This window comes from Microtus oregoni, unplaced genomic scaffold (assembly GCF_018167655.1).
Source record: "Microtus oregoni isolate MIOR12 unplaced genomic scaffold, Mior012 000000F_ref0000247, whole genome shotgun sequence".
NCBI classification, from domain to species: domain Eukaryota; kingdom Metazoa; phylum Chordata; class Mammalia; order Rodentia; family Cricetidae; genus Microtus; species Microtus oregoni.
Genome location: NW_024543059.1, coordinates 70,044,617 through 70,188,795, shown reverse-complemented (window position 1 = coordinate 70,188,795; position 144,179 = coordinate 70,044,617). Strand labels below are relative to the sequence as shown.

Sequence of the window (144,179 nt, the reverse complement as noted above, 5' to 3'; positions counted from 1 at the left end):
CTACTTAGGAAAACAAAATATACTATTTTCAACACAGATTATGAGTGTTTTTCTTCCAACTGGATATCTGGAATTTTGGAGAACCCCAGAGATACTCCTCTGTTCAGTAGGTGTGTTTGATGGTGTTTAATGACTGTCTGCTGACAATCTTCTAAACTTGGGAAGAACACTCCTCCCTCACTAATCAGATCTTTCTGCTCCTTTTCCCAACAGTTCATGATGTGACATTTTCTAATGAGAACTGCTTTGTAAGAAGTGAATTGTCTTAGTGCTAAAACATATTTTCTAAGAGAGGACAGCCAAGAAAAGATAGCCTTGCAATGCCGTGAACATAGAAGCTCTTAAACAAACAGCATCTTGTACAGGTGAGATGCTTCAGCTGTAATCAAAATCACCTCTGACATTTCCAAAGGTCACAGTCAGTCTGTTCATAATAGCAACTCTTCCAATGTACTGGAAATAAAACTTGTGGAAGCCATGTTTAAGCTACAGGGCACAGAGTCATCTTACCTCAGGACTCCTCAGGGAAAAACATTTTTTTAATATTTTTTTTAAATATCAGAGATATTTAGACACATACTGGGAAAGTTCATTATCAGTGCTCTGAGAATATTCCTAAAGTTCAGCTCTGAATATGTTTAGGACTATTTAATAAGACCTTGGAGCTATTGATTATCCTTTGATCCTAGCATGTCTGTTACTCCGTTCTGACTACATCCTCCCGGCTACGGCATCTCACTGTGCCCTTAACCACATAGCACAGACCTACATCCTAGACTGACAAAGAATCTTGGCCTTTGACCGTATTGTTGGCCTGAAAATTGCCAAGTGATCCAACTCAGAGCAAACAGAATCAGAACCATACACATGGGCATCACTTCTTTTACAGTAATATATCGTGAAGCTGGGATGGTGCTCTCAGCTGAGGATCCTTTGGCTTCTTCGTCAGCTCACTCACAATGTGGGGAAAAAAAAAACCCTTATAGGAAGCAAACAAGACAGGAAAGAAACACATGATGGGGAGAGAGAAACTGGAGAAATAGAACAAGAAAAATTACCATTCTGAATCCATAGTCTTTCCACTTGGAAATAATTACACACATGCTTCAATAAAATCACACTAAAACTAGCTTTAACTATAGTTTTCAAATAGAACAATATGTTTTATTGCATTTATCTTGTGTGTGTGTGTGTGAGAGAGAGAGAGAGAGAGAGAGAGAGAGAGAGAGAGAGAGAGAGAGAGAGACTTAAAGGTCTTTTCATACAGGTCTTCCACTTGTTTTGTTAGAGTTACTCCAAGATATGTTATTTATGGCTATCACATAAGACTGTTTTAAAGACTTAATCACTACTGACATATGATGTTTTTGGTGGCATACATAAATCTATATAGTTCTAAACAATGTGGTTTAACTAGGAAGTTGTAATATAATACTGCAATAAGCACTTACTTTTCTCACCACCAGGATCTAGCCAAGAATCTCTTGCCTTTTTAGACAAATTATTGTATAACAAATATAAAACAGTATAGCAGAGGAACATGGATGATTTCGCTTTCATGTTTTCCACAGTGTTGTAGCTACTTCCCTATTGTTGTGACAAAACACCATTATCCAGGCAACTTGTAAAATTTAATTTGGCTTACAGTTTTAGGGGGTTAGAGCCCATGGTGATAGAGAGGTATACTGGGAATGGAACAAAGTCTTTTGAAACCTCAAAAGTCTCCACCAGTAACATGCCTCTGCCAAACAGAGTCACACCTCCTAATCCTTCCCAATCATTTCCACCAACTGTTTAGGTCCAAGTACTCAAACATGAGCCTATAGAGGCCATTCTCATACAAACCACCACACTCAGTGTGTCAATTTATAGTAATGATGTTTTATTTGGAGCTGTTATTGTTGTTGTTGCTGTTATTTTGGTTGTTGTTATTGCTTGGGTCAGGGTCTCATGTCAGCTTCAAACTTTAAATAAGACCTTAAAGTTCTGACCTTCCTCTATTTCTCCAGTAATGGGGATGTACTAACGGGGATGTACTCTCGTTCCTAGTTTATGTGGCTCTGAGAGGCAGACTCAGGGCCTCATTTGTGCTAGACAAGCACATTGACAATTGAGCAACATCCTTAATGTTTTTAAACACCTTAATTTTTGGCTTTTAAAATAAACTATCAGTTACCTCTGCTGTAGATATCACGGTCTAAAATGTTGTACAAAGTTATTTCAAATTAGGAAAACAGTGTAGAGTAGTAAATGCCAACTACCTCCTCTCTCAAAAAGGAAGTATATTCACACAGAAACGTCAGAATCTGGCCTTTTTTTTATTTTTTTTTTTCAGAATAAAGATCTTGGCAGAAACAAGATATGAGATAAATTCATCCTAGATTAGAATGGTTCCAACTTTAAAGATGAATGCCCTTATGACAGAAACACACGAAAAAATAAGGTCACCTGAAGCCATAGACAGATACCGAGTGACGCAGCTGTATGTAAGTCAAGGATCGCTGATCACCACCAGCACCTGAGAAGCAGGAGGGCAAGGAAGAGGCAAGAGAAGTCCTGCCTGGAGACTTCAGAAGGAGCTTAGCCTTGCTCCCATCTTGGCACAGATTTGCAGCCTCTTAAGCAGAGGTTCTGAACCTGTGGGTCATGATCCTTTTGGGAATTGAATGACCTTTTCACAGAGATAGCCTAACATCGGAAACACAGATGTTTACATTATGATTCAAAGAAGTAGCAAAATTAAAATCATAAGCAGCAATAAAAATAATGTTATGGCGGGGGTCACCACAACATAAGGGACTGTCTTAAAGGGTCGCAGCACTAGGAAGGTTGAGATCTATTGTTCTCAAGCAATAGGAGAACCCATTCTTGTCACTTTACGCTATCAAGTATACAATGATTTGCTTTGACAACCTTGGAAAAGTGCTACATATAAAAATGGGCACTTCTTGTAACTTCTTTTGACTATAAAGATTAGGTTTTAATACTATTCTCATAAAACCTAACATCACTCAAATTTCTGGGTGTAGACGCTTCTAAGAGTTTTGACTTATTTTTCCCTCAAAGATTATTGTTTACTAAGTCCTTTCCCTGTGAGAGTATGATTTTATGCTGCTAGGCTATATTTTTTTCAAATGTTAATTCTTTCTCTAGCTTTATTTTGAACAAAATGTTCTCTAAATGTCAAGGTACACTTTCTCTCAGAAAATGCTTATTATATCTTATAGTTAATAATTCATACACAGTTTCTTTTCTGCTTTACATCTGGTTTCTCTGTGAGTTGTGGATTTTCCAATTCTCTCCCTATGGCTTCTTTACTGATATCAAAGAAGACTAGAGAAAGTGTTGCAAGAACGTTACAGTCTTGCCAATGTATTTCTATCTTGTTTGTATTTAAAATATCTGGTTTTGAAATAAATTAATAATCTGAATAACATGACTTTGGTTGTTATATTTCCTCCAGTGCTTACAAATGTGTTTTTACATAATAATTACCTAATAAATGTTTATTAAGATGGATAACCAAAAGACTTTCTACTATTACTAGAGAGGGAGACGCAGCTTCAAGTTCAGTAGTTCGGGAGTTCCTTCCCACACTACCCTGTCTGTTATGGACTGTACTGACAGCAATATCATGAGCAGAGCTAGACAATATTTAAGATTCTAAAAATCAACAAGGTAAACCATGATGAGAAGAAGAGTCACCCAGCACCTAGTTTCTTCCAAATGTATAATATTCCCATGACAATAGCTGAGGATAGAGTTCCCTAACCTAAAGTCTATACCAGGATTTAAGTGACAGAGTCTAAGAGAAATTGTGTATACAAATTTTTGCATACTTTGGGGGAAGTACTGCCAGAATTCCATCAGATCTGAATCTCAAAAAGATTTTTGATCTACAAACAGGCTCAGAACTTCCAATTATTGAATTTTGAAATGGATATATGTAATGTATATATTGAGGATGTTTTTAATTGCTGTAATAAAAGCAAGTATTATAACACTTGATGAGATACTCAGCATTCTATTGATACCCTAAATTTTCCTTGTTAACTTATTTACTTAATTATGAAGTAAATAATTTAAATAGGAATAATCTGATATCCTGTTGTGAAGCTGACATCAGGATCAGAATTGCCTGTTTCAGCTATTTCCAGTTTCATAATGATAAATCTAGGCTTCATTTAAATATAGATAGAAGTTTGATTCAGCCATCGTAGCTAAAGTTACTTTACAGCCTATAGAAGGTTGGCTCTTAGAGTCAGAAATTACATCTATTTTCAGCCAAAATGAGACCATTTCTGACACCTCTTCATATACCAGCACAACTAGCCCACAACCTGACAAGTTGGGGTAATGATCCACAAGACAAATTTGGAAGTGTTTCTTCCTTTCTGTATCTTATGGAACAGTTTGAGGGATATTAGTGTTCTCTTTTGCAGGTCTAATAGAATTGTAGTTTATCCATTTGGACCCGGGCATCTTGTTTTATTTTACTAGTTTTGTGTCGTTGGAGGATTTTTAATTATTACTTGTTCCTTGTTGATTATTCCTATTTAAATTATTTACTTCATCTTAATTTAATTGTACATAAGGTAAGTCATGTGTATCTATAGATTCATCCATTTACTTTAGATTTTTTGAGTTTAGTGGAGTATAGATATTTAAAGTATGTCTTTATGATTTATGTCAGAGTCTTCTCCATTTCTATTATAATGTTTTCCTTTTCATCTTTGTTTGTATTATTTTTTTCATCCTCTCTCTTTCTTTTAGTTAATTTGAGTCAGAACATGAAGAAATTAAGCAGGTACTCACCTGAAAGTTTCATCTATAGCAACTAGCTTTCGTTGTACTGAAGGTGCTAATGTATCATACCAAAGAAGAAAAAGGTAATCACCAATCTCACCTAGCTGCGAACCCTGGAAACTACAGCAATAACTGGACTAATAAGATATATCTACCAGTAAATCATGGCATGAGTGTTATGAAGCCACTAGTCACTTTCTAAATTGGATCTAAGGTCAGTCCATGAGAAAGAACCCTCATCTCGCAGGTTTTAAGAGACCACCAACCTGTGGCTAGATAGGTAACGGGATCTAAGAGAGAACCCAATGCTAGGACTCCGTTAAATAGACACAGCATTAGCATGACTCCTAATGGCTTATCTATAGTGACAGCATCTCTCAACACTCACCAAAGAAGCTTCTCATTGTAGAAGATAGCAAATGCAGAGATCATCAACTGTTCAAATGTACAGATGAGTAACAGACCGTGGCCACGCTTCTCCCAGAGCTGAAGGATCTTCTCAGAAGAGATTGTGTGAAGATTGTAAGAGACAGAAGTAGGCACATCAGCAGTAGCACAGATGAACTCACAGTGATTGAGGCAGTGTTCACAAGAGCTGGGAAGAATCAAGCACGTAAAATCCCAGCATAGAGCAGGAAGCACAGGCACAAACTCCCACATCTATCTGAGAAGCTATTGTCAGCTGATAGCTGCTAAGAGAAGAAAAGTCAGGTTTTCCTTTCAATAATGTGACACCTGGTAGCCAGTCACATGCCAGAGCAGACTCCACTCCCAACACTAGAAAGGCAACACAAACTGGATTCAATAGGGGAAAAAAAAGAAGAAGAAAATTCAAAGTTGAGTAAGGAGGGAAGTTGTGGGAGGAGTTGGGGCTTGAATATGATCCAAATACATTGCATAAAATTCTCAGAAAATTAATTTAAGAGTGGCTTTAAGTCTAACTTCTTCCACATTCTTTTGTCTTCATGCCCGTTTGTCAGGGTTTGGGCAAGGACATTGTTCTTCCAATATTAACATAGCATTTCATCACTGTCCTCCCCTCATCGACTTCTCTTAGAACCTCTTCTCCCTCCCAAGGGTCCTCTTCCTGTTCCGTAAGTGTCCTCCTATTTTCATGTCTGTATTGTTTTGTTTTTAGATTTTACAAATGAGAAAAAAAAAACATGGTTTTTTTGTTTGTTTCTTTGTTTGTTTCCATGGTGATCTCCAGTTCTGTCAGTTTCCTGTAAGCAAACTGGTTTCATTACTCTTCCTGGTTGAATGTCATTCTATCATGCATGCATACTTTTTCTTTACACAGGTATCTATTAAGGGGTATTTAGAATGATACATGATTTGTTATGTGACTAATAGTACAGTAAAGGTGACTGTGCAGGTATCCCTGTTGTATGCTGACGTTGACACTTTGAGATCATATATACGCAAGAGGCACACTTCTGGGTCAAATAGTAGTCCATTTCTTTAGTTTCTGAGGAACCTCCACTCCCATATAAATAGTGCTTGACTAATTTCCATTCTAACCACCAGTGCTTTAGGATTCTTTGCTGCTGCCTTCTTGCCAACTTTAGTTAGTTTTTGCTTTCTTAATGGTACCCATTTGACCTCGTGTAAAATGAAATCACAATGTAGTTTTAACTTTCCATTTCCCTGGTGTCTAAAGATGTTGAACCTTAATCATGTATTTATTAGTTTTGTCCATCCTTTTTTTGGAAAAATGTCCATAAAATTGCTCATGTAGTGATTGTATTTTTCATCCTTTTTTTTAAATTTTAGCTCTTTATATATTCTAGATTTTAATGCCCTATTGGCTGAACATTTAATGCTTCCTCATTGTCTCTAACAGGAGCGAGATAGAGAAAGCTATCAAGAGACAAAAATGAGGAAAGGTCCCAGGAATGGATGACATCACAGTGGAAGAGCTGGAGACAGCTACAATAAACTCAAGGACCCATGCAATTCTCAGACCCTTCAGAGAGATACAGGAACACAAAGTGATTCCCACGAAATGGAAACACTCAGTCATAATTCCCATACATAAGAAGGACAAGCTGGACTGCTCAAATTACAGGGGCATTACTTTGTGTCGTAGCAGCAAGATCTTCTCCTCCATTTTCCTGCAAATGATCACGGGCAGAACAGAGGAAATCCTAGCAGAGACCCAGTGCAAATTTAGAGCTAACAGGAGCGCAATTGATAAGATCTTCACATTGAGGCAACTGACAGAAAAATAAGAAAAACTTGGAAAAAAACTTATATGTCTGTTACATCGACTTCAGGATAGCATTCGATAGCATTTGGAGGAAAGGACTTTGGGAAGCAATGAGGGTCTACAGGTACCTAGAGAAAATCATAAGATTACTAAATAATACCTATAAAGATACCTTTGCATCAGTCAAAGTCTGTGGAGAACTAAGTGATGAGTTTAAGACAGTTGTAGAAGTGTTGCCGGGATGCCCTTTCACCACTGCTCTTTAATCTATTTTGGAATTATTAATAGCAACAACCCTGGAGGATGAGGAGACTGGCGTGAATAACTTGCATTTTGCTGACAATACAGCACTACTTGCTGAAAGTCCCAATGAGTTCCAGGCCATGGTAAATAAATTGGTGGAGATAAGTGAAAACCTTGGTATGAAAGTAAACATCAGGAAGACGGAGAAACAACACATGGGAAGGGCACACAAGGATTTTAACATTGTAATAAAGAATCAGAACCTCGAATAAATAGCTTTGTCTCTCTGAGAGAAAACTTCAGTTCAAAGGAGGGAACTATTTCAGACATAAAGAGGTGAATAGGGATAGCCAGGGTTGCATTTCAGGCACTAGGAGGGGTTTGGTCAGTAAGAGATAACAACAACAACAAAATTATAAGCATATAAGACACTGTCTTGAGTTGCCTTCTTTACAACTCCAAAACCTGGACAATGAAACACTCCTCTGAACAGCGGCTGAATGTGTTTGAGATGGCATGTCTCAGGAGGATTCTAGGAATCACATGAAGAGACAGGCTGTACAACAATGAAATTAAGAAATATCTTCATATACAGAAGGAAGTAAACTACAGGATACGGCAATGGCGCTTGAGATAGTTCAGCCATGTTATGAGAATGAATGACGGCAGATACCCAAAGATAACACTGCTTGGAGAAGTGCATGGGATAAGATGAAGAGGAAGGCCCCAAAACACTGGATAGACAGCATAAGGGAAGACTGTGGAAGCTTGGGTATGACAATAACACAAGCATCTGGGATTGCCCAGGATAAGAACAGCTAGAGAACCGCCATCAACGGGCTGCCCATGCATGCTTGAGCATTGCCGGGGCATAAATGATGAAATGATGATGACTGGGTGAATAACTAGAAAATATTTCCTCCCATTCTGTAGGCTTCCTCCTCACTATGGTAACTGCTGTCTTTGTAGTGTATAAGCTTTTAATTTGATATGACGCCATTTGTCAATCTAGGCTGTTATTTCTGGAGCTATTAAAGTCCTACTCAGAGGGTCATCGTCTGTATCTGAATATATTTGAAATACTTTCCTGCATATTCTTCTAACAGTTTCAAAGTCTCAAATCTTATATCAAAGCACTTAGCACATTTTAATGAATTTTGTGCAGAGTAAGAAGCATCCATATTTAGTATTCTACATGTAGATTAGCACCCATAATCTATTTATCAACCAAGATTATATATTATGTAGTGTAACCCTAGCCTCATACAGTTTTCTTCTCATCTGTGAGATTCTTTTGACCTCTTGTAGGTATATGAACACTTATGATTTAGTGAGTATTAGATCCAAAACTCCATAAGCATCTCACAGTTTATGAGGCAAGCACAGTTTTCTCAGAAAAAAAATGCAGCAAGAAATTGAAAGCATATTCAAACTATACATTCAAAGTCTCTTGAATCTCCTATCCTCCTACATAAAATGTAACAAATGTGCCAGATGACTTCCTGCTTCAGCTACACCACCTACAAAGAATCTCCCACACACAATGATCAATACCAATCACCACATTTGTTAAGTACTTGCCAGACTGTGAACCAACTCTTGGCATCATCAAATGAGGTTTGTATTTTGATGTCAAAACAATTTTTTTGAAGGAGAAGAAAAGAAATTAAAGACATCTTTCTCAAAATCCTAAAACAAAAGAATTTGCCTGCACCTGTGGCTTTTCATTTAAATGCTAATTTGTCCGCTGTGATTTTCATACTTGGTTTCCTCCCTTAACCACTTCATACAAGACGGTATTTGTTTTGTGTGAGAACTTTTAAGATACAAGCTGTAAGCTCTTACCTTACCCCCTACTGTGGTAAGCACACAGTGAACATTAAATACGGTTTTTTGAAATTAGCGCATCATGGAATGGAGAGTGAGATTTCTTTTTTGGAAACACAGACACAACGGATTGAAGAATGCACCCAGCAAATAGTAAACACCTGATCCACATGGCACAAAGTCACAGTAATAGAAGGTATTAATCCTGTTCAGGCTTTCTAATTTCTTCCTAATTCAGTGAACCCCAAGATCAGAGACCAGCATCACTTACTTGTACCAAGAAACCATAGAAACAGATTTGTTTTCTTCAAATATCTGAGCAGTCAAAAGTATCATTCTAACCAATTCAGTTTTCAACGATTGACTCACATGGTGAACTTCATTCTTCTCTTTCTGGAGAACATCCCTTTTTTTTCCAATAAAAATGTGATATGGTTAGCGATATTTCATTTGAATATTAATAAATAAAGCTTGCTTGAAGATCAGAGAGTTAAACACCCACACTGGCAGTAGTGGTGCATACCTTTAACCCCAGCACTAGAGAAGAATATAAACCAGTAGGAAACAAATCTCATGCACAGTCTAGTTCTGAGGATCCGAGGAGGCAGGATCACCATTTCGGTCTGAGGTAGAGGTAAGAGCCAGTGACTGGCTGTTTTGCTTTTCTGACCTTCAGGTTGAACCCCAATATCTTTCTCTGGGTTTTTATTATTCATGCTATAGATATGATGCTACCCCTAAGAATATTGGTATAGGAAAGAAATAAAAAGATATTGAGAACTGGGGCTGGAGAGGTAACTCAACAGTTCAGAGCACTTTCTGTGTTTGCAGAGGATTCAGATCCAGTTCCCAGCACTGTCAAGGTAGCTCACAACCTTCTGTGTGTAACTCCAGATCCAGGGAATCTAATAATCCCTTCTGGCCTTCATGGTCACTCTACACATGGGAAACATTTACATACATTCAGGCAAAGTAATCATACACATAATTAATATAAAAATAAAAATAAGTCTTTTAGACATACATATATACATATACGACAAATATAATCAAGGAAGCTATTAACTTGAGAGTGAAGGAAAATAAGAGGGTTTTAGGGAAGGGTAGCTGGGAGGTACTGGAGGGAAGAAAGGAAGGGGTAGGTAACACATTTATATTCCAATTAAAGACATCAAAATAGTTTTTAAATTTTCAGAAAACTCAAAAACTCACAAGGAGTAATCAATTTCTTTTTAGATACTTTAGCATTTCTGTAGTTAATAATAATGCATATTAAAAATTTTCCAAAATTCTATCACAAAAGTTCTCATCACAAAACAAATAAGTATTATTAGGTATTTGACAAGTTAACTAGGTGTATTTAATCATTACACTTTAGATGCATATATACCACTTGGTATCCCATAGTTACAATTATAACATGTTACTTCACAATAAAATAAAAATTTCCAGTGCTGATAGAGCCACATTTGGGAGAGAAATATATCGATTACATTAAGCCTTTTACTGGCATTGTATATAAAAATGGTGGCATTAAGTTGCCTGCATGTGTCTTCTGTACTCTAAGTCTGTCGTTTTACACGTACCATAGGTTGAAGATGGCAGGACCACAAGAAATAGGACAGTAGTCCCTGCATTTTCCACAGGGTAAGTCATTCAGCAAACGCCTGGCCAGCCCAAAATGCAAGTAAAAAATGACATACACCATGCCTGATTTCTTTTCTATAATCAACAAATTCTTTCTAACAGTGATTTGAACTTTGAAATGAGATGTTACCTTAATGAATCCTAAAGTGTATATCTTTATTTGAAGAGCTGAATGACCACTGATAAGCAGATACATGGTGGAGGCTGAATACCATAAACCTTGCCCTGAAAACAGTAATGACAATTGGAAAGAATGTACTCATTTTATTGAATATCTACCATTAATCGGTAGTTATGGATGATTATTGTGGGTGTTTCATGGAAACTGAGATAGTGGCCAATAAAATGAGTTAAAGTTCTTGTACAATCACTATTCACGACTCCCTCCGGTTGGCAAAGCCGCCATGCAGTATGATAGTCGTTCATACCCTCTGTCCATAATGAAAAGCATCTACTGTCACGGTCATCTTTTTCTGATCTATATCTGTACGAAATATGACAAAGGGAAGACTAATAGGACATTCTCTACACGTGGACCATTGTGTAAGATATTGCTGTAGACTGAACACCTGAAAAGTACAGTCTGTACTAGACAGGCACCTCTAATTTAAATTTCCACACTGAGCTTGTTTTCCATTATCCCCCACCAGACCCCAACAATTTCATTCTTCACATTCCTCAGGCTCAAGTCATTCTTGACTCCATTCCCTCTCTGATAGCCTGCCTCAATATGGAAGCTCTCATTGCAGAATATATGCACGAACTTCTCACATTTTAGCACCTTCGCTGTCCCCAGACTCCAGCAGATGTCACCACCATTTGACTCAGATGATGTTCTGGCCTCTCACCAGCTTCATGGAGTCTATTTTCTCATGCATTCATGTTTATCCAGAAAGAATACTTTTGTATGAGTTCCTTTCATGTCTGTTAATCTCACTTAAAGCAAAAGTCAGATCTACCCTGAATTACCTTCTCTTCAATCTTCTTACCCTTTTATTCTATCCTTGCCCTTTTTACTCCATTTTATCAGCACTAGCCTGGACTCTGTGGCCTCATTTTTTTTTTAATCAATACCACACGTATGCTTGCCACATCAGGTGGCCTCGCAGCTCATCCCATTATCTCAAGTCTTTTCTCAAATTCAGTTCCATTTTCATTTGCATCGATGGTCTTCTATGTTCTGTCTTATTCAGTGTATAGTCACAGCTATATCAGAGACAGTATTCAGAACACAGTTTCTAAATGAATGAATGCTACTGGTTAGGAGGAAAGAGACAGCTTTTTGTCAATAGTTCAGAAATATAATTTCCAAAAAGGAAATTGCAAACTAGTTCAAGCTGAGCCAAGATACCTGGGGAACTCAGTATGTCTCCCATGGAGAATGTTTAGAAAGGGCTAAGGAAATAATTTGTGAGATTAAAAATATCTTACCCCCCAAAATCACAATTTTTTACCATCAGAGTTTCCATGGAAGTGGTTACGTCATGACAGTCTGCCTACTCACGCACTAGAGGAGAGCCAGAGATGAAAACCCTGAACTCTCTGATAATTGAACCTTTCTGGGTCATCTGACTCCTACAGAGCAGAAGGACAAGCACGCAGAGATGAGAGGGAATGAGAAAGAAAAACTATCTAGAGCAAAACATAAAATAATGAACTCAATTTATAATACTCAAGCAAAAAGAAATCTATCTTTCCAGATGACCGTATATATGAGGCATTGACGAGGCACAGAGCAGGAAGTAAGCAATGCTGTGTTTCTCCTTTCTAAGATGCACGTTTGTTCAGAAAAAGATTGCATGGTCTTAAGACACTAAAAGCATAGTCTTACATCATCTTTCTTTCCCCTGTATGTTAAATCATAGACTATCATAGCACTAACGGTTTCTTGGAGCAAATGAAGTATGTTTATAGCAAATACGAAAGGATCAGTCAAGCCAGTGTGTGCACAAGCAAAGGAGCATTGCAGTAATTGGGGTTACATCAGATCTTTACTATGTCCCCAACTAGACTGTTCTAGATTGAAGTAGAAGCCCTTTGCTCAGGTTAAAACTTTTCAGTTTCATGTGTTGAAGAAGCTGCCTTCTTCATCCTAGAATGGAAGTCAAATTCCTCAAAGACTCTGTGTCTCTAGAGCCTGAGACCACAATCAAGATCCTGGCACTGGGTCTTTTGACAATATTCCAGTTCTGTTAACGATGAGCACCTAAGCCTTCATATTGACTCCATCTCGTTTCCTTCTTATCTTTTAAATTAATTCCTTAGAGAGATGATTTAAGCGTTCTTTACCAAAGCCTTTCAAAGACTACAGAAAAACATCGAGGGTACTTAGGAGACACCATGGGGATAGCTTAGTGTGACTCACCCATCTCATGCCCTTGAGAATTTTTAGCTTGAACAATATTCACATGCAAAATATATGAGAAATGGAGAGAGCATGCTGGGAAACAAGAGTATCTTTCAAACCTATAATCTTTCATATTTATCTTCTGTAATTCGGACATTCTAAGCCATACACTTTAGCTTTCATTTTTGTATTGATTAGTAAGGTGACCTGCTAAAGCAGGTTTTGCTTTTAATAAGATCCTGAGATAATATTGCACACAAACTAGTATCTACTTTCAGAAAACATCAACATTATGCTTTGAAAAAGATTGGTGCTTTGGAAAAAACTCATTTTATTATTATATTTAACAATGTTTTGGGGGCTTCATTGTATGAATCTCTTGCAGGGTAATCAGCTGCAAAGGAAACAACTCTGCCAGCTCATGTTTCTGGGCAAGCTGCAGTATGATCCACAGGAAACTGCCCTCTCTCTGTCTAATATGAATCTACTATATTTTGGCAGAGCACTTTGGCAGCACAGCAATTATGAGATAATTCAAGAAGCTGGATATAGCACTTAAGTTCTGGATATCAGGAGTGGGCACAGCTGTCTCCACTGCTATGAAGTGTTCCCATGGCAAAAACAGGATCCTACCAAGTTTCCAGAGGGTGAGTATACTGTGCTGATTTGTTCTTGGGAACAAAGATGACAGCTTTATCTCAACAAATATTCTTAATGGCAATGAAGCATGTCATTGCAAATGAACCTTAGAATTAGAATTACTTTACATTGTCTGGTGTTGTTCAACAGGCACCCAGTTAAGAAGCATTTTAACCTCACATTATGTGACAAAATCACACCAGAACAGATCAATGAGGAAAATGCTCATGAGTAAACAAAATTCTCCAAAGTAAATAGTGTATTACTTGGCTGATCATAGCACCATATCAACTCACTCTGTTTAAAAATGAATGAGAGCCGGGCAGTGGTGGCGCACGCCTTTAATCCCAGCACTCGGGAGGCAGAGGCAGGCGTATCTCTGGGAGTTCGAGGCCAGCCTGGTCTACAAGAGCTAGTTCCAGGACGCGCACCAAAGCTACAGAGAAACCCTGTCTCGAAAAACAAAAAAAAAAAAAAATGAATGAGAACACATACATGGATTTAATCTACATGGGAAGTAGAAAAAGACAAGATCTCCTTGTTGACAGAGATTTCTGTCCTGCCTGGTCCCACAGCCCTTCAGTCCCAAAGAAACACGCAGAGATCTACATTAATTGTAAACTGGTTGGCTTATTAGCTCAAGCTTCTTATTAAATCTTATAACTTTCATTAACTCATAATTCTTGTCTGTGTCAGCCACATGGCTTGGTACCTTTATCAGTGAGGCATTCTCATTTTGCTTCCTCTGCATCTGGGTGAAGACTACAGACTAATCTTTTCTCTTCCCAGAATTCTGCTGTTCTTGTTGCCCTGCCTATACTTCCTGCCTGGCTACTAGCCAATCAGCATTTTACTAAAGCAATACAACTGACAGATCTTTACAGGGTACAAGACCATTGTCCCACAGCATATCCTGAGTAAGTTAGGAGCATGGAACCATAAGAGATGGTTGAAGGGAAGGGGAGAAGAGGGGAGGGGAGCAGAGAAAAATGTATGGCTCAATAAAATCAATAATAAAAAAGGACATATGCACAAAAAAAACAATACATAGTGGGGAAGTGACTAGATGAAAGAAATGTGGGCTTTCAGATGGAAACAAACTAATAAAGGCTATTTTTGTAACAACAAAAAACGAATTTTTCTAAGATATCCTTAAAAATATTTAACAATAAAAATGAAAATCTCTTTTTTAGCTCCTTTTCACAACTCTGTCCCTGTGAAAGGATTAATACCTTGGTGGTTTTCTTTTTAGTCAAACATTGTACCCTTTCATTTGATAAACTATTTTTCCCTATTCCATTCCTTCTAAAATTGTAATAGAAAAGCAATTTCTTACTAGTCAATCAAGAAAATTGGGTTTGAATCAAAAAAGTCCTAAGTTCCCACTAAGAAGTTTGGGCTTTCTATTGCAACCTTTCAAGACAGAATCCACTGCAAGAGTTGCTAATGCTGTTCTCAGAAACAATTGATTAAAGTGAAAATCCCTGTGTCAAGAGTCTGCTAGAACCTATGAGTTGTTAGCCAGAGAGCCCCCTAGTGGTTGTCACAATAACAGGTATTGCCATTTCTCTTGGTTATCAACCAGAACTACATACTAAAGCCCTATTGCTGAAGACACCAGCTTCTAAGACACAGAAATCAAGCTGGTCAGAAACTTCCTCCCTCATGGCTATGGTTCACAGTTCAGGAAGGAACTATGCAGGCTGCTGGGTGGATCAGTCACCATCAACAGTGTTTCCAATCTGTGGACACTGCATGCTACAATTCTGATGTGCCTAGAAAGGTGTAAGCACTGATGCAATAATAGCATGACTGCTGTTTGAGGAACCAGGGACTTTCTTACAGGATTTAAAGCCCACTCCACATTAATAAACATTTACTTGGTACTGTAAACAAAGCCTATGATTGCAAAGATCACAGGCCCTAAACAAGAATGTTCCAAGGATGCCAAATCGCATCTTAAATATTTTCATTTATGCCCATACACTACTGCTATTATTTAACTGGATCAGAGAAGTTTCTTTTTCAGAGAGTAACAGTTAATGCAGAGACTCACAACTGGTCAAAAGGCTGAGAACCGGTCATTATTGAATGCTCAACCCTAAATGAGACGTCTGTATCATTACCCTGACAAAATTGGAAAGATTGTAAGAGCAAGAGAATGCAGAGGGGCACTATGAAACACTGTCTTCTGATTATAACATGGAGATCCAAATGATGAACACACAGAAAATGTGCCTTCCTGTATAAAATTGAGAGAGAGAGAGAGAGAGAGAGAGAGAGAAAGGAGGAGGAGGAGGAGGAGGAGGAGGAGGAGGAGGAGGAGGAGGAGGAAGTTGGATCCATTGATAGGAGGAAAAGCAGAAAGAGGAGGAGAGGGATAGGAAGGGTAATGAGGTTTGACACTCAGCACATACAGCAACAATCAAGAAAAAGATACCCATGGACATGCAGCTAATTGCCAGCAACTCTTACCGAGTTGTTTTCCATCAAAAGCTTCACTGTCTGACTCACAAGCTATGGAATTTTTCCGTGAAGCATAAAGTATTTAGCATGACACCTCTACTAACAGAATCATAACTCACGTTATTGCCAAAACTTCCTATTTAGGAAAACAAGCCTGTCTTCTGCTTCCTAAATTCCCTCTCAAAGCCTTCAGCGTTCTAATCCTATTAAGTAGTAATAGAGCAGAATGCTCCTAGCGGCACCCACATGGAGCCTTTTGTTTTTCTATATCCTCTCCCGCCCACTCCCATTTTCAAACTCCTAAGTAGACTAGACTACAGACAAGTTAGAGTTCACAGCTGACGTCATGCAACAAGAGCTCTGTCTGGCTCGGCGTCACTCAGAAACCTTATGAATAAGCAAATGCATGTGCAAAGCGTATTTGGTGATTGTGTTCTTTAATATATGAATTCGACGTGGCTCATCATCGCTTAATTGTCTTCTTTAGAAAATAAAACTTACTGGGCAGTTGTGTAAAGAATAACATTTCATAATAAGATTTTCAGAGCACTACGAATCTGTCCTTGAAACTGATGAAGCCTGACAAGTGAACTAGGTGCCTGAGTAATTGTATATCCTGTTCAACACTTGCAGCTTTGTTTATCATCAGCTGGATTCCCATACAGCAAGAAAACGTTTTTGTAGATACATAGTATGTCAGCCAGGAAGCCTACATAAGCAGATATTTTCACAGAACTTCAGTCCCCAGAGCAACACGTAATTGTCTGTCTACAAATATGACCCTTTGAACAATCACACTGAAGCTTTCCAGCTATCACCTCACAGGTCTAATTAATGCCATCTTATTGCCATAAGCATTTTCTCAACAAGTTAGTTTCTAAAACCAAACCAGTTCGAAAGGAGTTTCTGTGCATCTGTGTCTTTGAGCTCCTGGGCACCTAGCAATTTTGGGTGCAGTCAACTGGGGGAAACACTAAAAAGTCATGTCTCTGTTTTCAAGCACAGATGACAATTCCAGTCTAAGGAAATGATGAACTCTGAATTCCTTTAAAAATCAAATCAAAAGTAACTGAAAGGAATAAGAATCCTGCAGAAATGATTTTAATGGTTGCTGCCCCAAAGGGATTTGAAGGACAATCGACCATCCCTCAGCTTCACTTTGTCGGAAAAAATACAGCTCATCTGTTCATTAAAAGAATTACCAGAACTTTTGAGACTATAATTAGTAACGGGTTACCCAGGAGAAGTTCATATGCATAGCTTGTATAAGTCTCTAATTCTTCATTTATACTCCAATGAGCATAAAATGAAATGTTGAATGAAGGTCTTTGAAAAGAAGTACTGGGTCTATAAATGTTAATTATTATTTTCTATAGCTACCATTTTATTCATAAATCACCATCCTTCAAATAAATGCCTCTTGAAATTTTTCATTTTCCAAAAGAAATGTTTAATCTGGCCACAGCCACAGAGTACATCAGATACCTTCTTGATCTTGCGTTAAGTTTTGCTAATCAAAGAATAGGGATAGGTTTAGGTACATTGATTCTGTGCTTTTGAAGGTAATTCACTTTTAAAAATAAGATAAAATATGTATAACCTAAATTCTTATCATTTATTTAATACAGGAAAGTTAAACATAGAAGGAAAGATGTTTGCTTCTCAAGACCAGCTCTGTCACTATTTTTATGCTGTTTCAACCACTCAAAAAATACCTTTTATTTTTATTATTATTTGAAATTTCTATATATGAATAAATGTATCTCAGCCACCTGATAATGAACTATGATTAGTGGTGGGAGGAGAAGAGAGGGTGGAAGGGGAAGAGGAGGGAAGAGGGTGGGATGAGGAGAACTTAAGCAAACAGGATAGTCGACATGGAGGAAGGACAAAGATGAGAGCAAAGAAAGGGATATCTTGATTGAGGGAGCCATTTTGGGGTTAGCAAGAAACCTGGCTCTAGAGAAATTCCCAGGAATCCACAAGGATGACCCCAGCTAATACCCTAAGCAATAGAGGAGAAGGTACCCAAACTGGCCTTGCCCTGTAGTCAGACAGATGGATATCTTCAATATTACCATAGAACCTTCATCCAAGAACTGATGGAAACAGGCAGAGACCTACATCGGAGCACTGGACTGAGCTCCCAAAGTCTAGTTGAAGAGTGGGAGGAAAGAGAATATGAGCAAAGAAGTCAAACCCATGATGGATACACCCACTGAAACAGTCTACCTGAGCTAATGGAAGCTTACCAACTCCATCCGGACTGGGAAGGAAAAAGCATAGGACCAAACTAGTCCCTCTGAATGTGGTTGACAATTGCATGTTTGGGGCAGACTGAGGGGCCACTGGCAGTGGCACCAGGATTTATCCCTACTGCATGTACTGGCTTTTTGGGAGCCTGTTCTATTTGGATTGATACTTCGCTCAGCCTAGATACAGTAAGAAGGGCCTTGGTCCTTCCCCAAAGCAATGTGCCTTACCCTCTCTGAAGAGTGGATAGGGGTTGAGGGAGATGTGGAGGGAATGGGAGTAGGGGAGGAAGTGAGAACTTGGATTGGTATGTATAATGGAAAAGGATAGATTGTTATATTTTTTAAAATAAATACATTAATTAAATGTAAAAAATAAAATAAGTAAATAGACCCCAAGGAAATAGAAACAGTATTAAAAGTCTCCCAACCAAAAAAAGTCCAAAGCCAGATGGTTTCAGTGAAGAATTCTACCAGACCTTCAAAGAAGAGCTAATACCAATACTCCTCAAATTATTCCACAAAGCAGAAACATAAGGAACATTGCCAAATTCATTTTATTTTATGAGTGCAAACACTTTTTAGAAACTCCACCAACCCCACAATACTAGGTACTGGACTCTGCTATTACACCACATCCTTCCTATGTCACCTGTGGTCACTGACTGGCCTTTATAGAAGTTGCCTTAAATGGTCTCTCCTATATGCGGGGTGTACATATGTTTTTCAGAGCTGTATCAAGGGCTTTGTGTGCGAGGAACTGGAAGGGCGCACGGTCTGCTGATAGACAGACACAGCCTCATGAATAGAAGGAACTTAGTAGAACAAATTGGACACATGTCTATGACAGCCCCACGTAGTCACTTCAGATGCAGGCATGAACAAACACAGAAACAGCCTATCTTATTGTTTGGTGGTATATTTTAAAGTACTCAGAACAATGTATCGCATATGGTAGCACATAAAAGGTTAATATTCCAACAAAATAGCAGACCCTCTGGGAAAAAATAGCAAATAAAATCAGATAGAACAATAGCACAAAGAAAGACTCTCAAATCTTACCCGAAAGCCGAGGTCCAAATTTTATTACAGTTCATACAACATTCTTATTTATGAACATCATCTGTGACATTCAAAAATAAAATCAGAGTCTATTTAGATGTGATACCAAGGATGTAAAACAAATTTTTCAGTGACCAGCAGAGACTCAACTGCTTAGGGATATGGAATAATGAAGCCATTAAGAGATTCATAAAACCATGGTCATCTTACACAGTATGAGAAAGTAGATAGCATGTCCATTAGAAGCCAACCTTCAATCACAGATCCTCAGGCAGCTGGACACTAAAAACAGAGGAATGACTGCTAGGCAAAAGTTACAAACCACAACTCATTTTTCTCCTCAGAGCAAGCATTCACCCGAAGAACAGTGACAAAGGAATTGTAAATGGATTCTGCATAGATGTGTAGTTTTTAGTAATAAAACAGCTGTCCTTACCAGAACGAGTATTTGTATAGGAGACTACTTAGAGTTATAGACTTCAATTCACAAATCCAGGATTAATACAGAGTCACTGGGTGGTATTACTTATGTGAGCAAGTAAGATTTTGTTTTTCTGCCAGAAATATTGAAGTGTTCACATTTGGATGAGTTCCTACAGTGGGCTGTATAATCAGGCCCGACCAAGAACAATTATATTCCTAGATTGCTTTTGTACCTCTAAGAGTGAACATAAAAATTTAATCTGTATGGAAGCAATTTCATAAAGAGGTATGGCTTTTCACACATAAATCCATTCAATATCTGGTGTCTAGATATCATAATATCTAGTGTCTAGCACCATTAAGAAAGAAGAAAATAATAAAACTTTTAAAAGAACCGCATCTGTCACAGTTTACACTAGAGTAATGTACTCTTATGATACTTTCCTGAAAGTATTATGTCTGAGTTGTGCTGTTAAGGCTCTTGAGAAACTTTCCTTCTTTCTTTCCATCTCCTTTGGAAATTATTGAGCTCTCAAGCCAGGCGCATAAGGTATCTTCCAAAAACTGCCTATAAAATAGCAAACTCTAGTGACATTCAGCAATGTTTTCTTTAATTCTTACCAAAACACTAGGTGAGAAAAAGAATAGAAATAAATTTACATAAAAGATGTCACCATCCACAGCCTTCACATACCATAACAAAATATCTTTTAAAGAACAAGAATACAAATAAATGCATTCTGGACTGTCAATTTTAGGATAACGATAATCTTGAACATTGTTTTGAGATCATTAGTAGCAGACACTTTTAGAAGAGTCATAGTACCCATTCCTCTTTTGTTATGGTTTCCATTCCAACTGGTACTAGATTTTACTTAGGCATGTTGCCAACCATCCCCAAAGAGCCTTTCTCAGCCTCCGTAACAGATGGGGATGACTGTGTCCTTAAGCATCAGTTATCAGAATAGAAGCAGCCTCAAGGAACCTTTTTCTAGTTTTAAGACCAACTTATTTTAATTATGTGTTTGGGGGCGGAATGTGCCCGTGAGTGCACGAGTCCATAGAGAGCTGCCGCAGGAGTTACAGGCAGTTGTGAGCTGCCTCAGGAGGATGATGAGGTCTCAACCTGAGTCTTCTGCAGATCCCCAGGCTTAACTACTGAGACATCTCTCCAATCTTCAATGAAGTTTAAACGACAGCAAGAGTATGCATTGCTTATATTACCAGTGTGCTCACTACCATTTTTCACCATGAGGCATGTTTTCTGAGGGAAAAGTGAATGCTTGAAAGAATTTGGTCCCCTGTACTACCTATTCTGAACATTGGCAGAAATGAATTACCTTTCACTTTGGTTTAAGAAGAGTCCTTGTGGATCTGTGTTACTCATAGGGGAACCTAATCCTTCTCGTATATTATAAGTTATACCTAATGGATCCTCGGTAGTCATTGCAATTCTGGTATAGCCCAAATAAAATCAGTCATAATGGATCAACTCTACTCTTGCCAGTCAGTTCTATCAACAACCTACGAACATATCACTTCCTTAGTCTTCTTCATTCAAATGTACCAAATGATACAACACTGAGTAAGAAAATCAGACAATGGAATTAACTTTCTCTCTGATGAAAGGAGGACTAATTTCTCCATTCAGTGTCTCTCTACTGCCTGCAATGTCCTTGTATGAAGGCATGAACTTAAAGAGTGCCAGTCATCTTTATAGCCACGAGGCCAGAAGCCTGAAGGAGTCCAGCCAATGGGAAGGAAATGGGCTATCGCTGAGCCCTCCTGTCAACTCTAGGCTCACTCGCTTCATATTTCTTGATAACATGAAATAATTAAGCATCTTCAGTGGCTACTTCCCTGGGATGGAGTCTTGAACTATAAAAAAAATGAAGAAAACAAGCTGAGCACTAGCTAGTATGGACTGATCTCTACTTCTTGATTACCGGCTCTCTCAAACTCTTGCTTCCCTGCTGTGGCACATTGTGCCTTCAACTACGAGTCAGAATTAACCTTCTCCTTTAAGTTCCTTTTGTTGGAGTGTTTTATCACAGATACAGGGAAAGAAACCAAGACACCATGTTACTGGACATAGTAGCAATTATCTATCATCCCAGCAGCAACATGAAACAGGAGACAGGAGGATCCCGGTGAGTGAATTCATGTGCCGTCAAAGTTGGTGCACACAATTACAAACAAGAAAATCTGTCTCAGACAAGATGGAAGTCAAGAACTAGCACATGAAGTTGTCTTCTGACCTCTACAAATAGACCATGATACACTCATTCACACACACACACACACACACACACACACACACACCATGAAATTAAAAATCAATTAAAACTGTTAAAATATTTTAGTGCTTTTTTTTCTTTGCAAAACAACTGTTAAGGTTAGAATATCAATATTTGGAATTGTTGAGCTCTGTTGATTTGATGTTACTTCTCTGTTCTCAGGGGTTAGCTGTTTGATATTACTTTCTAGCCTTTCTGAAAGAGTTTAGTTGATTTATGCTTTCCAGGTGTTTCTTACAAATGATTCCACTAATTAGCAGCTTTCCAATTAGCTAAGATGTTTACAAATATAGTATTCTGATCCCTCCCTCCCCTATTACAACAGCCTAAGTGCCAACTCCTTACTGCCAGACCTATACCTTTTCAAACCCCCTGCCATCTCCCTTCCCCATCCTGTCCCTCACGAACCATTGAGCACTTTCAAGACCAAACACAATGAACTCTCCTCCATCTCTACACAAGGTCCAAGTATGTTTTTGATGTAAAGAATGATGCTCTTCACAGTCAGCAACTTTGACCCTTATCTGCACCTCCCACTGTTTGTGTATGATATTCTTGGAGGCAATTGTGTTGTCTAAATCCCTCCTAAGCTCCAACCCTTCAAAAACTGCCATAAAGATCTGTATCTACCTTTCTTTTCTCACACTAAGTATGAAAACTTCACTGTTAAAATACCCATCTCATCATATTCTAACACTCTTTTAAAAGTCTGTCTTTCTCCTACAGCGAACAGCAGGAAATAAAACTATTGATTTCTCATTTTTTTTCTTTTTTCCCATAGGATTAGGGATTGAACCCAATACTTTGTACATGATAGGCATGTACTCTACCTCTGAACTACCTCCTCATCCTGTAACCGTTACTTTCAATATGTGTCTTAGTGAACTGATTTTGCTATATGTGACATGTATTCAATAAATGTCTACTTTCAAAAATATTCTTAAATATTGAAATTATATAGCTTAACTAGGTAGTCAAAAGCGAGTTTAACCAGTAGCTACTCTGATAGAAAATTGACTAAAAGTACTTTAAATCTCTGTGTCAGTCAATGGGCACCTAACATCAGTGTTCACTTCACTGTGGTGTTTTCTGTGTTGGGACAATGAGAATCCAAGTATCTGTGGGATCAAAAAAAAAATCTTTTTTTTCCCTTTGAGACAGGGTTTCTCTGTGTAGTTTTCAGAGCCTGTCCTGGAACTTGCTCTGTAGACCCGGCTGATCTCAAGCTCACAGAGATCCACCTGCTTCTGCCTCCCAAGTGCTGGGATTAAAGGCGTGCACCACCACCCAGCCCATAAAATTCTTTATACTAATGTAGCCCTTAGATAAGGTTGAGATCCTCATGTGCAATCCAATGGTGTTTGGACAATCCTCACTCTTCATGAGCTGAGCATCTGCGCCATCCAGAGAGGTGGCCGAGTCAACAAGTACACCCTGCTTATGCTCTAACTCTTAAGTGCCAAAGATTTTTGTTTTGCTGTGACAAAATGGAAACCAACTGCCTTATACTCCAGCCTTCTGCTGTTCTGCATGGCCCAGCCTGCCTTCATCTCTCTGGTTAAATCATATGTGTGTATAGAGCAAGACTCTCCCTGGGCCCTATTCTGACTGCTTTCCAGGTAGATTTTCTGGGATGGCTGGACACCAACTGGCATGGTTTCCTTTATCCTTGTGCTTTCCAATGTCTTGATGATCACCTAGCCACCTCCAGCTCTCCCTTTCTTTCTCAGTGCTGTTCCTCTTGGTTCTCCAATGCTTGTCCCAACTTTCTCATCCACTCATTCTCAAGTTTAGGGTACAGCATAAAACATAATTCAGCCAAACCCTTGTTTTGTTGCTTGTTTTAGTTTTTTAATGCAGGAAAATATGCCCCACTGGCAAAGTGGAGTGGAGTAATACAAGAGAATCTTTCTGTTTCTAGGCGTTGTGGTAAATTGTTTTTGATTTTGCCGACCTTCCTTCTATCCCCTATGTCTGTTCATATCAGGTTTTGAATCTTTGTGTCACAGTGAAAGGCATCTTGATGATTCTGACACATAAATAAAGCCCTATTACTTAATGTCCATATGAATATTAATCATAAGAGATGAGCATGGTAATTCTGTATCCTTTTCACCAATTTTAAAAGAAAATCTATGCCAACAAATAAAATCATAAATGTCACTGTTCTTACATTTGTTCAAGTTTCAAACTGTCCAAGAAGAACAAAAACCATTCCTAGCTATTATACCAGGTGGCATTGATGGGCCATATATTAGAAGGCAGGCACTAGTCTATGTGACTTGCACGTATGAATGAATACCTTTCATCTTCAGTTTTGACCCTAAGTTGAAGTCGTCACTACTGTTATCTCTAGCTTGTGTACCAGAAATAGAAAAGCACAGAGGTCACAAATTCATCCAATTAGAAAATGACAGAGATGGGAAATAAATCCAGGATAATCCATTTAGACCCTATAATCCTAGTCATCTTGGGAAACATACTTCCTAATCAGAAACCTTTCCACTTAGTGGTAGAGCAAATTAGATAAATATCATGAGCAAATAATGGCAATGATTATATTTGATATGTAGGTATGGTGTGGTTGACACCATGCCAAGAAGTTTACTTAAAATACCGCTTTGAATTCTTATAAGAACACAATGAGGAAGTTCTTCTCATCTCAGTTTTACATAAGAGAACACTAAGGATGTTTACACATAGACATTTGCAACTTCTATCTCACTTCTATATGTTTATAAAAGGTAATATAATTTTTCAGGAAAATAAATTTAACTCCCCTTCTTCTAAGATATATTAGCCAGTAACAGTAGATCCCAGACATCATACTTGGGCTATTTTTCTTGCAAACCAAATTTGGGGCTTATGAATGCACCCACTGCTTCACTCCCATAGGCCTGTCTTAAAACCTAATTTGATAAGCATCATACGTGTACTATCATGGGGAACAAAAATAGTTTAGCTTCTTTCTTAGCCATTGAGAGAGGAGAACAGAAGGCACAACTAAAATTAACAAGGGCTAAAATATTGTTGTCATCAGATAAAAGTTTTTTTTTCATCAGATAAAAGTTTATCAATGAAATCAGTAAAATCAAAAGCACTTACATTTTTCTATTGGCTTTGTGAGTTTAGGAACACAGGCTGCTTCCCTCTTATTTACCCTTGTTCAACAAGCATCTTGCCCTTATTTTCTTGGGTGACTTTTCCAGTTCCTTAGCTCAGCTGCAGTCATAGGCAAAGAGGGGAGGGGTCTGCATCTCCTCCTGTGTGAGCATCACTTGAAAGTGGCATGCATCACTTCTATCTATTTAGTAATTTGAATAAGAATTGTCTCCATAGACTCATATTTTGGATGCTTAGTTGTCGGGGAGTGGCACTATTTGAGAAGGATTAAGAGGTGTGGCCTTGTTGGAGGAAATGTGCCACTGGGGGTGGGTTTTGAGGTTTCAAATGATCATGTTAGTCCCAGTTCTTTCTTTTGGCCTACAGACTAGGCTGTAGCATTCAGACATGTGTGCTGCCATGATTAAAAAAAAAAAATAAACTAAACCTCTGAAACTCTAAGCAAGCCCCTAATCAATTACTTTCTTCATTAAGAGTTACCTTGGTCATGGTGTCTCTTCACAGGAATAGAACAGTGACTAAGACAACCCACTTACCATTGTCTAGGACCCATACAAAAGGCAACAAGAGATGTTATGGAATAAAGTAGTTAACTAGGCATCTTGCACTATTAAAGTGACAACCAACTAGTTAAAACTCTAGTCTTCTAATTAGTCCAAACCAAAGTAGAGATATCAATAGAGTCTGTATTGACCCTGACCAAGGAAAAAGTAAAGTGAACAGTAGTCATTAAGAGAGACCAATAAAAATGAAATTGCAGACATAAGAATAGAGTGAACAGAAACAGTGAAGAGTCTTACAAAACTAGATTGTGGTTTCTGAGTTCTCACATTTGAATTTTCAGCTGTAGTAGTCATTGAGGTCTACGCCTGACTCTTCATCCCAAGAGTTCTAGGTGCTAGCTATGAGAAGCATTTTTCCTGATTTCAATCAGTCAACAAAGCTTCACTTGGTTGATAAAGCGTCAGTTATAATCCCCTACTTCACTTCAATAAAGCGTCAGTTATAATCCCCTACTTCACTTCAATTTCACAGCCTTTACTTATAGCCCCAATCCTACGAAATCTTCTCAATAAAGAAAGTTTTCAGAGAAGGAGCTTCAGCCAGAAAGTACATTTTAAAAGTTACCATTTGTGGAATACTGTTGTTTCTAATTGAGGGCAATGAATTTATAGAGACACAAGACTTTATATTTTATATCTCACTCCTAACATTAAGAATTACTATAGGGGGCTAGAAATATATCTCTGTCAGTAAAATGATTGCTGTGTAAACAGGCAAACTTTAGTTTGGTGGCCAGAAACTATATTTTTTTAATAAATGGATATGATAGCATGTGATTGTAATCTCAGTATTAAGAAGGTAGACACGGAAGAATCCCTGGACCCATTTGTCAACTAAGTTAACTTTCTTGTTTGATCTCCAGGATAGTGAGTGACCCTAAATTTAAAAAAAAAAAAAATGTAGACAGCTGCTGAAATGTGAAACCCAAGGTTGTTTTTTGGACTCTATAGGCATAGGTGCCTGCACACACACACACACACACACACACACACACACACACACACATTTTAAAGCAAAGAAAATTTTCTATAAAGTAAATAGAAACTGCTCCCATGTGACCTGGTGAAAATGAGCCAAGATAGGAAAAAACAGACTCTATTTCAAAGAGAGAAAGGGAGAAAGAGCTTTAGAAGTTAACAAATGTAGTAGTTGGATGGATGGGAAGTGTAGGGAGGCAGAAGAAGAATCATGCAGTGAAAATAAGGAAGCCAAACCAACCACACATCGGGCTGCTTAGTTTCCCATGATTGACAGTCCCCTCGCAAAATTAATAAAACTAGAGGTGGAGAGGGGAGTATTATAAGAGACTAATAAAATTCAGGATTTATTAGGGAATACTTAGAAAAGTCAAATTCCAAGAAATTGTAAAATCTAAAAGAAATTATTAAATTTCTGTAATATACAAAAATGAAATCAAGAATATATAAGCAACTTAGATTTATAACAAGTAATGAGATTAAAGCAGTTTGGCATTTGTTTTTGTTTGATTTTGGTTTTTTAATGTCTCCCCACCAAAAAAAAAAAAAGAAAAGGCCAGGACTAGAAGGATACACTGTTTCATTTCATCATGTCTTTAAGAAAGGACTTACACAAATATTCCTCAATTTTTCCATAAAATAGCAAGGAAGGGGTATGGCAAACTCATTCTATGCACCTAGAATCACTCTAATACAAAAAATTAAAGTTAAATGTTGTAGACCATCTTCCCAGATAAGAATAGACTCAAAAGCTCTTGCTGAAATTCTTACAAGCCAAATTCAAGAAAACTTTAGGATGGTCATCCTTGATGAACTTATTCTCATTCCAGAGACACAGAGTTGGTACAATACACACAAATCAATTGAAATATTGTCTCAACAGACACAAGCACAAAATTGCATCACCTCAATAGATACAAAAAAGACATGTAACAATGTTCTATAAACTTTCATGATAAAAGCACTGAAGGAACTAGGAAAGAAGGGACACATCTCAACAAAATAAAGCTATGGAAACACATTTACACTCATCCTTATACTAAATAGAATAGAACTATAGAACTAAAATCATTTCTTGTGATACCTGGGACAATACAAAGGTTCCCCCTCTCTCTGCCTTCATTCCACAAACTGCTCAAACTCTTAGCTAAGGCAATAAGACAATAGAAATAAATAAGAGAGACACAAACAGAAATGAAGAAATCAACTAATCCTTATTTGAATAAGACAATTCAATACTTAGAAGAACCAAGGGTATATCAGGAAAACATTAGAACTGTTTATCACTTTCTGCAAATCAACACAAAAAAATCAACAGATTTTCTATATGTCAATAGCAAATAAGAAACCAAAAATATAAATCCATCCAGAATGGCCACACACATGCACACACACACACACACACAAATAAATAAATAAATACATTTAAAACGTTTTCATGATGCTGAAGAAAGAAATAGAAGAAAACACTAGAAGATGTTAAAAAAAACTTCCAGGCTCATAAATAGTCAGAATTTATGTTATTTTTTAGAAAAGTCTGAAAATTCAACACGGACCCCTCAAAATTATAATGCTTTCTTCTCATAACTAGGAAAAATCCTGAAATTCATATGAAAATACAAAAGACCATGAATAATTAAAGTAATCTTCAACAACAACCAAAAAAGAATAGAGAAAAAAACAATGCTGAAAACATCACAACACTTCATCCCAAATTATACTAGAGACCCATAGCAAGAAAAAAAATAGTACTGGTACAAGGGCAGCCATGCAGTCAATAGTATAGAAGAGGACCCAGAAATAAACCCACAGGGATGCAGTCATCTAATCTTTGACAAGATGTCCGAAACATACATTGGGGAGGGGCAACTCTTCAATATATGGGTACTGTGGAAACCGAATATCTACACATAGAAGATTGAAACCAGGTCAATATTTCCAACCCTGTACAACAAATTTAAAGCAGATGAAAGCCCTTAACATAGTATCTGAAATTCTGAAACTGCTGGAGGGAAACATAGGCAAATTATTTCAAGACTCAGACATAGGCAAGACAGTCCTTCCAATGGCATAGGAAACAACAGTCAGACTGATAAATGGGATTACATGGAATAGAAAAGTTCTGGCAGATTTGCCTTTAAACCTTCTTTATTTGGGATGCTAAGACAGGAGGGTCAGAGTTCAAGGTCATCCTCAGCTACACGGTGTATTTGAAGCCAACATGAAATGCATAAGAGCTTTAAAAAAAAAACCTGCAGAATAGAAAGGGATCTTTGCCATCAAATACATTTTTGCTGGTTGGGTTTTATTGTAAACTTGACACAACCTACAATTACCTGGCAAGAGAGCCCAAAAGAGAAATTATCTTTTAGGTCTGAGGGGGATTGTCTTAACTGGTAATCAATATAGGAAGACCCCGCCCACTGTGGGCAGTACCACTCTCTAGGATGGGGTCATAAACTCCACAGGACAGGAGAAATGAAGATAAAATCAGAGGGCCCCAGCAGGCAGGCAGCTTGAGTCCATTCATCTTTCTGTGCTCCTGACTGCTCCAATGATACGGCAGGCTGCTTGAGTTCCCACAGTGACCTCCCATCAGTACGAACTGTATCTGTATCAGCAATTGTAAGGCAAATAAAACCTTTCTTTCTCTAAGTTGCTTTCGGCTGGGGTATTTGTCACAACAACAGAAATTAAGCTAGAATAACATCAAATGTGTGATAAATATCTAAAATCTATCTTTAAAAAACTCCTAAAAATAAACACCAAAAAAAAAAAACAGCCAATCATTAAGTGAACTAAGGAATTAAACAGACGGTTCTCAAAGCGTGTGTGTGTGTGTGTGTGTGTGTGTGTGTGTGTGTGTGTGTGAATGGGCAAGAAGTATAGAAAAATGTGTTAGACATCATCAGCCACCATCAGCAAAATGCAAACTAAAACTACTTTGCAGTTCCATTTTTCCATGCTCAGATTGGCCCTCATCAAGAAAACAAATGACAACTAATGATGGCAAGGATATCCAGAAAGAACTCCTGTGCCCTGCCTCTCAGAAGATAAACTATGTCACCCACTTGGAAACCAATATGAAAGTTTTTTTAAAAAATCTAAAAACAGAACCCACTCCTAGACCTGAAGAACTCTGCCCCAAATACTATACCAATACCCACACATCTGTGTTTATTTCTGCACTATGAACAATAGCAAAGACATAGAACCAGCTTGGATGTCCATCAACAGATGAATGAGGTATTTTTTTAATGTAGCATATATACATGATGGAATTTTACTCAGCTGTATAAAAAAAATGAAACTCTGATGTTTATAGAAAATGAATATTTGATAGAACTGGTGGTCATTATGTTAAAATGGGCTCAAAAGGGACTAAATAATGAATGTTATTTAGCTTGTCTCCAGAGATCACTTATGTGTGTTAAAATGTTATCTTCTGCATTGAAATACATATGTGCATATATATAATTTTATTTTAAAAATATTAAAAGTAGAAATAAATATATCTAGGCCCTCTCCAAGGATCACAAAACCTTGAGCAGTTTTAAAGGAAAATTGTGCACTCCACTCATCCGAGCTATTCTAAATACAGGGCTGCTTCAATTTTCTCACTCAGTGCATGGAGAAGTAGACTCGGAACGGTGCTATACTACATTTTCTAGATTACAAATCTCATGAAAAAGCCAGCAAATATCAAAAATAATTGTTGCTGCTCTACCCTCCACAGCTCAGTTCCCCAGTGCTCTTTCTATAAGAGTTCACAAGGAAGTCAGGGCTTCAGTTTATATGAGTTAAGCATGGTCATAAACTAAATCAACCCAGTGGCGTAAAACAAAAACCACACATTCTCTCGATCACATCTACAGATGCGCAGGGGCCTGCTGACTGGCCTCTGTGGCTGGAGGCTTTGCTTGCTGTCTAAGTGCAGCGGGTCCCAGCTCCTTACTGGAGCTGTACTCAACTTTCCCCGTCTGCATTCCTCCCCATTTACTTTGTAAATTTTCAGAAAACAAACATGTAAGCATTAAGATCTACAAAGTAAGGCAGTCCTGGAAAAAAAGCATCCCTCCTTTGGGGAGTCAGAGGCCACATTTCTAAGGAAACCAGATTCACAAATTTTAAGTTATTGAAACAATTATTTTAATCATACATCAAACTAAAAATCAAGTAACGGTGAGATGGCTCAAAAGGCAAAAAACACTCAAAGATGGAAAACTGAGTTTGGTCCTCGGAAACCAAGAAAGATGAAGGAGAAAACTGACTTCCACACACGTGCTGTGGTAGGCATGTACTCACACATAGATCATGAACACACATAGCATACACACATATATTGTGAACACACATATCATGAAAACATACATATATCATGAACACATATGTCATGAACACACATATATCATGAGCATATACACATGTATCATGAAAGTACACATATCATGAATATGTATATATACCATGAATACATGCACATATCATGAACACATACATACATGTCATGAATTCACATATCGTTACTACATAGGCCATGAACACACATGTATAACCATGTATTATATGCATATCATGAGTACACACATATACCATGAACTACATATACATGTCATGAATACACACATATCATGAATACAAATACCATGAACACACATATCATGAATATACACACATATCATGAATACACACACATAAACCATGAACATAGGCATATCATAAACATAAACAGAATAATAAAATTTAAAAATTTTTAATCAAGATATCATAATTTTTAAGAACTTACAAACAAAAGTGTGTATCCATCACTCATTAGCCAAGAATGAAACTGTAGAAAAATAAAAACATTTAGAATTTTATTAATTTTTTTAAAGATTCCTAAATTTTTACAATGACTAGAATAAAATTAATAGCATCAAAAGTCTATGTTAAATTTCAGCACTCAGGAAGCTGAGGCAGGAGGACCATGATGAGTTTGAGGCACAAAAATGAAATATGTAGAGAAGTCTTCTCTAAAAAATTTTTCCTATATATTATAAAATAAGGCTTAAGTCATTTATCTAAATTTTCTTCATAAGAATTAAAAATAACAAATTATTCTATTAGGAGAAGTAAGAAATTAAAGACAAATAAAACTGATTTAAAAGAAAAAAGAAAAGGCATCAGAAGCAAATTTGGTTCCATGGGGAGAAAAAATCCAAAATATCTCTACATACCCCACAGATGTAATTTCATTTTGTTTTGCTTTGCTTTGCTTGTTTTCTTCAAGATAGAGTCTGACTATGTAACCCTGGCTGTACTGGAACTCACAGAGATCTGCCTGCCTCTATCGCCCAAGTGCTGGGATTAAAAGAATGTACCACTACACCTGGCTTACCAAGTGATTTTTAAAAAGAAAACATAACGTCATATTTATTACAATTTTAATTGCAATTTCATTTTGCATTTTAATTATATGTGTGTTAATCTTCAAATTGGGTGACCAAATTCAGCCAGTTTATAGTCTCTGAATTATTTTTAGTAATTTGTTCATGTATTTTAACTTAGTAAGACCCCATCTTGAGATAAACATCCACCCATTCCTTAGAGTTTATTTCTTCTTATATTTAACTTTTCAATACTTCTGGAATTTATTCTGGTCCAAAGAAAAGGCTTTGCTTCTTTTTCTTTTTGTTAATCCATTGTCCTTTTGATAGTTTTAAGCCTAAATTATCCAACAGCTGTGAGAGGAGCACCGTGATCAAGATTAATAGGTCTGAGTAAATTAAATTCAGGAAAGAGACCGTAAACCATGGCAAAGGATGCAGATTGGGGTTCTTCTGGAAAGAATGCGTCATCCAATAGGCTGACGACAGCCGGAGGCACCATATTCGGGAATACAGACAAGCCTCACTTTCTCCCTCAAGGTCACCCAAAACACACTTCATCATCAACTGGAAAATATATTAATAAAGTTCATTTCCAGGTTGACCGAGGCAAGTAAGTACAGGGTTTATAAACCATCAAAACATAATTTAGAATCTCAACTTTGTAAAAATGTTCTAATTCATTCAGGCTTTGAAAAACAGACTCAAACAGTTCCAAAGTTTTCAATGGCTTATCTCGTGACAATATAAACTGATTTTTTATTGGAATTCTTATCATGTACAACGTTGTCAGCAGCAAATGGCATATAAATCACAAATAAATAGAATTTTTCCATCTCCTGTAATGTGAAAGCCATGCTTGGCTAGCCAAATACATGTTTTCTTACATTCAGGAAAGGAATTCACCTCGGTCATTTAATCACACCTTTGAGAAGTGTTTTTATATGGAAGCAGTCCTAATGTAATTTATATAAATTTGTACGGAGCTCATGTTCTCTGCACTTCCTTGGTAATAAAAAAAAATGGGAAATTTGTCTCTTAGTATAACAGAACACATGGAAACACTTTTCTATCCAGATAAACAAGTTGTTTTAATCTGCACATCATGATAAAAATTATCCCGGTGTGGCATCGCCCAGCCCAGCCTATCTGGGCGCTGGGTCCGAGTACTCGGGGCTCCCGGGCGGGCAGCAGTTCCTTTGTTTCTGTGGCCTGCCTGCACCAAGCGGGGTAGGCGCTTTGTTTGCGAGCTGCCCAACCAGCACGGAGGCCTGATCTCTCGGCGCCAGGTGACCCAGCGTTGGGGTGAGTTTCTGGCCCACGGCACCAGCCTGGGACGGGGAGCTCGGGGGTTTCTTGGCCCCCTGTCCTTCTTGGGCTCTCTGCAGGGCCTCTACTCCCTGGGTGCTGCCTCTTTCTTCCTGGCCCAACCAGCTTCAGTCCAGAGCCCTCCCCACTTCAGCCCCACCCCCCTCTTTTGGCGTGTGGCATCGCCCAGCCCAGCCTGTCTGGGCACTGGGTCCGAATCCTCGGGGCACCCAAGCGGGCAGGAGATCCTTTGTTTCTATGGCCTGCCTGCACCAAGCGGGGTAGGCGCTTTGTTTGCGAGCTGCCCAACCAGCACGGAGGCCTGATCTCTCGGGGCCAGGAGAGCCAACATTGGGAAGAGCCAGCGTTTGGTAGGCAAGGAGACCTGATCCGGTAAAAGAAGATCCATAGGGAGCATTTGGAAGAAGAGATGGGCCGACGTCAAGGCAAGAATTCGCCCAACAAGCTGAAAAGCAGCATGAAGCCACCAGAAACATGCGACCTCACAACGGGAGGACAAGAACCCCTTAATCAAGAAGAAGGAGAAAAGATTGACTTCATGAAAGTGATTGACACCCTTAAACAGCATGTAAAAAACGCCCTTATAGAAATGGATGAGAAATATAACAGAAAGTTTGAAGAATTGAATAAATCAGTGAATGATACCCTAGAAAACCAAGGAAAAACAATCAAACAGATAATGGAAACAGTTCAAGACCTGAAAACTGAAATGGAGGCAAAGAAGAAAACACAAACAGAGGGCCGGCTGGACATGGAAAATCTAGGTAAACGAATAGAGACTACAGAAACAAGCATAACCAGCAGAATACAAGAGATAGAAGAAAGACTCTCGGATTCTGAAGATACCATAGAGAAAATAAACACACTGATCAAAGAAAACAGCAAGTCCAACAAACTCTCATCACAAAACATTCAGGAAATATGGGACACAATAAAAAGACCAAACCTAAGAATAATAGGAGTAGAAGAAGGAGAAGAAGGGCAGCTCAATGGTCCAGAAAATATATTTAACAAAATTATAGAGGAAAACTTTCCCAACCTAAAGAAAGATATACCTATGAAGGTGCAAGAAGCATACAGAACACCGAATAGGCTGGATCAAAAAAAAACATCCCCTCACCATATAATTATCAAAACACAAAGCATACAGAATAAGGAAAGAATATTAAGAGCTGCAAAGGAAAAAGGCCAAATTACTTATAAAGGTAAACCTATCAGACTTACACCTGACTTCTCCATGGAAACCATGAAAGCCAGAAGGTCCTGGATAGATGTACTGCAGAAACTGAGAGACCATGGGTGCAAGCCCAGATTACTATACCCAGCCAAGCTTTCATTCACTATAAATGGAGAAAATAAAATTTTCCAGGATAAAAACAAATTTAAACAATACGCAGCCACAAATCCAGCCTTACAGAAAGTAATTGAAGGAAAATCACTAACCAAGGAGTCCAGCAATGACCACAATAACTCAGACATCTAGAGACCCTTCACCAACACAAAACAAAGAAGGGAAACACAAACTCTACGACAAAAAAAAAATGACCGGAGTTGACAACCACTGGTCATTAATATCACTTAATGTCAATGGACTCAACTCACCTATAAAAAGGCACAGGCTAAGAGATTGGATAAGAAAACAGGATCCAACATTCTGCTGTTTACAAGAAACACACCTCAACCACAAAGACAGGCACCTACTCAGAGTAAAGGGCTGGGAAAAGGCCTATCAAGCAAATGGACCTAAGAAACAGGCAGGTGTGGCCATACTAATCTCTAACAAAGTTGACTTCAAACTTAAATCAATCAGAAGAGATGGAGAGGGGCATTTTATACTCATAACAGGAACAGTTCATCAGGATGAAGTCTCAATCCTGAACATCTATGCCCCTAATATAAAAGCACCCACGTACATAAAAGAAACATTGCTAAAATTCAAGGCAGCCATCAAACCGCACACACTAATAGTAGGAGACTTCAACACTCCTCTCTCACCAATGGACAGGTCAATCAGACAGAAACCTAACAGAGAAATAAGAGAATTAATGGAGGTAATGAATCAAATGGACTTAACAGACATCTATAGAACATTCCATCCAAATAGGAAAGAATATACCTTCTTCTCTGCAGCTCATGGAACCTTCTCGAAAATCGACCACATAGTCGGTAACAAAGCAAACATCCACAGTTACAAAAAAAATATTAGTAACCACCTGTGTCTTATCAGATCACCATGGATTAAAGTTAGAATTCAACAATAATGCTACCCCCAGAAAGCATACAAAGTCATGGAAACTGAACAGTCAACTATTGAACCATGCCTAGATTAAGGAAGAAATAAAGAAAGAAATTAAAGTCTTCCTGGAATTCAATGAAAATAAAGAAACAACATACTCAAACTTATGGGACACTATGAAAGCAGTCCTAAGAGGAAAGTTCATAGCACTAAGTGCCCACTTAAAGAAAACAGAGAAAGCTCACATTGGAGACTTAACAGCCCACCTGAAAGCTCTAGAAAAAAAGAAGCAGACTCACCTAGGGGGAGTAGAAGACTGGAAATAATCAAACTGAGAGCTGAAATCAACAAAATAGAAACACAGAAAACAATACAAAGAATCAATGAAACAAAAAGCTGGTTCCTGGAGAAAATCAACAAGATTGACAAACCACTATCCAAGCTAATCAAACGGCAGAGAGAGAATTTGCAAATTAATAAGATCAGAAATGAAAAGGGAGACATAACCACAGACACAGAGGAAATTCAGAGAATCATTAGATCTTACTACAAAAGCCTATATGCCACAAAATTGGAAAATGTAAAGGAAATGGATACTTTTTTAGATAAATATCATATACCAAAGTTAAATCAGGACCTGGTGAACAATCTAAATAGACCTGTTAGTCGCGAAGAATTAGAAGAGGTTATCAAAAACCTCCCTACCAAAAAAAGCCCAGGACCAGATGGTTTCAATGTGGAATTCTACCAGAACTTCCAAGAAGATCTAATACCTATACTCCTTAATGTATTCCACAATATAGAAACAGAAGGGTCATTACCAAACTCCTTTTATGAAGCCACAATTACTCTGATACCAAAACCACTCAAAGACTCAACCAGGAAAGAGAACTACAGGCCAATCTCACTCATGAATATCGACGCAAAAATCCTCAACAAAATACTGGCAAATCGAATCCAAGAACACATCCGAAAAATTATCCATTATGATCAAGTAGGCTTCATTCCTGAGATGCAGGGCTGGTTCAACATACGAAAATCTATCAATGTAATCCAGCATATAAATAAACTGAAAGAAAAAAACCATATGATCATTTCATTAGATGCTGAAAAAGCATTTGACAAAATTCAACATCCATTTATGTTAAAAGTCTTGGAGAGATTAGGGATACAAGGGTCATACCTAAATATAATAAAAGCTATATACAGCAAGCCGACAGCTAGCATCAAATTAAACAGAGAGAAACTCAAAGCCATCCCACTTAACTCAGGAACACGACAAGGCTGTCCACTTTCGCCATACCTCTTCAATATAGTGCTTGAAGTTCTAGCAATAGCAATAAGACAACATAAGGGAATCAAGGGGATTCGAATTGGAAAGGAAGAAGTTAAACTTTCGTTATTTGCAGATGATATGATAGTGTACATAAGCGACCCCCAAAATTCCACCAAAGAACTTTTACAGCTGATAAACAGCTTTAGTAATGTGGCAGGATACAAGATCAACTCCAAAAAATCAGTCGCCCTCTTATACACAAAGGATATGGAAGCAGAGAGGGAAATCAGAGAAGCTTCACCATTCACAATAGCCAAAAACAGCATAAAATATCTTGGGGTAAATCTAACCAAGGAAGTGAAAGATCTATTTGACAAGAACTTTAAGGCATTGAAGAAAGAAACTGAAGAGGATACCAAAAAATGGATGGACCTCCCTTGCTCTTGGATTGGGAGGATCAACATAGTAAAAATGGCAATTCTACCAAAGGCAATTTATAGATTCAATGCAATCCCCATCAAGATCCCATCAAAATTCTTCACAGATCTGGAGAGGACAATAATCAACTTTATATGGAAAAACAAAAAACCCAGGATAGCCAAAACAATCCTATACAATAAAGGATCTTCTGGAGGCATTACCATCCCTGACTTCAAACTCTATTACAGAGCTACAGTAATGAAAACAGTGTGGTACTGGCATAAAAACAGAGAAGTCGACCAATGGAATCGTATAGAAGACCCGGATTTTATCCCACAAACCTATGAACACCTCATTTTTGATAAAGGAGCTAAAAGTATACAATGGAAGAAAGAAAGCATCTTCAACAAATGGTGCTGGCACAACTGGATGTCATCCTGTAGAAGAATGAAAATAGACCCTTATCTATCACCGTGCACAAAACTCAAGTCCAAATGGATTAAGGACCTCAATATCAGCCCGAACACACTGAACCTGATAGAAGAGAAAGTGGGAAGTACCCTACAGGAGATGGGCACAGGAGATCGCTTCCTATGTATAGCCCCAGAAGCACAGACATTAAGGACAACACTGAATAAATGGGACCTACTTAAACTGAGAAGCTTCTGTAAAGCAAAGGACATAGTCACTAAGACACAAAGGCAACCTACTGACTGGGAGAAGATCTTCACCAACCCCACAACAGACAAAGGTCTGATCTCCAAAATATATAGAGAACTCAAGAAACTAGACTTTAAAATGCTAATTAACCCAATTAAAAAATGGGGCACTGAACTGAACAGAGAATTCTCAGCAGAGGAAGTTCAAATGGCCAAAAGACACTTAAAGTCGTGCTCAACTTCCTTAGCAATCAGGGAAATGCAAATCAAAACAACTTTGAGATATCATCTTACACCTGTCAGAATGGCTAAAGTCAAAAACACCAAGGATAACCTTTGCTGTGGAGGAATGGGTACCCTCATCCATTGCTGGTGGGAATGCAATCTTGTGCAACCACTGTGGAAGTCAGTGTTTCGGTTTCTCAGGAAATTCGGGATCAACTTACCCCTGGACCCAGCAATACCACTCCTGGGAATATACCCAAGAGATGCTCTATCATATGACAAAAGCATTTGTTCAACTATGTTCATAGCAGTATTATTTGTAATAGCCAGAACCTGGAAACAACCTAGATGCCCTTCAATGGAAGAATGGATGAAGAAAGTATGGAATATATACACGCTAGAGTACTACACTGCGATAAAAAACAATGACTTCTCGAATTTTGCATGCAAATGGATGGAAATAGAAAACACTATACTGAGTGAGGTGTCCCAGACCCAAAAAGGTGAACATGGGATGTACTCGCTCATAATTGGTTTCTAGCCATAAATAAGGGCCACGGAGTCTACAATAGGTGAACCTAAAGAAGCTAACTAAGAAGGTGAACCCAAGGAAAAACATATAGTTATCCTCTTGGCTAAGGGAAGTAGACCAAATTGCCGGGGAGAAAATTAGGATCTTGGGGGTGGGGTGGGATGGGGGGTAAGGGGAGATGGGGAGAGAAAAGGTAGAAGGGAAGGAGGGGGGACTTGGGGAATCAGGAGAATTGGGATAAAGGAAAGGTGGATAGGGGAGCACGGAACCACAATTCTTAGTTAAGGGAGCCACTTTAGGGTGGGCAAGAGATTTGACCCTAGAGGGGCTCCCAAGTGCCCAAGATGAGGTTCCCAGTTAGTTCCTTGGGCAGCTGAGGATTGGGAACCTGAAATGACCCTATCCTAGAGCAATACTGACGAATATATTGCATATCATCATAGAACCTTCATCTGGTGATGGATAGAGATAGAGACAGAGACCCACACATGAGCACTGGACTGAACTCCCAAGGTCCCAATGAAGAGCAGAAGGAGGGAGAACATGAGCAAAGAAGTCGGGACCACGAGGCGTGCACCCACCCACTGAGACAGTGGAGCTGATCTACTGGGAGCTCACCAAGGCCAGCTGGACTGTGACCGAAAAAGCATGGGATAAAACCGGACTCTCTGAACATGGCGAACAATGAGGGCTGATGAGACGCCAAGGACAATGGCACGGGGTTTTGATCCTACTTAATGTGCTGGCTTTGTGGAAGCCTAGCCAGTTTGGATGTTCACCTTCCTAGATATGGACGGAGGGGGGAGGACCTAGGACTTACCACAGGGCAGGGAACCCGGACTGCTCTGTGGTCTGGAGAGGGAGGGGGAGAGGAGTGGGGGGGAGGGGGAGAAGGGTGGGAGGAGGGGGAGGGAAATGGGAGGCTGGGAGGAGGCGGAAACTTGTTTTTTGTTTATGTTTTTTTTTCTTCTTTTCTTAATTAAAAAAAAAATTATCCCATATCAAATCCTGATTCCTGACATTTTACCTCTTCCCACTTCGTGGAACTGCTATTGGAACGTGGACTTTGGAGTAACCAAAATCTGCTTTCCTGGGCCATGGTTGAGAAAAAATGGCTTCAAAATAAAAGCTCTCTTATTCCCTTTAACTGAGAGTTTCAGTTTTTACATTGACAATAGCAAGTATTAGCATATGATTTTGGAAGGGCACAATTAATTTGATGATAGCAGTAAGGAGATTGCAGTGAGTCTAATATAAATGATTGCTTAGCTTCTACATGTCAGATATTTTCATCTACTGTAATAAATGAGTCATTGAATGGGAACTAAGAAACCCTGACTTAGAATCCCACTTACCCACTTTGCTAACCCCATATATTTAAACATTTTTACCTCTTTCTTGAAGCACTCAAAAATACATGTCTGTTTAATCTTGATAAAGATCTTGTGGGTTCATTGGAGCACCGGACAGAAATCTCAAGGTCCAAATGAGGAGCAGAAGAAGAGAGAGCACGAGCAAGGAACTCAGGACAGCGAGGGGTGCACCCACACACTGAGACAATGGGGATGTCCTATTGGGAACTCAGCAAGGCCAGCTGGCCTGGGTCTGAAAAAACCTGGGATAAAACCGGACTCTCTGAACACAGCGGACAATGACTACTGAGAACTCAAGAACAATAGTAATGGGTTTTTGATCCTACTGCACGTACTGGCTTTGTGGGATCCTAGGCAGTTTGGATGCTCACCTTACTAGACCTGGATGGAGGTGGGTGGTCCTTGGACTTCCCACAGGGCAGGGAACCCTGATTGCTCTTTGGGCTGATGAGGGAGGGGGACTTGATTGGGGGAGGGAAATGGGAGGCGGTGGCGGGGAAGAGACCGAAATCTTTAATAAATAAAAATAAAAAAAAAAAGATCTTGTGGGTTGCATAAATGTAATCTATCTCAGGATGGCAGCATGAGGGGAGGCTTCTTGTGGCTCTTCATCTAAATACATTAGTAATTGAGGCAAACATAAAAAATGCTGGCTGATCTTGCTTAAGATTCACGATAAGGGGGCAAGCAACAATGAATACAGTTGACAACACGCATACACACAAGCACACACAAAACCACACACAAGTTCTCATCTCAAAGAGAATAAAGGATGATTTATTTTGGAGCAAATATGAATGACCCAGACCCAGGAATCAAGAGCCAGGTTACCGCAGGTTCCAGGTTCCATAGTGGAAGGAGTTTCACCAAGTTTTACAGTATAAGAACAAAGTCACAAATCAAGGTCACTTGAGAATACCTTGGTGGATGCCACAAGGAAGTGGGCTCGCAGCCTGGCAGACAGGCCTCAGGTGTCATCTAGTACATTCTTAGCCCTTTGATCTGTGGAGAATAAAGTTTTGTTAGGTTAATATATTCTGAAGCTGTTTCTCAGGTTGTTGGGTATGACACAGAGCAGGCAAGGAAGGCCTCTTTTAGGGGGGCTAAACATAGCCTGAGACAAAATGTAAATAGACCCCCAGACTTGTATCATTTCAAACTCTCCACATTCCTAGAAGTTTTAATGAGTCTACCAGCCTTAGTGCACCTAGCTCCTTTCCAGGAATTTTCTTTGACCCATGAAATGGGTTGTATTTTAGCATATAGTATTCTTCAATACAGTAATACATTCAGTAACAGTCATGACCAGAGATGAGTATATTTTAGTGATAAGCAAAAAAAAAATACATTCACAAACAAAATCATAGCAACTTTTTATTTGAAATTTTGTTTCACTATTATAAATATTAAACATTGCTATTTGGTCCAAGTGGTCTTATAGGATGACAGAACTGAAATAACTTGCGTTGTTACTGTTACAATCATTGGTCTATCAGCCTTTATTTCTAATCTACTGTTTAAACACATGATTTTTATAAAGCTGTGAATTTGCCTAGAGGCAATTCAAATGATTCTGACACATTTTAAATTACTAATGGAACTAGTAAAGCTATTGGGACTCAAAGGTCAAGATTTCAAGTAGCAGTTCTCAAAGATAATTTCACATAAAGTGCTATATTTATTAAAAATTACATTTAGAAATACATTTTAATGTGTTTAACTGAACCCAAATGTGGACAGCTCTACTAAAGCTCAAGAGTAATTACAGCAATTGTTTCTAACTAAGAACTCTCAATATAAAAATTTTCTCGAAACAATATTTTATCATAGGCATTGTTTAGTATTTATTCATTATGCTCATAAAATCAAGCCAATATTTAATACGTAAGTATAATACATAGTCTACAGATTCACCATGTCTTGTTTTTTTTCCCACATCCACAGAAGATGAGTCTTATCCTGACCTGTTCCTGAGACAACCACTAAATTTGCACTACATCACTCTACTTCAAAACGAGGGTTTTAAAATTTCCCAGACTCTCGAAACTTCCACTGATCCCTCTTCTTCACTTTTAGCAGGTGGTGTAACATGATAATCCACTGAGAAATCTAAAGCAATCAAGAGATGTTTCTTTGCTCTTCTTGCTAGAATCCATGTCTCCAAGGTCTTTCTATGCTGTGTCCTCTTCTCACTTAGAGCCTTTGCTCTTCAAATTTTCCCTCTCTCTCCTGAACTCGGCCTTTTTCCTCTTATTCTAATACCATGAATTAAAAGGCACAGCAAAGGAAACAGTCAGGTAAAGAAAATGGTAAGAAAAAATCCTACGTCTGCATATGACAAAAGAATAGTATGTTGAATACATAAAGACTCCGAAACTAAATAATAGTTCTAACAATGCAATCAGTAATAGCCAAGGGATCCTCTCTCTCTCTCTCTCTCTCTCTCTCTCTCTCTCTCTCTGTGTGTGTGTGTGTGTGTGTGTGTGTGTGTGTTTCTAAGATTCCAAATAGCTCTCCCACTCTCCTCCAGTCTCACCACAGACTAGTAATCACAGTCATCATAGAGACAGACCTTCTCGTCCATCAGCCTCTGCAGGTGGCGACACTTATTCTTTCTGGGTTTCCTCAGCTACCCTCACGAGCCCCATTAGAAGAAGTTGCAGCTGCCAGGCTGAACTCTTCCGCCAGTGGTTTGAGTGTCCCCTCTGAGGATTTTTCTCACCTAAAATCCCATCCTGTCCCTTTTAGTCTCCACTTCCTGTGTGTTGGCATCTCATTCTTCATGTCCAGGATACCCTAATGTTTCTATTTTGCTCTATCTGCCTGCAAACACTTGTGAGACTAGTTGTCTCAAGCAAATCTCCTTTGCTGAAATACCATTTCCATTTAGCTCACCTTATCCTCACTACATCATTCCAAGCTTTAAATGCTCTCTATATTCTGTAATCCGCAAGTGTGCACACACAGATTCTTCTCCAGTCCAGACTCGCATACCCAACTGCCCACACTGATGCATGTCACAAAGTGAAATCTTAACAGACCCTAAAAGATAACTGCAATGGTTGGCCTTTGTTGCCAACTAGATTAGGCAATGCCTAGGAGCAGTAAAATGAGCATTTGCTTGTCTGTGGGCTTATTTTCAGAAAGGTTTGACATGGGAAATAGTAGTGGGAGACCACCCCGTCAGTGTGAGTAGCCCCATCCAATCAGTAGCAGCATCAAAAAAGTTAATTGAGTTGATGTCAGAAGGCAGGTGGAGGAAGCCAATGTATGGACCTGAGTATGTCCATACCTTCTGCCATCGTTCGCTGACATCAGATGCCAATATATTTCGCTTTTAACATAGACTCAACACCAGGAACTTCTAGACTTCAGGCACTGGGTTAGGAGTGTTGAGGTGCCCAGTTTCTTTAGCTCATAAGCTACCAGGTTCTCTGCCTGTCTTGCTGTACACAGCTATTGCTGGACAAGACAGTCTCATGATGTAAACCAGTCTGAAAATTTCCATTTATTCTTCTGTGTTTGATGTATGTGTGGATAGGTTCAGTTCCATAACGCAATAACAATTTTCCTTCTCAAACTTTTCTACCTCTATAAATGACACATTTACCCACAACCCCAAGACAAAAACAAAGTCACTTTTGATTTTTCCCTTTTAGTACACAGCATATTTCCGATCCACAATGAAGGCTTGTCAATCTACCATCCAAGCACATGCCAACCAGGGTTGGAGAACGGGCTCAGCAGTTGAGAGCATTTGTTGCTCTTACAGAGGAACTAGACTCAGTTCCCTGCCCACATGTGGTGGCTAACAACCATCTGTAAGTCCAGTCCCAGGGGCTCTGGCATCCTCTTATAATCCCTGCAAACACTGCACACAAGTGATGGACATACACACATGGAGGCAAAACACTCAGACACATAAAATTAAATTAATAGACAAATAAATAATGTTGAACATACCAACCAAAATTATCACCATCTACTATGATCTATTATTATGTTTTACTAAAATTTCCCAGTCACAACCTGGCTAGTCTTTTTTATTTCATTTTCGTTCTCATTGGTTTGTTCTGTATAAATACCGAGTGGTAATTATAAAAAAATAAGTCACAAGTCATTAGTTTCCCATAGTAATTGGAGCCAAACCGTGAATATTTCCTTATCCCTTGTGTCATCTCTTCCAGCTTCTGCAATATTTCCTGTATTCTCAATTATCTTACCCTTTGTGTCTCCATATTCCACTCCAACTGTCTATCTCCTCTCTCCACTTCATCTTCGTTGGCCTTCTGCTGTTTCTCAAGTGCACCAATGACAAATCTCCAAGCTATTGCCGTTATGAATCTCTGGGATATCTTTGGCCCTGCCTTCCCCTGAGAACTTCATTATGAGAACTCTATTCAGAGAGACACTGGCTGGTCACTGCAGTCTGACACAGTCACTGCTCTAGTCCTTGACTCTGCTTTGATTTATTTTTGTCCTAGCTTTTCTCCTTACCAGAATTCCTATAATGAATACATCTGTCTTTTTCATTCTGTTGGTACCTCTCACTATAAGTTGAAATCAAAGGCTGCGATTTCCTCACCCAGTTTCAATTAGTGATGAAAAGAAAAAGGATAAATGAATATATTAAAGTAGAAAAAATATTTTTAGACAAGAGAATAGGATCTCTGGCCTGGGTGGAGATAAAACATTCCAGTTAGGTCAGATTAAACACTTAGCCAAAAGTGTTTAAAGTCCTGGGAAGGCAGACTCACCCTAAGTTGCACTAAAGAGAAGCAGAATAATTAGTCACTTAATGAGATCCTGTGCTTTTCCCGCCCAGAATTTCCACCCAGCTACAGCAGCTTACCCTGCTACAGCCATGTAGCCTCAAAAGTCTGTCTGTTTTATTATTTACTCAGAAAAGCACGGCTTCTCCTTTTAGTTTTTCTACCACTGCTTTCAAGCCTGCTTTCCTTTAACAGTTTGGGTTTTCCTTCTTTGGGCTTGCTTATTCTTTCTCTAAAGCCGTCCTCCCCACTATGTGGCTGTTCGTTGGCCATGTGTGTGACCTCCACGGCAGCCTAGACAGTGTGGCTTTTTATAATTCTCTTCTCTCCTTCATTCTCCTTCTCCAGGAAGAAACTGAGACTTACATCTCACCGACCCTGCATTTTTTCTCTTAAACATTAATAAAATTACCCTTCAGAGTCTACTTGAGTCTATTCTTCCATTCTTTTATTAATGAGACTAAGAACCCCATGAGGGATGCCTTGTTTCCCCTGTATCTGGTAAGAGGGAAGAAAAAAAGGAACAGAGGAAGAAAAACGATGCTATAAAATGTCCATTTTAAAGTTTTACTGTGCTTTTAGGGTAGGAGGAAAATACCTAGAAATAGAATGGCTTGTTCATAAGTTAAGCAAAGTCTGACCTTAAAGAAGGATTGGTGAGTGGTTTACCAACATTATTGCATCATTTCCCTGACCCTCACTGAGAGGAGTAGCCTAACTCAGCTGTCTTTTATTTTTAAATAGCAGAAGAGGTTTGACAGCTTCCTCCAAGCTATTAGAATTGTCAACAATATCAGAAGACACAGTGAGAGTTGAGCTAGAGAGGAAGAAGGCTATGAGAAGCTAGTTTAGGAGGAGGGCTCATTGACATGCTACATGCCCACGGACACCCAACGGGAAGCAATGGGATTGTCTGACCCCACGGCTGAAGGAGGTGCCTGGCAGGAAGCCCAAGCTTCTACAGCTACTCTCCGAGGAACTCCTGCCAGAGCCTGAAACACCTGGAAGAAAGCCAGGGAATCAGGGCCGCGCAGAACCTGGGCTGCACGTGGTGAGCTACTCAGGTCTACAAATGGATAAGTTACTCATGAAAGAAAGCACTTGGATTGAAATCATCAGAGATCTCTAGGAGGGTGGAGGAATCCCAGTAACGAGAAACTCTTACGGTGCTCATGTGCCGAATGTATCTGTTTCTCTATATAGGTGGGATGAAATACGATGACTGGGCAACTTAGAGATGAAAGAGTTTATTTGGGCTTATACTACCAGAGTAATAAGACTTCATCATAGCCGGAAGTCACAGCAACAAAGGGCAGGCACGGCAGAGGGAAGGGGAAGGATAGAGTGCGCATCCTCAATTGAGAACAGGAAGCTGAGAGGGCAAACTGGATATGACGAAAAGTCTGAATATCAAAGCAGCCTCCCCCTTTACATACTTCCTCTAGCAAGACCGCACCTCCTGAATATCTCCAAACACCAACACTAACTGAAGATCAAATGTTCAAAACTAGAGTCGCTGGGAGAGGCTATAATTCAAACCACCATACTGAGGAATGACTATTAAGAAATCCGAGAAATGAGGCTCGTGCAAGGAGTCGTAAGTCAGCCATCCAACGGTCATAAGGAACAAAATCAGCCTGTGGCCCTTCTAAGTAGTTCAAGCAAGCTCCATGTGCCCTTGTACCCCTTCCTCCAACCCACCTGCACCAACTACAGAAAGACCAGAAGTCTGAGCTGGCCAGCAGCAGAGAAAGAGAAGGCGGTTTTAAGACCATCTACACCCCTCATCATAGCCAGGTTGATCACCGGAAACTAAAGATTCAATTTTAAATCAAGTTTTGAGTTTTCACTATTAAAAATGTTTGTCCTACTCTATGTATATAGCACGGATTCTAATTGGTCTTAATAATAAAAACTTGGAGTAAGCTATCAAGGTGGCGAAAACTGAAGGATCAGAGAAGCAGAGCAGCCAGCCACTTGAGTTCTTACCTCTACCAGTGCTCAGAGCAAAGGGGCCATCCTGTCCTCGGACTGCCTCCTCAGACTGCCTCCTCAGACTGTTCCTCAGACTGCACAGAGCTCCTGTCTTCTCCTGCCTTCTCTCTCCGCCCAGCCTTATCACTCCTGTCTCCACCTCCCTAGTGCTGGGATTAAAGGCGTGTGATCCCAAGTGCTGAGGTCATCTTTATGTGAGCTCTGTTTCTCTTTTAGACGGGATCAATTTCACGTAGTCCAAGGTTGGACTTGAACAAACAGAGATCCCTCTCTGCCTCTGTCTCCCAAGTCCTGGGATTAAAGGTGTGTGCCTCCACTGCCTGCCTGGCCTCTAGTGGTTTAGCTCTGCACTCTGATCTTCAGGCAAGTTTTATTTGTTAAAACACAAAATATCACCACACTTTTAAATCAAGATTGTGCTTTGTAACTTAAGATAACTTTGAAGGAGAGAGAACTTCACTATTCCCTTAATTTTAAAGGGGAAAATAAATAGGTTTGCTGTGATTCTATTGCTACAAATTATGCTTATATGAACTCGGTGTACATGTAGGCATGCTGTGGATATGAACATATTATATGATAAACATATTCATTATATATATTGTTATGACAATTTGGTAGCTGGGCTTGTTTCCTATAGAAGCGCATTTTCCCCTTCTCAACAGATACTATGCAACAGTCTTGCTCCAATTACACTCAGGGCACCCTCACATAGAGAGAGGTTCTCAGACATAAAAACATTCAGGCTTCATTTCAGACCAAGTGAACTAACATCTATTTAAACAAGACTTCCCCCCCCCCCACCCGTGCCATGATTTATAATGTTCCAGCATTGGCTAACATCTTAAAAGAGTCATGTGAGCATTTCTTCCCAGCTCTACTTTCAGCAGCATTACTTTGGGAAATGAGACCATCTATGGTGAAGTACTGATGTCGGAGAAACAAACACTCAACTTCAAGCTCTTTCCAAAAACCAGTCATTAAATATTTACCAAGATACCACTTGGCACACAGCGTTATTTTTCATCATTGCATAGTAGAATTTTGGGAGCAAAAATCCGCATTTCACATGCTTCACGCTCAGCTGCATATTCTACTGTTGTAAGCAAAGCTGACGCTGTTAGTAAAACAGAAAGGCTTTTGTGGATCTTTTCACTTGACCCTTTTCACATCTAAAAGATAAATTTCTAAATGCAATTCCTTCCTATTTATATGATTTGTCTTGGCACAAATGATCAATTTTCCCCTTGCTTTTATCTTTACGGTTAATCTTGAGTCAGTCTTTTTTCACAACTACCCGAGAAATTGTCTAACTAAAAGCAGGCAAGTCCCTGCTGACAATCTAAACACTGAGCACGTTAACTCTGATTATTTTTCCTTCCCTGTTTTCGGCTTATCTCACCTATGATATCATTCTCTTTCTCCCGCATCTTCTTTGTGTATCTTTTTCATCCTAACCTCAGCTGTTCCTACTCTTAGGGTCCTATAAATTCCCCAAAAGTATGTTGTAAAAGTTATACATGTTTATGTGTGCACATTTTTCTTGAGGAAGTTCTAACCATATGCTACTAATGGTCCATTTTAAGTAGGAATTTCAGGTAATAAATTCACATGAAATCCAACATAGAGGAAGAAAAGTAGCACCGGCCTAAAAGATGTCTCCATAAATGCAATGATGGAATCTCCAAATAGAGGGCATTAGCAGGTCTTACTTCCATAAGTGAGTGTGTTGCATTCTATGCGATCATTTTCTCCTGGGCAGTTGACACTCGCCCGTCTACTTGCCAGCTATTAACTGTTACCCACAATTGCTCATTTTTCTACTATCAAATATTTATCTAGTAAAGATCCTATTATGGTAGAAGCAATGCTTTCCAACAGAAAAAAAAAACTAAATCTTATTTGGCAGAGAGAGAATATGTGGAATCATATAAACCAGAGTCTCTAGCCAGGCTATGCCCGGAGATACTGGCGTGTCCATCTATTCGCTCAGTCTGTCACAGTGAGATGTACTTTGGTAAAGTGCACTGTGGTTCATATTTAATTTCCTTTTATTCTCTGGTAAAAATATAAAAGAGAAGCAGCTGGGGGGAAAAGTCTTTGGAACTTCGAAAAAGTCTGTGGAAATAAAATACCGATTAATTTAGCAGTCATATAACACTCATGAAGGGGTTATAAGGAAAAAAAAGACACCCACAAAATATCAAGGCTTTGAACTTCAGAACAAACAATGCATTTAACATATAAATATAAATCCCACAGGGGGCTGAAACACTACGTAAGGCTGTCTATAATTCCTTTTGAAGGAGAGCACATACACTAGACTAGACTCACTAATCATTGATGGCATCCAGTTGTTCCCAAGGCATCCAAACAAGACAGTTTAATGCTTCATAATCAACCAAAGGATTGAACTGTGTACCAGGGAGAAATAAATGCAGTTATTTATGCCTTATTGATTATTCACATTTTAAGTAAATAAATTGAAGTAAGCTTCAGCAGGTTTTCATCCTACATTAGCACAAAACATAAAGTACCTGACAAATCAGAGCTAGCACTAGGCTTTCAATCTGTCAACAAATGACAGAATCTCATTTTAACACAACTGCTAGATGATCTGCACGCACACTGAAGTTTGGGGTTACTGCTCTAGCAACTACTGACGCAACATAATCAGGGTGCTTACATCTCTGGAGTACCCACAGAGTAAAAGTCACCATTCAACTGGATGGAACACCCAAACCCAGCACAGACTATACTTAACCAGAACACTTACTGTACACATTATTCTTTGATTTCTTCCCTAGCAAACATCAGGCCAAGGATCTGAAGGAAGATTTTGTAAAGGTGACACATTCTTGTTGGCTGATCATTTACACCCTAGAAACATGCCAGCAGGCACTCGTTCTTCAATTTAATAGATGTTTATTGTATTAAACATTCAATTTTAATTCAATGTCAGACATAAGAATTATATACACTAAAACTGAAGCTGTTTTTTAGATAAATTGCAAAGGAGAGAAATTCTATTTAAATCAACCAGTACTCTCAGAAATCAAGTTAGAAAAAAAAAATCTAATTTACCAAAATGATTGCATAATTGATTCTCAGGGTGGGGAAGAAATTACTTTTTTAAAAAAAAAGAAGAAGAAGAAAGATAAAGATAGGGGAAGATGAGGAGAAATAAAAAATCATCTATTTCGGGCTGGAGAGATGGCTCAGTGGTTAAGAGCACTGACTGCTCTTCCAGAGGTCCTGAGTTCAATTCCCAGCAACCACATGGTGGCTCACAGCCATCTATAAGGAGACCTGGAGCCCCCTTCTGGCATGCGGGCACACATGGAAGGAATGCTGTACACATAATAAATAAATAAATCTTTAAAATAGAAAAGAGGAAACTTTAAAAAAATCATCTATTTCTTCTAATTTCTATTATAGTTTACAGAATACTGAGAACCTAAGTCAACTGAAAATATAAATTTTTGCATTGAAAAATGAGAATGTTCATTGCAAGCATTTTAAGAGACAAGCTGAAGTTTTTATAAATCATAAAAACTTAATTTTATTCCTTTATAGAAACTAGAAAACAATCATTGTAGATTATAAAACATATGTCAGAGTTCTCTGGTTCATCAGAGATGCACATCAGAACATTAGGACCATGAAACAACTGTGCCCCTTTTCCTGCCTCAATTCAACCTTGTCCAATCACTTTCTTTTCTATCCCTGGTCCATTCTTGCCTCATAGCTTTTGCGGACAGGCACCCAGAAAACTGCATATGTAGATAGAGTTGCACCCAGTGATGGACAATTCTGCCATCAGTAGGATTGACCAAAAGGCTAGAATAAAACCCTGTGGACCTGTGGTCATTTGATTACAGTCCAAAAAGGAGTCCAATTGGCAGGAGGCATAAGCACAAATAGGGGTTAATTCTGAATTAGACAAGTCCCCCAATCTTGCAAACCCCTACTCCCTACAAGGACCATTGGTAGGTCCAGCATGGAGCATGACGTGTTAGTTTGGTAGGACCACGGTAACAAATTACCACCAAACTAAGTGGCTTAACCCACCGAAGGCTACTTTCTCACTGCTCTAGAGACTGGAAATGCAGGACGGTGTTGTCATGGTTGTTTTCTTCTGAGACAAGTCAATGGCTGCTTTCTCAGTTGTTCACAAATGGCCGTGGATTTTCTGTATCTAAATCTCTTACAGGGCATAGATCAAACTGGAGTGAAGCTGGCCCTGCTGACCCCATTTTAACCTTAACTGCCTCTTTAAAAGCTCTGTCTACACATTAGCCACATTTGAAATATACAGATTAGAGGGAGATTCAGATTCAACATTCGTATTTGAAGGGGACACAATTTAACTCATAGCAATTCCCAAAGAATGGGTCCCTCTTGCCTGTGTCTAAAGGTAATGTCATGAGGTTTGTAACCTCTGGAAAAAGACTATAGACTCATTCCAATTAGAATTAAAAGACTTATTGATCAGCTGCTGGCAGGAAGAATAATCTCTGAGCCAAATTTGAGATTGTCATGTAGGAGGGTTATGGGGGAGGACTTTTAAAAGGGAAAAACCACACAAAGACTTTATCCTTGCAAGCAAGCAAAAACTGTTCTGTTCTGTCGAGTTAAGTGGTTAAGGTAACTCAAAACAATCTTTGGGTGTCTGTGTAAGCAAGTTACAGAAGTAAAGAAAGCAGTTAGTCATATCATGATAAGTAGATAGTCTGTGTATTTTGGGTTCTGGGATGGGGGGATCACTGAGTCAGGGTTACTGGGAACTTATCTTCCAGGGAGCAGAGTCAGAGACAAACAGCTGTGGGTACCAAGATGGATGCCTAGCATAAAATGGAGCTTCTTTAACCATAAAAGTAACACTAGAAATTATCCTTTCAGACCGCACACAGGCATGTGCTGTGACTCTGTAAGTGGTTGCCATAGATCCTGCATATGGAGAACAACCCAAAAATCTAATATCTTTTGTAAATTTGCCACCACCACCCCAAAAATTAAAATCAAAACAGCCACACATGTGTTAATGACTCTACAAGACTGATTATGAGAATTGTATAATTATGCATAGTTGGGATGTTGCAGATCCATAGACAAATTATCTAGGGTTTTCTTTAATCCCCTTTAATAGCTTTTCATTGCTCCCATCTGTCTGACCAGACATTCTTGTGACCATCATCTGAAAACTGTTGCAATATATTAAATTAGCATGCCAGCTTCTACCAAAAGTTAAAAAAATTAAACAGAATCTGAAACCTCCAGCAGAGAGTCTCTGTTCATCTGTAATCGGCCTACCTGGAGTTTCTCCCAAAGTGTTCCTAAAGTATCCTATCTGTTACTTGCTTTTTGTAACCACAAAAATGTCATGAAACTGTCACTATGCTGAAACATAGTATTTAGATAAGCCTGAATCTGTGTTCCAGGCCGGTGATCTCTGATAACTGGCTGCAGAGTAAACTATGTCTTATACCCTTTGGGGTGAGAGCTGTGTTTTCATGCTGACACCTTCTATAAGGAGAGAGACAAAGAGATCTTGTACCCAACCAAGCCAGTCATGACGACCCCACCATGAAGGTTTACACAGAAGGTAAGAGGTGTGCATGAATGAGCAGCATGTTGTGTCCTCCCCACCAGCACTGTCTCAGCTCCAAGTTCCCCTCTAGCTGTATGCGGGGCCTTAACCGTTCCTTCTCTCCACAATGTCTCATATATTGCCTCAAACTCTGATAGCCAAAGGCAGGGACACAAAGTCACTGTAGAACATTCAGAATGGTTACATTTCTCCACTCTGTTTAAACATCTCAATCATGAGGTGGAATATCTCTGTATCCTAATAATAATAATAACAGAATGAAAGTAGGAACCAAGAAGAACACATTCAGTTAGTTTCAGCAACTGTACACAAAATCTATTTCTCCAGAACTCTTAACTTTAGCTACTTTCAGAAAGGCTAGCATATGCAATTCTATTCTGTTGTTGGTTTGAGATAAGTTTGATGGGTTGAAAGAAAATGGTCCCCAAAGGGAGTGGTACTACTTAGAGGTATGGTCTTGTTGGAGGAAGTATGTCACTGTGGAGGTGGGCTTTGAGGTCTCATAAAATGTTCAAGATACCTCCCCAGTGTCTCAGACCACTTCCTTTTACCTGCAAGATGGATGACTCTCAGCTGTTTCTCCAGCATCATGTTTGCTGGCACGCTGCTATGTCCCACCATGATGATAACGGAGAACCAGTGAACCGTAATCCAGTCACCCAAAAAATTAAAGTCCTTCATAAGAGTTGCTGTGGTCATGGTGTCTCTTCACATCGATAGAAACCCTAAGATAGCGAGTACTTCTGGGTTGGCTTTAAACTTATCATCCTCCTGCTTCAGTACCCCGAGTGCTGGATTACAAGCAAGTCATACCATTCAGGATGTGTCTTCATTTTGATTTTAGCAGTTTCTTTCTTTGTCTCTAACTAATATCTCTGAAGACATCGTTGACAATCATCTAGTATTTTTATCTAGATTGTTCTTCATTGTCAAGATGGGATATATACTGTTCTATCTGATTTAAGTGTATGTGACAGACATCAAGAAGTTAGTGCCAATAAACCCTTTGTAGCCAATGTTAAGCAATTAAGAGATGTAGAATGAATAGCTATTAGGTCAGGCATTAGTTTGCTCTTACCTATGGGTGATGTCCTAGCATCTTAAAAATATTACTCAGGGTCCTTTGTTAGGAACTGTATTTTAGAATGCTAGCAGACACCACTTAGTTATAAAGCCTTGCAGAGCCATAACAAACAAGAACGAATGCTCAAAGACTGAAAATTAAGTAGTTGTTTATGGAGATGTTCCTAGGCAACCAGTTTCCAACAAAGGAATGACTGAGCAAATATCTAAGAGCAGAAGCACTTGGAACATTATATAGACATGCCCACAGAACAGCCTCCCCATGGGATATTATAGTCGTGATGTAAAAACACAAAGAAAATAAATAATATTAAAATTGATGAGGGAGAAATGTCAAACTACTTACAAGGACAAGCTCACTAGAACTGAACTGTTGTTTATCTACATCTGTAAATATAAAGGAAATTTTTTTAACCTTGTTCTAAGGTTTGATGTGAGCCTAAAGGGACCCTCTAATGAGATACAGAAAACCTCAGCTTTGGCTTTTTTCTGTTCATTTTTTTTCTAAATCAATTACTTGTATGAAATCATAGCAAACGTTTTTAACTTTCAGCATAGTGCTAGGAAAATAGATAATAAATCAAAAGAGAAAATAAAAATCCAAAAATATCGGAATAGGCTGGATCACTGGTAAGCAGAAATCAAAGTGAAATTTAATAGCAAGTCTGACATTTTATATCCTTGTTTATTTGCTTTTTTAATCAATTGTGCTAGAGTCTTAAGAAAACTCAATTTGACATTGGTCTTTTTTTTATTTAAATTTATTTATTTATTAAGGATTTCTGCCTCGTCCCCACAACCGCTTCCCATTTCCCTCCCCCTCCCCCATCAAGTCCCCCTCCCTCATCTGCTCGAAGAGCACTCAGGGTTCCCTGACCTGTGGGAAGCCCAAGGACTGCCCACCTCTATCCAGGTCTCGTAAAGTGAGCATCCAAACTGCCTAGGCTCCCACAAAGCCAGTACGTGCAGTAGGATCAAAAACCCACTGCAATTGTTCTTGAATTCTCAGTATTCCTCATTGTCCGCTATGTTCAGCTAGTCCGGATTTATCCCATGCTTTTTCAGACCTAGGCCAGCTGGCCTTGGTGAGATCCCAATAGAACATCCCCATAGTCTTAGTGTGTGGGTGCACCCCTCGTGGTCCTGAGTTCCTTGCTCGTGCTCCGTCTCCTTCTGCTCCTGATTTGGACCTTGAGACACCTGAGAGTTTTAGTTGATTCCAAGCCCAATAGGAAACAAAAGTACAATGGGCATTGTTTAAAAGGGGGACTGCATTTCAAGTGCTATTGTTGCCATGTTATCACAGGGCAGTGATAGAGACCATCACACTCTCCATGGTTCAGACCCCATGAAACACTGTATCTAGTTTTGGGTAGCAGACAAGAAACTCTCATTAGGAAAGAACAAACCACTACAGAGACTTGGAAGGACAGAAGACCAGAAGGAAAGGGAATGGTAGGGCTCACGTGGAAAAGCTGCAAGTTGCAGGGAAGACTCACAGGTAGTATCAGTTGGAAAGAAAGAACATAGAAAACCATGGAAAAGCTAAGCCACTGAGAGCTAAATCCTCATGGTTTGCAGTTTGAATACCCCAAGTAGTTATTTCTTTGATTTTTATCCTAAATCAATTAAATTACTATTTCAGTTTAACGTATTTAAATATAAATGCTGTATCACTTACTGGTATAATTTAAAGTATATCTGCCAAAGGATCATGTCTTGGGAGCTTTGTCCTCATGCAGTAATGCTAGGAAGTGATAGAAACTCTGAGAAGTAGAGCCTAGTAAAGCGTAGTGAGGCCACTGGGGACACTGCCCTGGTGAAGGTCCGCATTGGTCTCCAGGGACCTTGAGTTCTGTAGAAAAAACTGTTAAGAAAGAGGAATACCAGTCCCTCCTCATTCTCTCAGTCCTCTCACGGTGTCCCCATATCCATCCCTCTATCTACCTACCATCTATCTATCTACCTCCAAACAATTTCTCTCTCTCTCTCACTCCACGAAATTGCTCACACATGATGTCCCACCATGATGGCACCCATCACAAGACCTTTCCCTGGGGCCACGCGATCATGCCCACCACTCGGTCTTGAACCTTTGGCATTTAAAGCTATGAATTAGATAACTCTCTTTTCTTCACACCTAGCCCATTTAGTGTGCCGTGCCTGCAGAACAGTGACAACACACTGGGACCAGTTTCACCACTGAGAAAGGGGAATGGAAAGATGGGCGATGTTGACAAGATGCTAAGACGTGAATTTCCCTATACCAAGAGAATCCTCCAGTAAAGAGGGGAGAACAAAATGAATGTATCCAGATGCCACAGTGTGCCTTGGAACTTTCTAGGAGAACCTTTAATGTCTTACCTAACAGGGAACACTAGAAAAATCTGCAGACATATATTCTCTGGAGCCAGGCAGGAACAAAACAAGGCTCAAGACTCAAAGAAATAAGTACAATGATTTTATTCCTGTGCAAAACACCTGGGGCCAACAACCAAAAATATAGAGCATTTATTTTGGCTCACACTTGCAGAGGTTTGAGACCAAAATCACGAGAACCCATTGCTCTGGGCCTATGGTGAGGCCCTGCATGGTGGCTGGTGGTGAGCGGGGCAGCCAAGCTCACTTTCCAGGGACCAGGAAGCAAAGTGAAAGGGAGAGAAAGCAGCTAGTACCAACTGTTATACAAAACCACCGTTAGGTCTGCCTTGTACACAAAACTGCTGAGAGGCCAAGTACAATGATGGATGATGAGAGGTCAAGTACAATACCTGAATCCAGGAGGCTGAAGCAAGGTTGTTGCATGCTTGAGGTCAATTTTCACTCTAGTAAGAAGTTTAAAAACAAATGTATTTTAAATATCCATAATTTGGAGGAATTTGGGGAGAGGGGGAGGGAGGAAGGAAGGAAAGAAGGAAGGAATATATATTCAACATATATACAGAGATCACACATCTGGAATTCACATCTGGAACGATCATCTGGATCACATCTGGATCACACATCTGGATTGTGTGCACATCTGGATCGCACATCTGGATTGTGTGAACATCTGGATTGCTCATCTGGGTTACATCTGGTGTGAACATCTGGATTGCACATCTGGGATGACCATCTAAATCGCACATCTGGATCGCACATTAAAGATCATCGTTAGAGTCAGAAGTTCATATTAATTCTCTCATAAATAATAAAAAAATAAATATCCATAATTCTAATACTTGGGTATTGAACACATGATGTAAAATTTATAAATTATAATATCAATAATTGAATATACAAAGAGGAGAAGAATGTCAGTTTTTGTATTTGAGTTAAACTGTTTCAGGATATGTGGGCATATATAACTCTAACATTCTTTGGGTAAACGGCATAATAACCAAAAAATGAGAAACCTGCAGGAGATATTATAAAGTATGAGTAGTAACTCAGACACTCTTTGCTGTGGTGGTTAGCCTTCACAGTCTGCTGAACTAGATTGATAATCCCCAAAGACAGAGGCGCCCCTGGGGACACACCTGTGAGGACACACACAATGGGAAGCTGGCAGTCGCCTAAGCCAAAGGAGCCCTCAGTTGGAGCCTTGCCCCTGCAGAAATTCTGATCTCAGACATCCTGTTTCCAGAACTGTAAGAAACGCATTTCTATTTCTTTTGATGCCCTGAGAATGGTGATTTATTACAACAGCCTCAACTGGTTCAGACAACTAGAAAAATCCTTCTGAAAAATAGCTTCCATGAATGCACTGAAAATCATCCGGGCGTGTCAATCCAGTAATGGTCTTGCACCCTGTTCTGATTATCTTTCTGTTGCTTTGATAAACATTATGACCATAAGCAACTTAGGGAAGTAAAAGATGTATTTGGCTTATAAGTTACACTCTTTCCGAGAAAAAACCAGGCCAGAAACTCAAGACAGGAAGCAGGAAGCAGGAACTGAAGCAGAGACCATGAAAAACCATTGTACTAGCTTGTGCCCAATGGTTTACTTGGCTGCTTTTCTTTACAGCCCAGGCTCACCAGTCCAGGAATGGAACTGCCCACAGTAGGCTAGGCCTCCTACCCTTGGTATCTTTCAATTGCTCTCTTTAATGTGATACAATCCTTCAAAGAGTGTGATGTGTCTTTCTCATCCATTGCCTTCAAATGTCTCAAAACAGAAAAGTTTCTAATCCAAGATAACATATTGGACCTATCCCAGTTCAAGTAAATGGAACATAAAATTTCTACAGGATAAAATGTCCTAAATTTATAAATCTGTACACAGACCTAGTTATTCCAATCAATCTTCTCAGTTCAAAATTCTATGACTTTCCTGCATGTTTAAAAGCTGAGTTTTAAATGATCTTACTATACAGTTGTTCATGAGAAATATGAGAGCCAAAGACATGTTAAAACGAGTTCATAGTGGGCCAAAGGAAGGGCTTCTTGATATCAAAGACTAACACAGTCTCACACTGTAATGTGCTCAAAGGGCATTACCAATTAATTTTTCAATATCGTCCAAAAAGCAACAGCTTGATGGAATACAGGAAGCAAGAAAGTAGACTTCACTCAGCTCCTATGCTCTATGCAAGGACTTCCCCATAATTTTCTAAACTCCATTAAAGAGTTTTATAAATTAGAACTTAATTCACAGAGCCTTAGTGATTTGCCCAAGGTCACAGAGCTGGTAAGTACCAAGCTAAGAATTAAACCCAATTATTTCTGACTCCAAAGCTCATTTCCTTTCTATTCATTTTCAGAGCTGAAAGATGCAATGTAGAAATTAAATTTTAGCTGCAAAATACTTCATCTATATAAAAATTATTAGGAATAACTAAATGTTCAGTCACATGTCACAAGTTCCTTTAGCACACATTACAATCATTACCCTGTCCTTACAAACAGACTTAAAGCTACAAAGCGATCTCAAGTTCCCAGAAGTAACCAAGAGGCTGAAGTTGTCAATTTGCATCAGGCTTTATGCTTCAAACATCTGTAACCTACACTAATCGTTACAGACCTGAATTAACCCTAGCTTGCCAAAAGTAAAAAGCACCACTTCATAGCTGAAGAAAAAAATATATAGTTGAATTTATCACTGTCCTACATGAGGGACAGATGGACTGATGAGGCACAATTTTTAAACAGACTGAAGAAATGATCTCATATGGGGTTCTTTTGAGACATGGATTCAGAGATGGGTGGAGTTCCAAAATCTATGAACAGAATTAGGCTGATGCTAACTCTAGAAGGCAGATTGTTTAGATAAGACCAATGGGTATTGGCTACCATTCAGTGGAATGTTGCCAAATAAGTTATGGTCACCTCAATCCACTCCTGATTTGCTGATCTTGGAAAGGGAGTCTTCAACAATTGGTTGGCTTACAAGAGAAGTTTACACTAAGGCAAGTTTTCATCGATTAACTAAAAGACTTTAAAACCAGTTTCGTTTTTTGCATTCCTCTTTATAGAATGAACAGGTTTTTAAATAGTCTCACGTGGACTGTTAGGCTTCAGGCAGTGCAAACATCCAGAAATGGGCTCAAGTTGAACTACAAAAGGATTTCTGGTGGTTAGAGAAAAGCCAGCATGCCCCCAGAAACTTGTGAAACCATTTCCTATCTACCAAAAGGGTCATTTTCTCTACCTCTGGCAGGAGGGACATATGGTTGCTTAGCAAAGCCTATGCTGGCCCCACCACTCCCTCTCTCAGTATCACATGTACCTGCCTGGCCCTTCTCACCTCAGATCTCTACTCTCCTTATAGTGAGTGCACACGTACGCATGCGCACACACATGCAATCACCTGTACACCTACACTGGCTATTTCTCACTGTTCCCTCTCCTGCCATCCTCTCTCTCTGTCCCCACTCTCACTAGCCTCCCTCCTCTTAGTCCTGGCCATGTCCCGTCTGCTTCTTTTTCTCTCTGCTCTGCACTCTTTCAGATGCCTCTGGACACTTTCTCTCTTTTATTCACAATAAAAGCCTTTCCCTTAACCATCCCATGGAACAGTCATTTTAGGGGTTTCTTTATTGTGTCCCTTGAATACAGATACTAGCTACCATGGCTGTAGAAGTTCTCAGGAAAATGGGAACTTCCTTTTTCTTTTTATATAATACTCAAGTTATGGATGAGTTTTTCTCACATTAAGTGATCCAGTGATTAGGTGACTCGAGGCTTATATAAAGGGTGTCTATCACTATCAGTGGCTCACAGTCTTCCTGTTTCTCTTCCATACATATACTTAGATGTGGGTTGTATTTACCTTACCTATGAATCACAAAGTTGGAATTCTATCGGAATACTGGCTGTGGCATCTTCATTTCAAAAAGGAAAAACTAATTTGAAAATACTTTTGAAAATAATACAAGAATTTGCAGAGGATTGTTTTTTATTTTCTTGTTTGTTTTGCTTTAATAGGAAAAATAGAACACGTTGATTGCCAGGTTTTTACAGGGACTATTCTAGGTATGGGAACTACACAATATTTCTGCCCCATATTCTAATAAAGGAGCTTCATAGCCAGGATTTTATCCCTTGTGGTTTAGCCCCAGTATCTTTGCTCTTAAGCTGGGAATGGTTGTCTTTGTCTTTACAAGCTTTTATAACAAATTACCATAAAAATCAGGTATTAATTCCTCTTAGTTGGGAAATGAAGGCATCTGTGTTTGTTGGGAACTCACCTTCTCCAAGACAGTACTTCCTCTCTTTCCCTCACATGGCAGAGGAGGAAAAGGCATATCTCTGTGTCTTTCCTATAGGGGCACTAATGCTATCCATCCTGAATAAAAAAGATGTAATCTCAGCCAAGCATGGCGATACATGCCTTTAATCCAATCACTCAGGAGGAAGAGGTAGGTGAATCTGTGTGAGTTCCAGGCTGCCTGGTCTATCTACTTAGAGTTCCATGCCAGACAGAACTAGACCAGAGACTCTATGGAGAGAGAGAGACCCCAGTACCTCAAAAAAACAGGCAGAGAGATGAAGAGGCTATTACATAATACCTTTTCTGGCACAGATGGCCATATATTTAGACACATGCACACATAAATGAATGAATTAATGAATGAAATGTTTTTTAAAGATGCAATCCCCTCCCAGAGGTTGCATCTTCTAAAACCATTACTTTGGGGGCTCGGATTTCAGCATAGATTTTGGGAGGACACAGCACACCGTTTTGGAATCAGAATATGTGAATGATAGACAAGGGAGCAACCAGTAGTGGCCAGGATTCTATTATATTTGAGACTCAATTTGAGAAAGAATGTAGGTGTGAACCAGGGGCATGTCTGAGAGAATTGCATTTGAGCAAGAGAGACTGGCTAGTGGGCTGGTCCTGAGGCAGGGCAATGTTTGTGGGGTTTGAGAAACAGGAAAGTCATGACAAGTGCAATGAAGTGAAAGTAACGGAGGAAGTCCAGAAGAAGAAAAAAAGTGATGTCATCGGAGTCCGCTGGGAACCAGAATTAACACATGTGCTGTGGGAGCAGGGAGCAATCTTGAAGGAGTTGACTCACGCTACGGCTTTCATATGGGCACATGTGGTGTACTGACTTTTTTTTTTTTTTGATTTTTCGAGACAGGGTTTCTCTGTAGCTTTTGGTTCCTGTCCTGGAACTAGCTCTTGTAGACCAGGCTGGCCTCGAACTCACAGAGATCCGCCTGCCTTTGCCTCCTGAGTGCTGGGATTAAAGGCGTGTGCCACCAACGCCCGGCTGTACTGACTTTTTTTAATGTCTCTTCAGACAAGAGGCCTTAATTTGGAATTGATTATGACCTAGACTTTGAATATCTGAAAGTTAGGAGCTTTGTATTAGGCTAAGTTTTAGTTATTATTGCACAGATAGTCTTCAGAGTATATAATGATTCAAGTTCTTACAGTAGGACAAAAGAGGTAGGCAGGCAGTAGATATTAAGACTCAAATTTGGGGATTTGAACTTTTCCAGGAACATATTTTTTTAAATACTTTTTCAGCAGTATAACACTCTCATCATGCTGGGCAGTAGTGAATAGTAAGTCAAGGATCCCGGTGAGCTACTCTATCATGAGGGGAAGCAACCAGTGTTCCAAATGGAACACAACTCCACTGTAAGTGGAGGGTTACCTGTGCTCTGATTCTGTGTACGTAAGCAGTGCACAAACTGTAGCAGTCAACAAGATGAGCAAGGCTTTTTAATGGCAAACGGGACATGGGGCTAGAAGTAGAGGTGGAGGGCATATGCTCAATGCACAATCTCTACTTATATGAAAAATGTTTTTACACAACCTACTAATAACATATGCAATGAAAAATTTAAAAATAATAATAAAACAAAATTTAAAAGGCAAGTTGGAGATGTTCAGCAGTTGCAGGTATATAAGAAAGATAGTTCTGGTATTTTGGTACATACTAGGTGACTGTGCCTAACAAAAATCAGGTAAATTGATTGATGATTGATTGATTGATTGATTGATTTTGAGACAAGGTTTCATTATGGACCTCGGACTCGCCTGGAACTCCCTACATAGACCAAGCTGACCTTGAACTCACAGGCCTCTGACTCCCAGGTGCTGGAAATAAAGGCAAATGCTACCAAGAATAAACCTTCAAGAAAGAGGCTGAGATCTCCATGCATCCTAAATGTACTATTCCTGGATGTAGGCTTTAAAGAAGAGACACTGGATAGCTTTTAAAGAAGCCATCTCAGGGAAGGAATGGGAAACACATGCTGGGCATTCTAGGGGCAGACACTGGAATGACTTGTTTTCCAAGAAACCTAAGGCTCTTGGCCTTAGGAAGGATGGTTCAGTTTGTTGTGGAATGACCTGGTCAGCAAAAGATGTTCTGAGGCTGCGGAAGCCACATAGACAGAGGACATAATGGGTTCTATATGCAGTTGTAAAACCAAAGGGATAGGACTTGCACCCTCATCATGTGAGGTGGTTCATCTAGACACAGGAGACACTATTTCTTCAGGACCTCTGAAATTCAAATGGGCAACTCAGTCTCAGCCTGAAGGGCCATTAGGAGAGCTGGGAAGTTAGTTCTCTAACTATTTCTTAAATGCCATGTGTCAGGCTCATGGCCTTTAAATTCCTAAACCACAAAATTGAAAGAGAGAGAAAGAAGAAATGAACTGTCCCCAAAGTTCAGGTTCCGAGGAGAGGCTGAAATCTTTGCAAGTATTAGTAGAGAAAGACATACCAAGTTTACTAAGGAGAAACTATAAATGAATACATATTAACTGCATATAAAATATGCTCTTAGTTCCTCCATAGAAGACAATCCACTTGAGCTAAAAACCCATGAGGGGACTGATACCGGAAAAGAATGTGATCTTCTAATTTGAGGTGGGAATGTGTATGAAAACTCTGAGGTAGGTGAAGACGGTGAGCCCCTTTATTCTGATGAGTCCTCTCAGACAGCAGAAGGCACTTCTCCAGGCCCAGCGGGAGCAACCCTCCCAGCCCTTTGGGAACTCTCCTGAGGATAAACCTCACTGTCTTGCTTGACAGCTGCCTCCATGGCAGTCATTACCGTTTCCTCAGACGATGTAGAGCTAACTGTCTCAGACAGGAAAGATGTTTTCTTGATAGCTGTTAGTCAAGATCACCAAAAACACAGCCTTCATACCAACCTCTGGGCAAATCAGCCCTCCAGCCTGTATTCAGTTGACTGCCCTTCTTCTATCTAAGACATCACACTGGCCCTTTGCACTAAATTAGATAATTAGACTTCGTGAGCAAGAAATAGCAAACTCCAGACATAAATGTAAATCATTTGTACTAAGCGTAGAAATAGATCTAAGTAGATTTCATATAAATACAGTGGGGGATGTTTTCATTTTACTGCCTCTGGCCAATGGAATTCAGTATTACAAATATTGCAGAGAATTATTGAGAACTCAGCAAATATTGTAGATAAATACTGGGGACTCATTATGGTCTAGGTGTTGTCCCAGATATTTGTATTGGTTGAACTAATAAGTCTGTTATTTCTTCATTCTATTGCATCCCTTTTCTTTCTGTAGTTTTCCATACCCTCTTCCCATCTCACTACACCTAAACTTCTTTGAACCTAATAAAAAGTTAACCTAATATGTAAAATGAATAAAAACAATTTTTAGAAGTTAACTTAATACAAATTCTCAGAGATGTTTATCTCATGCTAGGTTAGATACAATTTTTTCCCAGTTTCACTAAAACAAGCAACATAACCTAGACAAAATACAAACTAGACTATTGCATGGTTTTCATTTAATTTAATTTATATAATACAGGAATATTCATACTTTTCAAATTTGCTTAATATATATTCTCTTTCCCTCTATGTCCCCTTAATCTACATTTAACTTATTAGGCATCAATCATTCTGAGCTAGTTAGCTGTTTAAATGACTATAATCTCGATACTTCCATTGGTTTTGTAAATTATTGTAAACACAAATCCATGACACAGAAAACAAAGTGTGTGTTAGGAATTAATTGAAACCATCACGACTCACACAGCCAAATAATTTTCATACATTCCCAGAGCCAGATCTCAGAAGAGTCCAGGCAGCAGGCCTAGTTCTTCTTGCCTTTATTCCTATAAAAAGCAAGGTGGAATTTAATTCGTGCAATCATCCAATTTATATTTTATGTTTGGGGTACTTTGCTTGCTCCATTGAAATTGGGGGGAAAATCATACCAAATATGACATGAAATAAGCATCTCAAGAAACTTTGCGTCTGTGTATGTTATACACTGGTGTGCAGATACATGCAGGCAAACGCACCCCTGTGGGCACTGGGGACCAAACTCAGGTCCTCTGAAAAAGCAGCAGGAATTTTAACAGATAAACCATCTCTCCAGCCCCAACTATCTTCTTAGGTCACTCTCCACTTTATTTTTTCAGACAGGGTCTCTCACTGAACCTGGAGTTCACCATTTTGTTTAGAACAGCTGGCCAATGAGCCTCAGAGATCCCCCATGTCTCTGCCTCTCCAGAACTGGGGGTACAGTCTCAGACCTGTTGCACTGACACTCACATGGGTGCTGGAGATGAAAGTCAGTCCTCATGTTTACATGGAAAGCTCTTCACCCTCTGAGCCATCTCTCCAGCCCTTCAATTTTTATTAGATTATTAGCTCCCGTGAGCTATTGTGTATCACTATATACCTCTTGAAACATCAGTATACACATCTAGACTAGTGTACTGTATTTCTCATTCTTAAAATCACTTCCGAGAAATAGTGGCATACCTTCTATAAGCCGTGTGATGTTGCGGGAGGCCCCCTACTCCTCCAGCCTATAGCCGCTGAGATACCAGCCCATTGGGGTGTGGTCTCTCTCCCTTTAAAAAAAGCGGCCACTTCCCTCTCCTCTCTCTTCACTTCCTGCTCTGCCAGCGACTAGACTCCCTTCCTGGTTGCGCAGAGGGCTGACAGTGATCTGTAAGTTTTTTCCCCTTTAAATAAATACCACCCTATTAATCATAATTCCAAACTGGTGTGGCATTGTTTGTGACTTACGCCTTCAGTGTGAAGCATTCTATTATTGTGTAGTGGCACTTCCTGCATCATAACAAAGATAAAAATGTCTACGAAGAAGCCCACACGATCATCAGTCATTAATCACATATCTTGAATTATTTATATCAATAATAATAATAATATCAACAATCTCTTTATCCATCTCTCTCTCCCAGTATCATATCAAGGCTTCTTTTTTTTTTCAATGTAGTTCTCACTACAATTTACAAATGTATCACCTGTTACACTTCTTGTCTCCAATACTACTGGCTAGAAAATCTCAAGTTCATGAAATGTTCTCTGATATATTTGGATGAAAATGATAGGAATAGATAAAGAACACAATAAAAATGCAAATCTAATAAAATATAGAAATTCAATATTCTCTGAATGTATAAAGTATTGTTCAAATATTCTCCAAAATTAAAAGTTAATTCTTTAAGTAATGATTTATTGAATATATGCCTTCTAAGTATTATGTCACTACATTAATTAATGAATTAATCAAGGGACACAAAAATGTATCAATGTACATTAAGGAATAAAATTATAAACTTTTTCTTGAGTAGTTTGACCAAGAACTCATATTTGAATTCTCCACCTCTTTCCCTGTGTCGTCAGCTGTCTGTAGGCTGTGGTTAGTGGTCCGTCAGATCTGCCTGTCCTGTTGCTTACCTGCTGTCCCAGATATGTGCGGTATGCCTGTCTGAGGTATTGTATCTCTCCCTAACAACAGCCCTTGCTCTGTATTTATTGAACAGCACAGAAAACTCAGTATAGAAAGGAATGAAGGATACCTTTTTACAGAAGCTTCTAACACAGTTTTACAAAGTATGAAGATACTTTGCTGACCCCAACTGACCCAGAATAACATTCAAAAAAAGAAATAGATCTTATCAAGCTATGTCCACATGTTGTCTCCAGCATTTATGAAATATTTGTTTCACTTAAGGTGCCTAATTTTAGAAAATGCTTACCACAACATTCATACATTCTAGGTCAGAAGGGTGTAAGATCTATAACTTAAAATTAAAGTTATAGTTGGGTTGTAAAAGCTGATTACATGGGCAATCCAAAACACACTAAGGCTGGTTACGTCACTTTCTTTTTTTTGGTTTTTCGAGACAGGGTTTCTCTGTGGCTTTGGAGCCTGTCCTGGAACTAGCTCTGTAGACCAGGCTGGGCTCGAACTCACAGAGATCCACCTGCCTCTGCCTCCCGAGTGCTGGGATTAAAGGCGTGTGCCACCATCACCCAGCTATTACATCACTTTCTTTTTTTTTTTTTTTTTTTTTTTGGTTTTTCGAGACAGGGTTTCTCTGTGGTTTTGGAGCCTGTCCTGGAACCAGCTCTACTTGTAGACCAGGCTGGTCTCGAACTCACAGAGATCCACCTGCCTCTGCCTCCCGAGTGCTGGGATTAAAGGCGTGCGCCACATCACTTTCTTAAAGGCAGGTTAAACTTAAACAGGCTGAGCACATAACAGGAGAGTAGACATAGTCTCAAATGATCTCAAGGCATATTATTAGCTTGGTTGCAAAGTCTGGCAGAAGTTCTGTCTCTTTAAAGCCATAATATATTTTCAGGAAAAAAAATATATCACTGCATGTCACAAAGGTTATAGTTATGTCCATGTACTTACAATCATCAAACATATGGTCTTTAAGTTTTAATTCAAACTGATGAAGAAAAAAATAGAAAAATAGCAGAACCAATATATAAATAAAATGTTGTCACTTGGAAAAAATGTTGGTAATATTAAATAATACTTGATATATAATGGTGTAAACACAAATTAAGCAATGAAAATGACCAAGTAACCATACCAATAATTTTATCACATGTATGTGTACATTCTGTGTGTGAGAGTAGAGGGACCTATGCCAGTGTGCATGTGTGGTCATAGGCTCACTTTGGGTGTTTCCATTGCTTTCCACCTTGTTTGAGACAAGGTCTCTGATGTTTGCCGCTGTCTATGGCAGGCTCCCTGACCCACAGTCTTCTGTGGATTCATCTACCTAGGTCTCCCATCTCATCACAAGAACACTGAGATTACAGATACCAATGACTGTGTCAGTTTTGTGTGACCGAGAACGGGTCCCCGGGATCCCAACTCAGACCCTCACCCTTACAAAACAAGTGCTCTAACCACTGAGTAACCTCCCAAACTTAATTAAAACTGCTCATCTTAAAAGACTACTTTGCATGACCATAAACAATAAATTTTAAGATTTGTGAAATTTATTCTAGTGCTTCTATTATTATAATACCACTGCAAAAAGAACTGTAAAATTCATTCTTTTATTATTTCTCTTTACATTCCAATCATAATTTTCCCTCCAACCCTACCTCCCACTCCCCCTTGCATCCCCCCAGCAAACCCCAATTCACTCCTCCCCATGGGTAAGGGCTCCCATGAAAAGTCAACAAAGTCTGGCACATTCATTTGGGGTAGGACCAAGTCCCTCCCCCTGCATTAAGTCTGAGCATGGCATCCCACCATAAGGAATGGACTCCAATAGGCTAGCTCATGCACCAGGGATAGATCCTAGTCCTTCTGCTAGGGGCCCCTCACATAGTCCAAGCTTCCCCACTGGCTCCCACATATAGAGGGCCTATGTCAGTCCCATGGAAGCTCCACAGCTGTCGGTCTAGAGTTGATGAGTTCCCACAAGCTTGGTTCTGATGTCTCTGGAGATTTCTCCATCATGATCTTGACCTCTCTTGCTCATGTATTCCCTCCTTCCTCTCTTCAACTGGATTCCCAGAGCTCGGCCTGGTTTTTTGTTGTGGATCTCTGCATCTGGTTTCATCAGAACTGTGAAATTCTAAAGACTGTTATTCATCCCAGCAATAGAATAAAATGATAAAATAACTATGCTATAAAAGGCACAGAACACAAATATTTGGATATGAGAGAGAGAGATTTCTACTAAAATCTTTTAATCACATAATTCCAATACTAATCAAACTTTTTCAAGGCATGTATAAAAGGATAATAGATTAATTCAATTTCAAGATAGAAGAAAAACAGTGAGATGTAAATTCAGAAGGATGACATGGGAAGAAATAAAGTACAAATTAATCTCACTTGTGATTACCAGTGCAAACGCTAAAATACCTAGAGACAAAGAGCATCTAGTAGTACCTGTAAAGGAAAATACCTGAGGACCAGGGGAGTTCTGTTGCAGGAATGCAAAGATTATTCAGCATTATAAAATCTGTTAATATCTCAAAGTAGGGGAGTGGGAATGTGCTTTCTCCACAGGAACAGAAAATGTGCAGAGCAAATTTAGCAGACGCTCTGGCTTCTAAAAAAGGAGGAAATAGTTTTCAAAAACAAGTCTCACTGGATGCTTCCTTAATTGGTTCTTATTCATAATGGGGGAACATAAGATGAACTTTTGCACACCAAAAGTAAAGTCATTTGCTTACTAATACTGTTCCCACTTAATATCTCAGGGACGGTGATTAGAGCTGCAACCCAAGAAGTGGCTACCAGCCCTGATGAAGGGAACCATTTGGAAAGAAGACCAAGAATTCTGTAGGCTTTTGGAATGTCATGCACCTAGCCCCAGTGACTGCGCTCGGTGCACTATTACCCAGTTCATGAGCTTCGGGCAAGGGGGCTGGAGGTTAGAATACACAGACACACACAGACAGAGAGACAGCGACAGGGGTCATCCTTGAATTCTCCAAGAATGCCCCCTTTATTGTGTTCAGGGGCAGATTATATAGAGATAGCCACGCCCCAGCCAAACCCACCAGAAACCACTCTCCTGCCATCAGGAACTCCTGAAGGTCTCGTGCTCAGAGCAGCTGTAGGCACTCAGATCAGGGAAAACAAGTTGTTTACAAGAAATTCAGGATCTGGGGTCTCACTGCTCCCAACATTGGAATAATTCAGGTATGAAAACACAGGAACCTATACTAAAGTAGTGGGAGAATCAAAATGGAGACCCAAGCTTTCAAGTTTTGTAGAAGATAACTTAGCTGGATTTACTTCTATGTAAAATAAAGCAATGTGTCCAAAATGTCTGACTCGGGAAAGCTGGAACAGCCTACAGTCATTTATGAAGATAAAAAAAAAAAAAAAAAAAAAACACAAACCAGGTGTGGTGCCACACACCTGAAACCCCAGCACTAAAGGTATTACCAGTACGTTCCTAGCAGAGAGTCCAGAGATAGAGAACACAGAAGGATATTCATGTGTTAAAAAAAAATGTGATAAAAAACATAGTGAAACTCAAAGGGACCGTCTATGACATATTCAGAAAAAATTCTAACGCAAGAATTCTTTTTTTCTTTTTTTTATTGAGCTCTACATATTTCTCTGCTCCTCTCCCTGCCCCTCCCCTCCCCTTCAACCCTCTCCCAAGGTCCCCATGCTCCCAGTTTACTCAGGAGATCTTGTCTTTTTTCTACTTCCCATGTAGATTAGATCCATGTATGTCTCTCTTAGGGTCCTCTTTGTTGTCTAGGCTCTCTGGGATTGTAGCACAAGAATTCTAGGTTGCTTAATCACCCCCTCTTCTTAACCATTGTGACAACTTCCTGGGTTTGCTATCACCCTAATTTACAAATGGGAAACCAATCGGAAACTGTACAACAAAATTAAAAACAAAGTTTGTAAAAGATTTTCTCAATACCCTGCCTCTCAGTTGGAAGAATGACAAAGAATATAAACTCTTAGCAGCAGTAGTGGCTGATCCTACAGAGATAAAAAACAAGAGAAATATAACAAAACTTTAAAAATAAACATTAGTTCTAGAGCTAAGGTGTGGAGGATCATGAAAGCATGCAGCAGGCGATGGCTAGTGTTCAGATATCAACTACCAGAGGAATGATTCTCTGGTGGAAGAGAATCCCACCCAGGTAGAGACCTGCAGGACCACTGACTCCAGAAACTGTTGCTCCTGTGTGTAATTTCACATGTGCATTAGCAGTTGTGATGTTTCCCCAATACCTGCACTGTAGTGTGTAATCTCATGTGATGTGTGTATGTAATCTCATGATTTTATCTCAATCTTATGGTACATACATCCATGGGTAGTCAGGAAGATGAATTCTCATTAGTCTGTATGATTTTGATATATAGAAAATAAACTAAGATATGCTTCATAATTAGATCTATTGTCCCACAAGGACTGGAAGGCACTTAAAATCCTGCTTCAATCCTTTAACTAAGACTAATATCAGAAAACAACCATTTCTCCTCAGTCTAAGAGAAACCACACACAATTAGCTCATTCTTACCTCAGAGTAAACTAGAATAAATAGTTCTGTAAATGGATCATAAGTTTAAAACTTTACAGTTATGCACAAGGTCAGAGTTACAAGTGTCTAACCAAAGTTATTAAACACAAAGAAGCCTAAAATATCAAGCCAATTCTTTGCTTGACAAGTCTAGGTAATATAAGAACTGTTTCACAGCTTGTATTACCAGGCACTGTGCCCCTGGCTTCTGGTCACAGTCTTACACCAGAAACCTTGAAACTTTGTGTTGCCATGGTGAATGGCTCTGCCCTTATCGCTTACCTAAGGAATGTGCTATGACCAGATGTGACCCTTGTAGCTTTTTCTACTGCCTTAAACCTCCTGGAAAAAAACAAAAGTTCTTTAAGCGAGATGAAAAAAGAAGCAAGGAGAATTAAAACAGAGAATTAGAAAAAGATTTAGAACTACAGAGTTGGAACTAAAGAATCAGAACTAAGAAATTATAGCTAATTAGGATAAGAGAATTAGAATTAAAGAAGAATAAAAGAAAATGACCCTCAGATATGTATGAAGTTATTATAGAAATCTTTCAGTCCTTGCTCTTGAGAAGCATTTCTTTTGGGCAGGGCGGGCTGTTCAATCTGAAGGTCAGAAAAGCAAAGCAGTCAGCCACTGGTTTTTATTTTTACCTCAGTCTGAAATGACGATCCTGCCTCCAGGAAACCTCAGACTGAGACAATGTCTGAGAGCTGTCTCCTCCCATTGTATATGCCTCTCTAGGCTGGAATTAAGGGCGTGCACTACTACCACCCAGTTTCTATGGCAAAGTAGTGTGGCTACTGGGATCAAAGGTGTGTGTCACCACTATCTGGTCTGTAAGGATGTTTTATTCTCTGATCATCAGGCAAGTTTTATTTATTAAAATACAATGAAATATCACTACATTTCTTCTTTTGTCTAAAATAAAACAGAAGGCTATAACTAATATAAGAAAACAATATACAATAAGCACAATGACAAAATACAATACATAGGCAATAAATACATCAACAATGTCTAGTCCATGTGCATTTGGCAAATTTAGAGAAAATACTCACCTTTATCCTATCTTGGTGAGTTCAAAGTTATATACCTATTTTACTTTCTATCATAACTTGCTTTTTGTGTCAGGTAAACAAGGAAAACTATGATTATAACTATTTAGTTTTCAACTCCCTCAGAAATCCAAAAAGGAAATAATATTAACTGAGTAAGCAGAAAGTGCAAGCAAACAACTTCCAAAAATCGTGAGCAATGACAGAAACAATTGACTGCCTGGACAGTCACCCAAAGTTTCTCTGTGGTGTTGGAGCAACTATCTTCCAGCTGCAGGACTAGCATATCTAATAGACTTTTCTGTGAAGCAGGATATTCTGAAGGGCTGTCCCTCCTTGTCTTGACAATGTTTGGCAGTTCTGAGAAGCATTTCTTTGAGTTACAATGGGTAATGACCTGGGAACTGAACTTCCAGACCACTAAACTAACACATTAATTACAACAGTACTGACATAGTTACATACATTCATAAAATATTTGTCAAGTATATATACTTTGATATATTTCATTTCATTTAATATAATTAAAATACCAGGTTTTATTTTTTTCTACCTTGTACTACTGGAGAAGTTTAATGAAAAGTTCTTTCTTAATTATTGTTGTTACTATTATTGTGTGTGTGCATGTGTGATATGAACAGGCACTGACATACCTGGGTACACTAGTGACATATATAAATATAAATATATATATATATATATATATATATATATATATGTAGAGTTCAGGCAACTTTGTAGAGTTGGTTCTGCCTTTTACCTTTATGTGGGTCCTTAGGGTTCAAAGAAAGGCCAACTAGCTTGCACATGGTAAGTGCCTTTGCCTACAGAGATATCTCACTGGCCTCAAACTCTTTTTTTTTTTTTTGACTGTAGACAGTATTCCCTTTTTATTTTTTTTTACATTTTTTTAATTTATTTATTTATTAAAGATTTCTGTCTCTTCCCCGCCACCACCTCCCATTTCCCTCCCCCTCCCCCAATTAAGTCCCCCCCCCCTCAGCCCGAAAAGCAATCAGGGTTCCCTGTCCTGTGGGAAGTCCAAGGAACCCCCACCTCCATCCAGGTCTAGTAAGGTGAGGATCCAAACTGCCTAGGCTCCCACAAAGCCAGTGCGTGCAGTAGGATCAGAAACCCATTGCCATTGTTCTTGAGTTCTCAGTAGTCCTCATTGTCCGCTATGTTCAGAGAGTCCGGTTTTATCCCAGGCTTTTCCAGACCCAGGCCAGCTGGTCTTGGTGAGTTCCCAGTAGAACATCCCCATTGTCTCAGTGTGTGGGTGCACCCCTCGCGGTCCTGAGTTCCTTGCTCGTGCTCTCTCTCCTTCTGCTCCTGATTTGGACCTTGAGATTTCAGTCCTGTGCTCCAATGTGGGTCTCTGTCTCTGTCTCCTTTCATCGCTTGCTGAAGGTTAATATTCAGGAGGATACCTATATATTTTTCTTTGGGTTCTCCTTATTTAGCTTCTCTAGGATCACTAATTATAGGCTCAATGTCCTTGGTTTATGGCTAGAAACCAAATATGAGTGAGTACATCCCATGTTCCTCTTTTTGGGTCTGGCTTACCTCACTCAGGATAGTGTTTTCTATTTCCATCCATTTGTATGCAAAATTCAAGAAGCCCTTGTTTTTTACTGCTGAGTAGTACTCTAATATGTATATATTCCATACTTTCTTCATCCATTCTTCCATTGAAGGGCATCTAGGTTGTTTCCAGGTTCTGGCTATCACAAACAATGCTGCTATGAACATTGTAGAGCATATACTTTTGTTGTATGATAAGGCCTCTCTTGGGTATATTCCCAAGAGTGGTATTGCTGGATCCAGGGGTAGGTTGATCCCGAATTTCCTGAGAAACCGCCATACTGCTTTCCAAAGTGGTTGCACAAGTTTGCATTCCCACCAGCAATGGATGAGTGTACCCCTTTCTCCACAACCTCTCCAACAAAGGCTATCATTGGTGTTTTTTATTTTAGCCATTCTGACAGGTGTAAGATGGTATCTTAAAGTTGTCTTGATTTGTATTTCCCTGATCGCTAAGGAAGTTGAGCATGACCTTAAGTGTCTTTTGGCCATTTGAAGTTCTTCTGTTGAGAATTCTCTGTTCAGCTCAATGCCCCATTTTATAATTGGGTTGGTTAGCCTTTTACGGTCTAGTTTCTTGAGATCTTTATATATTTTGGAGATCAGTCCTTTGTCAGTTGAGGGGCTGGTGAAGATCTTCTCCCAGTTAGTGGGTTGCCTTTGTGTCTTAGCGACAGTGTCCTTTGCTTTACAGAAGCTTCTCAGTCTCAGGAGGTCCCATTTATTCAATGAGGTCCTTAATGTCTGTGCTGCTGGGGTTATACGTAAGAAGTGGTCTCCTGTGCCCATGTGTTGTAGAGTACTTCCCACTTTCTCTTCTATCAGGTTCAGTGTGTTCGGACTGATATTGAGGTCTTTAATCCATTTGGACTTGAGTTTTTTGCATGGTGATAGATATGGATCTATTTTCATTCTTCTACAGGTTGACATCCAGTTTTGCCAGCACAATTTGTTGAAGATGCTCTCTTTTTTCCATTGTATACTTTTAGCTCCTTTATCAAAAATCAGGTGTTCATAGGTTTGTGGGTTAATGTCAGGGTCTTCTATTCGATTCCATTGGTCGACTTCTCTGTTTTTATGCCAATACCAAGCTGTTTTCAATACTGTAGCTCTGTAGTAGAGTTTGAAGTCAGGGATGGTAATGCCTCCAGATGCTCCTTTGTTGTATAAGATTGTTTTGGCTATCCTGGGTTTTTTGTTTTTCCATATAAAGTTGATTATTGTCTTCTCCAGATCTGTGAAGAATTTTGATGGGATTTTGATGGGGATTGCATTGAATCTATAGATTGCTTTTGGTAGAATTGCCATTTTTACTATGTTGATCCTCCCAATCCAGGAGCAAGGAAGATCTTTCCATTTTCTGGTGTCCTCTTCAATTTCTTTCTTCAAAGACTTAAAGTTCTTGTCAAATAGATCTTTCACATCCTTGGTCAGAGTTACCCCAAGATATTTTATGCTATTTGTGGCTATCGTGAAAGGTGATGCTTCTCTAATTTCCCTCTCTGTTTCCTTATCCTTAGTGTATAGGAAGGCCACTGATTTTTTGGAGTTGATCTTGTATCCTGCCACATTACTAAAGGTGTTTATCAGCTGTAGGAGTTCTTTGGTAGAGTTTTTGGGGTCGCTTATGTATACTATCATATCATCTGCAAATAACGAGAGCTTAACTTCTTCTTTTCCGATACGAATCCCCTTGATCCCTTTATGTTGTCTTATTGCTATTGCTAGAACTTCTAGCACTATATTGAAGATGGCCTCAAACTCTTTTTTTTTAAATATTTATTTATTTATTATGTATACAATATTCTGTTGTGTGTATGCCTGCATGCCAGAAGAGGGTACCAGACTTCATTACAGATGGTTGTGAGCCACCATGTGGTTGCTGGGGATTGAACTCAGGACCTTTGGAAGAGCAGGCAGTGCTCTTAACCTCTGAGCCATCTCTCCAGCCCGGCCTCAAACTCTTAAATCATACTGTTGATATATTTTAGAACCAAGTGCCCTGATTTTAGTGTTCATTTTATTAAAACACACTACCTCCTTACAGCAGTACATAGAGCAAACACCACTAAATCTTTTGAATTCAACTCAATTTGGGAGAGTGACGTAAAGGATCCCTGTCAGAGAACAATGAGATTGTGGGGGGAATGTTTTCAACACCCATAGAGAAATAGCTCTGAAGTGAGCTAGACAATCATATAGCACATTCCGGATATTGGCTCCCTGCTGCTAATTCAACATGAGAAAAGACAGCACACAGTGGAGTTTAACTTGAGCAACCTTGAAGCCCATGTAGAAAACAGAGAAGGCTTAGGCCACAAGGTGGTGTCCCTCCTGCTTCTAAAAAGTTCATGATTCTGCAAATGAAAACTCAACAGCAGATGTATCCATGCATCCAAGAGCAGGACTTACCAATTCCAGTCCCCACTGTGACAGTCTGCTGGAGAGCACTGAAAAGATGAAGAATACAGGGAGAGGAAGATGTCATTAGAGTCCCTTTCTGAAAACAAGCGCCTGAAGACGGGTGACAATTCAGAGTAAAGGAAAAACAACAGTGGCGGGGCTTGAGTTATCTGAGCATCTACTAAAAACCAAACTCTTTTAAAGAAACAATCATGCCTTGCAAGTTCTCCCTTGCAGGTCCACCGGCTTGGCCGGCAGTACATGCTGGAGCTGGCCATCATCTTCTGTTGAGGGAGGCAAGTTAACAAGTCCAGTCCCAGATTACACTGGCCAGAGCTCAGAGGTCAGGGAACAGTCACACTGACAAAAAAAGGCAGAACCTGCAAGGGGGCGGCAGTCCCAGGAGGAAGTGGGATGAAACACGCCCACCCCCTCCAAGTGCTGCATAAGATGTGTACTGCCTCCCCCCCTTCAAATCCAACATGCCTGAAGGCCTCAGGACCTCCATCTCTGCGCTGCAGACCCACACGGTCCTGCTTGTAGTTCATCCTGTTCCCTGGATCCCAGACCTATCCCAAGGACTTGTCCTATCAATTTCCCAGCTGTTTGGGGTTTGTTTGTTTGTTTTTTTTTTTTTTTTAGAACTCAAAATAAAAGATTTTAAATGTAAAAAAAAAAAAAAGAAAAAAAAGAAACAATCATGCTTCAACTACATTTGTGGTTTGTGTTCCTTGTTTTATTGGGGTTTGGGGGAATTCGTATCTTCCTTTTTTTGATAATATCATCATGCATAAAATTGAGGATGTTTAATTACAATATTAGCCTCTTATTTTTAAGATATGTTTTAGAATAAACATGATAAGAAGTAACTTAATGATAAAATCAAATAACGCAGGAAATACCAGTTCTTCATAGCCCTACACCAGCACAGTGACTGCACACAAGTCCATTACAGAGTCCACACCAGGACAGTGTCTGCACACAAGTCTGTCACGGCCTCCACACGAGCACAGTAAATTAAATAAATCTCTTTTTTAAAAAAAAGAAATACTGGTTATTATAGTTAAATGTCGTCAAACTGCCATTTAAAATGTACTAAGAAAAGAGATAAAATATTATGGTTTAAAAATTTTAAACCATTCTGTTTATTTATCGCAGAAGTTATATAAGGCTTTAAAATAGGCCTAGAGAAGTTTAAGCACAGGATATCCTGAATTTATAGACAAACCTAAAAAGCATGTAGGAAAGATTTGTATTCAGTTTGAAGGAAGTCATGAGCAAGGACCATCCATTTCACTGTTGGAGGTAGATAATGAATGCTGATGATAAAGGCAGGCAGAACGACTCATTAAGCAAATTTATTTTCATCTTCTCCAAGTGGTACAATACTTGTGAATGCGCTACCCCCTGAAGCTTGCCTGCACTGCTCAGATATCGACTGCAAATCCCAAATAATTCAGGAAGGCAGTAGAGAGGGCTGCTCTCAAGAGAGGTAGTACCCTAAGTGTAGGGGAATGGGTTACATACAGCTCTGGAGCTACAAAGGCATCATAGCTTATGGAGAAGCCAGGCTATACTGAGAGCACAATAGGACTGCTCAGCCATGGGGGAAAGGTGTCCTGACTTTATCCAGAAGCCAAGCTACCTGATGCTGGGGTGTGGTGGGGTCCTGCTCTTCTGGAAAGCTGCTAGAGTTGAGCTCTGCTCTGTTCCCCTAAGGGAGTGTCCTAGCAGTGCTACCAGCTTCTTCTCTGACCCAAGATGTTAATTCTTTTGCTAACACTCTGCTAAAGGCAAAGCACTTGCAGAAAATGTAGCAATCTCCTCCCACTAGGGGTGGGGGTGGGGGGAGCTGTTACTTTTTCTGTTCAATTTTGCTCATTCCCACTTAGGGAGCATCCCAGCAAGGGTCTTCTGTTCTGTTTCTGCTCAACCTTGCTCAGTCCTGCCAGCCCCTGCCCCACACACCCAAGAAGGCGTCTCAGCAAAATTTTTCAGCTCAGTCCCCTAAGGGACATCTCAGCCAGGTTCTTCTATTCTGTGCAGGCGAATGAAGATTGTCACCCAAGACTCTTTTGAGAAAGAGATTTATTTGGGAAGGAGGAGTCCAGGAGAGTGGCTGCCTCTGCCAGGGAAGGATATTATGGCAGCCTCTAACTAAAGGGACAGAGAGGCTTACATAGGGCTTCTTATGGGTGGAGTTTTCCCAGGGAGAAGAGGGATTGGTTAGTTTTCCATGTTTAGGGATGGGTTAGTTTAGTTCATCAGGGGCAGAGATGGCTCTGATTTCTTGGCCAAACTGTGTTTCTTCCACTAGACCTTTTTAGCCTTTTGACTCTCAGGACCAGGGCATCCTTCCTTCACTGACTCTGATTCTAGGGACAAAGTGCATTTCTTTGGCACTGGTTTCAGAGTCGGGGCATGTTTCTTTGGTCCTGGATTCAGGGATAAAGATGTTTCTCTCCCTGGCTCAGGTCTCAGATCCAGGGTGTTTCTTTCACTGGCTCTGGGTTCAAAGTCAGGGTACTCAGTGATTGGTTGGCTTCCTGTTCCACTTGTCCCTTTTACCCAATGCTAGGTCCTTCCATTTCATTCGCACATACTTCAGCAGATATGTGTGAAAAATATCATCTTTATTAGGAAAAAAGTTTCTACAATCTAACCAAAGCTAATATTATTAAATATTTAGTCACTATTCAAACCAACTGTTTCAATTTTCTACTCTTTAGAATCGATTTGACTCCACAAGGAGCCAAGCTGGTCCCACACTTCATTGGCAGATTTGAGGGTTCTCTTTGAATATATATACCCACCCTCTCTTTTTCCTTGAAAATTTTGTTGTTTGGTTTTGGCAAGGGTTGTGTTATTTTGTTTTGTTTTTTGACACAGGGTTTCTCTGTGTACCCCCTGGCTATCTTGGAATTTACTCTGTAGATCAAGCTGGCCTTGAACTCACACATATCTGCCTGCCTCTGCCTCCCAGTGCTGGGATTAAAGGCGTGCACCACCACTCCTGGGCTAGTGCAAACAAACGTTTTATACTTTTATCAGCAACAATAATAACATGACAATTACCAAGATCAATACAGTTGTAGTTGCCAGGATACAGTGAAGTCTGCAAGTCATACAGGGTTCACAAGATTAATTGTCCTTTTAAGCCTTCAGGCTTTTTTAACTACTAGTGAAACAGACAGAGAAGCACAAAGCAGCCTGAATGCTCTGCTGCCTGAGGGAGTACATCAGTCTCTCAGGAACTGGAAGGCACCCTGTGTCCCAGGAGCCGTGGACTCTTAAAAACCATGACACATACATCTCAAGGCAGCTCTAGTAGGCCAACTCCATGGCCCCCTGTCACCTTTAATTCCAGTTCCAGAGGATCTGGAACCCTTTTCTGGCTTCTGAGAGTGCCTCCACTCTCCACTCACACATACACACACACACACACACACACACATCCTTACCCACACACACATCCTTACCCACACACAATTAAAAATACAACTAAAGAAAAAACACAGCATGAATTTATGATAACATTTCCATCCCAGTTTACACCAAGTTTTCACTTAAACTTTGTTCTATTTTTATGTCTCTTATGCAAAACTATGAGTTCCTAACAACAACAGCACAATTATTGACTGGTTTTATTTCCTAAAATAATATCAATATTATTTCAAAAATACTTATAAATGAAAGATAATTTTTATTATTTTTCAACTTAGGGTGTATTCACCAAAGATGTTCAACTTATTTTTGAAGCCATTTGGAATACCAGTTCTGTGTGAAATTAACTCATTCAATTAGTTTTGTTGTGGTTTTTTAGAACGTTGTAGAAAAGGTAATTTATGATACAATATGTAAAGTGTTAACAAAGTTCCAAATCACTGCATGGGAAAAATAATAAAGATGACAGAAATTTCCTTTTCACGTCCTTCTTCCACTGTGATTTTCAAAGGTAGACAAGCGCGCCCCCTAGGGGACATTTGGCCATGGCTGGTTTTCCCAACAGATGCTACTGTAGAGGGAGGTCTGGGATGCTGACCTCCATCCTCCCAGGCCATCAGCTGTAACAAAGAGCCATCCAATCACAGCTACCGAGAAGCGCTGCCATGTAAACCCTTTCCTCTTAGATTTTGGTACCCCCTTCATTTTATCTTAATAGAAACAAAAAGTAGTCCTTCAAATAAAAGAAAATTATAATGTACACAACTTGCTCCTCAATTCTCCTACTCAATATCTAGGGAGCGTTTCAAAGCAGTAGATGGATGTATACATCAATGCCTCCTGCAGGAAGACAATACTTCATTGTGCAGAGGTATGATAATTCATCGAACTCTTTTCTAGTAGATATTTGGCTTTTGTTGTTGTTGTTGTTGTTGTTTTCTCTATGGAAAATAATTCTACAGTAGAAATTTTGGCATATTCATCTTTTTGTAGTTTTGCAAAATCCACAACTTAAGGTGAATTTCTGTAAGTATTAATACAACTTTGCTAAGTGTCCCTGATCACCCTCCATGAGGCAAGAGCAAATTTGAACTTCCTGTGTCAAGGACCGGCCTTGACAAAAATACTTCTTACCAGGGTAGGGGCGTGAAATTAAAGAAATATAAGTAAAGAATATGCAGATGCATAAAAATAATAAGACAGAAAACATAGAAAGTAATGGGAGGGCATTTCGGGGATTACCCAGACCCTGAAATCACCTGCATTTATTTTTCCACAGCTTTTTTACCCAATGTAAACTGGGGGAGAAAGTAACAAAAGACTTTATTATCATGATACAAAAGGATAACTCACACAGTCTTCGCTGAGATATCCACTCATTAGCATCTGTTGTTTAGGTAGTGGGGTGCCCCAAGTCAAGTACTCTAGGTAACCTACCCTAGGGTAAGACTGCCCTTCCCTAGGTGACCTCACAGTTACAAAAGAAAGCATGTCTGCACATCCTGACCACCCATCAGGATGGCACCAAGCTATCTTAACTTTCAAAGAGCAGGCACCTCCTAAGTTAGAAGGTGCAATTAAGCCTGTCAGTCTCTGTAAGATTCGACATCTTTTTTTTTTACTTTATTAGAGGAAACAGAATTTCTTTATTACTCCTACTAGTTAACTTCTTTTTACAAATTTATTTATTCGTCTCTCATACATTACATCCCGACAGCAGTTTCCCCTCGCTCCTCTCCTCCCACCCCCTTCCCCTACCTTCTCTCTTCCACAGATCCACTCCTCCTCTGGGTCCCTTCAGAAAAGAGCAGACCTAGAATAGAACCAAGCAGGGCTGGGGTGGGGGGGAAAGTCAATGAGAAAATTCCTAATGATGTTCTGCTACACTTGTAGACCCTCAGAGCCAAGCATACTATCATCAGAGAGGGTCCATCCAGCAACTAATAGGAGCAGATTCAGAGACCCACAGCCGAACATTAGGCGAAACTCGGGGTTAGCATCACAGATGACATACATCCACCAATATATAAAGCTGTAACTATAATAAAATATTATCCTGCCCAACACCTGAGCAGAGAATGTGTGGCAAAACACTCATTGAGACCATGGGTGTGCCTATGGCATATTTCAAATTCTGGAAGATTTGTACATTCAAAGAAATGTAGTTATAGCTGTAAGTGTTCCCGTACATAGCCCTCGGCGCTAGTTGACTGTTTAAATGCCTTTACTGTCTTGACTTCCAATTCATGAAACCATCAGCCCAAGTTCTTACCTGCACCAATAAACAGAAGCTACGGTTCAGACACATCATCTCTTAGAAGCAGACAAGATCGCCTGGCAAAAGTTGGGAGCATTGGGGTGGGGTGGGGTGGGAGAAGGGGAGAGGGGGAGAGAGAAGGGAGAAGGGGAGGGTTGGGGAGAGCATGAAGGAGTGGGATGGTTGAGATGGACAGATATAGGATCAGGGAAGGAGATATCTTAGTTGAGGGAGCCATTTGGGGGTTAGTAGAGGCTTGGCTCTGGAGGAGTTCCCAGGAGTCCACCGGGATGACCCCAGCTAGGACCCTCAGCAGTGGAGGAGAGGGTGCCTGAACTGGCCTTGTCCCATAGTCAGGCTGATGACTATCTTGAACATCACCATAGAACCTTTATCTGGCGACAGATGGAGATAGATACAGAGACCTACATCCGAGCACTGGACTGAGCTTCCAAAGGTCCAGGTGAAGAGCAGAAGTCGGGATTGTGAGGGGTTGGTCCACCCACTGAGACAGTGTGTCTGAGCAAATGGGAGCTCACCAGATCCAGCTGGACTGGGACTAAACGAGCATGGGATCAAACCGGACCCTCTGAATGTGGCTGACAATTGGGGCAGACTGAGAAGCCAATGATAATGGCAATGATAATGGCTCTACTGCGTGTACTGGCTTTTTGGGATCCTATTCTATTTGGATGCACACCTTCCTAAACTGGATGGGGGGGGGGGGATCCTTGGACTTCCCACAGGGCAAGGGCATCCTGCCCTCTCTTAGGACTGGAGGGGGGTGGAGAGAGGGGGGTAGGGGTGGGGAGCGAGAGGGAAGTAGGAGGAGGGGAGGAAGTGGAAAATGTTATTGGGTTTATTTATAAAGTAATAAAAAAAAATTTTAAAGAAAGAGCTGGGCAGTGGTGGAGTACGCCTTTAATCCCAGCACTTGGGAGGCCAGAGGCAAGCGGATCTCTGTGAGTTCGAGGCCAGCCTGGTCTGCAAGAGCTAGTTTCAGGACAGGCACCAATAACTACAGAGAAACCCATTCTCGAAAATCCAAAAAGAAAGAAAAGAAAGAAAGAAAGAAAGCGAAGAAAGGAGAAGAAAAGAGAAGAAAAGAGAAAAAAGAAAGAAAACGGAAAAACGCCTCAATGCAGTTCCAAAGAATACAAATGTCTTCCTTTTCTGACCTGACAGTGAATTCCAACTCTTTCCATTGGAGGCTTTAAAACAAAGCAAAGGTTTAGTTTGGGTTATTTTTTTTTAAAGATTATAAAACTTTTCTGCAAACTGACAGCTGTCTGAGGGTGGGGTAGGGAGGAAGCTGGGGCTCGGTGGTTCCTGACTAATAATCTATTACAGGAACACTCTCGCAGCTCTGCGTTTCTCAGTTCCGCGATCCCTGATTGTCCCCCGCCTACATTGGACCTATGCACACGCCCATCGCCTCCCCGCACCCCTCCCGCTCCCACGGGGCACGTGGACGGTCCCGTGACGTCATGACGCTGCGCAGCCCAATCAGCTGCGACGTTAAGGACATTTTAAATTTAAAGGCGGGGCGGTCCCGGAGCTTGGTGGACGCCGTTGATTTTCTGCGTTTTCCTGGGCTGCAGCCGGCGGGATGGCGGAGGAGGCGGCGGTGGCGGTGTGCGTGCGGGTGCGGCCGCTCAACAGCAGGTAGGTGGCTTGGGCCGGCGGGGGACGGGCGACTGCGCTACCCTCCCGTCTGGGGACCTGCGTCCCGGCCGCGCTGTCCCGGCTCGCCCCGGAGCAGGACTCCGTGTTTCCTGAGGACAAGTTCAGACCGCGATAAAGACAGAAAATGTGCAGTTGTGGAGAAGGGTCGGAAATGCTAGAAAGACAGGGCAGGAAGTGGGAAATGCAGTCTCCTGGGTTTTCTAGCTTCCGGCCTTCAGCTAGAGATGCCAAAGCTTTTGGTGTTCGCGAAATTGGTATCGAACGAGTTGAGAGTCTCAAAATTGGGGATTTCTTGTACTTAAGAAGTTCCTTCCCTAATTTGGGGAACGTTTTCTTCTGGTTTGCTTTGACTGTCAACTTGACAGCCTAGTTTTATCCGAGGGAGACTCTGCTGGAGGGTTCAGGCCAGTGTGGGTGGTGCCATCCTTGCTCATGGGATCCAAGGCTGTATAAGAAAGCTAGCTGAGCAGAAGCCAGAGAGAGCAGGACAGCTAGCAGTATATTTTCATGGATATTGCCTCCGCTCCTACTTGAAACCGTGCCCAACTTTCCCTCGGTGCTAGAAGTTTAAGCTGAAATAAAACTGTTCTTCTCCAAGTTGCTTTTGATCAGAATATTTTGTCGTAGCGACAGAAAGTAAACTAGAACAGCATGTGTACTGGTAAGCCATTGCAATCCACTGTGGAAAGTGAGCGTGGAAAATGTGGGAAGAGACATTGAACCTTCAATGGTGATTGGTTGATGCGCCTCGTATCAGGAAAATCCAGACACTTTCCACCAAAGAAAGGATAGGCAGTTACTTGATGGATGGGTCAATGGTTGATTAATGTGCTGCTTGGTGTGTATAGGAATTTAGAGGAAGATGGCATTGAAGAGATTACAGTGCTCGTTGTGGCTCACAGCTTTAGTCCCAGCACTCTGGAGGCATAGGCGGGGGTATCTCTGAGTTGTAGACCAGCCTCGGCTACCCAGTGAGTTCCAGGCCAACCAGGGCTACGTACTGAGACACTGTCTCAAGAGATAGAGAGAGATTGAGATTAGTGGGATCATTCAGGTAATTTATGGCATGTTAACTTTTCCAGAAGTTTCCAACATTGTTTTTAAGGGTTTCAGACAGACGGTAGACCCCACACAGACAAACATAACCACGAATATAGTGCAACATAAAACCATAATCATACTTGAAACTATAAAACTTTATTTTACAAGAGGTTGGGGGTTTACTTTTTTTTCTTTTGTAGCAGTCTATTGGAAGGTTCTCCATGAACTTTGTAGATGACAGCATAGGGTCACATGTGAAAAGTCAGACACCCCTAGGAGAGGAACCTAATCCGAGTAGCACTTTTCACTGCTCCCCTCCCAGGCTGGTGTTTAGAGTGAGGGCCTTCACTGATGAGAATCAGATCACTAAGGTTCATTTAAGACAGCTAAGTCCTGATCTCCCAAGGCAGACTTTCTGTAATTGCCAGGTTCTTAAAGGTATTCTTCAGAATGTGAAATGTTTTAGATGATCTCTCCTGTGGTCCGACCTCTGTGATCACTTACGTTATTCTAAAGTTCTGGGTTCTCTTCTTCCAGAGAAGAAGAACTTGGAGAGGACGCCCATGTTTACTGGAAAACTGAAAGTAATACTATTTACCAGAGTGATGGGGGGAAATCCTTCAATTTTGGTAAGTTTATAACAGCGTCGAAAGTTATCATATGCGGGTGTAGCCTCTGATCCTTGCACTCTGAAGTCTGAAGGCAGGAGGATCAGGAGTTCAAGGGCAACCTGAACTACAAATAAGTGCTCTTAGCTGAGCCATTTTCCCAGACCCTAGGTTGTCACCCTGTTAAAACTGAAATGATCGGAGAAGTATGTGACATAAAATGATCCCTGGTAAACAACCATTTTATAATATAGTGTTAGAGGTAAAACTGTATGTCTAGGAGATTATAAGACCGAGGGTACAGGTTCCCCAAGACTTTACTACTAAATAAGCTTTGGTGGCCCTCTCCACATATAGAAGAACTCAGCCACTGCCTGAGGTTGAAGTACAAGCGTCTGCCAACTCCCCTCCACCTGAAATCCTGACTTTACACAGCCTGTGTGTGGTGCTTGGTTTTCCCATGACTTCTGCCTGTGGGACAACTGTTAGGGTAGAAGCACACCGATTGCTGGGTTCCTTGTTGTCCCCTGTGACCTTTTTCACCATGGAAACTGTCACCTTTTTTTTTAAGTTTATTAACAAAAGCAAAGATTCAGATCCTAGAGTGGAAAATTTATCAGTACAGATGCCTACATTTAGCAGGCAGACGACTGTTTCCTGTCACATATTTTTGTTTGATGTTTTCTTGATTTAGCTTGAGCTAGGCTTTTGGCAAGATATGTTATAAAATAAGATTTCTCAAAAATCGCGGCTCACATTTTCTAAGTACCGATATGATCACAATAAGTCTATAAAGATGGTACTGTAGCTGTCATAAATTCTAGACTGAGGCCCAACACTTAGAGAATCCAATCAGGATTGTACCTAGCAGACTCTAGATCCATCTGAGCCACTGTGCTCTGCGGCCTTTGAAAATGCATAGGGTTATTGACTTGTAGGTTTTTTTCTATATGAAGACCAGGGCATTTTTCCCTTGAGAAGATTATTTACTGAAAAAGAAAAAAATTAAAGAAATAAAATTCTAGCTATGTCACCATTTTAGACCCTGATGGTTTATTTCTTTTTTTTTTTTTTTTTTTTTTTTTTTTGGTTTTTTGAGACAGGGTTTCTCTGTGGTTTTGGAGCCTGTCCTGGAACTAGCTCTTGTAGACCAGGCTGGTCTCGAACTCAGATCCGCCTGCCTCTGCCTCCCGAGTGCTGGGATTAAAGGCGTGCGCCACCACCGCCCGGCGATGGTTTATTTCTTTGGCTAATTATTAACACTTGGAAAATGCAGTTGATATGTTTGATTGAATTTCTGTGTTGTTCTTTTTAGATCGTGTCTTTCATAGTAATGAACCCACTAAAAATGTGTACGAAGAAATCGCCGTACCGATCATCAATTCTGCCATACAGGGCTACAACGGTCTGTATTCACTTCCTGTTGCAGGAATGCCTTAGGTCTTCAGTATTCGTCCCATTAACTTAAGTATTGGTAGTTTTATTCACTAGAAGTTCGTTTTGAGTCTTTGTGTGTGTTTATTTGTCTGTTTTACTTGCTTTTACAGGTACCATATTTGCCTATGGGCAAACTGCATCAGGAAAAACGCATACTATGATGGGCTCTGAGGACTGTGTGGGAGTTATACCCAGGGCAATCCATGACATTTTCCAAAGGATTAAGAAGGTAACAGCGTCTGACTTCCTAGCACGCGTAGGGAAAAGTAGTGGCAGATGAGTGGCAATTGGTGAAAGTCAGGCACACTTATCTCCTGATAAGATAAGCATAGCATTGCCTCACAATTTCCTAGAACTTGAAGTTCTCGGATTTATTTTCCCACTGAGTCCCAGAACAATATTATTCCCAACAACAAGCAGACTAAGCAGTAGGGTATCCTATCTGAACAGTTAGTTCCATGTTAGCTTTGTTTAGTTACCAGTTTTGCTTTTTTTGTTTGTTTTGTCTTTTCAAGATAGGGTTTCTCTGTAGCTTTGAAGCCTGTCCTGGAACTCACTCTGTAGACCAGGCTGGCCTTGAACTCAGATCCGCCTGCCTCCACCTCCACCAAGTTCTGGGATTAAAGGCGTGCGCTACCCACTGCCCAGCTGGTTTCTAGTGATTCCTTAGGAGCCCTAAAAATGAACTGTGAAGTAAAGAGAAGGAAAGCGGGATCAGTGTTTACAAAGCTTGGGCACAAAAGCCGGAGCATCTACTGTCAGGGCTTCCTTTTGAGCCTAGACAACTTGTTACTTCTTAAATACCACTTTTGTGGTTTTTATCAGCATATAGCCGTGGATTCTGTTGGCTTCGCAGATAATTCCTTTTGAGCTCTTTGCTCTCAGTATGTGACTGTATAATACCAGCTTATAAATGGGTGATTTTTTTCCTCCTAGTTTCCTGAGAGAGAATTTCTCTTACGGGTGTCTTACATGGAGATCTACAATGAAACCATTACAGACTTACTCTGTAGTGCCCAAAAAATGAAACCTTTGATAATTCGGGAAGACATCAACGTGAGTAAAAAGAACTAGGTGACGTCACTGGGTCAACACAGAATGGGCCTGCCAGCGGTCAGTCAGGGAGGGAGGTGACTTTCAGGGGGCCCTACGCACAATGCTGAACCGTTTGCTACAAGGAAAAGAGTCGTTGCCTTCACTTGTGAATCTCACTTTAAGAGGATCCAGTTTGGATTCAGTAGCCACATAAATGTCCCTAATTAACTAAAAGTCTTGTCAGGAATAGCACTGGTACCAATGATGGGGTTGATAGGGGTATGAGAGAGGTAAAGGGTGATAGAGAAATCCAATTATATGTATGAAATAGTCATATTTAATGGTATGAATTTAATTAAAACTTAATAATATGACTAAGGGCATAAAATGTATTTTTGTTTGTTTGTTTGTTTATTTTGAGACAGGGTTTCTCTGTGGCTTTGGAGCCTGTCCTGGCACTAGCTCTTGTAGACTAGGCTGGTCTCGAACTCACAGAGATCCTCCTGCCTCTGCCTCCCGAGTGCTGGGATTAAAGGCGTGCGCCACCACCACCCGGCCATAAAATGTATTTGATGCAGAAAATTTATACTTTAAAATAGGTTCTGTTCCAATTGCCTATTCTAAGTATATGAAAGTTCACTGAGCTGTACATATTTTGAGTCTGCATAATTTTGGCTTGTGATGTATTTATTTGCAAGTTTCTTTTTATAATGAAGTTTATAAAATAAGTGAATATTTTTTTTCTACAGAATAATCATTCCCTCTTTTTTTTTACTTTCCCAAATTCTACAGTAGATTTTAACTTTGAAAGCAAACTTTGTCTAATATTTTCATAATTAACTGTTTTCAGAGAAATGTATATGTTGCTGATCTTACAGAAGAAGTGGTTTATACAGCAGAAATGGCTTTGAAATGGATCACAACAGGAGAAAGTAAGGCTGCTGTGTTTTTAAGTGCATCCCAGAACTATCAAGTCCCATGTTTTAGCTAGAATAAGACGGGCTCCAGCTAGACCTGTTGCACTGAGCAGATGTGCAGCCTGGTGTCTTTCTTGTGCTTTAAGTCGATGCACAGTTGACATATAGCTCATTATCTTTACAGAGAACAGACATTATGGAGTAACCAAAATGAATCAAAGAAGCAGTCGCTCCCATACGATTTTTAGGATGGTAGGTGATTCTGTCTTCCTACACTTGGTCTTTGCAAAGAAGAATTTACTCATTTTGACAAGCTGCCTTTTCTACCTAGATTTTGGAAAGCAGAGAAAAAGGTGAATCTTCTAACTGTGATGGGTCTATCAAAGTGTCGCATCTGGTGAGTGTTTATAAACATCATTCCGTGTGGGCCCGGAGAGACAGGCTGTTGGGGGGCTGCTTGAATAAGAACTGTTTACTAAGTAGGAACAAAGGGTAAATAGCTGGCAGAATAAGTGATCATCGGAATAGCCTCGGGTACTAGCTGAGCTGTTGGTGTAAGGGTTAGCCTCGGGTACTAGCTGAGGTGCTAGTGTGGTGGTCAGCTCATCTTTGTTCCTGTGTGTGATGGCTGTACAACTGTAAGAACAATCTTCTCTTGCCTGAGAGTTGAATCTTGGAATTTGAATATGTTTTATTTGTTTGTTTTTAAATCTTAGCCAAATTTGTTTGTTTTTAAATCAGTGTAACTTAAAAGAGTATGATAAACAAAAACAAAAAGTAGGAAGAATGGTTAAAACATTTTTTGTAGCAATGAGAAAGCATGTTTATAAATGTGGGAATTCTGTTGTTCATCGCTTTGCTGATTTGCCGCATGTGGGTCTCAGGATAACCTGGGCCAGCCTGTCTGCATCCTGTAAAACCCTTCTGGGAAAGAAATGTTCCCTCTGGAGTCTTCTTCTGGCTCCATGGGCGGCTGATTTCTGGTTTTTCTCCTGGCCTTGGGAATGTTATTCCCCAGCATCCCTCAGCTCTGCGCCGTCTGTGCTGTCTTTCCTCTTACCCTTCGGTGGTTTTCTGGCTTCAGGTTTCAGGGCCACAGTCGTTCCTTTAGGAGGCTGAATCCCTGTGCTACCCTCTTGCATAAAGCCTTCCAGTAGCTCCCTGCATTTCAGAAGCCCCATGCCTCCAGTAGCTCCCCGCATTTCAGAAGCCCCATGCCTCCAGTAGCTCCCCGCATTTCAGAAGCCCCATGCTTCCAGCCCTGCTTTCAAGACACCACACAATCTGGCCCATGCAGTCGTACACGGTCGCTGCAGTTCACCGGTTTGGTGGATGTTGGGTTTGGCTTGTCACGACAGGCTAGCCTGGAGCTCGTGGCAGTCCTCCTGCCTTTACTTCCCAGATTCCAGGATCACATCTAAGCAGCTAGATCCTTTCTGGGTTATTAGCGAACACTCTAAGGGAGTCTGCTTTGTGAACTGGCATGCTGACCTTTCTACACGGTACTGTTTGTATTCATCTCTTCATAGCTGACTCCCTCCCTCTTCTCTGTCACTTACATGTAGACCTAATAGCAGGCCTTCCCCTGCCTCCTGTTCCAGAGAACATACTGTGTCCCTCTGTGCCCTTTTCCAGCGATCTAAATCTTCTCTTGTGTGTATAAATCCCTCCGTCTTCTCACAAAGCTTCTCTGTAGAAGGTGAGGTCTGAAAGAGCAGAACATAGGTGCATGGCTCTCTGCTGTTGCTCAGCACCTAGCATGCTGCCCACATTGTGATTCTCAGTTTTCTCTGTGTTACTTATGAAATGAAAGAGAGGCCAGTGTTCTTAAAAGCTACAGTGTAGTGTGGTACATACATGCCAGCCCAGCAAAATATGAACCATGTGAACGAGCCTCACCTCTAAAGAGCTTGGATGTGCAGTTAAGGATGTATTCATTCTAGGTATATAAGAAGGGTAAAGGTGGCAAAACTCTATTGAGAAAACAGTGTTTGCTTTGGTTCTTGAATACAGAGTAAGGATGAACTAAAACATTAGAAATAAAGAAGAAAAGCATCAAAAGCCACAGCAGAGGCCAGGTTGCTAAGATTATATTCTCCTCTGTAAAGTACTGGGCTTTGTATAGGGCACACCTCAGCAACATAGAGGATGGATAGACAGACAGATGAAAGAGAAGAGATAAGGAACAAGACATGGAGATCAGTGTGGCTTAGTTTAAAAAAAGAAAAGGCCTAAATAGTAGGCTGGGAGATAAAGTATTTCTTCACCAAGTTAGAGTTTATAGTTTCTAGTTACACCTCCTAACACATATTTTCATCTGTCTTACAGAATTTGGTTGATCTTGCGGGCAGTGAAAGAGCTGCTCAAACAGGAGCCGAAGGTAATGAAACTTGGTGATGTCTGACCATGCGTTTTAAAGTGCTGATAGTGTAATGATTTCCAGATGAAAGTCTTTATGATAAATCAAACTTAATAACTTTGACCTACTACAGTACCAACTTAAAATTTCAGTTTTGCAGATGATAGGGCTGCGTAGCTGGGAAGGCCAGGAATGTATTATAAAAACCATCTAAACTGTCTTGATTAGAACATTAAGAAAAGCCATGGACAGCATCCTTCTAGTGCTAATGTACTGGCTCGATGCTTTGCTGTTTATTTGGACAACGTATTTCAGTACACTTTCCCTCCATTGAAGAACACAGTGACCATGACTATTGCTCAGAAGGAAAAGAACAAGAATCAGAATCACTCCAAGAAGACTTTGTCTAGTATCTGAACTGCAGAGCTCGGATGTGTCCCTACAGGGAGAGTGCAGCACTAAGTCCAGATTTAACTGGATACTTGTAACTTTTCATGACAAGATTGACCATTTGATTTTTCCTGTTCTTTTTGTATGAGTAAGAAAAACTAAGTAAGATAGTAGAGTTCAAATAAATCGATAAAAGTAAAATAACTCTCATAAGCAAAAGAAAAGTTTGAATATTTTAGTGTGCTTTTTCAAGGTTTGCATTTTAACTTTTTGAATGGTGTAAGCATCTTAACAGTTTAAAAATAAAAATTACTGGCATTTGATTGGAAGTCCATGATTGCTTTTATTTAAAGGTTTATAAAAAGACTTAACTGATTAGAGGACCTTGGGAAGCAGGCATTTTTTTCCCGTCTTAGTTTCCATTTTCTCTATGTTATTTTCTCTCGGATGATGGTATTTCTGCTCGACTTCATATGTAGGCAGACTAGAAAGAGAACTCCTAGTATTGAGAGTGAGCTCAGGTTGAACCACAACATAGATCTTCGCATCATCTGTCCCTTTCACATCTGACTCAGGACTTACAAGCAAGCACTTCATCTAGCACAGAGGCTAAGTTTCACGTTTGTCTAACTCAGGTGTGCGACTCAAGGAAGGCTGTAATATAAACCGGAGTTTATTTATTTTGGGACAAGTGATTAAGAAACTTAGTGATGAACAAGTTGGGTAAGTTGTATTATATACTTAATTCTTATGGGTTTTTATTATTTGGAGAATTGTAATACTTTAGTCGCAATCAAGTGTATTGATTTCTTCTACACTGTTAAAGGTTTTGTGAGCTGTCTTTTAATTTTTTTTTAAGCTTGTGTGTTTATTTGAGATGTGGTAATTGGACATATTACAGAGTACAGTGTGACATTTTGGTACTAATGTGGTGTTCTTAAGAACGTTTCATCTCTTAAGAATCTGTGATATTCCGGTTGTACAGCTTAGCATTTTATTTTGCTCCTCGTGTGTGGGAGCCCTAGGTGATTTGGACTCTAACTGCAGGTGTTGGAGCCACAGCGTTTCCATCCCCACTCCAGCACTGGTGTGCCAACCACACTGCTTCTGTATCTTAATCCTCAGTTGTTTGCCTAGAGAGTCCTTTCCATAAAACATTTTTTTTTTTTGATTTTGCAAACACAACCGATGGTCGGAGGACAGCTCTTAGGAATCACGTCTCCCCTGTCACCTTGTCGAACCCAAGTCTAATTCAGCTCTTCAGACCTCTGCACAGGTTCTTCTACCGACTGGGCCATCTCTTCAGCCTTTTAAATTTTTTGGTTTTTCAAGACAGGGTTTCTCTGTGTAACAGCTCTGGCTGTCCGGAATTCGCTTTGTAAATCAGGCTAGCCTCAAACTCACAGATCTGCCTGCTGGGATTAAAGGCGTTTGCCATGCATCCAGCTTTAATTTTTTTGTTTTTTATTAGCATATATTAATTATACATAACAATGTGCTTCATTCATTGTGACATTTTAATATATGTGCATAATTTATGAGCATAGCTTCTTACACAAATAACTAAAACCTACTAAGTTTATTCCCTATCTTAAGTATTCTTAATTAGCAGGTTAATCTGCCTTATACAACCTGTAAAAATTTAATTTATAAGATTATGAGTAAGTGTTCGTCTTCTTAAAGGACAACATTTTTATGTATGCACTCTCAACCCTTTTCTTCCCATACTTGTTTCTTGCTAAGTGGTTTCATAAATTACCGAGATAGCAAACTGACACGAATTCTTCAGAATTCCTTGGGAGGAAATGCAAAAACCCGCATCATCTGCACAATTACTCCAGCATCATTCGATGAAACCCTAACAACTCTCCAGGTGAGTTTAATTTTCATCTCGTTATACTGTAGGAAATGCCCGACTTTCAGAAGAAAACATTCTCTACTGAAATGACAAGCCCCCTGATGTGTCTTCTATAGAACAGATGTGCAACCTAGCATTCTTAGTGTAATTTCCCAGGCTTTAGTATTTGTATCCCATCTCTGTAGTTTTGGGAACATCCAATACTTTTAACTGGAGTAATTTGATGCTTTCTTTAAATAACTGTATATCTATTGATTATGTGGTAACTAGAAACTTTATGTTAGATTCATAAATGAAACACTAGTGTTACTTGCCACAAGTAGTGATTATAAAAATATATAATGTGTGTGTGACCAAACATTTAGTGACTTTCTGCTAACGGTTGGCTGCAGAAGAACTGCAGGCCTGCATTTTCTATTGAAAAAGAAAGGATATGAGAAGGGAAAATGGAAAACAAGTTAATAAAGCAACTTTCTCAGTGAGGGTCCAGTGTTGTTTGTTAATGGTTACCTGAAGATTGTCACCTACGACTCTTAGCTGCTGCAGGGGTGGGGGATGAAGCTCTGGGAGAATGCTTGCAGAGCAGACACAGACCCTAAGTTCTCCCCATGGGGGGAAAATGCTTCAAAGCTGAGCATGATGGCACGTGCCCCAGATCCCAGGGTTTAGGAGACTGAAGCAGATGGACTGGCCTGGGTAATGTAAAACACTCTCTCTAAAATAGAAAACAAATTAAGCCAAGTGTAATGATGTGGGTCTCTAGTTGTAGCTCCTGGGAATCAGAAACGAGATGATTTCTCTAAGTGTTATACTAGCTTGATCTGCCTATGAAGTCTCAGGCCAGTCTGACCATGTAACAAGATCCTGTCTACAAAAAAAGAATTATAGCTGTTGAGTACTGGGTCAGGGTGCTGCTGGCCTCACAGTGTTTATAAAGTAGATGAGACTTGGCTGCCAACGTAATTATCTTGAATTAGTAAGCTGGCAAATAAGAATGGAGTCCTGGGAGCTCAGTCCTGGGAGCTGGAGAGATGGCTCCATGGGTGGACAAAGCACTTCATTCACTAGTGTGAGGGCCGGAGTCCCAGCATCCAAGCTCACATGCAGAGCACCTCTCCTGTACCTCCGCACCCAACAAAGCCAAGGGATCCCAGGACAAGCTGACTGGCTGAACGAGCCTAATCAACAAGCTCCAGGTTCAGGAAGAAGCTCTGCTCAGTAAAGAAGGTGTAGCAGTCAATGAAGATAGCTAACAATAACCCTTGCCCTCATGTGCACACACATATATGCACACATGTGCCTGCACACATGAACACACCACATAAACAGCATTCCCCCACCCAGCGAAGATCAGAACAAAGGTTAAAAGAAAGGACAGATACTTTCAGCCAAAAATGCTAGTTTTTTTTCAAAGAAACTATTACAAGAAGTAAATATATTGATTATCGGAATTCTTTTAATATTGAATATCTTACGTTTTGTCCCAGTTTGCCAGCACTGCTAAATATATGAAGAATACTCCTTATGTTAATGAGGTGTCAAATGATGAAGCTCTCTTGAAAAGGTACAGAAAGGAAATAGTGGATCTCAAAAAACAATTGGAAGAGGTATGTATGATTTTTATTTGGGTAAAGGATTAAGAACCGATATAGAATGATGGACATCTGCCTCAGAGACTATAAATTTTTGAATATATGATTCAATACAACTTAATTTTAAAGCAAATGGATTTTAGCTTAAAATAATTCAATTCATAAAGTTTTAACTTTAGGAAATAAGATGGAACTTAGTGGTAGTGTTGCCTGGAATATACAGGGCCCTGGGTCTATCTTCAACAACAAAAGAAGTTTACTACAACCTGAAATACCTTGTTTCTGAATGTTGGAGATGTCGTTAAGTCCACAGGATGATTGTCCAGTGTGTGCAAAGCCCTGAACTTACCCCCCAGCACCTCAGACAAACCAAGCCTGTAGTGGGTGCCTATAATATTAGTACCTCGGGGTTGGAGGCTGGGAAACCTGGGTCATCCTTTGCTGTGTAACCATTTCTAGACCAGCCAAGACTACATGTGTCTCAAAAAACAAAAATGAACGAGGGGCATTACTTAAAATTATTAAGCTTTGTTGAGAGACCATGTATTTTCCTTCTTTTTTTTTTTTTTTTTTTTTTTTTTTTTTGGTTTTTCGAGACAGGGTTTCTCTGTGGCTTTGGAGCCTGTCCTGGAACTAGCTCTTGTAGACCAGGCTGGTCTTGAACTCACAGAGATCCGCCTGCCTCTGCCTCCCGAGTGCTGGGATTAAAGGCGTGCGCCACCACCGCCCGGCTGACCATGTATTTTCCTATGTGGATTGTATAGTGACCTAATTCTACCTTGTGCTTTCACATTCTCCTGAGTGCCTCTTCCACCCGGAGAAGGTGGCCTCTGAGAGTACACCAGCCAACCTTTCTTCCGCTTCATTGTTTCTGTCATCGTGTTCCTAAGCTTGTAAAAAACCTTTCCATTTAGTAGGTCTTTTTAATGAATATCTCTTCTATTGCAGTTTTCAAATTTCAGCTTCTTTGACTTCCCTACCTATTTATATCTTCATGGACAATTAATAGAATTAACAGCATTATCCTAGCATGAAATATAGTATCCTAATGAAAGAACTGTATATAGTTTATCTCTTAAGTTTAACTATTGGCTATGATAGCTACATGTTGGGTTTCTGTATGTAGACGATATCTTACTTGAATAAAATTAAAGTTCTCATAGATTACATGCAAATGTAATCTTCTGTTGTTGAAGCTATTTTCTATAGCCCGATTTTGCTACATTTATGGTTAACATAACCCAATATTTCTTAGGTAAATACAAAGACCCGGGCACAGGAAATGGAGAAAGATCAGCTGGCCCAGCTTCTGGATGAAAAAGACTTGCTCCAGAAAGTACAGGATGAGAAAATCCAGAACCTGAAGCGGATGCTGGTGACGTCATCTTCTATTGCACTGCAGCAGGAGCTAAAGGTAGAGCTGCAAGATGTCAGAGAACACGACAGGTCTTTCCGTGTCCTCAAGATAGCAGAGAACACGACAGGTCTTTCCGTGTCCTCAAGATGTCAGAGAACACGACAGGTCTTTCCGTGTCCTCAAGATGTCAGAGAACACGACAGGTCTTTCTGAGTCCTTAAGATGTCAGAGAACACGACAGGTCTTTCTGAGTCCTTAAGATGTCAGAGAACACGACAGGTCTTTCTGAGTCCTTAAGATGTCAGAGAACACGACAGGTCTTTCTGAGTCCTTAAGATGTCAGAGAACACGACAGGTCTTTCTGTGTCCTTAAGATGTCAGAGAACACGACAGGTCTTTCTGTGTCCTCAAGATGGCAGAGAACACGACAGGTCTTTCCGTGTCCTCAAGATGGCAGAGAACACGACAGGTCTTTCCGTGTCCTCAAGATGTCAGAGAACACGACAGGTCTTTCTGTGTCCTTAAGATGTCAGAGAACACGACAGGTCTTTCTGAGTCCTTAAGATGTAACCCTTTATCCTTTGATATGGGTCCTTAAGAAACTTAGAGCACTCTGTGTGTTTGCCATGTATCAACTCTTCCTAAGAAGGGAGTTGTAATTGCCTCTCCCCTGTCTGCATGTAAACAGATACTAATTCAAAAAGTCTAGGGTATTAGTAAAGACTGTGTGGACAATGGTTCGTAGTAAAGTCTAATAAAATTTGTAAGATGGGACTGGAGAGATGGCTCAGTGGTTAAGAGCACTGACTGCTCTTTCAGAGGACCCTGGTTCAATTCCTAGCACCCACATGGCAGCTCACAGCTGTCTGTAACTCCAGTTCTAGGGGATCCAACACCCATACACAGAATATATACAGGCAAAACGTGTATATTAAAATAAAATTAATAAATCTTTTTTAAAAAAAAATTTATAAATGACTAGGAACTAAGATCTCTAGGGTTTATGACAGTACCTTCTACTTAATTAATGATAATATTAACTCAGGAAAACCGATTGACAATATAAATCAGTATAGGGATCAAAACCCTACCTTCCAGCAGGTGTACTTTGTTCTTCCTGGGATAGGTTTCTGTTCAGTAGAAATGATGAAGTATTTAGGTTCAGAGGGTAGCCCTCAAAGCCAGACCGATCGAACTCTAATCTCCGTTCTGTCAGTTCCTAACTATTGACTTTACCTGAAGGACAGCTTGATATCCAGTCTCATGAATGTGTATGACAGTCCTTTCTACACAGAAAATCCTACTGTAAGCCTTCAGTGTAATTACCAGTAGGCATGTTGTGTAAGTCACTAACAGGTGTACATTCATTCAAGAAGTGTTGGTTGACTAAGCGATGATCAGGAAATAGCTCAATGGAAGCAGATGCTTCAAGAAGCAGCCACCATTTCCAAAAGCTTAAGAGTTTTGCAAATGCATGGTAAACATACTTTGAACTTAAATGCACAGTGGCCAGGCCATATTAAAGTGCATTGAGGAATTTGAATGTGACATTATGCTAAGGACAATAGAGTCTTTTATGTAACATCAACATTGATCTTCAGAAAGGTATAGCTACTGTCTGCAGCAGATAACTTATACCTCTGGGAGAATTATGACTCTGGAAAGATAGCAAATTGTCCAATTGGGGGGGAAATGAGGGATAAACTAAACAGGACTTTGATGTTTTGGGCTTTGTTCCTTGGCTGTGGATACAGTAAAGCCGTGACTTATTTGTAAGAGCAATCTTTTGGGGGGGGGGGGGGGAGCAGGTTCAAGTTAGGGTTTTCTTGTAGCTTTGGAGCCTGTCCTGGAACTCACTCTGTAGACCATGTTGGCCTCAAACTCACAGAGATCTGCCTGCCTCTGCCTCCCGAGTGCTGGGATTAAAGGCGTGCGCCAGTACTAGCACTTGCAACAGCAATCTTAAATCATGTGGTGAGGACGGAAACTGCTTTGCAGTGGGGCAGGGTAGACTGTGAGATATGACAGAGGACGGGGCTGCGCAGGAGAAAAGCGGTCTACTTAACTTCAGAATCAGCACTTAATTCTGTAATTAACAGAGGTATTACATTTCTCTTTTGGTTCTTGGGATTTGAGCCAGGGCCTTGTGCAGGATAAGCATGTGCTCTTCCACAGAACTCAGGGTGTTTTCTTGGAGTCCTAAGAATCCTGCCGTGCTGCTTACATAAACATATATAAAAATAAGTAGTTTCCTTGTTTTATTTTGTCTCAGTTTGGACCTGTGTGAAATAATTTTAATTTCTTTTGTTCTTGTATTTTAAGATTAAAAAGAAACGAAGAGTTACTTGGTGCTATGGCAAAAGTAGCAAAATGAAGGAGTCAAACTATGTAAATGAATTTAAAGTCCCACTAAATGTAGCTACAAGGGCACATAAAACTTCTGTGACTTTTTTGCAAGAAAATTCTCTGAGATTGGGAGAGAATGATGAATGTAAGTACCTTCTTCAGTAGAACTACACTGAGTTATAAGTGTGTGTCCACAGACTCTAGCATGGTAAATGTGAGAAACATGGTTAAACACAGTGTTACAGTTCAGATATGATTGCAGTCGCGAACATTATGAAATTCTGTTGATTCTTAAGCGTGAATTGTAAGTCAAGTACGGTGGCTTCTGTTTATAGTATCAGCGCTTGAGAGACTGAGGCAGGAGGATTGCCAGGAATACAAAGCTAGACTGGGTTATAGTAAGACCGTGTCAAAAACAGAGCAATATAGTGTACATGAAGCGTGTAAATCAGGTGCTTGATTTAATTTTGCTCTGAAGTTCAGTTAAAATTGTACGGTCTTCACATAACATCCAGCTAACCTTATTCTAGTTTTCAGAATGTCATTTATATCAATTCTATAGGACTGTGTTTCTAAATTGTTTCTCCAGCATTATAATCATCTTTAGGGACATTTTAATCTACTGATACTGGTCAAATCTCAGATACAGAATTTGTCATTTTTATCTGTATTGTCTCAAGGATCTTTATTTTATCACAATTCCAGTCAGCTTTCTTAATTCATACAGTAGTATGATCAGTGATTATATATATTGTTGACATGCTCTTGGCAGTCATACCTGAATTTAATTTCATTTGAGCTTGCATCTATTCACAACTTTTTTATTAAACTCATTTTTATTTTTTGCAAAACTTATGCTAAATATGTTCATGACGTGCATCTTGTTTTTCTACTTACAGCACTCTCTGTTGAGTCTGATGTGTTCAGTAACAGTCTTGAATCATTGGCTGAGGTAGAGTGGAATTCAGCAACGAAGATGCTAAGCGAGGTAACTAAGTATTCATTAGAGCAGCTGCCTTTATGTTTGTTTTTGGTTTTTTCTTAAGAATTTTATCTTACATGTGTGCATATTGTATGTGTGTGTATGTGTGTGCACGCACATGTGTGTATGTCTGTGTACCACTGCATGTCTGGTGCCTGTAGGGTCAGCAGAGGACATCAGATCCCTTGGAACCAGAATTTCAGGTGATTTCAAGTTGTGATATGGGTTTGGGTGTTGGGTACAGAACGCAGAGCTACTGAAGAGTAGCAAGTATTCCTACTGCTAAGCCATCTCTCCTGCTACTGTTTTTCTATTTCTTGCTGGATTTGCTCTTAGACTGCAGTGTTAACCCTGCCTGACTTAATGTCAGAGACAAGCTTGATTATAGGGAAGACTGTTCTCTCTCTCTCTTTTTTTTTTTTTTTTTTGGTTTTTCGAGACAGGGTTTCTCTGTGGCTTTGGAGCCTGTCCTGGAACTAGCTCTGTAGACCAGGCTGGCCTCGAACTCACAGAGATCCACCTGCCTCTGCCTCCCGAGTGCTGGGATTAAAGGCATGCGCCACCACCGCCCCGCTGACTGTTCTCTTTTTATGTCTCTTGATTGATAGCTGTGAGATACCTAGACTGTAAAGCAGATGTGTGTTGATACAATAGAAACCTGCCTACAGCTCTTACTAACAAATCTTAGGACCTGTAATAGTTCCAAGTTTTATATTTTTATTTGAGAAACCCCTTGAGGGTAAACAACTGATCAGGTATGTAGTAATGTTATATAAACGTCCAGCAAGATTGGTTTTCTTTTGGAAACATCTGCAGTCGTTCCTGCAATTCTGACCACTACTAATTGATGGCTGTCCAGGCAACGTGTTCTTCTGTTTTGCACATCTTTTTAGAATTTGTTATTTAAAAATAAAGAGGCCTGGAGACATGGCCCAGAGGTTAAAAGTACTGGCTGCTCTTCCAGAGGACCCAGGTTCAGTTCTCAGCATCCACGTGGCAGCTCACGGCTGTTTGTAGCTTCAGTTTCAGTGGATACAACTCCCTCTCTGACCTCCAAGACAGCATGCAACCTGAATTTATGCACATGCTAGCAAAACACTCAGACACTTTTAATTTAAATTTTTTAAAAAAAAATGATTCTCAAAAATAACCAAACAACAAAAATAAAGAACATAGTTTTTCTCAAAGTAGCATAGAAATTAGAAATTTGCTTCTCCCAGGATGGTATGGTAAAACATGGAAACCATTAGCAGCTTAGACAGGTTAGTCATCCCATTTCTGTTTCCTTTCCAAGCCTTCTCAGGAATGAGCCAGAGGAGCAGTGTATCGCCAAGTCATTGATGTGGTCAGGTGGGCTTCAGTGTTTTCCTGTTTTCACGATTCATCTTTCCCTGTCTGTCTGGGACAGTAAGGCAGACATACTCTTCAGCTAACCTATTCCTAGTTCACATTAGCAAGAGTATGCAAATGTTAGATTAAAGAAAAGCATGGTCAGGCAATGGTAGTACACGCTCTTAATCCCAGCATTCAGGGAGGCAGAGGCAGGCGGATCTCTGTGAGTTCGAGGCCAGCCTGGTCTGCAGAGTAAGTTCTAGGACAGCTAGAGATACATAGAGAAACCCTATCTCAGAGATAGATAGATAGATAGATAGATAGATAGATAGATAGATAGATAGATAGATAAGAGAATGACCTGTTCAACTGGCTCAGATGAACTGATTATTCATTTAATCTACATTTTGGTTAGCAAAACATTTTAGCAGGTGGATCTGAATTTCCCCTGACTGAAGATTTGTTTCTGTTTATAACAGGAAAACTTAGAAAGTGAATTGACCTCAATTCATGCTCAGTACGATGATCTAGTATTGGACTACGAGCAGCTAAGAAGAGAAAATGAAGAACTGAAATTGAAATTAAAAGAAAAAAATGACTTAGAGGAATTTGAGACTCTCGAAAGAAAAGCAGAGAAAGATCAGGAGGTAAGAAAAATAGAAATAATGAATGTGAAACAAAAACAGGAATGGCAACTCTATCAGCCTCATGAAGACACTGATTTCTAACATGGAGGTGTTGCTGTTTTACCTGTATGTACACAACTTAAAGAATTTAATCGAGAGGCATTTAGTTTATACTCTTTTTAAGATAACCAGATTTATTTTCCACTGTACGTGAACAGGAGAACAAATGGAGCATCTTGAAGGGTTTAGTGACTTTGTCTTACACAGAGTAGTTTGGTTTGGTTGTTTGGCTGGTTTGGGTCTCTTGTTCCTCACTATGAAAGTTTCTGGTGGTCAAAAAATTCAAAGCTGAATTTTCAAAATTTTCACTTTGATAAACAACATTAAGACAAATGCTTTCTCCTTTATACTTTTACGTAGTAGCATAATTTTCAATGTTTTCCTGAGGATAGATAGCAAAATAAGAGTTAATAATCTTACACCTTGTAGGTTCTCAGCAACAATAATAATAGTTTAAAGTTCCTACATGAAGTCAACCTACCCCAATCAACCTAAATTCAAATCATATGAAACTATGTCATTATAGGGCCAGTTGGATCATTAATTGGAAGGAAAAAAACTTAAGATTCCCCAAACACAGTCTGTCCAAAATATAGGTTATTAAAATTGTGACTGGAGTTTGCTTATTCACTAGTGATGTCATTATGACCTGTTGAGATCATTATGAAGACATGCTTTTCCTTATTTGTTTAATTTGTGGGTGTGAGTTTGTTTGAGTAGTGTTTCTTGGGTTTTTTAAGATCTTATTTTTGTTATTTATTACATATAGGTCTATGTGTCAGTGTTAAGTGTATACATGAATGAATGCAGGTGCCCATAGAAGCATCAGATCCTATAGAGCTGCAGTTGCAAATGGTTTGGGATGCCTGAGGGGATGCTGGGGACTGAACTTGTGTCCTCTGTAGGGAGAGCGCCGTCCTTGTGACTGCTAAGCCAGCTCTCTAGCCCCTTTTCCTCTTGGATGTTTAGATTATCAGGTGCGCTACTACAATAGCTGAACAGTTGACCCCTCAGTCCCTTCTAAGACGGGTGTTTCTGAAGCAGTAAAGAATGCTTTCTTTGGTTTTCTTTCTTTTTTGCTTTATTAACAATTGGTTTGCTGTTTCCTATTCATATACTCTTACAGATGCAGCTAATTCATGAAATTTCCAACTTAAAGAATTTAGTTAAGCATGCAGAAGTATATAATCAAGATCTTGAGGTAAACATTTATCTTAGTATTTCCTTTCATAAGTAACTACAACTTAAAATATGTGTCCTATAATTAAACATAATTACAGAAAATAGAGAAATTATATTTTAAATATTAGTGAATTTTGACCAATTTAAATTTTTTTTCAATACACACTGTGAGTATATTCATTTTATTGCACACCACTTATTTTTAAATAAGGCAAAGCAAAGATGAAACACAGTTTTTTTTCCCAAAGTTCAAATGGTGAAATGATTCAACAAATTAAAATGTACTATATCAAGTACAAAACAATGCATCTCTAACCGTTGAATAATAAGAATTCGGTGATGTTTAGAACTCTGCTTGACAATGAGATTCTGCTGCACGGAGACAAAAGATGCCCCAAAGAGAAATTTTATAGATTTATCTTCTACTCCTCCAAGCTTAGGCTGAAAATGTAGAAAGACTGAGAACCAAGTGGAAATTTAGAATCCTTTATTTATTTTAAAACTACATTTGCCTTCATTTAAAAGCAAGCTGGGGTGTTATCTACTATGACCCTCAGCCAGTGGTTATAAACATTTTTCATATTAAAAAAAATTACATAGCCAAATGGTTCACCCTGCAGACATGTAGATTTTCACAACCAATTTAAATTTTTAACAAATCATTTATTAAGCTCAATTTTATTGTTCTTTGATTCTTTTAGAATGAATTAAGTTCAAAAGTAGAGCTTCTTAAACAAAAAGAGGATCAAATTAAGGACCTGCAGAAATACATAGATGCCCAGAAGTCAGAAAAGATGAAAATAGACCTGTCATACTCATCGGTAAAATCGGGTTTTCTTTTGCTGTGTGATTGACTTGGCATTTCTAGTACATCGTCATAATCTTCCTCGTAAATGCCTAGTTATATTGAGCCAACTGTGTACCAGGCTGGTTATAATCAATTTATATATGTTTAATATGGGCATAAATCTTCGATTAATGAATCATTAGTGTGATCAACATTTTACCAATAGAGAGTTGAAGTAACTGGTTCAATGGTTTTAGGATTTTTTTTTCCTTCTGTACCAGTGGGTGTGGGTGGTTTGGTTGGTTTGTTTGAAACAGGGTCTCTCTGTAAACCTCAAGCTGACTTGAAATTCTATATGTTGGATGGCTTGACCTCTTAACTCAAGAGATCCCCCTGCCTGTCTCCAGTTCTGGGATTTAAAGGTGTGTGCCACCATACCTGGCTTAGGTTTTTTTATTAAACACTAACCAATTGTTTAAATTGTACTTCCCGACCAGCTGTTATGATATAGGAAAATGTGGCCAGAATTTTTATCTTATCTTTACCCTTCTTGATGAGCTAACAATAAGATGAGTGTGTTTGCCTTGTGTGTTGTGGCAGGGGTGAAAGAAAGCTCAGAGACACTTGAGATGGGGTCCCCAGCCTCGGTGGCCTGCAGCGCTTTCCCTTTACCCAGGGCATTTTTATTTGTCTCCGTTACAATTATGCCAGTTGGTTTCCATGTGCTCCAAACAGCCTGAATGAAGCTTCCACAGTATAATGCCGAGCACAACTTCTCAATAAAGACTGGGTACCACAGTTATCTGGGTTTTCCTCCCAGCTGAGTTCTGCGTAGCTTTGTATCTTTGGGAAACTCTTCAGACAGGGTGCACATAGGGCAACAAAAGCTATCTGTAACCAAAAAGATGGATTGGAGCTAGGTGCCAACTCCAGAGCGAGGCCATGTGTGACCCAGCAGGGGTTCGGGCTAGATTCCAGCTCTCTGGCACCGCACCTGCTGGATTTCTGCCGCGTGTGTATGTGTGTTCTCCAGTATAGTTCCCAAATCTGCCAAAACTAGACCTCTTGAGTTCTCTTTGTCACCTGTCTAGGAACCCACTGAAGACCTGAAGCAGATGATGCAGACACTGTCTGATATGGACGCTGTGGCCCTTGACGCCAAGAGAGAGTCGGCCTTCCTTAGGAGTGAGAACCTGACGCTGAAGGAGAAAGTTGTTAGTACTGTTCCAGAGGTTATGACACGCAGTGGTGATCAGTACAGTGTCATCAGGCTTTTCTATTTTAAACAACCTTTTCTCATCTTACATTAATCATGGTTACCACTCTCCCCTCTCTTCCTGCTCCCACCCCAGCCCCCATGTACTCCTCAGAGAGGCTGAGGCTTCCCGTTGGGGAGTTAACAAAGTCTGGCAAGTCACTTTGAGACAGGACCCCCCCCCCCCATATCTAGGCTGCGCAAGGTATTCCTCCTTAGGGAATGGGCTTCAAAAAGCCAATTTAAGCTCTAGGGATAAGTCCTAGTCCCACTGCCAGTGCCCCAGCCACACAACTGTCACCACATTCAGAAGGTCTAGTTTGTCCTGTGCAGGTCCCCTGCTATCAGTTCAGTGAGCTCCCACTAGCCCAAGTCAGGTGATACTGTGGGTGTCCCCATGGCAGTCTTGACCCCTTTGTTTATATTATATATTATATTATTTTTTATATATTGTTAGGTGATTCAGTGGGCATCCCCATGATGGTCTTGACCCCTTTGTTTATATATTATATTTTATATATTATTGGGTGATTCTGTGGGTATCCCCATGGCGGGCTTGACCTCTTTGTTTATAATATGTTTATTATATTGTTAGGTGATTCTCTGACTGTCCCTATGGTGGTCTTGACTCCTTTGTTTATATTATATGTCGTCAATTTTCAATGTTTTTCTGACAGAATGAACTTTCAGATTCTTGTAAGCAAATGGAAAATGACATTCAGGCCTATCAACGCCAGCTGGAGGCAAAAAAGAAAATGCAAGATGATCTAGATAAGGAATTACAGTTTGCTTTTCAGGAAATATCAAAACTCACTGCCCTGGTAGATGGCAAAGGTACCGTACAAATTTTTATGTCTGCACACTGACCCCCAGGAGCTTACCTACAGTGATTGAGTACATTCCCAGAATCACGTGCCTGCTAAGCTCTTACTTTTTAAAAAAAATTTACTGTTCAGTTTAAGTATCTTCGATATCCATGTTTCTAAATATTAAGGGCTTAAAATTATTTTTCAGTGCAGTGGGCATGACTTTTAAAATCTTAAAAATCTAATTACTTTCTTGTCAACATAGACTAATTTATCAAAAACTTGTAGGTTTGCTGTCAAATTTGGAGCTAGAGAACAAGATTACTGATCTCCAACGAGAACTGAATAAAGAAGTTGAAGAAAAAGAAACTTTGCAAAAAGAAGTTCACTTGCTCTCGGAGTTGAAGTCTTTACCCTCTGAGGTAGAAATGCTGAGGAAAGAGGTAAGACAGCAGACGCTGTAAACGTCTGGCTCAGAGCGTAATGGGCAGAGACGGCTCATGTGCTCACCAGCTCTTAGGGAACTTGGTAGAGAAACAGTGTTTTCAAGGTATATTTACCCAAGTGCTTAGTAGCGTGATCCATGCACTGGCTGTGTTTGGTCTTCAAATGTATGTGCACACTTTTAGCCCCCACCTTAGTATTTGTCCCCACTTGTTGGTACTAGCCATACCACTGCATTGAAGAACACAGAATAGGAAAGAAGGTACATGAAGATGGTAGTTCATGCCTGTGATCCCAGCGTTCAAAAGGGTGAGGTGGGTTTACAGACCAGCCTGGGCTACAGAGTTAGACTCAAACAAATTTCTTTATGCAAAAAACAAATGTCTGTGACGTGTATTTCATATGCCCTCCTCTCAAGACTCAGGGAACGTCTTGACAAAGGGTGGAGTGATTGTAAGGAGCAGTGATTAGGGGGCTAGGGCGAAGCAGTATCCCGCGTGTGACAGGACTCATGTGCTTACACCACAGCAACTGTGGTGGCTGCCCAAGATCAAGAGAGGGCCACGTGAGCCCTCACCCCAGCTGAAAAGCTATTGGCAATTGATAGCCCCTAGGGGAGGGAGAGGCCATTCTCTTTAGGGGTCCCTAGTAGGGTTACCATGGTCTAGTGGGTGGCTGGTTGGACTTAGAAAGTTACAAAACAATAAAGAGGACTCAAAGTTGGGAGGGGGATTTAGGAGATTCTAGGAGGAATTGGTAGGGGCCTGAATATAATTGAAATATTTATGTTTGATATTCTCAAGACTAAATTTTAAAATTCCTTATTTAAAAAATAGCAAGGGCAAGAGAGAGCTCTGTGGTTATGAGCACTGACTAGTCTCCCAGAGGGGTCAAGTTTGATTACCAGCACCCACGTTGCAATTCACAACTTACCCTGTTAACTTCAGTTCCAAGGGGATCTGAGGCCTTGATATGACCTCCATGGACACTGCATGCAAATGGCGCGTAGATATACATACATACATACATAAACATCCAAACATATGAGAAAAATAAATTTCAAAATAAAATGTAGCAAGGTTAAAGGCTAGCACTGATAGTTTTTGTAGCCACTATAAGTTTTCCTTTTAAGTAAACGCATCTGCAAACTCACCCATCAGCTTCTCTGTCTGTCTGTCTGTCTGTCTTCCTAAAAGAAATAAAAGTGCCAAGAATTTGAGTGCTTACTCTATGGAAACATCTTGCTAAAGAATGAAGCATTATTTCATTTATGCTGTAAACATGTAACAGCAGAGTCCCCTGAGCACTCAGTGCACGGAAAGACCAACAGGTGCTCCTTTCAGTCCTCCAACATGGCTGCCAGGCTGGGCGCCGAGCCTCACGGTGTGTCCCTCAGCCGCTAACCTCTGTGCTTTTGCCCTTCTCTTGGTGGACTTTTCAGATCTCTCATCTTCCCCTTTCACAATGAGTAAACTACCCATAAATATATTGTGGATTATTTCATTATTTAAAATGATGCTTCTCAGAGAAAAATATATAGCTCAATAAAATCAATTAAAGAAAAAAATTTTTTAAAAATTTTTTAATGACGCCTCTTATGTAATTCTTAAAAGCCTAGTTTGTCCATGTATTAAATGTTTAGGAATTTGAATTGCAGTCAATGTTTAGTTGGGGAATGGGGGGAGGGGGTTGAATTTTGAGGAAAACGTAAAGTGCCTGCCACACAGACATATTAAAAAACACTTTGAAGTGATAACTTGGGAACTAAATAAATCTCAGCTGTTTCTACTGCTCTTTCTCCATGCATTCTCTAACTGGAACTCAAAGACGTCATGAAACAAGCATTTCAGATGGATTAAACGGGCTACATGGAGAGGCAATGACAAGAGCGCTGCCGTCTGCTGCAGACAGACTGAATGGCTGCGTGCTTGCCTGCTGTGCACTGTGCTCTGAGGTCGACTCTCAGAGCCGCAAATGAAAATGACCGCCATTCATTCCTCACAACCTTTGCTAACGTTCAAAGTTTTCAGAAAGTTGTTTCAGGGTATCTATCAAATTTTGCTACCATCCCTAATTCTGACTTGTTTTCCACAGCTGCATGAGAAATCTGAAGAGCTCTGTTTAAGAACCTCAGAAAGGGAAAACTTGTTTTCTGAAGTAGCTCATAAGGACAGTAGAATTCAAGCTTTACTTGAAGAAATTGGAAGGACTAAAGAAGACCTTCCAGCTTCCCAGCTGAATTGCAAAAGCAGAGAGGAAGCATACCAAACACTGGAAGCCCTTCACGTGGAACTCGAGCAGAAATATGAAGTAGTTCTGGAGGACAATGAGAGGATGAAACAGGAAATAGGAAATCTCTCTAACGAAGCAGAAAACCTTGGTTCAAGTTTGGATTCCTTGAAGGCTGAGGTTGGTACAAACTGTCGATGAGAAACGGGCTTCTGCTTTCCTGAGTGTGGTCTGCATGCACGTGAGTTTGTCTACGTGTGATACAACGTTCTGCTTTTACTCTATCACACTTTTTCTTTAAAGCTTTCCCACAAGACTCAAGAGCTTCAGCAGAAAACAAACGAGAGTCAAGAGAGGTCAGATAAAATGGACGAGCTGAGAATGCAGTTAGAACACAGAGAGGCCAGCCTGCAGTCTGCAGAGAAGGAGAGAGCACTGCTCACTGAGAGGCTTCAGCAAACCTTGGAAGAAGTAAGAGTCTTAACCCAAGAAAAGGAAGACCTAAAACAACTCCAAACAAGCCTGCAGATGGAGAGGGACCAACTGAGAAGTGACATTCAGGACACTGTAAACATGGTATGGTTCAGCCGGGTAGAACTGCGGGAGTCATGTCGTGTATGATTGAGTAGTAACTGTAAGATCAGTATACTTCACATCCTGATGGAAATGGTTTTCTTTTTCTCTTGCCAAGAACGTAGAGACTCAAGAACAGTTACTAAATGCACTTGAGTCTTTGAAGCAACACCAAGAAACAATTAACGTGCTGAAAATGAAAGCTGCTGAGGAGATGTCCAAGAATTTGCACATGGAGGACAGTGGAGGAAGTAGAGACGAAGTTGAGCGGAAGGTAGGAATGATGGTTGACTTTCCGTCTGCTTCTACAAGCTGCTCTTTAACATCAGACACTGCCTTATTTCCTGCAGTGCTGAACCATAACCTGTGAGGTGAAATAAACTCTTCCCTCCCCAGGTGCCCCTGATCAGCATTCCGTGACAGCAGTGGAAACATAACCAGGATAATGCACCCCTGAACGGTGGAAGCCGGGGAGTCAATTAGAATAGGAAAATAATTCAAGGAAAACTATGACAGATAGAAAAGCCCTGAGATAACATCAAGTTTTGAAAGTATTTTTAAAACCTCTTAATGAATAGGAAGACAGAATTTGAGACTAGGTGACATGTTTTGGACAGGGACAAGATCGTGAAGAGTCTGGTAAAATTATTGGGAGCCTGGACTTTTTCCTCAAGGCTGTTTCTTAGCAATAGATTCTCCTTCAGGGTAGTGCCAGGCCACTCCTCCCTGAGGCATAAAGCATAACCCCATGAGCTATTTCCCACCACTGGTGTACCTGCCTAAGGAATCATGGCATCACCAAAGTTCGTGTATTCCTTAGGTTGCTCTCTTGTTGCTGTGACAAAATACCTGACAAAAGCAATTAAGTGGAAATTGCTTGGCCTCCGGGTGTAAAAGGTCTAATGCACCGTGCTGGGAACTCAGGGCAGCAGAGATCCTGCTCCCAGTCGGGAAGTAGAGGGGTGGATGTTGCAGCTCCGCCCCCTTTTCCTTTTCATTCAGTCCAGGACCGGCCCATTGACGAGGAACAAAGTCTGTGTTTTCTCATTCCAACTGTAACCATCAGAACTCAGGGAAGCCATAAAGTCGTCAGTATTCATTCTTTTTGTAACAAAAAAATCAAAAAACAAAAAAAGAAAAACCAAAATGCTACAGTTGTATAATTGGAATATTTAAGGAATATATATAGGCAGGAAAGGCATATCTTGATTATCTAATCAGTTTGAGTAAATGAATGTCCACAGAGTCAGGTTAACCTATTGTACATGAAAATTGCAATGGTACAGCTACCTAGGTGGCTCTTACCAGTGAACAGGTATAGAACACCAGTACTGGAGCCTGACCACTTGTGTCCAAAGCTGGCTGTGTGTGCTCTCATGGTCTTGTGTAAATCTGAGTTCCCTCATTACCAAATCGGGATAGAAATAGTGCCTAGCGCCTGTCGAGGAGACTCGGGTGATGATATGAGGCTAGCACTTGATACAGAATATAAGTGGGTACTTTACTAATATTAAGGTAGTTGTTAATTACCTAAACTCTTCTTTAATGTATTCATATTTAGGTGGATGGCATAGATGAAGAGCAGAATCTACTGGCTGCAAATGCCCAAACATCGGTTTCAGGTGATAGCGATAATGGGGTAACGGATGAACAGAGGAAAATACATTCTTTAATGCAGGAGAATAGTGGACTCCAACAAACACTGGAAAGTCTTATTGCAGAAAAGGAGCAATTGAAGATGGACCTGAAGGAAAATATCGAAGTGGTAAGATCTGGCTCTCTACAGCTGGTTATACATTTTATCTGTTTATTTTGATATTATTAACTTCATTTGGGTATAATCTATATGCAGTAGATATGTCATGAAAGTGTAGGTTGGATGACTTTTGACAAATGTCTCTGCCTATATAGAGTCCCTGGGTGTTATGTGTTAACTTGGTAATAATTTTCCAGATTGATTTTCAGATCAGCTCTGCCATTTTACATTTCCATCAACAAATAAATAGAATTCTGGTGGCTCCATATTCCCCTTACCAACACTTTATATTTATTTGTGCTTTCAATTTTAGCCATTCTTTTTCAAATGTACCTATCTTACCTTACTGTTCCCTAGCAACAAAAGATGTTGAAACTTTTTCATAAAAAGTTTTTTTAGCCATTGAATATTCTTAATAATATATTCTCTTAATGTTGTGTTATAGTTTGCAGGTATCATACGTATTTTGTTAAATTGGTTCCTAGATGTTTCTCTTTTGCTATTGTAACTTTTAATTTTGTTTTAAGTCATTAGTGCTTGCCAGTAATCCCCGGCTAGGTTTTGTTTTTTTGTTTGTTTTTATCTACTATAAGGTTTTTGTATGGGTTGAAATTAATAATTTAGGAAATTCACTGTGGATCCCCTAGAACCTATAATCTGTGCTGTTTTAATTTTCTGTATTTAGAATTGTTTCGTCTGTTTTATCAACAGACTAAATGAAAATTAGCATGCAGACACAAAGCGTGTTCCTTCTCTGATTCGTTATGTTTCGATGACCTTCGTATTCAAGTCTGCTGTTATGTGATCTTCATAATGGATTAGTTCCACATTCTTCCAGCAAAGGGTGGGAGCCATTGTGAACTGGCTGCTCATTGATCAGTACTTGAATGCAAAGCCATAAATACATAAGAAAAACAATTTGGCTTTAGTCTTTTTGGCCACTGAAAGCAGACTGACCACTTTAGAGTTGTCTTTGTCTATGCAGTATCACTTTGATTTCTTCATTTTGAGTCAAAAGAATTTCTAAGTTTTCCTGATTTCATAAAGATGAGAAAATATTATAAATTCTAATCTAGAACTTTTTTTAAACTCTAGACTATTGAAAACCAGGAGGAATTAAGAATTCTTAGAGATGAACTCCAAAGGCAACAAGAGATAGCTGCACGGGAAAAAGACGAAGCCTCCAAGAAGAGCGACGAGCTCTCCAGGGCGTGTGAGAGATTGGCAGAGGTAGAGGAAGAGTTAGAGGAAAAGGTGCGCTTCCCTTCCCACACTGTTGCCTTGACTGTCCCCACCACACAAACCACAAAGCTAATAAATGTGTTTCCTCTAGTCTTAAATTAAGGAATAGGGAATATCTCCAAAGTGAAGAAGTATTAATGTTAACAGTTTGAAGTTTCTATTTGTATTAAATTCTTAATTAAGTCCTTGCAAAGATTATATAATTATAACATCTTTAGGTGAGAGTCAGGCAGCCTTAGATGGTCTAAATTAATCATGTAATATAGTCATCCATCAAAATTAAAGAGTACTACCATGGATTAGACACTCTGAGTACTTGAGAAATATTAGTCATCAAATAAAAGTTCCTCCCATATGGAGTCGTGTTGGCGTTTCTTTGAATTATAAGGCTGCTCACAATCGCCATCTTGGATGCTGACAGGTTTCTGCATCTCTGGTAAAAGAGAAGTAAAGTCATGTGAGGCCTGAGACTATGACCAGCGACTGAGTGACTCTACAGCTTCCTTCTGTTAGGATGAGAGCAATGCCACTGCTGGATGGCATACTGTAGTTTGTGCCATGTTCTGAGTAGCATTCTTTTTTTTTTTAAATCCCAACTCCTTTTATATAATTGAATTTACTTTAAAACCTTGTGTTTTTTTTTAACTCCTCAAAGAAGTGAAATCAGCAGCTGATAATAGTTGATGCTTCTGAGTTTATTTGGTCCATTCTGTAAACATCTTGTTAAAAGTAAAAGACGATGGAAAACAGATATGGTCACTCACAGCTGTAATCCCTGCAGTTTGGGGGCCGAGGCAAGGGGGCCACTGTAAATCTGATACCAGCCTGGACTTCCTAGAGTGTTCTCAGCCAGCCTGGACTACAGAATGAGACTATCTCTAAAGAAACAAATAATAAGTGTGTAATATTTATATCATAGGGAATTATAGTTATTTGGAATCTATACTTATGTACTTTAGTCTCTTGGCTTTTTAGTTTTATTTTCTCATCTTGCTACCTTGATCAATTTATGTAAGTTTCCAAGGTAATAATACCAGAATTACCATAAAGTTACTGGTCTACAAGACCAGACAAGCAATATATCACTGTCTCTCTCTCTCTCTCTCTCTCTCTCTCTCTCTCTCTCTCTCTCTCCCTCTCTCCCTCCCTCCCTCCCTCCCTCCCTCCCTCCTTGAACTCACTCTGTAGAGACCCACCGCCTCTGCCTCCCCAGTGCCTCCACAGGCAGCATTGTCACCGTTCTTAGTCCTTTAAAAGTTGAAGTACCAGTGGTGTTCCTTTTGATGGCTCAGTAAAGAGTTCTTTTGTGCTTCTTCCTAGTATCTGATATCTCCCAGCTGCCCTGGGACTACACCACTCCAGTCTCTAATGCTGTTTTCTCGTAGCCTGCTCTTCCTGGTTTCTCTGTGTCCTTTCCTGCCATTGATTTGAAGGACCACTGTAGTCCAAAAGAATCTAATCTCAAGGCTTACAGTTAGTTATATCTTTAAAAGTCCCGTTTCCAATCAAGTTCACATTCTGAATAGTCCTGAATTGTTTAACCAACCATAAGCATGTCTAGAGGGCTAGTTCACTCTTAATGGTGCTTGTCTGTTTGTTCTGTGTAGACAATGCTCTGTTAATGGTACTACATAAAAATTTAGCAAAGTATCAGTAACATGGTAATTATAAAAAATTGTCCCTCCTAAGAACCAGAAACTCCAAGAAAAGCAGCACCTCCTTCTCAGTGCAGAGGAAGATGTGAGTAAGATGCGGGAAAGGATGACTGAAATGGAGAGCCTAAAGGATCAACTCAGGAGCCAAGGACTGGCGTTGGAGCGCATGGAAGCAGAGAGACTTGAGTTGTCTCAGAAACTTCAGGAAAATTGTGAGAAGTTGAAATCTCTAACCAAAGAAAGAAATGATCTAAAGGAATTGCAGGAATCATTTGAAATAGAGAGAAGGCAGCTTGCAGAATATGCAAGAGAAATCAAAGCTACGGTAAGTAATACTGTAGCCTTTTCTCTATATGCTAAATGTTTCTTTGGAAACCTAGTCAGCTGGAAAGAGGGAGGCAGTGTTGAGCAAGGGCTGTAAAATTCTTTACATTTCACTTCCTAAGGGCCTACAAACAGAAGGACTAAGCGTTGCTCACACACATCTCAAAGAGCACCAAGAAATCACTGACGAGCTAAGAAGCATTTCTGAGAAAGAAGCTCAGGTAGCAAGCGCTCAGAACACAGAAAAATCCAATACCGAATCGCAAGAAAAGGTATGTCATTTTTGCCTCATGTCCTCGGCCACTTCTTTCTTCCTCCTTTGAAGAAAAATAAGTAGATAGTTATAATGTATCCATCGGCTAGGAATTTGTTGACTGTCTACTGGAGTAGACATAGTCTGGGTTACAGATATAAAGGGGAAAGTCAGGTTGGTGCATACCTGTAACCTCAGAACTTGCTGGGTGGAGCAGGAGAATCAGGAGTTAAGACTCCATACTCCACAGAGAGTTTAAGGATAGCCTATGTAAGATCCTGTTTAAAGAAAGAAAAGAGAGGGGCTGGAGGGATGGCTCAGCGGTTAAGAGCACTGCCTGCTCTTCCAAAGGTCCTGAGTTCAATTCCCAGCAACCACATGGTGGCTCACAACCATCTGTAATGAGGTCTGGTGCCCTCTTCTGGCCTTCAGGCATACACACAGACAGAATATTGTATACATAATAAATAAATAAATATTTTTTTAAAAAAAAGAAAAGAGAAAGAAAAACAGTGGTAATGGAGGGACAAAATCCTGATTGGTTTGTAGTAGAAGCTGATAAATGAACAATCATAAATGAATAAGACACCATCAAATAATTGTAACTGTTATGGAAAGATGACAATGGGATAACTGAGCAGTCTGCTCTTTGCCAAGCACTGGAAGTACTGTGTAATAAAGCAGGTCTTTTTGTCAGTGTGTGCACGTGACAGTCCCTCAGTTCTAACGTGATGCCTGTGGGAATATGGTACGCAAAGTGCATCATTCCACTAGCGATTGGTGTGAATAGGAAGTCAGTGTGCACAAAAGAAAACATGAGAGATGGCATTGGGATTCAACAAAAGATGGGGACTATACATTTACTGGAATATTCATAAGCACCAAAGACAATTTCCTTTTTTGCTTATAATTTGAGAACAAGTCTAGAAACTAAGCCTGTAGCTGAATTAATAGTGTGATGATAATATATACAGATTGGATCACTTTGGAAGCAAAAAAGGAAGCATGACAGACTGGTAGTGACGTCATATAGAATCCACAGGGACTGAAAGAGAGAGAGTATAACAGAGACTTATTGCCCTAAGGGAGACTCTAATATTCAAGGTCACATTCATTGCTGGGTAAAATTTCCTGATCTTTTCTATTTAAAAAAAGAAATGGAATCTCTAGTTAGTAACACTGCACTTTATCAATATCACAAGATCCCAGAGCTTCAAGAACAAGAGCTCCTTCCTGTTTTGAACGAAGTCAAGGAGATTCCAGGAAAAGTGGATGAACTGGAGCCATTGGAAGAACACTGCAGAACAGCGGATTCAGAGCCACCAGAAAGCATAGAGAGGCTTGGGCTGACTGAGAAGCTTCAAGAAAGTCAGAAAGAGATCACATGTCTCGCTGAAGAGAGGGACGACTTGAAAATGATGCTAGAAACACTTCATGTCGAGTGTGCCCAGCTGAAAGAAGATGCCAGAAAAACTTTGGCTAAAGTGAGTATTTTGTTTTGTGTTGAGATAGTCTCATGTAACCAGACTTGGCCTTGAATTCATATTTCTCTTGCCTCCCTTTCCCCAGTTCTAGGACACAGGCATGTTTACCACTGTGTTTAGATAAATGAGCTTCTTTCTTCCTTCTTAACTAGTGTTTTATAAAAGGGTTGCTTGTGCCACATTTAAAAATCTCAGTGCTAACTCTGCAGGTGGTTCTAATCATGTAATGACAGGAAGCAGGATAATTAAAAATTATTTCTGAATGTAAAGAAATAATTGAAACTGTCCGAACATCTTTGTTCTTGAGTATTCAAAATTGACTTAGAAGAATCAATGCTTTAATAACAGAAAAGAGAATATTTATTTCTTTCTTTCTTTGAGTCCACGCTTCCACACTATGCCTAGTCATAGGGAACTGTATATAATCTCCTCACTCTGGGAGTCTGAGACAAGGGGTGAGGTCCTGTATTAAATTGCCAGAAAATCCTTTTCTCCTAGAAGGCATTTCTGTCTTCTTCGCTTTGGTTGGAAACCTGGAAATCATCCCTGCTCTTGCTGTATCTTCCTGTTCACTCACTGCAGTACAGTGTCCAAACCGTGCTGGTGTGTGTGTGTGTGTTCACGTGTGTATGTGTGTGTGCGTGCATGCATGCTTGAATGAGTGTATGTGCGTGTGTGTTACACGAACGGGTAGACTTTGTAGACACAGTGTTTTTTATCAAAGGTTGGCTGTGTGTTAAAAACCCTCCAGTTTTTTTATCCACATTACCAATACCCTTATACAGAATCACCATTATTTCTTTGTCACTCCCTATATTCATTTTGTTTTAGATTTTTATTATCTTATGTGTCTGTGTGTTTTGCCTGCTTATACATGTTTACTACGTGCATGCCTGATGCTCAAGAAAGTGCTGAGCCTCCGTGTGGGTGCTTACGTTCATTCTTACACGTATCTAATACAGTTCCCATTCTGAGACAAAGTGCTGTTTTCTTTTTTTTTTTTTTTTTTTTTTTTTTTTGGTTTTTCGAGACAGGGTTTCTCTGTGGCTTTGGAGCCTGTCCTGGAACTAGCTCTGTAGAACAGGCTGGTCTCGAACTCACAGAGATCCGCCTACCTCTGCCTCCCGAGTGCTGGGATTAAAGGCGTGCGCCACCATCGCCCGGCAAAGTGCTGTTTTCTTGAATGTGTTCACTCTATTAGTGTTACTCTTTAAAACCTAGACTCCACTCATGGCCCATGAGGCCCAGGACCACAGACCCTACCGGTATCTAACCTTGCTGCAGCCTCCCTTTCCATGATGCCCTCTGTGCCCTTCTGTTCTCCTCAGGACTTGTTAGTAATCTGATCATTTCCCCACCTGCAGGACTTACACGTGTGCCTTTTGTGAGTGGTGCTTTCTCCCTCAGCTCTCAGGTCTTTGTTCCCTAGAAAGCCTTTCCAATCACCCATGATGATAAGTATGCCTGACAGTAATGCCCTGAGTAGCTCATCTCTTCTGTTTGGTGAAATTTGTCATAGCGTCTGTTTTTTCCCCCTAAAGTGTGATTCTGGCAGAAATCATAGAAAGAAAGAAAAAACTCACTATTTTGTCTGTAGCTTTGTCTAATATGACACTTGACAATGCAATGAGCCCTTAAATAAACATATTAACTGCCTGGAGAGTGGGAGAAGTGGAAAACTTACTCTGTAAATGAGCCATTGGATACTCTCTCCATCATATAAGAAAATGCCTAATTTCTTTTCTTTATAATTATCTTTAGTTATCAAATGTATTGTCTTGGAATTCCCTTAAGATACAGGAAGCTCTCACAGACAAGACCAGTTCTTGGATGTGGAAGGGCAGTGAGACGATTTGGGGGGGGGGGGGGGGAGCTGATAGAGCAGCGCAGAGCAGAGCCGGCTCCAGGTCACCGAGAGGAGAAACAGAAATGCTCGAGTTGTGAAAGGACAAGTATTAGGCATGTAGCTAGGGACTGTGCTAGCTTAGTAGAAAGGACAAGTATTAGGCATGTAGCTAGGGACTGTGCTAGCTTAGTAGAAAGGTGTTTATAGACCCTCCAAAATCCATGACTTCCCTAACCCCGAATAGTTGGCTCAGTTTCCAGCACCAGGTATGATTTCTTTCTTGTTGAGCAGGTCTTAAATCTAATTTGAGAACTGCTGGTTACCAACAATGTATCCTTGCTACTTTCGCTCCCAAGGGGCTATTGTGCTGTACCTGTCAGAGGAGAAAGGGGTCTATTGTGCCTGCAGCCGGTTCCCCAGGCAGAGCATGAGCCATCACAGCATCTCAGAGATGTCACAACTCAGAGTTTCCTCTTTGCTCTATATTTCTCAAGAGCTTTATAAGCAACGCTTTTCAAAATGGAGGTAGTTATACTATAGTGGTTAGATTTCCATAAACTTCTTGGAATTTTCTCTAATACTAAAGCATCTAGAAACTGAAGAGGAACTTAACGTTGCTCGTTGTTGCCTGAAAGAGCAAGAGAAAAATATTGACGCACTAAGAGCGAGCCTCTCCCAGAAGGAAACCGAGCTGTCAAGTATTCGTGCACAACTAAAGTCGGCCACTGATGAACTAGAGAGAAAGGTAAACTGAGGGAGAGAAGCAGGGGGAGGAGACCAGAGGGTGTTGCTAACTTGAAGACTACTGCTCACATACTCATTTATTTTGGAATCTGTTCTATATTTTTTTCATTAAAATAGGAGAAAGAGACTGTGTGTGTTGTGCACGCATACACATGTGCCTGTATATTTTGTGCTGATAACTTGTTTCATTGTTGTTTAAAGATTCAAGAACTCTGTGAGAAACAGGAACAACTTAATATAAAAGAAACTAATGAGGCGCAAGGGAAAATGAATGAACTAGACCAAGTCCAGGCGCTTCTCCTAGCCAAGGACTCGACACTGCAGAGGCTGGAGAGTGACAGGCTCCAGCTGACTAAGGAGCTAGAAGGAAGTCAGGAGGAAGTGAGGATTCTAACTAAGGAAAGAGATGAGCTCAGAAGAATACAGGAGGCTCTCCGTATGGAAAGCAAACAGCAGAAAGAAACCGTGAAAGAAATTGGCGCTAAGGTAAGTCTCTGCTAATTTGAGGGAAACAAAACAAGGACTAAGATGATTGTGATGTCACCTGCTAAGTTTTATTAATTTTTCTGTAATGATAAAGGGGAAGCTAAAACTGTAGTAGTCATCTGAGTGATGACATAGAGATTACTAGTTCAAGTGATGTTTCAAGGGGAAGTGGATCAAGCAGCAGGTACTTGGATTTGCAAAGGCAAATGCTGACTTTCAGTTACATAGAAAAGGACATGTACTTATTCGTTCCCTCCATCTCATCAAAGAAGCACAGCATCGTTAGACTAAATGTAAAAACATCTGCCTTTCTCTTAAAAACAAGCAAAACCCACTTCTGTGGACCTGTGACCTAACTTATTTTCTCAGCTCCAAGAACTTGAGGACAGCGAGCGTGAATGCCTAGCCATGAAGACTGTTAATGAGAGCCAAGGAAGCGGACATGAAGTGGAACGCTTGACCAAGCAGCTGGAGGCCCAGAAGGCAACTCTGGAGAGGGTGGAAATGCAGAATGTAACCTTGACTCAAAGGCTTCATGCAGCCCTTGACGAAATGGGATCTGTAGCAAAAGAAAGAGATGAGCTTAGGAGTTTGGAGGAGCGCCTCACGGTAGAGAGAGACCAGCTGGAGGAGAGCCTTAAAGAGACAGTAACTAGAGTGAGTTGCCATTTCTCCGCCATCATGCAGCTTAATGTGCTAATGACACTTGGGCAAAGTGTACAATTTGTCCCAAGAATCTAGTTGTAGCATTTTACACTACACACATTTGCATGGTCCTGCAAAGACAGCAGATTCACACTCTCCATTCATAGGGGACTGGTAAAAGAAACACAGCGTATCTGGATCACAGAGTGCTGTACCTTAGCTAACAAAGTAGACTGGCACTGTGTCTGTAGTGTCCTCCTGGTGAGCTAACAGTGGCTCATCTAGAATATGTAGTCACATCCTGGAGCAGCTCAAGAGTGAGGACTGGGAGGCCTTTGATCTTTGGTATAGCTTCTGTCTGAACTGTTTTTCTTCAATGTCTTCTTTCTTTTCCTAATAATTAAGGGTCTGGAAAAAGACGAGGAGCTGAGAGTTGCTTGTGTGCACCTGCAAGAGCACCAGGAGACTATCAACAAGCTCAGGGAGAGTGTGTCTGATAAGGTAGATGAACTGTCACGTATCCAAGGGGACTTAGTACGCTCACATGCAGTTCTAGAAGCGCGGGTATTTTTAATCTGGATAGACCGAAACTGAAGTCAGATCCTCTGTGTAAACTGTGAACCTGTCTAAATTTGAAGCTCATGATTTGCTGATTGAATTTTAAGACTGTTGTTTGGGGATTTTTGCTCATGTTCAGTGCTCTAACTTATTATATGATTGTCTTAAGAGCCAAGAACTCCAGGAAAAAGCACATCAACTTTCTCAGGTAGAAGCTGAGCTCGGGGAAAGGATGGATCAGATGGAGCAATTGAAGAAGCAGCTGGGAGCCCAGAGTTCAACTCTGGAGAACATAGAAATAGAGAAGTTAAAGTTGACTCAGCAAGTTTATGAAAACCTTGAAGAAATAAGAATTGTCACCAAGGAAAACGATGAGCTAAAAATTATGGATGAAGCCCTCAGAGTAGAGCGAGACCAACTGAGGAAAAGTCTTCAACAAATGGAAGCAAGTGTACGTTCTGTCCTGCCCTAGCAGGTTTCCAGATCACCTGGGCAGGGGTGGCTCGGCATTGAGTCCTTCATTCCGACAGGAATGGCAGGTGGTTTGTGTTCTTGAACTGTTTGAATTCAGCGTTTCTTTGTGGAGTTTTTAACCTAGATATATACTGATCCAGTTGTCAAAGAAGTGTATGTGCAGATGAGCGTATACATAAATATATGTACACGTAGTTCTCGGTGCTGCTTGGTTATAACAGTTTGTGATAAAAATGGGAAAGAAACAACCTAAAGGTGTCTTAGGAAGAAATGGCAAATACAAGCAATATGCCAAAATTCTGTGCAAGTTGGTTGGTCTCAGTGTCCCAATCAGGAGAAGGTCTGTGGATTTCTAACAGTAAAGAATATTAAGTAGTGAGAGCCTCTCCCCCGCCCCCCTCGCCCCCCAGTTTGGTTCACTGGGTGAAGCATGTGCTGCACCGGCCTGACGATCCGAGTTCATTCTCTGGAACCTACGTAAAAGAAGGACGGGAAAACAGACCCACAGAACTGTCCACTGGTAAACACTTATTTCTGAAAATGCTATTTAATGTTAAGATATGTTCCTGTTTTAAAAGGACCTGGAAAAGCAAGAAAAACTAAGAATTGCGCACATGGACCTGAAGGAGCACCAGGAAACCATTGATAGACTCAGAGGGAGTGTGTCCAAGAAGACAGATGAAGTATCAAATATGAAAATGGAATTAGAAAATGCAAATATTAAATTACAGGAAAAGGTATTGATTGGGCATCCCGTTTGTTCACATCTGAAAGCCTTTGGGGTTATAAAGGTTCTCCATACTGGGAAATAGTCCGGCAGCGCTCACTGTAAGGCCTGCATTTCCTTCCCTTGGGTGTGTACTGAAAAGGGCAATGCCCATTCTCCTGCACAGCCAACAACAATGTTCACAGCAATTTATCCAGAACAGTGGGAAAGTGAGAACAGCCTGCATATCAGCGAGTGAGTGGGGACTGCCTTGTCATCTTAAGTTCCAAAGGAAACAAAAGTAGACCAGGGTGTTAAAGGTCAGGTTTATATTAACCTCAAGGAAAGGGTACGCAGATGTTGGATGCTGGAAATGCTGTCTAGTTTGGTCTGGGTTATGGTTTTATAGATGTATGCATATATCAAGAATAACTAAGCCAGGTGGTGGTAGCACATGCTTTTAATCCCAACACTTGGGAGGCAGAGGCAAGTGGATCTCTATGAGTTCAAGGCCAACCTGGTCTATAGCGAGAGTTCTAGGAGAGCCAGGGCTACACAGAGAGATCCTCAAAAAAAAAAAAAAAAGGAAAGAAACACCAAAAACCCAAAGTCTACATTTAAGATTAGTATACTCTCTATGTGTTATACCTCAAAAGAAAACTGCCTTTAGGAACCATTTATAAAAATTAGATGGAAAGATTGCTGTCTTAGTCGGTTTAGAAACTATTCTTTTCTCCCCCACCAAGAGTACTGGGATTAGGGCATGCATGGCCACTCCCAGCAAAGCTGTGCTCCAGCCTTCTCTTGAAGCAGTCCATATCCTGGCCTGCAGTTAGGAGTTCTCAGTACCCAGAGGCTCCCATTCCTCTGCCCTCCATGATCACCTCACTCACATAGTGGAAAGTGAATGAAGCTTTCTGGAGATGGAGAAATGGCTCAGTAGTCCTCTCCTAGAGGACCCAGGGTTGATTCCCACAGACTACCTGGTGGCTTACAACTCTCCTTTACCTCCAGTTCCAGGAGACTCCTGACACCCTCTTCTGACTTCCATGGGCACCAGGCATACACATGGTGCATAGACATACATGTAGGCAAAGCACCCTTAACCATAAAGTAAAACAATAAAAGTTAAAGATAAGGCTTTCTTTGAAAAGTCTATCCTAATGTGATTTCTTGTCTCCAGATTCAAGAACTTAAGGCAAATGAACTTCAACTGCTTACATTAAAAGGAGATGCTAGTGAAACACAAAAGCAACTCAAGCAGCAGGGCTTAACTCTGAGTAAGATAGAGATGGAGAATTTAAATCTGGCCCAGAAGCTTCATGAAAATCTTGAAGAAATGAAATCTGTAATAAAAGAAAGAGATAATCTAAAGAGAATGGAGGAAATGCTCAAGATGGAGAGAGACCAGCTTAAGGAGACCCTAAGGGACAGCATGCATAAGGTGAGCTGTGCTCCTTCTTCCTGTCTGGAACCACCACTGCTTGAAAGTACAGGATCCATAGATGAGCTCTCTCCTTCCCTCCCTCCTTCTCTTCATCCTTACCTCCTTTCCTCCCTCCCTCCCTCCCCCCCCTCCCCCCCCCCCCGTCTCTCTCTCTCTCTCTCTCTCTCTCTCTCTCTCTCTCTCTCTCTCTCTCTCTCTGTGTGTGTGTGTGTGTGGTACCTGCAATAACTAGAAGAGCAGCCGGGCAGTGGTGGCGCACGCCTTTAATCCCAGCACTCAGGAGGCAGAGGCAGGTGGATCTCTGTGAGTTCAAGGCCAGCCTGGTCTGCAAGAGCTAGTTCCAGGACAGGCTCCAAAACCACAGAGAAACCCTGTCTCAAAAAACCAAAATAAATAAATAAATAACTAGAAGAGGGTATTGGAGCTCCTGGAACTGGGAAAAAGCAGCAGGTGCTCTTAACTGCTGAGCATATTTATTGCATCTTTGAAAACTTACCAGTACGTGCAGTACATTCGTTCAACAGTACCACTTCTAGGAATTTACCCAACCAATATATTCACTGATTTAGCAAAAATACATTGTTCTGTATAGTGATTTGTGGTGACCAAAATCTAGAAGTAAACCAAATATCCACCTGCAAGGCACTGGCTACATAGGGCTCATCCCTATGAAGGAATTCTAGGCCTCACATTATTTATGTGACTATGCCCTTAAAAGATAGTGAAAGAGAAAAAGAAGTCGAGGAGTGGGGAAAATAGGGTCAGAACTTGTACTCTGGCTCCTTTGGTCTGTTTTTGTGTTGGTTTTGAGTTTTGTTTGTTTTTCAAGACAGGGGTCTCTTTATAGCCCTGGCTGTCCTAGAACTCACTATAGACCAGGCTGGCCTTGAACCCACAGAGATCTCTTGTCTCTGCTTCCTGAGTTCTGGGATTAAAGCCCGGCTCCTTTGACCGTCTTGTACCCCAGGCATACTATAGAGCTCATTTCTAACTGAGCATATATTTTTCTTTGAGCGTATTTATTCTCTTAGAAGCAGTGATAAAATACACAAATATGGGCTAGCGTCCGAAATGCTCAATTTTAGAACGGTTTTGAACACCAGCATGAAACTCAAAAACTTGAATTTGGGAGGATTTCAGTAAAGTCAAAACTGCAAACGCTGTTAAAATCTGAACCATTGATTTAGAAAGATACTCTGTTTATGTGTGTATACATACACAACAATAGACATTGCCCTCTGTGAAGAAATTTTTTATTCATAAATTATCTCAAGAGCCAAGAACTGCAGGAAGAAGAGCTTCAGCTTCTTAAAGAGAAAGATGTCAATAAAGTTTATAGCAAAAAAAAAAAAAAAAAGGGAAATTGAACAGTTGAAGCAGTTTGAGGTCCAGAATTTCTATGTGCAAAGTGTGGGTGAAAATAACTTGCACTTAATTAAGAAAGTTCATGAAAACCTTAAAGCAATAAGAATTGTAGCCAAGGAAAACAATGGAGCTAACCAGGATAAAAGAGTCTATCCAAGTGGAAAGAGAACAATTCCGAGAAACTCTAAAACACGTGATATGGGTGTGAGTTCAGACCTGCCTTTGCTGAGCAGCTCTGAGACTGAAGCCTGGGGGTCACCAGTGTGTGTTATCTGGATTTGGGGTCACCAGTGTGTGTTATCTGGATTTGGGGTCACCAGTGTGTGTTATCTGGATTTGGGGTCACCAGTGTGTGTTATCTGGATTTGGGGTCACCAGTGTGTGTTATCTGGATTTGGGGTCACCAGTGTGTATTATCTGGATTTGGGTGTTGTAGTTTTGTTTTGGATTTTTTCCTCTTTTTATTTTCTTTTTGGAAATGTCTGTAGATAGTGAAAGTGGTAAGAAACATGCCATAATTATAACACAGAAAGGAAGCATAAAAGTCACAGTGCTTTTTAGAAAATTAAATTCTTCAATCTTTAAAAAAAGATTTGTTAGATACTATTTTCCTTCTAAATTTCTGAAACAATAACCACAGAAAGAAACTAGCTTTACCGTAGGTGGAAGATACTGCAAAGACTACATCTGCGAAAGAGTAAATGCCTCCCTTCCTCTGTTGATAGACTCTTGAAGCAAGTGAGCCTTCATTACTGAAGTTAGAAGGGAAAAGGCAAAGTAGAGATTAAAAGAGTTTTCTTGACATTATTTCTGAATAATCTTTAAAAGTCACTACTCTAAAACTCACTACTCTAAAAAGTAGTATTAAATTTAGAAAAATTGGGTATATAAAATAAATATGTAACTTTCTATTTTCACATTTGCTGGGTAAAGTAAAAAGCCTCATGTACTGTTATCATAAACATTAAACACTTAGGAGTCCAGCGTATGTGGGGCCTGTCTAAATTTACAAACAGACATAATTTGTTTGGCAAATCTGTATCAAGCAGATATTCTTCTAGGTATTACTATGCCCAACTTAAACTAATGACTTAGTTTAATGAGGAAGGGTATGTCTGTTCTGTATTTTTTAATCAATGCAGAAAGAATATGAAAGATATTTAGACTTGCCACCCCAAGGTGGAAGAACATACAAGGCTTGGGTTCTCTGATATATTTAGTTGGTGACATTGAGAGGTTACAAAGTGGAGATCTAAGACCTAGTGAGCAGCAAGTCCTTTTCTAGATGCTGTGTGCTTCTCGCACGTATTGAGTGAGTTCAGTGAGGTGAGGTCATTTGCTGTGTAGTTTGGCAGTAATTATTACTTCCTTTTGCCTATTTTAACACTGTTATATTACAATGAAATATTTGATTCCATCAAAGAACCCGACGTAAGATGTAAGCATGTATGGTTAGACTTGCTATGTAGATGTAGTTATTGCTATGTAGATGTAGTTATTGCTATGTAGATGTAGTTATTGCTATGTAGATGTAGTTATTGCTATGTAGATGTAGTTATTGCTATGTAGATGTAGTTATTGCTATGCATTTCTTTGTACCAGGATCATCAGAACCATGAAGAGATGGTAAAACATGCAGAGGAGTTACTGTGTGATGGAGAACAACATGGAATAAGAAAGCTTCGAGAAAAGTGCCTCAGGATAAAAGTAAGAACTCCTGTAGGAGCTGTGTGGCATTGTTACCGTTCCAAAGGTCCTGTCAAGCCTAAGAGAATTAAAGGAAACTGTGTATAGCGAATAGATCATACCAGATGTTTCCCTAAGCAGTATAGTCTAGTACAGTGATGCATGCATACACATGTGCACATATATGTACAAATAACACAGTGGGAGTGTGTGGTTTGCTTTTTAAGGACCGTGTGGGAAAGTAATCCTGAGCAAATCTCTAAAAGCAGTAATGGCTCGATTTGCTCTGGGGGATGAGTGCTGTAGACAGGGGACTAAGAGTACAAAGCTCCCAAGGCAGAAGCTGCCTCCTGTTCCAGGAGTTTCAAGAGGGAAGCTAGTGAGAGGAAGTAAGTTTGAAGCTGATGGAGGAGTAGACCACGAGGCCACGGAAAAACTCAGGTTTGCTCCGAGTAGGAGGAGGTCCACTGGAGAGTTCTGTCATGCTGCAAGAGACACCACATGACCTATGTCTGGAAAGGAGAGATTTGAGTATTGAAAGTGGAATATAAGCAGAGAATTTTTGTTTTTGTTTTCTCAACACAGGGTTTCTCTATGTAGCCCTGGATGTCCTGGGCTGCCTCTGTAGACCAGGCTGGCCTCAAACTCCCAGAGATCCGCCTGCCTCTGCCTCCCGAGTGCTGGGATTAAAGGTGAGAGCACCGCTGCCCACCGAGAGAGCTCTTGAAAGATGAATTTTAGTGATGTAGACAGAGAGGCAGAAGTCGAAGCAGTGTAACAGATTACAGACTACAGCACGGGGGAGAGGGGCTGTTTGAGTCACGGTCGCTGATTCATGCATAGACTCTTGCTGCTTTTATCAACATCAGCCAGAAAAGTTGGATTTTTTTAATTGTATTTTCTCTGGTTAATTTTTACAATCTTATACATTGCTTCTATAATCTAAAAATCACTAATTATATCTTTTAAACAGAAGTTCTTCATTTCTTTTTTCCAATAGAAGGTATTACAGTGTTACATTTTGTTACAATTCCAGTATTCATTAACACGAATTCGGGTTTCCTTTAGGAGCTCCTGAAAGGATACTCAGAAATGGGTGATGATTATGAGTGCTTGAATCGGCTCTCTTTTGACTTGGAGAAGGAAACTAAAACCCAAAAAGAGCTGGTGATTTCTATAAAAGCAAAGCTTTCACTTCCATACCCACAAACCAAAGAGATAGAAAAGCTTTTTACTGCAAACCAGAGATGTTTCATGGAATTCCACAGAATCCTGAAGAAACTTAAGGTACCAGCTTTTTTAGTATTGGCCTTATACTATAATTTCAATTGTACATTTCAATGTATTTAAGTCTTTTGGGAGTTACCATAGATACTATTTATATTAACCACCAAATTAATATGGATCTGAAGCTAGGATTCGTTCAGCAAAGCCTGAGCTCTGCCTGTCGGCCTAAAGACTGTTTAAGGATACTCAGAGTCCACATGAGTCCCATCCCAAAGATGTCATGATCAAGTAAGGCAGGCTTGTGATTGGTTATAAGTGCAATCATAGAGGTACGGACAACATGTTATGTGATAGTTTTCCTGATGATATGTAACACAGGTCTGTTCACTCCAGATAGGGAATCCATGACAGACCAAAATCACAGTTGCACCAATATCCAACTTGGTAAACCAATGAGTTAATTGGGGTTACAGTTTAGAGGGGTACTCGGGGATGACTCAGAACCACCGCATTGGCCGAAAACCCACCCAAGGGGTAATGACTCAGGAAAGCTACATTCCTGGAGCCTCCTGCTCGACATGGAGGTGGTTCAGTAATCTAAGGAAGCCCTCGGCAGCGTGGCTGCCCGGAGTCAGTTACTCACTCCAGCGGGTAATTCCTGCTTCTAGAGCCCTGATGGGGCTCCCTGTGAATCATGGAACTTCCCAGGGTGTATAGAGTTTCTCTACTTGATAATCCTCTCACAGATCATGACGGTCAGATAACCAAGATTTATGAGGTTGGGGACCACTGTAGCATTAAAATTATCATTGACATAAGGGCAGACATCTAAATGTGCTTAACAAAAAAATCATGAAGTATGTGACATGACAGATGGGTGGGCAGGGGAGTTAATCAAACAAGATTATTAGGAGAATATTTTGAAAATCCAAAATGGGACTGGAGAGAAGGCTCATTTACTGTTTCTTCACAGACTCAAATTCAGCTTTTAACACCCAGGTCAAAGCAGCTCACAACACCTGAAATTGGCTCCAGGGACTCTGAAGGTCTCTTCTAGACCCTGTGGACACCTACTAACTCATGTGCACACACCCACACATATACATGTAATTTTATATAAAATGAATTTTTTTTTTTAATCTCAAATATCTGACAGCAGATTGGCAGTTTAACCAAAAGTTCTGTAATAAGGCTGGAGAGAGATCTCGGTGTTGAGACCCTGGCTGCTCTTCCAGAGGGGACCCAGTGGTCTCCCAACACCAGGCTGTGACTCAGCCACCTGAGCTGCAGTCCTCGGGGGTCCATGGACACGTTTATTCACACACATGAACTAATAGGAAAAAGAGAGCTTATAGAAAGGTCATGTGACAGAATCACTCACTATGAGGAATCCCATAGGAAGTCAAACAAGGAAACAGCAGTCGGGAAGAGCTGCTCTCCCGGTGGGCAGAGAAGAGAAATTGTGGATAAAGAGTAGCTGCTTCCTGCATGGCCCGTCATCTACCACAGAATAAACAGTAAACAGGAGGCCTCGCCATCTCAGGCACTGAAAATGCCCCTAAATACAATGTCTCATTTTTCAATTTATCTTTTTCAAGTACGTGTTGAGCCACATTACAAAGATAAAGGAAGAGCAACATGAGTTCATCAATAAATTCGAAGTGGCTTTTGTCCAGGAAGTGGAAAAGCAGCATGAACTGTGGACTAAAATACGGAGCTTTCAGCGGGCTTGTGATATTCCATCCAAAGACCCGGAGAACCTCACACTGAGCCAGGATATGGACCTTCATATTGAGGTATACTTTTTTTTAATTTAATTTCATTTTACATTCCAACCACAGTTCTCCCTTCCACCCCTCCCCCAGCACAACCCCCATCCACTCTTCCCAACAGGTAAGGGGAGTCAACACAGTCTGGCACGTTAATTTGAGTCAGTACCAAGCCCCTCCCCCTTGCATTAAGGCTGGGCATGGCACCATAAGGAATGGGCTCCAACAAGGTAGCTCATGCACCAGAGATAGGTCCTGGTCCTACTGTCGGGGGCCCCTCAGATAGTCCAAGCTTCACAGCTGTCTCCCACACATGGAGGCTCCACAGCTGTTGGGTAAGAGTTCATGAGTTCATGGTTCAGCTGTCTGTAGATTTCTCCATCGTGATCTTGACCTCCTTTGAGGTATACTTTTCTAATGGCTTTAATATGATTTTAAGCCCTTTTTAAATAGATACCTTTGTATGCATTTGAAATGACTAGTAACTCACCGAATGATAGCGGACTAGACAACCCTTTAGACGCTGTCAGACCTGCATAGACAGAAAATAGATTTAATGTCAGCTAGTGAGAACTCAGAAGTCAGAATCTTCCCTGTATCAGTACCATAAGGACTTTCTTGTTCTCCCAGCAATGTTGGAACTGGCTGCAGTTCCTAACACACATGTAAGGCCTGCCATGTACATAGAATGTCAACATTCTCTTATGCAAGTAATCAGAATAAAGGTTTAAATTAGAATTCACTTACTTTAATGTGCTATAAGTAGAGTATAGTAGGTATTTCTCCCCTTTATGATATTTTTATAGTTTATATGTTATTTGGATGAAATCTTTCCTAATGTTCATATAATTTGATACCTATTTTTGACACAGGAAATTCTCAAAGATTTTTCAGAAAATGACTTTCCCGCCATAAAAACTGAATTTCAGCAAGTACTAAGTAATAAGAAAGAAATGACTCGGTTTTTGAAAAAGTGGCTGAATACTCCTTTTGATACAGAGCAGCTTAAAAGTGGCATCCAAGAAGAAAACAACCGCGTTTGCCAAATGAATAACTTCTACAATAGCAAAATAGCCGTGAGTATGCTTGTTCATCATCCAGGCTCTTCTATACTTTGCTTTTTCTCCTCATTTCTAAAAGGTTTAGACTAGCTTATATTTCTTTAATTTATATGTCAGAGCTCTGTGAACATTTTGATTATATAAAATTTTTTCTTCTATTATATTATGCTTCTTCAGGATCATTAAACCAGTTTGTGCTTGGGAAGGTGGCAGGCTGTTCACATGTGACACTGAGTTCCCACTCGGGAGATTTTGTCTCTCCTCCCTGGTCTCTTCTCACTCTCCGCTCAGTGCTTACGAGGGTAGAGCCTTTGCCCTGGTGGCCTCAGGGAGACTGAGATGATTCTCTGCTAAGGATGTGGGCAGCCGCCGTGGCAAAGCCACAGACAATTCTGACTGGGCGCATCCGGGGCCTTGTGAGCATTTATTTGCCTTGTCAGTCCCACACCACCTGCTGCAGTCCCAGATTGTGTGTCCCAGAGGTGCTGCTTTGCTTTGATGTGTGTCGGTATTGTTCTCAGTTAATTTAACGGGAAATTACCTGTTAATACAGAGAACTCTCATATAGTCCATCCCTAGAGATAGCCTCTCCTATTACCACGATCCTGAACCAAAATGACACATCTGACCAGTCGTGAATTTCCAGCTCACACCTGTGTTGAGCACCCCGTCAGCTTCTTACTGTATTATGACATTTCCTTCAAACCCGTGTCAGCCAGTCTTCAGTGGAAAAGAGAATATTCTACACAGGAATATAAGATTTATAGATTAATAGTAAAAATCAGTAAATTGGAGCAGGAGAAATGGCTCAGCCATTAAGAGCACTAGCTACTCTTCCAGATGACCTGTTTCAGTTCCCAGCACCCCACATGGTGGCTCACAGCTGTCTGTAACTCCAGTTCCAGGGGACCTAGTGGCCTCTTCTGATGTCCATGAGCACCAGACACACACACACGGTGCCCAGACAAACACAGGGAAAACATCCCAGCACATGGAAAAGGGGGTTGACATCAGTAAGTCATTTTCTCTGGGCTGAGGTTTGGAATGAAATGGGGAAAGTAGGTAATTCTTAGGGTTCCTGTGTGCACTCTGCTATTGATGATTTTGATCTGCATAGTTCTTCAGTCCCCTCCTGTGTTACTCTATACCTAATGAAGTGAGTCACCTTCCAGATCTTGTCAAGCCCCTGCTTTAGCCACCCCATTCTTAGCATCTGACATGCATGCACTGACCTGGAATTCCACTGCTTTTCTTACTGTGACTGCAATGCGTCAGTTATTTTAAACTGTGGTGGTCTCTTTCTGTTCAAAGGCCATGATAAACAAATTCACAGACTTTGAGGAAGGAAATGCCACAAGATCCAAAGAATTGGAACATTACCTGAAATCTCTGAAAGAGAAAACTGAACAACTATCTAGAGACTGCCAGACTTTGACCGCCTCCCAGGCCACTGTCCACGCTTATCCTACTGCACACCCTTTCCCACGGGACAGCAGAAGTCCTCATGCTGCATCAGTCAGTGACCAACTAGCATCAGAGGTACCAACTTCCCGGCGTTCAGAGCAAATGTGTAGCTGTAATGGAACCACTAAATATGAATACACTGTTGTACAGATACGTGATGAGTTGGATTTTGCATATGGTTGTACTGTAGTCACCATTCAACTAATAATGAAACTTGGTATCATGTGAGGTCTTTCCTGTGAGTTGGGAAACAGAAGTAAGCCCTAGTTTAAAGACTATATGCAGGTTATGCAGGGTAGTTTATCACCTTGTGTGGTATTGCTACAGGATGCTGTAAGTTTCCTAAAGCTAAACTGTAATGTATGTGGAAAACAAGCTTAGAGAAAACAGCAGTTTAGCTTACCTTTAGCTATTGTCTTGAATAATGACTATTATTATCATCGTAAAAAGCCAAGAGGCTAAAAGTATAACAGAATTGCTAAGCAAACTAACGTAAGAATCAATATCATTTCAACAACCCAGGTAGACTGTCAGCTAACTGCCTTTGCTTGGGAATTTTTAGCAACAGCAAATATGCTACTCTGTTTTGTTACAATGCAAAATGTCTTAGTAGGAAACCAAAAGTCAATTATAATCTATCATTTTTACCAAAATAAATACTTAACATACAACGTCAACCATTAGCCTGATGTTTGCCATTAGAAACTAGTAGATCACAGATTTTTTTCCCCCAAGTATAACTCATTGGGTATAGTTCTTTGGGTATAGTTGACCATTTTTATAAATTTTTTACTTGCTTATTCTTGCTCTGAAGTTTTCTAAGGGTGAGGGGATACCTAAAATGTTTTTCTAGTCCTTGGTGAGGATCTGGAGAGGTTTTATTTTCATTATGGTTTTGAGGGGTTTTTTTTCATGTATTTCACCTTTAAATTACTTTAGAAAGTCCAAGTGCCCTTTATTTAAAGGATGATCGACTACTAAATGTGCTTAGAACTTTGCTAGCTAGTGTGCCGTGTGACTGCTGTGTTCTCATTTGCAAGAACTTGTTGACAGGTTATAATGTGAAATTTTGGCATTCTTTTAATATGTGAAGTATCATTTTCTAAAAGGACTTGTACTTGGATAAATTAAGCCGTTTTCACCTCTCATTATTGGTTGATTCAATCTGTGAAAACTCAATACGTAGCTACAGATGATCATTTTTGTCTCATGTAACATACTGTGGCTTTGCCCTGGGGATTTGTGCTTTCTCTAACAGAAAATTCAGGAGCTGGAAACCTCTTTACAAGAAGCTAAAGAAACTGCCATTCATAAGGAGGGTCAGATTGAAAAGATGCAGAAAGAACTAGCAATGTCTAAGGACTTGGTAGCAAAACTCCAGAGCGAAGTTCATGAGTCAAAAAAATGCCTTGAACACACAAAAGCCGCACTACAGATGCTTCAGGTAGGTCAGGCGAGGTTCGTAAATACAAACGTTCAGCCTGTTGGGCTTAGCAAATATTCGGATGCTCTATTCCCCCTCTTATCACAGCCTCACCACAACACCGGTGTAAGAGCTCAGACTTCAAAAGGAAGTGGCAAAATGAAATGTGGTGGTGTATTTGCATGTAAAGTCCTGATTATTTTTAATATACTGGAAAAAAGAATTTCAAAGTAGAATAAGCCGCACATTTTGTCAAAACTTGGTTTAGACTGCCTCAGGCAACAGGGATACTTCAAGCCAGCAGAATTAGCCTGGGTGATGTACCAGGATATGGTTTTGTTCCACCCTGAAGAGAGATCCATAAACTTTTTTCATAGTTTTACTTTTTAAAATTGTTGCTTTGAATCATATTTTTAATTCTGTAGTCTCCAAAAGTACTTACTTCTATTTTTAAGGGTATTAATTTTATCCTCTGCATACATTCATCTAAGGTAATAGAACATTAACTGAAAAAGAAAGAACATAATTTGAATAAAATCGTGGAAATTTCTTCTTATATCATTACAAATTGCTCAGATCAGATAGAAATGAATATGTTTAAAATCTGAACTATACTAGACCTTTATAGCCATCCTAAGCAGTTGCCTTTTCAGAGATTATAAAGACCACAAAAACTAAAGTAAAATGCTTGAGCCTTAACCAAAAGTAAGAGCGTGTGAAAAGAATGAATTATGATTGAAAATGGGCCGTAAAACAAGAAGCTCACCATGTCCCAGTCAGAGCTGAAATGAAGCTGTAGGGATTGTTCCGGAGTCATTTCCTCATTTCTCTTTTTTTAGCTGTTTAATATTTTTAGCTGGGGGGGGGGGGGGCTAATGCCAGGTGCCTTAGGTGGCCAGAGCCACTGATTGCCTGGAGCAGGAGGTACAGGAGCCTGTGAGTGTCGGGAAGAGCAGATGTGCCCTTAACTGCTGAGCCGCCTCCCGGCCCCTTCCATTATTAATTTCTAAATCTAGTGTGGTTCAGGTCCGAAGCACAGAGGGCTGTTTTTCTCGTGTAAGAATAGTTAACAGAATCACCGAATCTTATATTTTGGTCATGAGCCCTAGCCTTTAACCCCTGAGCCATCTCTCCAGCCCCAGAATCGACAAGACTCATTAGCTAGGAACTTCTACTTCAGGCTTTCAATTACTAACACTTGGAGGCTGGTGGGCTCGTGAGCATGACTGTGACCACAGGTGGTGTATTTGCCACACAGAGTTCTGTTGCTCATTTCTGAATCAGCTTTTCCAATTTTCATTTCCCTGGGGCAAGAATTGTTTAGATACTGTCTTTGTATCATAGCTAAAGACCATCTGAAATTTCTACACTTTTGGCATATATTGAAATTTTCTTATTGGTTTGTTTGAACTTTTAAAACAGTATATAGTCAAACAGATCAGTGAGATAGAACAGAGAGCCTAAACCAGACACACTCAAAAGCAGCCCATGTGATGTTTGAGAAAAGGACATCCTCAGTGGAGAGGATGATCCACCAAATACCGATACTGGACACCCGGACATTTCATAAGCCAGGAGTGACAGCGCACATTATTACAGAGTAATGAAAATAACCCAGGAGAAAGCACGTGTCACCTTAGTCTAGGCAGTGACCCCACACAGAATGAAACACAAGCAGATGAGACTCTATTACTGTTCACAAGTTCTGTTCTCCAAAGACTCTGGACGGGAAAAACTATATTTTATCTGATCAAATCCCGAAATACAAGAAGAAGGAGGAAGGAAATCAAACAATTTGATACGAAATGAGCAAAACTTAGAATGAACTGCACACTCTCAAAGGAAGATCCATGGGCGCATTCTGGTGTGTCTGTACAGTGAGGATAGACCATTACTATTAAAAAGTAATGAGAGGGCTAAGGATGATAGTGGGCCTTCCTGGCTAGCTGGAAGCCCTGGGTTCCATCCCTAGCATTGGTGTCACAAGCCTGTAATCCCAGCACATGGAAAATGAGGTGGGATTCGGGAGTTCAAAGTCATCTTCAGCTACATAGCAAGTCCTAGATCACCCTGGGACAGAAGGAACATATCACGATTAAAAAAAGACTAGATATGGCAAACCTATAGCCAATATCATACTTGAAGGAAAACCGCTCCAGCCATTCCCACTAAGATCAGAGACAGGTATCTTCTCTCTCCACTGTTATTCAGTATAGCTAAAGTAATAAGAAGGAAAGAAAGGGGATATGAATAGGAAAAGAAGTCACTAAGTATCCCTCATGTGATGATGTGATTCTATACACAAAAGACCCCAAGGACTCCATAAAATCTCAGAACTTATAGACACCTTTGGTAAAGTCATGGGATACAAAATTAGCACAAATCAACTGCCTTCCTGTATAACCAAGCTCACAGTAGCCGCCCACAAATAAATGAGGGACTGAAGCGCATCAAGAATATGAAAGACTCTGTTTTTAAAAAGCTGGAGGGTGATGGGGGAGACGAAGCGAGTCATGGAAAGACACAACGGCTAAGTGAAAGCCATCTTAGAAAGGTCCCTCCTTCTAGAAAGACTTCAGATATGTACTCCGGGGAAGACAAAACTAGGGAACCGTAAAATGATTAGAGTTTGCCAGGAATGGGGAAGGAGAGAGGAAAAAAGTACAACATGGGTAATCTAAAGGACATAAAAGCATTAGTGTCAGGGCAGGGGTGGTGGTGCGAACCTTTAGTGCCAGTGCTCAGAGACGTGCAGATCTCTGTAGCGAAGCCATATTGATCTAAATAGTAAGTTCCAGGACCTCCAGGGCTACACAGTGAGGCCCTATCTCAAAAATTAAATAAGATGCAATATTAGTTCACTTGTAGAAAATGTGCTGTCCTATTTATTGCATCGTTTAGTACTAAGTAAGAAGAAAAGGGACAAGGCCTGTGAGTTTTCCGTGCTTTGTTTTTCTGTAAACGTAAATGAAACTCTGAAAATAGAAGAGCCTGCAAAGTGGCTCAGTTGGTAAGGATGCTTGCCAGAGTCTGATCCCCAGAATCGCAGGGTGGAAGGAGAGAACGGACTTTGCAGGTTGTCCTGTGGCCTGCACCTGCATGGCACATGTGTGTCACCCCACAAAGAAGGAAATAGAGAAAACATTCAAGTATAGTCATGATTTTTTAAAAAGATACATACCTTTGCAGACATGTAAGGTTATATGTACTCCAAGTCAAAGTAAATACCTTTGTTTCACTGACTGTCCTGACAGAAAACACCGGGAGTTCTGTGGCTCGGGCTTCCGTCTGCTGTGTCCCCACGGCCGCTCTGCCTTCCTCTGCCCAGTGTTCCTTGGTTCACTTGTTTCATTTTGTCTCTTATGTGTGAGTGTTTTTCCTGCATGTGTGTCTGTACCACACACTTGCCTGGTGTTGGAATTACAGTTGTGGGCTGTTCCGAGGGTGCTGGAGGTTAAGCCAGGGTCCTTCTCAAGGACAGCTGGGCTTTAACCACTGAGCCCCTGCGCCAGCCCCCATCTCATTTCTTGCAACTCTTCTGTTTCATCTGCTAAACTATGTCACATTGTTCATTGGGAAGATTATTTTCTTAAAGAAAGAAACAGTATTTGCTTATATATAGTTTCAGATAAACTTCATGTCAGATATAGGGATATGCCTTCATTATCTTTCATGAAAGGCAACCAAACACTTTAGAGCTGACAAAAACAGAACTAATCATTGTTTTTCTTTATTTTTCTTCTGTGACAGGACAAAGTTGCTTTAGGAGCTGTGCCTTATAAGGAGGAAATTGAGGATCTCAAAATGCAGCTGGTGAAAATTGACCTAGAAAAGAAGGAAAATGCCAAGGAATTTGAGAAGGAGTATGTCTGTCTCTGCCTTGTTGAACGTGGCTTTAGTCACGAAGCACTTCTTTATAACTCCACAAATATCTTTGCATTTCTTTTTAGAAAGTAATTTGTAAAAATATTTTTATATTTAAAAAAATGTGTAAGCACCCATAGGTTTTAAGCTCATTAAATTGTAATTGCATACACAAACTGTTAAACAGTTAGGCACAGGTCTGGCTGTGATGTAACTGGTGGTAAGGTTCTTGCCTAACACACACAAGGTCCTTGTTTCAGTCCCCAGTGCTGAAGAAACCAAGCATGATTCCACTCATTTAGCCGGGTGTCTTTGATGATTCTGCCTCGATTGATAGCCGAATAAAAACTTAAAGGTCATCCTGCAGAAGGAATATTGAGAGCCTTTGTTTTTCTGAGTGTGCACCAGTGTTTTGTTTTAGTATTTAGGACAGTACAGCATATCTTTCTACCAACTTAACTGTGTGTCCTGTTACACATAATAGCATACCTGTAAAATACAGTCAGCATATATTTTCATAGTTTTTGGTTTTTTGAGACAGGGTTTCTTTGTGTATCCCTGGCTGTCCTAGAACTCATTTTGTAAACAAGGCTGGCTGGCCTCAAACCCAGAGATTCACTTGTTTAGTGGGACTGAAGGTCTATGCCACAATGCTCAACACTCTTTTCACAGTTTTTAAGAACAGTGTAATTTTTTTTTAAAGATTTATTTATATGTTATGTATGCGGTGTTCTGCCTGCATGTATGCCTGCAGGCCTGAAGAGGGCACCAGATCTTATTACAGATGGTTGTGAGCCACCAAGTGGTTGCTGGGAATTAAACTCTGGAAGAACAGCCAGTGCTCTTAACCTCTGAGCCATCTCTCCAGCTCAAGAACAGTATAAGTTTTAAGACAGGCTTATAGTTTACTATTTCTGAATTCTTGAATTGCTAGCTGCTCCTGGGGAGCAGTGCAGAGTTTGACCTTCCGCTTCTGCTGACATCATCTGCAGTGAGGATTTGCCGTCCTGGCAGGATGGGAATTGGTGTTCTGATTTTGTTGTTCTGTCCCTTTTCACTCCCTGGTGAGTTTCTGTTTATGTCGCCCCATGGTGAGAGCTCATAGTGTCCAAAAATAATTTTGTTCAGTATATAACTGATGCCTATTATGTTTCTAAAGGTTTGAAATGACTTAGTTTCTCAGTAGTAAAGCTGGACTATTCCTATAACTGAACAGAATAGTTGGGTGTAGCCATGAGAGCTGAGCTATATTCCAGGGGCTGACCTGCCTCCGCCCCTGCGTAAGAGTGTTACGTCAATGTGGCATATCAAATCAGAAAGTCTTCTATAAAATCACTTGGACCCTTATATATTTTCTCTATTTTATTCTTGTTAGAATTCTTTCTACAAAAGCCACTGTTGACCATCAGAAAGAAGTAATAAGGCTGCTGAGAGAAAACCTCAGAAGAAACCAACAGGCCCAGGATACCTCAAGTAAGTTAAAAAAGACAGATTTTTTTTTTTTTTGTCGTCTCATAAAATACATTCCAACTGCAGTTTCCTTTCCCTCCATCCCTTCGAGTTCCCTACCACTACTACCTCTCTCCCCCAGATCCACTCCTCCTCTTCCTTCAAAAGCGAGCAGGCCTCCCAAGGATATCAACTGAACATGGCATAAAAAGTCACCATAAGATTAGGTACACACCCTCCTATCAAGGCTGGACTAGTCAACCCAGTAGGAGGAAAAGAGGCCCAAGAGAAAGAGTCAGAGACACTCCCAGTCCCACCTTAGGAGTCCCCAAAGAACACCAAGCTATTTGTGGGACTCCTAACAGTGGGAGCAGGGTGGTCTCTGGTCTTTGGCTGACTCTTGGGAACCTATTTCTCACACTGGTTGCCTTGCTCAGCCTTAACACAAGGAGATTTACTTAGTCCTACCTCAGCTTGCTATGCCATGGGAGGCCTGTCCCTTTCTAGAAAGAACCAAGTGGATCGAAGGAGGACTGGAGTCTCAGAGGGGAAGTGGGGGAGGGAAACTACAGTTAGGGTATAAAATAAATAATTTTTATACAAACTGAAGGACATCATACTAAATTCAGTAAACTGGACCCAGAAAGGCATCATAAGTCTTGCTTATGTATGCAGAAAGAGTTGAATACACAGACACAGAAAGTGGGGTGACAGCTACTAGAAACCAGGCCAAAAGGTGCAGGGTTGCAGTTCTGTGTGAGGAAATCTAGTGAGCATTATGAGAGCCGTAGTTAACAACACTATTGTGTGTTGGAAATTTCTAAGAGAACAGTGTTAGGTGATCCTTTCAAAATAAAAGTGACTACTTAAAGTTAAGAGAAAAAAAACCCACAAAACTAACAACCGTAACATATATGCAGGGAACCTAACACAGATCCCATGAGCACAGGCTCCATGATTGCCACTTCATTCTGTGAGGCCTGTGAGCTTAGCAAGAACACATACATCTTAAGGCCCTTTCCATTTAACTCCTCAAGGCGCATACAGGCTTTGAGGACTCCAGCTGTTCACATGACGTCCAGTATTAGCCTGCACTGGTCCACCGTTCCGTCAGTCATGTTACTCCTAGTATTACAGTACCAAGAGCTTATCCATTGTAGACTCTTGAGGATGAGTTTCCCTCTTACATAATTAAGGTTTTTACATATTACTGAAGTGTTGACTAGTGTGACAATGACTTAATTATCAAGGGAAAACTTACTTCCCAGTTAAAATCAAATACATCCAGTCAGGTAATAGCTGTATGCATACAACTAAGAAATTAAAATGGCTACATAATAACAGTGAGTAAACATTAGCCTGTCTGCTCATAAGACTGATAATATACATAATTACATGAAAACCAAAATTTGCCACAGACATAGTTTAGAGACTGAAGGATCGAATTTCTTCCTGTGTGCTCCTTGCAGCAGCTTTTTTTCTCATGTCTGTCGTGTGTCCATTAGAGGAAGAATGTTGACTGAGTATTACTATCCATAGGTTTGTGGACTTAGATCTGGGTCTTCAGTTCTTTTCCATTGATGATCATGTCTGATTTTATACCAATACCATCCCATTTTTATTACTGTATATTTAGCCCTGTGCTATAATTTGAAATCTGGGAATGTTGATAACTCAGTTCTTTCATTATTCAGGTTGGTTTAGCTATCTCAGACTTTTTGTGTTTTCATATGACATTTAAGATTATTTTTTTCGATTTCTACGAAGAATTGTATTGGGATTTTGATGGGGATTGCATTCGATCTGTAGATTGTTTTTGGTAGGATGGCCTTCTTCACAATATTAATCCTACTAATTCATGAGTACGGGAGATGTTTCCATCTTCTGATGTCATCTTCAGTGCCTAGCTTTAATGTCTTAAAATTTTTATTATATAAGTCTTTCACTTGTTTGATTAGGGTTATTCTAAGGTTTTTTTTTTTTTTAGAAAGTTTATTGATTTTTGTATGTTGGTTTTATATCCTGCTACTTTGCTGAAGTATTTGTCAACTGTAGAAATTTCTTAGTGGATCTTTAGGGTCTTTTATTTTATAAATAAAATCATATCATCTGCAAATAAGGATAGTTGGACTTTTTCCTTTCTTATTTATATCCCCTTGGTCTCCTTCAGTTGTCTTGTCCCTCTCAGTAAGACCTGTAACACTATATTGAACAGGAGGGGAGAGAGTGGACATTCTTGTCTTGTTCATGATTTCAGTAACAGTGTCTGGGATTGTTCTCTTATTCCCCAAGACCATGGCTGTGGGGATGCTGTAGACTCCATTTATTATTTTGAGATATGGCCCTCCTAGTCTCTCCAGAACACTATCATGAAGGAAGGCTGAATTTCATCAAGGGTTTTTCCTGCCTCTAATGAGATGCTCATGGCTGGGATACTGGAGCAGTTCTGATTTTCAGAAATGTCTGCCTGTATTGCACCCGAATGATAAAAATGTACATCACTAATCTCCTAAGATATCCTCTCTATCTCTTTAATGAACTTTGGTAACCTAATGAATTGTTCAGATAAATAATACCTCCATTTTTATACAGTTTTGTTCACAATATTGTCATTCTGCTCCTATCTGAAGGTGTATTTAGTTAAGATGTGGAGAACTTGCAATGTACTGAGTGATTTGGGGCAGTCAGGTGACCAGAACGTGAACCAACTCAGAATGGCTCTGGCTGTAAAAGGCTGCTGTTGCCCAGTTGGGGTGGAGGGTGCAGTGATGTAACCAGCAGGGGCGGACCGTAGGGAATGGAAGAATGGTGATCGGGTAGACTGGGGGGAACAGAAGATCAGAGATAATGTCCAGGAAATGGTTTTTTAGTGGCTTGTTGCAGTTTTAGTATTTCTTTTTGAACATCAGAGATAATGAGGATTATCTGCCTGGCTAGACGTGGCAGCACAGGGCCTAGTTCCAGCGTTCAGGAGGATCGGCAGCAGTTCAAGGCCAGCCTGGGCAACACAGAAACACCTACTGTTTTTTGTTTTCTTACAAAAGAAAGAGTATCGACCTGTGTGTGTTTGTCTCTTTCAGTTATATCAGAGCCGAGCTCCCAGCTTTCCAGTAAACCCTTAACCTGTGGAGGCGGCAGTGGCATTGTACAAAACACAAAAGCTCTTATTCTGAAAAGTGAATATGTAAGGATGGAAAATGAAATTTCTAAGCTAAAGCAGCAAAATGAACAGCTAATAAAGCAAAAGAATCAATTATTAAGGTAAGTTCTAAGCCCAGGTGTGGTGGTGCGTGCCTTTAATCCCAGCACTCTGGAAGCAGAGGCAGACAGATCTCTGAGTTCAAAGCCAGCCTGGTTTACATAGTAAGTTCCTGGACAGCCAGGGCTACCTAGTAGTAGAGAGAGCCTGTCTCAAAAAACATAAGAAAACAAATGAACAAAAAGAAGCCAAACAAACAAAAAAGACAAGTTTTGTTTGCATGACATATCCTGCTTATGCATATATTTTCTACAGTTGTCAACCTTCCACTAATTTGAGAGATGGCAATTTTTAGAGATTGTGTAATAAATGCTTATGTTAAAAGAAATGGGAATAGCCAGGCAGTGACGGCATATGCCTTTAATTCCACCACTCAGGAGGCAGGGACAAGCAGATCTCTGAGTTTGAGGTCAGCCTGGTCTGCAGAGCGAGTTCCAGGACAGCCAGGGCTACACAGAGAAACCCTGTCAAGGGAAAAAGAAAATTAAATGGGAATATACTGGCTCCATTTCACCTGTGCTATTCGTTAGCTGTGCACACTTGTGCACGTGGGGCCAGAGGTCAGTGTGAGTGTCTTGCTAGGGTGCTTCTCTGGCGTGTTTGAGACCTGGCTGACCAGCTCACCCCAGGGAACTTCGTGCCTCCACCTCCCCAGCACACATTCAGATTTGTACTGTGCAACCAGCCATGTTTTTTACTCAGATTCTAGGAATTAAACTTAAGTACGTTACCCACTAAACCATCTTCCCAGCTGTTCTGAACTATTTTTAACTAGGTCAAGAACCAGGAAATGAAGAACGCTGAGAAAACATCTGTCACAGTGAAGCTGTGGCCCACAGAGGACCCCCGAGTCCATTGTTGTCCACATTTACAGACAAATGTAAAGCGTTGCATTCATTGGCTTCTACCATACAAGAGTAGAGTTTTGTACCGAACACTCTCCTAGTGGCCCAGAAGAAGAAAACCACACATTAAGTCTAAAGGGCTAGCTCAATTGTGGGATGCTCACCCAGCAAGCACAAGGCCTGGCTTCTATCCCCAGCACCACAGAAATGAGTAAAATATCCAGGGCAAATGGTTTAACAGCTAAATAATCTTTTATATAGAGTAACATTAAGCAAAAACAAAGGGCCAAACACTGTATGACTACAATCCCAGAACTCAAGAGGCAAAGATAGGAAACTCACAAGGCCAAGGCCATTAGAACCTACTGAGACCCTGTCTCAGCAAAAACAAAAAGCAGCTGTGGGCTATTTAAATTACATTTTGAAGGTGGAATCCAGTCGTGTATTGATTCAGGGAAGTAGAGAAGTAACAACCGGAAAAGTGAAGAGAAATTAGGATAGATGAAAATACACTTGTGTAAAGGTTCAATAAACATTCCATCAACCTAATTACAGCAGCACATAAACCACTCTGGATGGTATGAATTCATTCAGAAAAACTGAAATTAAGCTTTGAATTTAAAAAAAAAATTTTCTCAAAACTTCATAATCAAAAATTTTTACTAAGCAGTGGTGACACATGCCCTTAATTTCAGCACTCAGGAGGCAGAGGCAAGCCGATCACGGAGTTCTAGGCCAGCCTGGTCTACAGAGTGCGTTCCAGAATAGCCAGGGAAACACAGAAACCCTGTCACAAAAAAAAAAAAAAGAACAAACCAATTTTACTTTAATTATTCAATTTATGTAGCACCTTTTCACTTCTGAACCATGGAAGTGTCCAAACAGAAAGCATTAGGGTGAGATTAAAGAGCAGATGGAACAAGGCACATTTCAGGGTAGAGATTTTAGTAGGGTAGGGTGCTTTTTAAGTTTTTTCCATGTCCACATTTAAGAATTGAGTTGTCAGCCCGGCAATGGTAGCACACGCCTTTAATCCCTGCACTCGGGAAGCAGAGGCAGGCAGATCTCTGTGAGTCTGAGGCCAGCCTGGTCTCTTAAGAGCTAGATCCAGGACAGCCAGGGCTGTTACACAGAGAAATTTTGTCTCAAAAAACCAAAAAGAAGAAGAATTGAATTGTCCTGTCTTTCTGCTTCCATTTAAGTGCTAAATCTCAGCTCTCCAAGGAGCTTAAAGCCTGGAAGGAAAGGACCCTTACAAGAGACACCTACAGAGAAGCAGCTCATGAGACCTTGCCAAAGTCCCCAAAAGTGTCTGGGACAGAGTCTAAAAGGAGACAGAACACACCTTCTCAGTGCAGGGAACGGAACTTCCAGGACCCTGTGCCAAAAGACTCACCAAAATCTTGGTTTTTTGATAACCGGTCAAAGTCTCTACCAGCACCTCCTCCGATTCGCTATTTTGATAACTCCAGTTTAGGACTGTGCCCAGGTAGGTAATGCACAGGCTGCTGGGTATCCCTGGGGACAATTGGGTGGGATTCGTGTGCACCGTCAGTTCCGTCAGAACTCATGTTCCTGTTGTCTTGGTTACTTCATGGTTACATGGTGTTTTCCAGACTTGCCATTCACTGTGTTCCCTGCTTCTTGCTGTCATTGTCACAATTACAAAAGCACCACATCTGACTCCACCCACTCAAGTCTGTGCTCAGAGTCAGACAACTAAATGTTCTGTGCAGTGCATATTTTTGTAGTCCACGTTTATCTGTGAGAAATTCATTCCAGGACCTCCAGGACTCTATAATCCTGAATAACATAAAATTCTGTTTACTGGGAGGGGTTTTTTTGTTGTTGTTTTATTTTTGCTTGTTTGTTTGATGTTCATAGAGATTACAGTAAAATTTTCCCTTTTCACTTGAAGGAATTTATACTTCCATGTTCACACTACCAGCATCACTAGTGCTAGTCATGCACTGTTAAATAAGCTTATAAGCTCCACCATGGTGTGACAATCCATCCACCCACTGGGGTGACGCTGATGGGCAGGTAGTGTCTGTCCACAGCGGACAAGGGGTGGAATGGATGGAGGGAGATTTCCACTACACCTAGCAGCACACGGTGTAACATTTTGTTGTTGTTTGTTTTGTTGTTGAGAGGTGGTATTTGGTTTGGGGTTTTTTGTTTCTAGACAGTTTTACTTTGTAACCCGGGCTAGTCTTGAATTTGCAGCAGTTCTGCCTCCGAATTGCTGGGATAGCTACCAAACAATATAGTATTTTTTAGGAACTCTAACTCAGAATTTGAGAGATAAGTTCAACAGTTATGAACACTTGCTGCTCTTGCAAGAAGACCAGGGTTCCATTCCCACACCCTGATGGCAACTCACTACTGTGGATCTCTGAGCCAGGGTATCTAATACTCTTGGCCTCTAAGGGCACCTGGTGAATTCGCATAGGGCTAATTTGTTTTTATTTCCTTTGTCAGAGGAACCAGCTGCAGAAGTAGAGAATGTGGATCCCAAGGCAGACCTCCGTCAGCCCTCCTTGGGGAAAGATGGACCTGAGTGCAAAATGCAATAGCCGGCCAGCCCACCCACAGCGTCCTTCAGAGTGGCCTTCTTCGTGTGTCTACCCTGACCTGACAGTCTAATCCTCACTTTGCCATTATAATGAGAAGATGGAGGAACAAGAAACAAATTTATTCCAGTCATTTAGAGTGGTGATAGCAGTATCTTCTTCTTGTATTTGTGATACTCCCAAAAGTTAGAATATCTTATTTATTTTTATATATTGCAAAGAATAAAGTTCTTAAGGAAATCTCTAGTCTTTCCATAGCACAAATTAATATAAAGCTTTGCTGTGTGACAACTTTTCCTGGGAAGACGCAGCACACATGTTTACTGACCCCAGACAGGGAGCCCACAACAGACCAAAGTGTGAATACCGCCTATGACCTCTCCAGCCACAAGTTTATGTTCTGGCTTACAGCGCTGCGGGAACTCCATCTTGTGG

The 144,179-nt window shown here is 40.2% G+C and overlaps 1 protein-coding gene across 2 annotated transcripts; it reads left to right on the top strand.

Moving 5' to 3' along the window:
* The first annotated feature begins 82,770 nt into the window (after positions 1 to 82,770).
* Positions 82,771 to 143,969, top strand: Cenpe (centromere protein E). Of its 2 annotated transcripts, XM_041659659.1 has the most exons (47): positions 82,771 to 82,902; positions 84,502 to 84,593; positions 85,888 to 85,977; positions 86,120 to 86,238; positions 86,946 to 87,065; positions 87,895 to 87,976; positions 88,146 to 88,213; positions 88,293 to 88,358; positions 90,290 to 90,341; positions 91,346 to 91,433; positions 92,454 to 92,583; positions 94,056 to 94,175; positions 95,416 to 95,574; positions 97,840 to 98,008; positions 98,763 to 98,851; positions 100,657 to 100,824; positions 101,990 to 102,064; positions 102,747 to 102,866; positions 103,924 to 104,046; positions 104,765 to 104,921; positions 105,182 to 105,336; positions 107,432 to 107,746; positions 107,870 to 108,142; positions 108,258 to 108,413; positions 109,701 to 109,904; positions 110,991 to 111,149; positions 112,827 to 113,117; positions 113,239 to 113,388; positions 114,572 to 114,853; positions 117,286 to 117,444; positions 117,645 to 117,929; positions 118,299 to 118,586; positions 118,980 to 119,075; positions 119,302 to 119,583; positions 120,185 to 120,343; positions 121,496 to 121,756; positions 124,727 to 124,831; positions 125,879 to 126,097; positions 127,636 to 127,833; positions 128,679 to 128,882; positions 130,179 to 130,406; positions 131,590 to 131,775; positions 135,505 to 135,617; positions 136,994 to 137,091; positions 140,148 to 140,328; positions 142,374 to 142,660; positions 143,653 to 143,969. In XM_041659659.1, the coding sequence occupies exons 1-47, from the start codon at positions 82,847 to 82,849 to the stop codon at positions 143,745 to 143,747; spliced, it is 7,572 nt and encodes a 2,523-aa protein (XP_041515593.1). In that variant the 5' UTR covers positions 82,771 to 82,846; the 3' UTR covers positions 143,748 to 143,969. The 2 variants fall into 2 exon arrangements, with proteins under 2 accessions (XP_041515593.1, XP_041515601.1); XM_041659667.1 differs by lacking the exon at positions 118,980 to 119,075.
* Positions 143,970 to 144,179: the final 210 nt, after the last annotated feature.

Excerpts from the sequence above, each read along its gene's own strand:
- Cenpe (XM_041659659.1), top strand. The coding sequence starts at position 82,847 with ATGGCGGAGGAGGCGGCGGTGGCGGTGTGCGTGCGGGTGCGGCCGCTC. Across the intron at positions 111,150-112,826 it reads AGGAAGAGTTAGAGGAAAAG|AACCAGAAACTCCAAGAAAA; the intron begins GTGCGCTTCCCT and ends GTCCCTCCTAAG. Across the intron at positions 119,584-120,184 it reads TTCAACAAATGGAAGCAAGT|GACCTGGAAAAGCAAGAAAA; the intron begins GTACGTTCTGTC and ends CTGTTTTAAAAG.